This window comes from Lepidochelys kempii, chromosome 6 (assembly GCF_965140285.1).
Source record: "Lepidochelys kempii isolate rLepKem1 chromosome 6, rLepKem1.hap1, whole genome shotgun sequence".
NCBI lineage: Eukaryota > Metazoa > Chordata > Testudines > Cheloniidae > Lepidochelys > Lepidochelys kempii.
This window is the reverse complement of record NC_136385.1, coordinates 121,134,396-121,278,574: the sequence shown is the minus strand read 5'-3', so window position 1 is coordinate 121,278,574 and position 144,179 is coordinate 121,134,396. Positions and strand designations below refer to the sequence as shown.

At 43.1% G+C, this 144,179-nt stretch overlaps 2 protein-coding genes across 2 annotated transcripts; one reads left to right on the top strand and one right to left on the bottom strand.

Moving 5' to 3' along the window:
• Positions 1 to 35,213: 35,213 nt before the first annotated feature.
• C6H14orf39 (chromosome 6 C14orf39 homolog) lies at positions 35,214 to 90,021 on the bottom strand. Its single transcript, XM_078853449.1, has 11 exons — positions 89,921 to 90,021; positions 75,087 to 75,176; positions 63,072 to 63,278; positions 60,967 to 61,087; positions 57,058 to 57,152; positions 48,381 to 48,445; positions 46,214 to 46,284; positions 40,995 to 41,158; positions 38,959 to 39,094; positions 37,217 to 37,274; positions 35,214 to 35,416 (listed from the first exon to the last, which is right to left on the bottom strand). Exons 1-11 carry the CDS (start codon positions 90,019 to 90,021, stop codon positions 35,214 to 35,216), a joined length of 1,311 nt encoding a protein of 436 aa, XP_078709575.1.
• A 12,044-nt stretch (positions 90,022 to 102,065) lies between these two features.
• Positions 102,066 to 106,691, top strand: SIX6 (SIX homeobox 6). The gene is made up of 2 exons (XM_073350739.1): positions 102,066 to 102,637; positions 106,523 to 106,691. The coding sequence occupies exons 1-2, from the start codon at positions 102,066 to 102,068 to the stop codon at positions 106,689 to 106,691; spliced, it is 741 nt and encodes a 246-aa protein (XP_073206840.1).
• Positions 106,692 to 144,179: the final 37,488 nt, after the last annotated feature.

Below are 144,179 nucleotides of genomic sequence, written 5' to 3'. Positions count from 1 at the left end.
TCCAAAGAGGATGGCTCTAGACTGTTCTCAATGGTAGCAGATGACAGAACGAGGAGTAATGGTCTCAAGTTGCAGTGGGGGAGGTTTAGATTGGATATTAGGAAAAACTTTTTCACTAAGAGGGTGGTGAAACACTGGAATGCGTTACCTAGGGAGGTGGTAGAATCTCCTTCCTTAGAGGTTTTTAAGGTCAGGCTTGACAAAGCCCTGGCTGGGATGATTTAACTGGGAATTGATCCTACTTCGAGCAGGGGGTTGGACTAGATGACCTTCAGGGGTCCCTTCCAACCCTGATATTCTATGATTCTAAGTGACCAGTCCCCATGCTACAGAGGAAGGCGAAAAACCTCCAGGGCCTCTTCCAATCTGCCCTGAAGGAAAATTCCTTCCCGACCCCATATATGGACATCAGCTGAACTCTGAGCATATGGGCAAGATTCACCAGCCAGATACCCAGGAAAGAATTTCTGTAGTAACTCAGATCCCACCCCATCTAACATCCCATCACAGGCCATTGGGCCTATATACCATGAATATTTAACGATCAATTAATTACCAAAATCATGTTATCCCATCATACCATCTCCTCCATAAACTGATCAAGTTTAATCTTAAAGCCAGATTGATCTTTTGCCCCCACTGCTTCCCTTGGAAGGCTATTCCAAAACTTCACTCCTCTGATGGTTAGAAACCTTCGTCTAATTTCAAGTCTTAACTTCCCAATGACCAGTTTATATCCATTTGTTCTTGTGTCCACATTGGTACTGAGCTTAAATAATTCCTCTCCCTCTCCGGTATTTATCCCTCTGATATATTTATAGAGAGCAATCATATCTCCCCTCAACCTTCTTTTAGTTAGGCTAAACAAGCCAAGCTCCTTGAGTCTCCTTAAGACAGGTTTTCCATTCCACGGATCATCCTAGTAGCCCTTCTCTGTACCTGTTCCAGTTTGAATTCATCCTTCTTAAACATGGGAGACCAGAACTGCACACAGTATTCCAGGTGAGGTCTCACCAGTGCCTTGTATAACGGTACTAAAACCTCCTTATCTCAACTGGAAATACCTCTCCTGATGCATCCCAAGACCGCATTAGCTTTTTTCACAGCCATATCACATTGCCGGCTCATAGTCATCCTATGATCAACCAATACTCTGAGGTCCTTCTCCTTCTCCGTTACTTCTAATTGATGCGTCCCCAGCTTATAACTAAAATTCTTGTTATTAATCCCTAAATGCATAACCTTACACTTCTCACTATTAAATTTCATCCTACTACTATTACTCCAGTTTACGAGGTCATCCAAATCTTCCTGTATGATTTCCCGGTCCTTCTCTAAATTGGCAATACCTCTCAGTTTTGTATCATCCGCAAACTTTATTAGCATACTCCCACTTTTTGTGCAGAGGTCAGTAATAAAAAGATTAAATAAGATTGGTCCCAAAAGTGGTCCCTGAGGAACTCCACTGGTAACCTCCCTCCAGCCTGACAGTTCACCTTTCAGTAGGACACACTGTAGTCTCCCTGTTAACCAATTCCTTATCCACCTTTCACTTTTCATATTGATCCCCATCTTTTCCAATTTAACTAATAATTCCCTACGTGGCACGGTATCAAACGCCTTACTGAAATCTAGGTAAATTAGATCCACTGCGTTTCCTTTGTCTAAAAAATCTGTTACTTTCTCAAAGAAGGAGATCAGGTTGGTTTGGCACGATCTACCTTTTGTAAAACCATGTTGTATTTTGTCCCATTTACCATTGACTTCAATGTCCTTAACTACTTTCTCCTTCAAATTTTTTTCCAAGACCTTGCATACTACAGATGTCAAACTAACAGGCCTGTAGTTACCCGGATCACTTTTTTCCCCCTTTCTTAAAAAAAGGAACTATGTTAGCAATTCTCCAATCATACGGTACAACCCCTGAGTTTACAGATTCATTAAAAATTCTTGCTAATGGGCTTGCAATTTCATGTGCCAATTCCTTTAATATTCTTGGATGAAGATTATCTGGGCCCCCCGATTTAGTCCCATTAAGCTGTTCGAGTTTCTCTTCTACCTCAGCTATGGTAATATCTACTTCCATATCCTCATTCCCATTTGTCATGCTACCATTATCCCTAAGATCCTCTTTAGCCTTATTAAAGACTGAGGCAAAGTATTTGTTTAGATATTGGGCCATGCCTAGATTATCCTTGACCTCCACTCCATCCTCAGAGTTTAGCGGTCCCACTTCTTCTTTCTTTGTTTGTTTTCTTCTTATTTATATGGCTATAGAACCTTTTACTATTGGTTTTAAGTCCCTTTGCAAGGTCCAACTCTACTTGACTTTTAGCCTGTCTCACTTTATCCCTACATATTCTGACCTCAATAAGGTAGCTTTCCTTGCTGATCCCTCCCATCTTCCACTTCCTGTATGCTTTCTGCTTTTTCTTAATCACCTCTCTGAGATGCTTGCTCATGCAGCTTGCTACAACTCCTGCCTATGAATTTTTCCCTCCTTCTTGGGATGCAGGCTTCCGATAGCTTCTGCAGCTTTGATTTAAAGTAATCCCAGGCCTCCTCTGCCTTTAGATCCATAAGTTCTTCATCCAATCCACTTCCCTAACTAATTTCCTTAAATTTTGAAAGTCAGACCTTTTCAAATCAAACACCCTAGTTGCAGATTTATTTTTGTTAATCCTTCCATTCAGTTTGAACTGAATTAGCTCATGATCACTTGAACCAAAATTATCCCCTACAACCATTTCTTCTATGAGGTCCTCACTACTCACCAAAGCCAAATCTAAAATGGCATCCCCTCTAGTCGGTTCAGCAACTACTTGATGAAGGAATCCATCAGCTATCGCATCTAGGAAAATCTGAGCCCTATTATTATTACTAGCACTCGTCCTCAGTCTATATCTGGGAAGTGAAAGTCTCCCATGATCACGCAGTTTCCATTAGTATTTACTTCATTAATAACATTAAAGAGGGCTCTGTCCATATCCAGATTAGATCCCGGCGGTCTATAGCACGCCCCGAACACTATCCCAGGGGAGGCTCTAATAGTTTTCTTCCCCAATGTAATTTTTGCCCAGACGGACTCTGTCTTATCCATTCCATCGCTTCTTATTTCTTTACATTCTACCTCATCATTGATAGACAGCGCTACTCCACCACCTTTGCCTTTATTTCGGTCTTTCCTAAACAGCACAGACCCTTCAATACCCGTAGCCCAGTCATGACGACTATTCCACCCTGTTTCTGTTCTCCCTAGAATAGCTGGTTTCACTTCTTGCACCAGTAGCTCTAGTGCCTCCATTTTGTTACCCAGGCTCCTCGCGTTGGTGAACAAACATCTTCATTTTTGCTGTTTGGCCTCGCTCACATTCTGTACCCAATGAGGCACGGTCATTCTACAGCCAGTATAACCTATTAGACTGGTATCCACACTGCCCTTCCTCCTTATATACATTCTCCTACCCACGGCTGTATCCTTTCTTACTTCATTTTCTTCCCCCTCAATGCTAAAATCCGGCGTGGAGATTACCGGGACATCTCCCAACCATCGCCCCCAAATTCCTAGTTTAAAGCTCTCTTAATCAGTTGTGCCAGCCTCCATCCTAGAAGTCTATTTCCTTCCCTACTCAGATGAAGTCCATCCCGAGAGAACTGTCCTCTGTCCATGAATGCCTCCCAGTGGCCATACATCCCAAAGCCCTCCTTATAGCATGACTGCCTAAGCCATCTGTTGATAGTCATAATCTTGTCACACCTTTGTTGCCCTTCTCTAGGAACAGGCAGAATCCCACTAAAGATCACCTGAGCCTCAATTTCCTTAAGCATCTTCCCCAGCCTAGCATAGTCTCCCTTAACACTTTCCAGTGAGAATCTAGCCGTATTATGAAGGATAATTAGGGGATTCTTTCCTGTTCCCTTTAGGATCCTTTTCAACCTCAGGTCTACATCCCGTATCTTAGCACCTGGGAGACAGCACACCCTTCTATTCTCTGGATCAGCTCTGGTTACAGGCCTGTCTATTCTTCTCAGTAAAGAGTCCCCGATCACATAGACCTGCCTTTTCTTGGTGACGGTGCTATTCTCCAGTCTATCCCCTGTTCCCTCTGGCTGCAAGTTCTTTCCATTCCTATTCTCCCTTGTAATCCTCTTCAACCCATCCTGTATCCTCCTGGGGCTCATATTTGGTGTAGTCTCCATTGACTCTTACCCTTTTCCTATAGGGCTAGCCACTCTTCTCTTCTTCCTTGCCCTTCCACCTTCAGTGACTACCTGCTGAGCCCCTTCTTCATTTTCCAACTCTGCAAACCTGTTCTTGAGCTCTATTTCTCCTTCACTAGCCTGTCTTTTCCTCTGCCTGGTTCTTTTAGTCACATGCTTCCACTGACCACTTTCCTCACCCAGTCTCCCCTCAGAATTCCTCAGTCCTGCTTCCATCTGCAAGTCTGAACTTTTCCCTTCAGATACCTCATGTCTTTGCTCCATAATCTGCTCAAACCCCTTTCTAAACTCAACCAGACTTTCCACCTGCATCTCCAAACCTCGGATCTTTTCCTCCATCAGCTCTATCAGACGGCATTTCATGCAGACAAAACTCTTACCAGGCACCCCCTCCAGGATCACGTACATACCGCAGCTTCCACATCCAGTCATCTTCATTGTGTCTTCCACGACATGAGTCACTCCCACTGCTGCCTCTGAATCTGTCATAGCCTTCTGACCTAAAATCCTGTTAATCTGGGAAACACAAACCACACCCAAACACCACCACCCACAGCAAAAACAAACCCCAAACAAGCACCACAACACAAACTCCCCTCCAACAGAACTCCCACTGAAACTCCCCTGTTTACAGCTCTGTTTGCTGGCTCCTGTGCCCCTACAGCTGTCTGTGCCACTGCCTGACTACCTTTATAGGACCCCTAGTCAGAGAAGCCCCGCCCTCTAATCAGGGCTCAGCTTCTCTTCCAATACAAAGCCCCTACAAGCCTCTACACATACAAATTATACAAATACAAAACCAAATACAAATACCTTCTCCTTGAGGATTTGTTTACACTACCGCGCATGGTCGATCTAAGATATGCAACTTCAGCTCCGTGAATAGCATAGCTGAAGTTGACGTACTTAGATTGACTTACTGCAGTGTCTTCACTGCGATAAGTTGATAGCTGACGCTCTCCCGTTGACTCTGCTTGCGCTTCTCATTCTGGCGGAGTACCGGAGTCAATGGGAGAGCACTCAGCGGTCAATTTATCGCGTCTATACTAGACGTGATAAATCAACCCCCCGCTGGATCGATTGCTCCCCACTGATCCAGTGGGTAGTGTAGACAAACCCTGACTTCTCAAAGATTCAGGCACTGCCCCTACAGGAGGAAGAGGCGTGGAAAGGGACAGGCTGTTTCAGCATGACTTCAGCTGTGCTGGTTGAGGACAGTGCTGGACTTTTTGTAACAGTAACTAAACATTCCATTGAATGAGGTGAACAAGACTGGGTGGGCCTCTTGCAGTGAAAATGTGCTCATAATTAAATCTCTAAAGTGAGTTCATGTATAATCTTTATCATCGTACTTTAGGAACTGGCTTCCATTTGAGCATCTGAACAATGCTGTACTGTCTTTATTATTGTAGGATTGTATAGACGTCTTGATGAGTGTTTGTAAGGTTTCAGATACCAATGATTGTATCCCCACAACACCTTGGCAAGGTAGGGGAAGTGTCCTCATCCCCATTTTAAAGGTGGGGAATTGGAGGCAGAGAACTGTATAAATGACTTGTACAAAGCCCCACAAGTACTCAGGGGAAGAAGAACTCACATCTTCTGCTTCTTATGCCAGGTTCTGAACCCCAAGATCATGCATTCTTCAATTGCTTTTCAAAGGTATGTCTCAATTAACAAGCTCATGTGAGAGTGGCATTCTTATAAACACTTCTGTCCTCAGCCCAGCAGTCTGACAGGTACATAGGAAGCATTACTCGCCATGAATAAATAAAAATGTATCTTAATGTTAAAGGCCTGGAAGATGTCCACAGTGCCCCAGCTGGAGAGAGCTGCTCGTACACCACCTCCTGGCATGGTGGGGAAAGCTGGGAGTGAGTATGGCCGCAGACGCCTGTGCTCCAGCTCTCTTCACCAAGAGGTCAGCACCTGGGAGTAGTTCCAGTTGGCATCGGGGTTTTTGGGAGGGTGGGAGTGCGGTTTGTTTTTTAAGAGCGGCCTTCATGCTGCTCCAAGTTTCCACATGTTTCTTACAAACTGTATCTCACACTGCATTACAGCGTTAGAGAAGACCATCACAAAGGCAAAATGAACAAGGAATGGAGAGGGAGCTCAGTTCAGCCGGCATAAGGAATGAGGAAAGGACATGCTTCCAGATGGGATTCGAAAAGCAGACGGAGGGTCTAAGGAGCAGAGATGTACACAAAGGCCGTTTCTGAGGGCAGGAGCTCCTGTGGAGAGGTCTCTTGCACATCAACATCCACACTCTGCAATGGGCCAGGGAGGAGGATGCTGACAGACAAAGGGAGGGAGCAGGAAGCGTAGAGAAAGACAAGGTCAGTGAGACAAGCTGGATCATGTCAGTAGAGAGTTGTGAGGGGTTTTTTATTTTTAAAGGGACAGTTGTGACCTGGATCCCTGATGTGAGTGATGCTAATTGCTTAACACCAATTCAGAAGAGGCTTGTTTATTATTTATTAACTTTACTGTGGTAGTATCTAGAGGCTCCAGCAAAGACTGGGGCCCTATCCTTGTAGGCACCATACATGCTCATAGCAAGAGACTGTCCCTGCCCAGTAAAGCTTACAACCTAAACAGACAAGACAAAAGGGGTGAGAAAATAAGTTGTTGCTGTTTGTTATTATTTATGTACCTTTATTTTTACCAGTGGGGAGCTGAGGTACAGAAATATTAAAGGTATGTCTAAACTGAGAAGTCTTTCACGGGTACTTAAACCCCCTCCCTCCCTACAAAAGACAAAAGTTTTGCCGACACAAGTGGCAGTGTGAATGCGGCTTTGTCGGCAGGAGCACTCTCTTGCAGGGCTTGCAGGGCTGGAAGTATTTTGTCTGCAAAAGTGCTGACAAGGTACTGACAAAGAGCCTTTATACACGCTGACTTTTAGCAACAAGGCTGTGTCGACACAGCCTTGTCGCTAAAAGCTGCATGGTGTAGACAAGCCAGTGGCTTGCCCATGGGCAGACAGGAAGTCTGGGACAGAGCTGGGAAATGAACCGAGATCTGTATGGACAAAGTTAATTAAGGGAATTATTCCTTCTCCCTGAGAACTCATTTGGAACTTTGCCACTGATTTCAGTAGGATCGGGTTCGGGCCGTATCTTCAAACAACTGAGACAACATAAACTATTCTGTATTTGTTTAATGCCAGCAGTGTGCTCAGCACTGTGCAATAAAATAAATAAAAATAAAAAAGAGGGCCCCAAAGCTCTTCCATCTGTTCAGCAGGATCTTGTAATCTATGTACTGGCACCAGGACACTGATGTGGACAAAGTGAAGTGGCCCCTCCAGTCATAAAGGGGAAAGAAAGAGGGGGGAAGGCAGCTGGTGGGGGGAGACCGGGAGGGGAGTTGTTAGTGCGTTAGAGATTGTTGTAATAAGCCATCAGTCCAGGGTCTCTATTTACTCCATGATTTTTAGTGTCTAGCAAAGTTTTGAATTTATGCTCCCAGGCTCATCTCTTGAGGGTGTTGGGCAGGTTTCCTTTGAGAATAAGGACTGAGGTCAGATGCAGGGTGATTGTTTTGAGTAACTATAACAGTGTTTGCTATGAAAGCACTACCAAGTGTGAAATAGCAGTTTATCACAAGAGATGGTATCTCCTGCCCAACAAAAGAAGGCCTATAGACACTAGTCAAACCATTGTGGAATATCAGTGGACAAAAGACTTTGTTGATTGTTTTTCCTCATCACCCAGGATGAAGGGTCTTGTCCCATCACAGCTTGAATTCTAGGGAAAGGGAATAAAAATTCCTGTCAAGAAGACATTGTCGTCACTGTGCTGCTTGGAATTTGGAGAGTGCAATATTTCTAAACTTAAGCAAGGGATCCCCAAGCCTGAACATTGTTGTGATTTTTGGTGTAAGGGGCCATCTATCACAAAGGCAAGCTTGCCTGGGTGGCAAGATAGACTGGAGTGCCCAAGAGGCCTGTCTGTGACTCCATGTTAAAACTGTTATAGTGCTTGAAGAGTTGTTTTTGTCACCAGAGGACAGACAAGGAGATAAACTTCAATGTGACTTCTGAATCCACGCAGATTGGGATTGAGGAGACTAGCAATGCAAAAATAAACCAAACAAAATTCCATGCTTATCGCTGATATCTGATGCTCTGAATGTCCTTAAATCCTTAACAGTAGATACTGGGAGACGTCAAAATACCAGTACTACTGAGGTTACCTCTCCGGGGGAGGGAACTCCAGTCATTAGGAAAAGGCGGGTGTTAGTAATGGGAGATTCGATCATTAAAAGAATAAATCACTGGGTTTGTGATGACCAGGAGAACCGTACGGTGACTTGCCTGCCTGGTGCGAAGGCTGCGGATCTCTCAAGGCCTCTAGATAGACTTACGTGCAGTGCTGGGGAGGAGCCGGTGGTTGTGGTACATGTAGGTACCAAGGGAAGGGGAGGAGAGACGTCCTGGAGGCCAAATTTAGGCTGCTAGGAAAGAGACTAAAATCCAGGACCTCTAGGGTGGCATTCTCAGAAATGTTTCCAGTTCCACGCGCAGGGCCAGGTCGGCAGGCAGAGCTTCAGAGTCTCAAAGTGTGGATGAGACGATGGTGTAAAGAGGAGGGGTGTAGGTTCATTAGGAACTGGGGAAACTTTTGGGCTAGGGGGAGCCTATACAGGAAGGATGGGCTCCACCTAAACCAGAGTGGATCCAGCCTGCTGGCACTTCACATTAAAAAGGTTGCAGAGCAGTTTTTAAACTAGGAGATGGGAGAAGCTGATTGCTGCAGAGGCGCATGTGGATAGGACAGAGACTTCTCTTAGAGGAGAGTCTATTGATAGAGATTCTCTAGGTTTTAGTCAGGAGGAGGGGATGAAAGAGGATAAAGTATGGACCAGATCAGACGAGAAACATTCACATAAAGAATCTGACACATCAGAAAAGGGCAGACAAATAAGCAGTGATAAATTTTTAAAGTGCTTGTACACAAATGCTAGAAGTCTAAATAATAAGATGGATGAACTAGAGTGCCTCATGTTAAAGGAGGCTATTGATATAATAGGCATCACAGAAACCTGGTGGAGTGAGGACAATCAATGGGACACAATCATTCCGGGGTACAAAATATATTGGAAGGACAGAACAGGTCATGCGGGTGGGGGGGAAGAGTGACACTATATGTGAAAGAAAATGTAGAATAAAATGAAATAAAAATCTTAAATGAATCCACATGTTCCATAGAATCTCTATGGATAGTAATTCCATGCTCTAATAAGAATATAACAGTAGGGATCTATTTTCGACCACCTGACCAGGACAGTGATAATGAAATACTAAGGGAGATTATTCATAGACTATCAGGATTGGAAGGGACCTGATGAGATCATCTAGTCCAACCCCCTGCTCAAAGCAGGACCAATCCCCAATTTTTGCTGGAAATGGCCCCCTCAAGGATTGAACTCACAATCCTGGGTTTAGCAGGCCAATGCTCAAACCACTGAGCTATCCCTCCCCCCTGGCTAGCAAAATAAAAGCTCAATAATAGCGGGGGGGATTTCAGTTATCCCCATACTGACTGGGTCCATGTCACCTCAGGACGAGATGCAGAGACAAAATTTCTGGATACTTTGAATGGCAGCCTCTTGGAGCAGCTGGTACAGTAACCCACCAGGGGAGAGGCAACTCTCGATCTCGTCCCGAGGGGGGCGCAGGATCTGGTCCAAGAGGGAACTGTAACAGGACCGCTTGGAAATAGTGACCACAATATAATACCATTTAACGTTCCTGTGGTGGGAAGAACACCTCCTCAACAGCCCAACACTGTGGCATTTAATTTCAGAAAGGGGAACTGTGCAAAAATGAGGAGGTCAGTTAAACAGAAATTAAAAGGTACCGTGACTAGCGTGAAATCCCTGCACGCTGCGTGGACACTTTTCAAAGACACCATAATAGAGGCTCAACTTAAACGTATACCCCAAATTAAAAAACACAGTAAAAGAACTAAAAAAGAGCCACCGTGGCTTAACAACCATGTAGAAGAAGCAGTGAGAGATAAAAAGGTATCTTTTAAAAAGTGGAAGTCAAATCCTAGGGAGGTAAATAGAAAGGCGCATAAACACTGCCAAATTAAATGTAAAGATGTAATAAGAAAAGCCAAAAAGGAGTTTGAAGAACAGCTAGCCAAAAGCTCAAAAGGTAATAACAAAATGTTTTTTTAAGTACATCAGAAGCAGGAAGCCTGCTAAACAACCAATGGGGCCCCTGGACGATCGAGATACAAAAGGAGCAGTTAAAAACAATAAAATCATCGCTGAGAAACTAAATGAATTCTTTGCTTCAGTCTTCACGGCTGTGGATGTTAGGGAGATTCCCAAACCTGAGCCGTCCTTTGTAGGTGACAAATCTGAGGAATTGTTACAGACTGAAGTGTCACTAGAGGAGGTTTTGGAATTAATTGAGAAACTTAACAGTAACAAGTCACCGGGACCAGATGGCATTCACCCAGGAGTTCTGAAAGAACTCAAATGTGAAATTGCAGAACTATTAACTATGGTTTGTAACCTGTCCTTTAAATCAGCTACTGTACCCAATGACTGGAAGATAGTTAATATAATGCCAATATTTAAGAAGGGCTCTAGAGGTGATCCTGGCAATTACAGACTAGTAAGTCTAACGTCAGTACTGGGCAAATTAAATGAAACAAGAGTAAAGAATAACATTGTCAGACACATAGAAGAACATAAATTGTTCCGCAAAAGTCAACATGGTTTCTGTAAAGGGAGATCATGTCTTACTAATCTATTAGAGTTCTCTGAGGGGGTCAACAAACATGTGGACAAGGGGGATCCAGTGGACATAGTGTACTTAGATTTCCAGAAAGCCTTTGACAAGGTCCCTCACCAAATGCTCTTACGTAAATTAAGTTGTCATGAGATAAGAGGGAAGATCCTTTCATGGATTGAGAACTGGTTAAAAGACAGGGAACAAAGGGTAGGAATAAATGGTAAATTTTCAGAATGGAGAGGGGTAACTAGTGGTGTTCCCCCAGGGTCAGTCCTAGCACCAATCCTATTCAACCTATTCATAAATGATCTGGAGAAAGGGATAAACAGCGAGGTGGGAAAGTTTGCAGATGATACAAAGCTGCTCAAGATAGTTAAGACCAAAGCAGACTGTGAAGAACTTCAAAAAGATCTCACAAAACTAAGTGATTGGCAACAAAATGGCAAATTAAATTGAATGTGGATAATTGTAAAATAATGTACATTGGAAAAAATAACCCCAATTATACATACAATCTGATGGAGGCTAATTTAGCTACAACTAATGAGGAGAAAGATCTTGGAGTCATCGTGGATAGTTCTCTGAAGACATCCACGCAGTGTGCAGCGGCAGTCAAAAAAGCAAACGGGATGTTAGGAATCATTTAAAAAGGAATAGAGAATAAGATGGAGAACATCTTATTGCCCTTATATAAATCCATGGTACGCCCACATCTTGAATACTGGGTACTCATCTCAAAAAAGATATACTGGCGTTAGAAAAGGTTCAGAAAAGGCAACTAAAATGATTCGGGGTTTGGAACGGGTCCCATGTGAGGAGAGATTAAAGAGGCTAGGACTTTTCAGCTTGGAAAAGAGGAGACTAAGGGGGGATATGATAGAGGTATATAAAATCATGAGTGGTGCGGAGAAAGTGAATAAGGAAAAGTTATTTACTTGTTCCCATAATATAAGAACTAGGGGCCACCAAATGAAATTAATGGGCAGCAGGTTTAAAACAAATAAAAGGAAGTTCTTCTTCACTCAGCGCACAGTCAGCCTGTGGAACTCCTTGCCTGAGGAGGTTGTGAAGGCTAGGACTATAACAGGGTTTACAAGAGAACTGGATAAATTCATGGAGGTTAAGTCCATTAATGGCTATTAGCCAGTATGGGTAAGGAATGGTGTCCCTAGCCTCTATTTGTCAGAGGGTGGAGTTGGATGGCAAGAGAGAGATCACTACTTGTTAGGTTCACTCCCTCTGGGGCACCTGGCATTGGCCACTGTCGGTAGACAGGATACTGGGCTGGATGGACCTTTGGTCTGACCCGGTATGGCCATTCTTGTGTTCTTACTCTTTTAGTCTGCAAACCCCTGCGATGTGGAGATCAGCATTAACAGAGCAGTCACATTCCACACAGCATGTCAAACTGGGGTGGCACCAAGCTTGAATGCAGTCTATTTCACAAGCAAAGAGAAACAGTCTTCGCTTGCTCAGGTCAAAAATGCAGAACGGACAAAAAGCCTTGGCATTCCCGAGCAATGTAGTGTAGTAATTCATACACTCGAATCACATCATAAGCAAAACAGAAGCTAAACAAACACTATACAACTAACATCTGTGCTGTAGGAGAAGCTAGATTTTAGTCATTCCTTAGATTACTCCTCATCTAAGTTGCTTTAGTGGTGGCAATCAACTGTATCTAGCTACTGACAGTAAGCAGGAGAAGCAATCAAAGAGCTGGACTCCTTGCCTAACTGCAATAGTTCCATTCATTAGGCGTAGAGCAAGTCTTCCACAGCAGTCGTGTACACCCGTGGAAGAATACTTAAGCAGGAAGACACGGGAAATAAAGGAAAGAAACAGAGTTGAAATGAGCAGCCCTCCATTTTAGGATATGTGCTCTAGCTCAGGCCTCAATCCTTGTTTCTTTTGTTGCCTCCTCCCACTCTGGATTCTGTTCCTTTTTTTATCATGGTGCCCCTCTTCTCATGCATGCCAGGTGTTCTCATCCTTGTGCTTCAAATCTCCACATAAAGCCCACACCCCTCTGCTCCATACCTCATGGCACATTATATAACTGACGGACTGAGCCTGGTCAGTTTATATTGGAAGCACCGAGCTGGGGGTCACAAGCAGGCATCAGGCTGTCACAGCCACTGTCCCTTGTTTTATGTCTAGATGGGAAGGGGTGGGAGCATTGCTCAAAACTATTTTCTGTTGTGGCATCGGGTCAAGGTGTGGAAGAGGTTGAGAACCACTGGGCTAAACTGTGGGCCAAACACTACCCTTAGGTAGACTTCACTCAACCTCACCGATGTCAGTGGGATTGCATGGAGAGCGAGTGAGGGCAGGTCCAGCCTTGTGTTTTTTGTTTAGTTTGCAGGGAGCGTGGAGGGGGAGTAGTAGTGGGGGAGGGTTGTCACGTGCTGTGCACACCTGTGCCACTGTGTACACCGTGATTGTTCTCATCAATTATTATCTTGTTGCTGAGGATTAAAGGCTACGTCCATTGAAGTCCACTGGCTTCAATAATACAATACCAGGCCTTAAATGACCTGCCAGTGACAATCTGTAAGAACTGCTACCAAACGCAAGATCTCTCCGATAAGATTAGTGGAGCCACATGGACAGCCTTCTTTTCATATCCAGCAACAGATGCTAGAATCGGTTTATCTGACTCTACCAACAACAATAAAAGTAACCCTACTGCTGGTGGTTTTTACCACATAAAAATAGGACCAGGTCCTATGTAAACAGGCATAGTTCTGTTGACTTACATGGTGCCATGCTGATTTACACCAGCCAAGGATAGGCCTACTGTGTTGCACCACTGTGGTACAATGGGACATTTTTAATACAGAGGCACGTTCCACCATGCTGTGACTCTACCTAACTCTATTTGGAAAGCACCCATCACCAGCGTGTCTAGGCAGGGTTTGATCTTTCTGGTAACCAGCTCTGTACACAACAAGGAGCAGCATGCCGTATCAGTGTCATGATTTATTGTTAGCTGATATTAAGGGTTATTTCAATCCTTAAAATCACATTTCCATCTCGCCACTGGTCTCTCCTTCCCTCATCAGATTTGTTTTTTCACCATCTTCCAGGGCTGACATACACTTGAATGGACATTCAACACTTTGGAAGCTGCTGTTTTTCAAGTTTTATAAATTTCTCCTGGCTTAGTTCTTGATGACAGCTCTGCTCAGAGCATTATTTGTCATGCAGTAGCATCGATTTAGTGGAAAAGGCCAATCTGAATTTGATGCACAATGTGTTTCCCAGGTATCCTAAGGAAAGGAGGTATGGATCTTGGTTTTCTTAGTTTCTGGATTTTATTTTGCATGATTTGGGAATTGCAAACATTTAAGTCGTGGCATTTTTCACTTCAGCTGTTGGGCAACTAGCAAAGAAATCACTTATTTACACAGTTTTTTCAGTTAGCTCATTGGGCTTGGTCCAGCATGATGATGAATGCTTTTGAGATGTCTCCAGTGCCCTCAACAATCATTGGAAGTTCAGGGTGCTTAGCATCTCTAGGAAGCACCCAGCACCTTGTGTGATCAAGCCCATCCTTTGTCTGCCTTGTCTATTTAGATTGTAAAGTCTTAGGGGCAGGAACTAAATCTTACAGTGCCTAACACAATGAGGGTCCAAAATCAGTTGGGGTCTCTAGGCATTAGTGTAACATAGATAATAATTCCTACAGTTCTGCTGGATTATCATTCAAAGCAAACTCAGTGGCTGATTTCTTTTGCCACTTAAAAAGAAAAGAAAGGGCAAATTAACTCCCCAAGTCTGGTGTCATAAAAATAAGCTTCAGACCAACATTATGGTGTCCCAGGAAGCTCAACCCAGTCTTCAAGATGATCCAGCATGGACATAAGTCAAGGACTGTGTGGAGACCATGCCTGATAAACAAGAACAACATGAGACCAGAAATCAATGAACTAAAATTGGTGTGTTGGGTACTAGGCTTAACTGGTGGACAAAATAATGAGGAGATGGGTTATTCACCCCCATTACCCCCTTTTGGGGCTCTTTTTTTTTAAAAAAAGAGACATTTGGGGGAAAATATGAATGAACAGACAGAAGCTACCATAGTCCTGGCTGCCTGAAAGAAGGGGAAGGAGTGAGCTGTATCAGGCTGTCACCCCGCCATCTTTTAAGATGCTGGACCTTCTTTGTCCTGGTCAGAGAGCAAACGGAGTGAGAGGGCATGAGGCAGCTGCCTGCAGGAGTCTAGAAGCCAGAAGCAGGCTTCCTAAATGAGCCAGCCAGAGACACCTGCCATGGCGAGGGAACCTCAAGCAGCCAGATCCTTATAAGAGAGCTGAAACAGTTGTCTGAGAGGGCTGATTTTGGGCAGTCACCCCCTGAGAACTCATTTTAAAAAAGGACGCTGTGAAGGAAGAGTCCTTACCCAGGCTCTGAGGTAAGACCCAGGCCTCGGGGACAGGTCTGTGGGACTTTGAGTTTTACTTTTGAGTTAGTTGTCTGACTAAATCCAGAGCCCAATAAGGGTGGTGATTGGCTAAGCTAGTGTGTGGGTTGCTGTAAAATGGCCTGGAAGAGGGAGAATAAAGGGCAGGCCAGTGCAGAGGCATCCCGGCTCTGAGAAGGTGCGCGGGAGAAGCCAACTCATTTACAGTCCTAATCCTGAGAACTCTCCGGACCAGGCCCGGCCAGAGAGTGGGACCCACATGCCATCACCCCCGCCACTGCTTCAGGCTCCAGCTATACCCCAAACACCCCTTGAGATGTGAGACTTTGTCTCTCTCTCACACACACACATACACACTCTCTGTGTGTGTCCTTTTCCTTCCCCACCTTGCTTGCCTCTTTCCTCTCCCCCTCCTTTTTGCCTTCTGTCCAATAAGAGTCTGACTCAGCCAGGCAAGACTGTATATTTTGCAATGGTGCTATAAGCCTGTGTCAAGAAAGGGGCTGCTAAAAGCAATGTCCTAAACAGCCCGATGCTGGTACAAGTTTGCGGGGTCTTGGAGTGGCTGATCAGATCGTGTGCTGTGCCTATGTTTTTCCATCAACAAGGCTGCAAGTGAGAATCAACATCAGAGACAGAAGCGGCAGTTTCTCTCTTTTGTGTGTGTTTGTTTTGTTTGGTCTGAAAGAAAGCAGGATCTGACTTTAAAAACAATTCCCGCCCATCTCAACTAACTTCTTCTCTCTTCCCCAAACAGACAGTTATTACCACCTTTAATACCATCTGAGACAATGGTTCTCAGCAAGGAGTCTGGGGCCCCCCGGGAGGGCTGTGAGCAGGTTTAGGGGGTCCGCCAAGCAGGGCCAGCATTAGACTCACAGGGGCCCTGGACAGAAAGCCGAAGCCATAGGCTCTGAGCCCCATCCTGAGCCCCGCCGTCTGGGGCTGAAGTTGAAGCTTGAGCAATATAGCTTTGCGGGGCTCCCTCTGGCGTGGGGCCCCCAGCAATTGCCTGGCTTGCTCTGCCCTAATGCTGGCCCTGCCTTTAATGTGCAGAAAAAAGTTTGTTGTGGCACAGGTGGGTCGTGGAGTTTTTATAGCATGTTGGCGGGTGGGGGCATCAGAGAAAAAAGGGTTGAGAACCCCTGATCTAAGAGACTGCCAGCTAAGGAGGGTTTCTTTCTAAAGACTAGCTCCAGCTAAAGGGAAAGGAAACCTGGGATATGGTTGAAAGCCTTCGTTAATACTTTACATTTCAGATATTTTAGCCGCCCCCTCTTCTTTTCTGTGTCTTTAATAAATGGTTAAAATATTTGTAATGGTGTGTTAGCTATGGTACCAAGAAGGCTGAAGTCTCTGTATACCCAACCCAGAACCTTGTTTAAAATGGACAGTTTCAGGGTCATGTTAACACCTTTGACTCCTTGGGTCCCCTTTATTCCACCTAAATTAATACAATGGCACATTAATCAAATTGTATGTACAGTGTAACTTTCAATCATGTAAGACCCTCCAGTTATAAGGATTAGTGGTAATTACTGCTCTAGTGTAATTAGAGTGTAATTGCCAGGTAACTACTATATAATTACAGGTTTCAGAGTAGTAACACCCATTGTTTCATGTTCTCTATGTATATAAATCTCCCTATTGTATTTTCCACTGAATGCATCCGATGAAGTGAGCTGTCACTCACGAAAGCTTATGCTCAAATAAATTGGTTAGTCTCTAAGGTGCCACAAGTCCTCCTTTTCTTCTTACTATATAATTAGTCACCATATTATAAAATGGAACAAATAAATGAAATAAAAGATCAAATATTCGTTCCACATTTAGCGGTCATTCCTAGATCAGCTAAACATCTTAGCAGAGCAGTCCCTATACCACACAGGCCAAAACCCTGATATAAATAGATCCAAATGGTAATTACTCAAACAGTAATTTGGCTGGGATACTGGGGTGAACATCACTGCTCTGGGGGAAAATGCCACCAGATCTTTAATAATCACCAGTGATCAACCTGGACCTCAGTTTTTCACTTCACCTGAAAGACAGCACCTGCAGCAACACACTCCCCACCCTGTACCACTCTGCATTTAGTCTAGTACTGACTCTGCAGGGGGGATCACAGAAACAACCTCCCAAAGCTACCTGAGTTTTTTCATGGAAGTTTTTTTAGCTTGTGAGAGTTGGTAGGTCTGGAAACAAATGATACAACACCAGCTACCACTTGTCAGGTGCAATACAATTACCACAGTTAAATACAGGACTGATGATCTGTTTGTAGACTTGGGAAAGTCATTGAAGCTACCATTTTCAAACTTGGGTGTCTAAAATTAGTCCCCTATCCAACCTAAATAAATGCCCTTGTTTTTCAAAAATCACTGGGAGTCGTGGATACTGCACACCAGTGAACATCAGGTTTCTTCGTTAGGCACTTAGGCATTTAAATCCATACTTAACTTTAGGCACCCATTTTAAAAGTTTGGTCCTCATCTTTCTGCCTCAGTTTCCTCTTCTGTGAAAGGGAAATAATTCCCTACCCCACAGAGGTTTGAGGATTAATAGTTATTTGTAAAATGCTTAGAGGATGAAGAGTATGTGCTCAGTACTATCATCTTTCCTACTCTACTAATGCAATAAAAATCTTGTTTTAAAATTGCTTTGCATGCACATGAGATACCAAGATAATTAGCAATACTGCATTATAAATAGATGACAATTGATTCAATGAAATTAACCTTATAAGTAAGGAGAAATATATACACTGATCCTAACTTCACTTTATAATCTACAAAGACAATGTAAAAGCACTGCCCATCAACTGTCACCCCGATATGATAATAACAAGAGATAGCGTAACTATTTTTGAAGCCTTGGAAGAAATCACTAAGCCCGCAGCACTTCCTTGTCAAAACCATCCCTGTACCTGACAATGTAAGCAACAAAAGACAGAAAACAGAAATCCAAATAATTATTTTACTTTATGCCAATACTTGCAAATGATCTAAGCACTCTGCCCAGCCTTTGACAATCTACTTTATTCCAATAGTGTCATCTTAGGTAAGGCTGAACAAAAGGAATGGAAATACAATACCCTTTAGAATTTCTCTCTATCTTTTTGTAAGATGTGAAGTGTTCTGTGCTGACATTATGATATGTGAGCTAGTTGTAAAAAAACCACAATGTGAATCATAGAGCTGTCAGGCTTATGTTTTTTTTTGGCAGCTGTAAATTACACACAGAGAAAGACGTGGTCCTTGCCCTCTCATTTGCATCATGCAGCAACATAAGGTCATCCTAAATCCAGTTTGGCCAGAGAAGGATGACCTTGGTATTGACCCTCTATGCCATCCTCTTTCTGCATCCAGCATCAGGGTGTGGCCAAGAGAAAGGGGGCATGGCCAGGGCTTCCCTCTACCCCAGCAATCCTTGGCTGGGGCCATGGGCATCCAGCATAATTTTGAACAGCCCTGAGGCGGTTCTACATGCGGAACTGGCCTGGCACCGAGTCACGCTACCCACTGCTCATAATGCTATGGTGTCTTAGCTGCAGCTAGGAATTGCAGCTACCTTATAGTTTGGCCTGCTGACAACCCCGCACTGTATTATGATGGCGTATGTCAGAGTTAACAGCTCCACTAGTTCAACACCTGGAATAAGACATAAACCATTTTATTGGAAAACAAGCATGTACACATTTATATCTATTCTTATGACTTTGGAGAAATCCTATAGAATTTAATAGGAATGGAGCCAAAAGCTATTCTGTGGAATTTGAGAGGGAATGAGATCTATTGTACAATATTAGTAAACAAGCCACTATAATTTAACTGAGAATTGTATGGTTGCTTCAGAATTCTACCGCCTCGTTTAATCATTCTAAAGAGAGGCTGTTAGTCCCCATTACATTCTATAGGACTGTTCCATAAGGGAAAACACAATTAACGTTCAGCAAAAAGGCATGAGGATCAACAAAGCTCACTCAAGCCTTCTGCCTATTCACAATGTGTCACTCCTGAGCCGCAATGTCCCAGCTCCCAAGGTGTTTTTGAATAGCTATGATGCAAATAACTGGATGTGAAAGAGATTATGTATAGTATGTTAGGCTCGTGGGACCAATCTTTGATTCCAGGTGAGTGTGTGTGACACAGCACCCGATGTGGGAGGAGGGACACAGAATGCTGCATGCTTACCTTTGCGCTCCCCCGATCCCTGGGATTGTTAAGGGACAGTTCAGCCCCCCAGCACAAGCTAGAGCCACTTCAGGGGCCATTACACAATCTGGAGACTGCCAGAATGCAGCAGTGCTGCAACCAGGAACAGCCCTAATCTGTCCCTTAACCCAGGGAGCTGAGAGAAGTGGTGGTGCTCTACTCCAGCTGAGGATTCCCCCATGCTACCTTATTCATGACTGCCCAGTTAAGAGCACTTTAATGGCCCCTTTTTGCCAGGCCAATGGTTAATTTTTAAAGATTTTTATCTGTATTTAGTGCTTGTGAAATTTACCAAATTAGCAGTCAGGAAGAGTGATGTTCTCCACCTATGCATGGAGAAGAAGGAGGGTCAAGTGGTTCACTGCCACAGACTTCCTGTCCTTGGGTAAGTCACTTAGGGTGGGATTCACAAAAGTACATAGGTGCCTAACTCCCACTGACATCAATGAGAGTTAAGCACCTAGATATCTTTGTGAATTCCACCCTTAGTCTCTCTGTGCCTCAGTTCTAGGATAAATTAAAGACACAAGATGTGTTGATACTATGGTAGCAGGCCAATAAAAGTATCTTAGATAGATAGATTGATCCACAGATCAGGTGCAGGAGAAGAAGCAGTACCACTAGTGCCCCATTGACGTCCCTGAACCTTGCCCCAGGAGGGCAATTTCTAGGAAGCTGAGCAAGTAATTCCATCATGGCCATTAAATTGTTGACCTTTATTCTCTAACTACCAATTTCAGTGGTGGCTTTTGGGATATGGACACCCACTGGAAGTAGATGGCCACTAAGCTCTTATCATATCAGTGACCAAACAACCATGTTTCAGACACTACTGCCCAGTGCTAAATTTGAACTCGCAATCTAGAAGTCAAAGATTCTGTAGCAAAAATACCAATTGCTGGAGCCAAATTAATATTACCTATTTAAATCATGTAAAGTTGGCTAAAAATTCAATGTATATCCAATATACCTTTAGGCATCAGACTGCATCGCCTATGCTAATACCAAGCCTGCTTATCTTGTGAGATCTCTTAATGGCACAATCCAAGGTGAAGTGGAGACTTACAGGACACAGCTACCCATTCCTCAAAACTAACTCCTCTTGAGCACTCTGGAACCGATGAGAAGTTGAGTTTAAAGGACCCTTGCATTGAAGTTCAATGCTGAAGTTCTCCACATGATCTGTGATTTAAACTCTAGTTTACTGGATAAACGAATGCTGCTTGGCCTCTCCTTATGTTTCATGAACATTAGTTCATGATTTGAGGGGATTTGCGCTTAGACAATGCACACAGAATAAAGACTATATTTAACTGAAAATACAGGGAGAATGTAGTTAGATGGAATGTAATTACTAGGGTTCAAAACTGGCTAGGAAGCCAGCATTATCATCTCTATTATTAACAGAAATAAAATAAAAATTGCCATGGGATCTTTAATTACCATAGCTGATCAGGGCCTCACGTTTACATCTTATCTGTAAAATGTCATCTCTGGGGCATAACTTCAGTGGAGGCAGCTGAGACCCTCTTTCTGCTGTGTGGTGGGAGGGGCGGGGAGAAGATGAAGGAAAACTGCATGTGGCAAGCCCCTTCTGCATGCAGATTTGGAAGAGGCATGAGCGGGCCAAATGTTTGGGGCAAGATTATCACATTTAGAGGTGAAAATCCCCAAAATATGTATCAGATAGAGTGGTATCTCTGAACCATGAGGCACGATTTGGAAGTGGGTCACACACCTGTCCTGATTGGGTCATGGCTAGAATGCTTCAAAGTGTTTGAAACGTCCATGAAAAATTTTTCATGGAAAATTTCACTTAAAAAATTTGTCAGAGAAACTTTTGAAGGAAAACGTATTTAGACCAGCTCCAGTGGAGTCCATAACTTCTGGGGAGCAGAGCTCTGTGGCCAGGGTAACAAGGCAGCGTCAGCCATCGCAGCATGCTGCATTTTGTGGAGAGAGCAAAATTTGCCATTCCCATGTCTCAAGAGGGAAAGAAAAGGAAGCAGAGATGGTGCTTAGCTCCAGGCTGTTCTGCTGTAGCACTAAGCAGACATGGGAGAGAAGATAAGCCTTCCAAGCCCCAAACTCAGCCCTGGACTGGCAACCCCCAAGCCTTCACCAGCCAACACCCTCAGCAATTTCAAACCCAGGCCTCTTGCCTGTGATTATCCCTCACCCATGGCACACAAAGACCTCCTGTTATTTTTTCCCATGACACAAATCCAAAAGGATTGTGGGATATAGTGTGGCACATAATTGGGTTGGGTTTTGGGGGGCGTTTTTGGGACCATTTTGTGGGTTGTGGAAGTTCCTTTTGGATAATGTTTATGGTTACCAAATTTATGCCACTAAAATATTGTATGTTGCTCTACTTCTGTGAGACTTGTAGCTTAAATTAGTTGTATACTGTGTATTTTTAGACTTCTTTAACTGAAAAATGTCCATCTTTTCTTTGATTTAACAATCCTTTTGCAGCATCTTGTGAAAAGAACACAAGTACAGGGCATAAATGCTTTTCTAAGGAATATAATAAAGACTATTGGAAAGAAGGAAATACTGAAAAATAAGAAGTTACCTTTTCAAAGGTAAAGTGTTACAAGTGCTAAAAAGAGCATCATCTTCACATCAAATCAAGCTAGGTACAGGATTCAAGAAGCACTGTGCCAACAGGCAATTTCTCAGCAAGATGTTAACATCAGAACAGAAAGTGATGTGTCTGGAAGCAGAACTGCTGAGCTGCAAACAACCTGGGTGTGAGTCAGAGAATATTAGGACAGGCCCTGTCCACCAGGAATATAGACTTGATTGCATGTGACTTGTGTCAACTCTGGAGACATCAAGAGAAAAATAGAAAACCAAGGCAACAGCGATATTTCTAAATGAGCCATTCAGCCTCTAAGGCAAGTAATCTGGCAACAACTCCAATTCCAAGGGGAGAAGTCAACATGCCAAGTTTGTGTTCTACAGTTAAAGCCTTCATTCATTTCTTTCCCCCCAGGAAAAAAAAAAATCACTAACACGTCAAGTTTTAAATTATGATTATGTCTTAGACTAGCCCATACTTTTGAAAGCAGAATCCAATCACCTGCTCAGGCTCATTAGTGTCTTTAGGATCCTAATGACCCACTCAGTTGCAGTAAATGAAAAACTAATCCTCATTTTATGCCATTGACCGAAAAGGATTAACCAACTCTTGCTACCCATGCAATCAGCCTTGTAGTAGGGCGATTACTGCCTTCTAATACAGTAAGTCTACACATTCCAAGCTGTTACAGTAAGTAGCATTTAAAGCTTAGTTCCTTGAAATGCTTAAGCGTATTAATGCTGTAGTATGTACGACTGTTTTCTTACGATGCAATGATTCCTTTGTCACTGCGACTAAACTTTGTATTTACACTATTTCCCAGAAGACATTTTTTAACTATGCCAAATTAGCAAGGGGGCAGCTAAATGTCATTTCCCCCAAAATGTCATTTCCATCTTGACAAAAGGATGCGAAAGCTGGAAATCCGTCAAAGTTACAGCCAAACATCTAAAGGCTAGATTCACAAAGTAGTGAGTAGTGTGATGCCTGACTCCTAGGCACCCTGCCACCTTGTGGAACTCCCAGTGCTGCATGCCCAGCTTCCCTATCCAATGTATGAGGAGAGCTAAGCACCTAAAATGAGATTCACAAAAGCTAACACACTGTTTGGGGAGCAGCCTACACTAGCCAATGCTGAGGGGAGGGCTGAGGCCTAAGTCCTGCCCCTTAAAGGGAGTTAGGCACCCAAGTCCAGGCTGGAGGGAGGTACCTATCACCACTTGGGTTCACAGCTGTGAGCCCTCTCCTGAAGTTAGGCACTTATACCAGGTCAGCCCTTTATGAAGGTGGTGGTGGTGCCCCCTTTAACAGAGGGGCTAACACTAGCCCCAGGAACAGGGACACCTGGGTTCAGTTCTCCCCTGCCTGGTGTAGGACAGGGATTTTAACTTGAGTGTTCAACCTCTGAAGTGAGTACCTAACTACTGTTCCAGAGGCATTCGTACACGTGGGACCCAATAAATATTTCAGTATTTATACACAGTGGAACAGCTTTCACAGAAGAGATTGAGTGGTTTGTCCCAGAATACCCCATAGCCCAGGGGATAAGGCACCCACTGGGGACGTGGGAGACCCACATTCAAATCAGTGCTCTACATCAGGCAGAAAAAGGTATTGAAGCTAGACAAGTGATCTAAAGCCAGAAGGGGGGCACTGCCTCCTCCTCTGGTGTACTTTGAATGGTTTTAAGTGTGCTCACAGCACCAGCTGGGGCCCCAAAAGCAAGATAGGTGGGACAATGCTTAGTTTGAGCACTGGGGCAGTGGCAGATTAGCCCCTGGGCCAACAGGGCCCATGCCCAGGGGCCCCAGCCAACTGGGGGGCTCCTGGAAAAACCCACCACTGCCGGCAGAAGCCCAAAGTCCTGGCCACCAGGCGGGCAGGGTAGGGGAAGCCTCTGCATGCCGATCCCACTCCTCAGCAGCAGCACTGGGCAGGGAGAAGCCCCCGCCAGTGGCCCCAGACACCATCCCCAGCAGAAGCCATGGGACAGCAGGGCAAGCCTCTGCACTGGACCTGCTCTCTGGCAGAAGCACCTGGCAGGTGAGGCAGGAAAAGCCCCAGCACCCGGACCCTGGTTCCCCGGGAGGGTGGCAGGGGAAGTCCTGAACCCCCACTGCAGCCCTGGGACTGGAGGAGCTCTCCATCCCTACTGAGGCCACGGGCAGTGACCTTGGGACAGAGCTTCTCCAGCCTTGGGGCTGCAGGGCAGGGGTGGCAGAAAGGACCTAAAGAGGTTGTAGGGCTGCAGTGCGGGGTGTGGAAAGGGGGGATACTGGATGGAACAGGGGTGGCCCTGGGGAAGGGGCAGAAAGGGGTGGGGAGGGGCTCCCCACTTGCTCTGTCCCAGGGCCCCTGGAAACCTTAATCTATCTCTGCCATGGGGGCGGCCGGGGGGGCGGGTGATGTTATGCACTGGATGGTGGCAGAACTGAGGCAACTGTGCACAAACTCAGCTGCCAAAATGTAGGGACTTCAGGCAGCAACCTAGTGAGGTTTTGTGAATGACAGTGCCATCTAAATGCTGGACTTAGGTGTCTAAAGTTGCAGCTAGGCACCTAAGCCCCTTTGCGAATCTAGCCCCAAATGCCCTTGAAAGTAAATTTCAGCGTTGATATAGCTGTGTTGGTCACAAGGTGGCTAGGTAATATCTTTGATTGGACCAACATCTGTGGGTGAAAGTTCGAAAGCTTGTCTCTTTCAGCCACAGAAGCTGGTCCAATGAAAGAGAGTACCTCACCCGCCTTGTCTCTTTGAAAGTAAATGTCTTAGAAAAAATACTAGGGATCTGTGATGCTCCCTGGAGCTACCTACAGTTGTAGGGTACCTCACCACTACCTGCCCTTAGTGTTAGGTAGTACTGTCTGTGCCTGAATTATCAGGCCCACTGTCCCCAAAGGAACAACACACACCAGCTTGTAAGATTTAGTGCAAAACCATCACTTCGTTTAACACCACAGCACTTAGATATATTTATAATGAAAACAAGAATAAATTTATCATCAAAGAACAGAGCTTCCAGTAAGAGTGGGTCAGAATATTGGAAACAAATGGTTACAGATAAAACAAAAACATAAAACTTTTGAGAGACCAAACAACTAACAGCTCAACCGTCTGTCTAAAGAAGTTTTATCTTAGCCAAAGTTCTTCTCAGTATTTTCAACCAAGCCTGGTTGACCCCTTTCCCATAAGCAAAACTCCATCCTTTTTACTTCCTCATTGAAGGGTGCCTGGGAGTCTTCTATGCCTCCCCCACCCCCAGCCCCCACATATAGTTAAGCAAACCTCTGGCATGCACCTCCAGATAAGCCTCTTGCACCTGCTGTTTTACTCTTCCTGTTAGATTCTTTCTTAAGTTCTGACAATCCTTTAATTGCATTCACGGCAGAATGGCAATAGGAAGCCCACTGTGAATGAGCCAATACTCAATGTACGTGTAAACGGATAGATGGACAAAATGCCTCATCTGATAGAAAACCTGTTTTTAACCTTTGCTTTTCACCAGTTCCTACAGACTTTAAGACCATATTTTCAGTATATATTCATAACTCTTTATATAATATTTGTACATACATTGCACAAGGATAGTGATTCCCAGAAGACACAGGCTTGTATTCGAGACCTCACATGACACACTTTGGTGAACTAGAATGTACACAGCAGACCCATGAGATGCCTGTAATCACTCAGCACCTCCCCTTGCCAGCTGGAATTGAAAGGTTCTTAGGTCACAGTGTGAAATGGAATCAATTTATAACAAATGCCAAGATTTGTCAGAGAGTCAATAGTTCATTATCTCTAAAGTTATCCAGAAAAAACAATGGAAAAATTTGGGCTGTGTTAAGAATGAAGTCAGAGAATCTGCCATGGCAGGCATGCCATTGTGCTGCTGGAGGGACGTGCAAAAGGTGCCAACCAAAAGAATTCCTTCATTGAACACTACTCAGCAAAAGAAAACGTGTGGGCCTTAACAACTATAGGACATGCAAACAGCAGCCCAAGATAGACAGGGATAGTAGAGCCGTGGTCATGCCTGGAAAGGATTCCGATTCAGATGCTACTTTACTTCTCACCTGTAGCTAAGTCTTAGGGTATGTCTACACTACGAAATTAGATCAAATTTATAGAAGTCGGTTTTGTAGAAAGCGTTTTTATACAGTTGATTGTGTGTCTCCCCACACAAATGGTCTAAGTGCATGTAGTCGGCGGAGTGTGTCCACAGTACCGAGGCAACCGTCGACTTCCGGAGCGTTGCACTATTGGTAGCTATCCCACAGTTCCCGCAGTCTCCGCTGCCCATTTGAATTCTGGGTAGAAATCGCAGTGCCTGTTGGGGCTAAAACATTGTCATGGGTGGTTCTGGGTACATATCGTCAGGCCCCTCTTCCCTCCCTCCTTCCGTGAAAGCAAGGGCAGACAATCGTTTTGCGTCTTTTTTCTTGAGTTACCCGTGCAGACACCATACTACGGCAAGCATGGAGCCCGCTCAGCTAACCGTCACCGTATGTCTCCTGGGTGCTGGCAGATGTGGTACTGCATTGCTACACAGCAGCAGTTTATTGCCTTTTGGCAGCAGACAGTGCAGTATGACTGGTAGCCGTCTTTGACGTAGTCCTGGGTGTTCTTTTAACCGACCTCGATGAGGTCAGGGGCGACTGGGCAAACATGGGAGTGACTCAGCCAGGTCATTTCCCTTTTAAGTTTCATCTCATGGTGATTCAGTCCTACTGGCAGTGCACTGTCTTTTAACCTCCAGCCAGCAGAAGATGATGGCCAGCAGTCACACTGCACCGTCTTCTGCCAAGCACCCAGGAGATGACGATGGCTAGCGGTCGTACTGCACAGTCTGCTGCCAGCAAGATGTATAAAGATAGATGAAGTGGATCAAAACAAGAAATAGACCAGATTTGTTTTGTATTCATTTTCTCCTTCCTCCCTCCGTGAAATCAAGGGCCTGCTAAACCCAATTTTGAGTTCTAACCTTGAGGTTTTGAGTTCTATCCTTGAGGGGGCCATTCTGCTTCTCGCAAAGCCACCCCCTTTCTTGTTTTTAATTCCCTGTAAGCCAACCCTGTAAGCCATGTCATCAGTCGCCCCTCCCTCCGTCAGGGCAACGGCAGACAATCGTTCCGCGCCTTTTTTCTGTGCAGACGCCATACCACGGCAAGCATGGAGCCCGCTTAGATCACTTTGGCAATTAGGAGCACATTAAACACCACACGCATTATCCAGCAGTATATGCAGCACCAGAACCTGGCAAAGCGAAACCGGGGGAGTAGGTGACGTCAGTGCAGTGACGAGACTGATGAGGACATGGACACAGACTTCTCTCAAAGCACGGGTCCTGGCAAGGTGGGCATCATGGTGCTAATGGGGCAGGTTCATGCGGTGGAACGCCGATTCTGGGCTCGGGAAACAAGCACAGACTGGTGGGACCGCATAGTGTTGCAGGTCTGGAACGATTCCCAGTGACTGCGAAACTTTTGCATGTGTAAGGACACTTTCTGACTTGCTTTCCCCTGCCCTGAGGTGCAAGAATACCAAGATGAGAGCAGCCCTCACAGTTGAGAAGCGAGTGGCCATAGCCCCGTGGAAGCTTGCAATGCCAGACAGCTACCAGTCAATCGGGAATCAATTTGGAGTGGGCAAATCTACTGTGGGGGCTGCTGTGATGCAAGTAGCCCACGCAATCAAAGATCTGCTGATATCAAGGGTAGTGACCCTGGGAAATGTGAAGGTCATAGTGGATGGCTTTGCTGTAATGGGATTCCCTAACTGTGGTGGGGCCATAGACGGAACCCATATCCCTATCTTGGCACCGGAGCACCAAGCTGGCGAGTACATAAACCACAAGAGGTACTTTTCAATAGTGCTGTAAGCACTGGTGGATCACAAGAGACGTTTCACCAACATCAATGTGGGATGGCCGGGAAAGGTACCTGATGCTCGCATCTTCAGGAACTCTCGTCTGTTTCAAAAGCTGCAGGAAGGGACTTTATTCCCAGACCAGAAAATAACCGTTGGGGATGTTGAAATGCCTATAGTTATCCTTGGGGACCCAGCCTACCACTTAATGCCATGGCTCATGAAGCCGTACACAGGCAGCCTGGACAGTAGTCAGGAGCTGTTCAACTACAGGCTGAGCAAGTGCAGAATGGTGGTAGAATGTGCATTTGGACATTTAAAAGCACGCTGGCGCAGTTTACTGACTTGCTTAGACCTCAGCAAAACCAATATTTCCATTGTTATTACTGCTTCCTGTGCACTCTACAATATCTGTGAGAGTAAGGGGGACATGTTTATGGCGGGGTGGGAGGTTGAGGCAAATCGTCTGGCTGCTGGACAACAGTGTGGTTAGAAGAGCACAGGAGGGCGCGGTGTGCATCAGAGAAGCTTTGAAAACCAGTTTCATGACTGGCTAGGCTACAGTGTGAAAGTTCTGTTTGTTTCTCCTTGATGAAACCCCCCGCCCCTTGGTTCACTCTACTTCCCTGTAAGCTAACCACCCTCTCCTCCTCCCTTCAATCACCGCTTGCAGAGGCAATAAAGTCATTGTTGCTTCACATTCATGCATTCTTTATTCATTCATCACACAAATAGGGGGATAACTACCAAGGTAGCCCAGGAGGGGTGGTGGAGGAGAGAAGCACGAGGAGGGGTGGTGGAGGAGGGAAGGACAAGACCACACAGCACTTTAAAAGTTTAAAACTTATTGAATGGCAGCCTTCTGTTGCTTGGGCAATCCTCTGGGGTGGAGTGGCTAGGGGGCCGGAGGCCCCCCACCGCGTTCTTGGGTGTCTGGGTGAGGAGGCTATGGAACTTGGGGAGGAGGGCGGTTGGTTACACAGGGGCTGTAGTGGCAGTCTGTGCTCCTGCTGCCTTTCCTGCAGCTCAACCATATGCTGGAGCATATTAGTTTGATCCTCCAGCTGCCTCAGCATTGAATCCTGCCTCCTCTCATCACACTGCCGCTACATTTCAGCTTCAGCCCGCCACTTACTCTCTTCAGCCCGCCACCTCTCCTCCCGGTCATTTTTGTGCTTTCCTGCACTCTGACATTTTCTGCCTCCACGCATTCGTCTGTTCTCTGTCAGTGTGGGAGGAAAGCATGAGCTCAGAGAACATTTTATCGCGAGTGCGGTTTTTTTCACCTTCTAATCTTCGCTAGCCTCTGGGAAGGAGAAGATCCTGTGATCCTTGAAACACATGCAGCTGGTGGAGAAAAAAAAAGGGACAGTGGTATTTAAAAAGACACATTTTATAGAACAATGGGTACACTCTTTCAGGGTAAACCTTGCTGTTAACATTACATACATAGCACATGTGCTTTCATTCCAAGGTCACATTTTGCCTCCCCCCCCAGCGCGTGGCTAGCCCCCCATCCCTCCCCCCTTCCTGTGGCTAACAGCGGGGAACATTTCTGTTCAGCTACAGGCAAACAGCCCAGCAGGGACGGGCACCTCTGAATGTCCCCTTAAGAAAAGCACTCTATTTCAACCAGGTGACCATGAATTATATCACTCTCCTGAGGATAACACCGAGAGATAAAGAACGGATGTTGTTTGAACGCCACAAACATATACTGCAAATCTTTGTTGTATAATGATTCCTGAGTATGTGCTACTGGCCTGGAGTGGTAAAGTGTCCTACCATGGTGGATGGAATAAGGCTGCCCTCCCCAGAAACCTTTTGCAAAGGCTTTGGGAGTACATGCAGGAGAGCCACGAATGCCAGGGCAAATTAATCATTAAACATGCTTGCTTTTAAACCCTATATAGTATTTTAAAATGTACACTCACCAGAGGTCCCTTCTCCGCCTGGCGGGTCTGGGAGGCAGCCTTGGGTGGGTTCGGGGGGTACTGGCTCCAGGTCCAGGGTGAGAAACAGTTCCTGGCTGTCGGGAAAACTGGTTTCTCTGTTTGCTTGCTGTGAGCTATCTACAACCTCATCAGCATCATCTTCCTCATCCCCAAAACCTGCTTCCGTGTTGCCTCCATCTCCACTGAAGGAGTCAAACAACACAGCTGGGGTAGTGGTGGCTGAACACCCTAAAATGGCATGCAGCTCATCATAGAAGCGGCATGTTTGGGGCTCTGACCTGGAGCAGCCATTTGCCTCTCTGGTTTTCTGGTAGGCTTGCCTCAGCTCCTTAGGTTTCACACAGCACTGCTTCGGGTCCCTGTTATGGCCTCTGTCCTTCATGCCCTGGGAGATTTTGATAAATGTTTTGGCATTTTGAAACCTGGAATGTAGTTCTGATAGCACGGATTCCTCTCCCCATACAGTGATCAGGTCCCGTACTTCCCGTTCGGTCCATGCTGGAGCTCTTTTGCGGTTCTGGGACTCCATCATGGTCACCTCTGCTGATGAGCTCTGCATGGTCATCTGCAGCTTGCCATGCTGGCCAAACAGGAAATTGAAATTCAAAAGTTCGCAGGCCTTTTCCTGTCTACCTGGCCAGTGCATCTGAGTTGAGAGTGCTGTCCAGAGCAGTCACAATGGAGCACTCTGGGATAGCTCCCGGAGGCCAATACCGTCTAATTGTGTCCACAGTACCCCAAATTCGACCCAGCAAGGCCAATTTCAGCGCTAATCCCCTTGTCGGGGGTGGAGTAAGGAAATCGATTTTAAGAGCCCTTTAAGTCAAAAAAAAGGGCTTCCTCATGTGGACAGGTGCAGGGTTAAATCGATTTAACGCTGCTAAATTTGACCTCAACTCCTAGTGTAGACCAAGGCTCACTTATGTTCAAACTCTTGAGAGATGTTCCAGAACAAAAGTTCTCTTTACTAGGGGACTGATCTTGCCAGCAATGCACATGCAGAATGTCCATTGATTGTAATGGATCAGGTCTTAAATAGCTCAAACTGAAAACAGCCTTTTAATTAGCTGATTAATATCGTAAAGTGTCAGGTTGTATTTTTGCATTTTAAAATTTTCTCAACAGATAAAGGCAATGAAAACCACTACTAACAATTAACATTCTTTCCCATCACCATTTTGGATTAAAGCTCAGTGCTGTAGCCCTTGTACGCTCTGAACTTGTTCCAAACGCAGATCTCCTGTTGATGGGTATTTCACACATGAAATGAATGAATAATTATGTGACAGAGAACCACAGCATGAATCCAGAGGGACAATTTTTCTCAAAATATTGACTTGTCATTGTCAGTAAAAAACAAATATGGCAATGAACCAGTTGTGAATTCTAACACTATTATTTGAGAGTAAGCAAACTATGTTCTCATGTGTCAGTGCTAAAGTTTTCGCTGATGTAAAATCCAGGTGCTCCTGTATTTATTTGTAAGCATTTTTAATCATCACAAAAACTTTGTAGTGAAGAATATTAATGTAACACTTTTTTTATTGTGTGAATGTCAACCACAAAATGACTGAAGACGAACTGCAGCTGCTATCTGGGAAATCTGTATTTTGAGTGAAAACAATTTTGTGAGTGTCCAATTTTGCACCAGCTGTGCAGTGCGCCATAATATAACAGCATTTCAGCAAAGTAAATTCTGTATACAAGGAGGAGCACAGAGACTTCCCAGTTCTCTTCACTTATCTTTGAAATTCATCCTTTGTGATCCAACTTGTCCTCCTGTCATTTATTTGCTTTATGCACATGTTGTGTCTTATTTATACAGTTTGTAAGATCTACGGGGCAGAGACTATCTTTCTTTATTGCCCTTGCCCCTTATCAGACCCTCTTGACACTGCCACCATATAAATAAACAATGATAATGAATTCCCAATTTTAAGGTGATGTCCCTTGACAAACTTCAGACCTTTTAAGGCAGTGGTCCCCAAACTGTGGAGCATGCCCGGGGCCAACCACCCAGGGTGGAGGGAAGCCCCACCAGGCCCACTCTGCCTCCAGCTCTCCTCCAGCCCCGCCCCTGGTCCCAGTCTCCAGATACAGCTGCAGCCCCAGCTCTGCTCCTGGCCCCTGCTCAGCCGCCAGCCCCCACTCTCGACCACCGGCCTCCAGCCCCCGCCCCCTGGCTGTGGCTCCACTCCTGGCTCCCAGCCCACAGCCTGGCTGAGACTCCGCTCTCAGCTTGCGGAGGCGGGGACACATTCCATTACTGGTAAGGGGAGTGCAAGAGGAAAAGTTTGGGCACCCCTCTTTTAAGGGGCTTATTGTGGACAAATAACTCATCTCGCTCATTGTTGGAGGACAGGGAGAGTTTTTCCCCCCCCCATGGTTTTCCCATTAACTCCTTTCTCATCCTTAAATTTTTTTAAATGATGGATACAAACATACTTGTACTAAGTGGAAGCCTCTTCTGAACAGTAAAAACTCATTTTGAAGTAAATATGATGGGAAAATATTCTTGTGGCATTTCTGGTTGAAATACCAGAATACTGACATATTTCTGTGGGTATTTTTCTGTGAGAAAGATGACTGAGAGGCATGCAGGGTTTTCCTCCTGGCAGCACCGGGTGGGTAACAGGATAACGATTCTCTATGGTATATACATATTGTATTCAATAGATTCAAATACAAGAAAAGTAGCTAAATACCCTGATATTTATTAACATTTTGTTGGACTTATGTGTGCTGCTTAGTTTTATTAAATGTTTCCTTTGGAAGAGAGAAAGTATTTAACAGTGCGTAGGTTCTATGTTGATGGGCACAAAGTAAAACCTCAGACAGCCACTAACAGTTAAAAAACAACTGAAATATAAAGTTAGGTCCCCGACGGATGTAAATTGGCACAGGTTCAGTGAAGTCAATGGAGTTATACCACTTTACACCTGCAGAGAATTTGGCTAATAGTATCCATTACAGGCATTGATATGGTGCTTTTCATTATAGGGTATGTCAATTAAAAACCAACAGCTGGCCCGTGCCAGCTGGCTCAGACTAAGGGGCTGTTCAACTGCAGTGTAGATGTCCAGGCTTGGGCTGGGGTCTGGGCTCTAAGATCCTGCGAGGTGGGAGGGTCCCAGATCTCAGTCTGCAGCACAAGCTGGAATGTCTACACCGCAATTAAACAGCCCTGCAGCCTGAACCCTGGGAGCCCAAATCAGCTGTCACAGGCCAGCTGCAAATGTCTAATTGCAGTGCAGACATACCCATGTCTAGGAGCACTGTACATTGCTTACACTGAGACAAAAAACAATTCCCATGTATGTAACTAATATTCTATAACACCACCCCTCTTTCCTCCACTTCCAGGGACGCAACTTTAAAAAGATAGAGACAAGGATGACATTGAGAGAGTAGATGACAGAGGAAACCAAGAGTCAATTATGGAATAACTAGACAAATAGGTACATTTTGCAAGGCTTTCTAGATGTGGCCAGTATTGGACTTAGGAGACTTTCTGGCTGTAGCATATTCCAAAGCTTTCTATCTACAATGACCTAACTCCAGCTCCCTCAAATCTCACCCTTACCTTAAGTGTTCCCGATAAGTACTGATTGGATGGTGGGTCAGAAAGAGAGTTCTGAGACAGATCAGGCCTACATCATTTGGGCCCCACACCACAAAGGTATTAAGGCACTAAGTTCCAGTTTTAGGCTCCACTGCAATCCACAAAACTCCCACTGAACTCTGTAGGCACCTAAACTCACTTGGTGCCTATATTTTCAGGGTAAAAATTCCCTCAGCACCTAACTGATTCTGGGCATGCACACAGCTGCCTAACTCTAGGTGTCCAGATGTCTATCTCCCAGCTAAGCTCCAGAGCGATCCACAAACTGGGGGAAGGCAGGCAGATGAATGCCTATCTTGTGTGCTGGGCCCACTCCCATAGGTGTGCTGAGAGGGTGCCTACCAGGTCTCATTCAAAATATGATCACTGGACAAGGTGGTGCTGCTACCCAACTTATAGCCCAATGGTTCGAGCACTCAACTGGGATGTAGGAAATGCAGGTTCAGTTCCCCCCTCTCTGCCAGAGGGGCAGCAAGGATTTGAAAAGGGGTCTTCCACATCTCAGGAGAGTGCTCAGACAACTGAGCTATGGAATATTCTGATGTGGGACTGCATCAGTCTCTCCTGTTGAAACTGTTCCACTGTGGAAAAATAATGAAAGAGTGTGTGGAGCAGGATAACTGGACCCTGGGTGTCCACCTCACAGGTGGGTACCCTAACCACTGGGCTACCCAGTCATTCTCTCTCTTTCTGGCCCAACAACTGTTCCACTGTGGATAAATACTTAAATAATCATCAAACTTCACACACAACTTAGGTGGCTGAATGCCTGTCTTCCCTGGGTTTGTGAATTGCTCTGGGGTTTAAGTGGGTGTTTTGTGCATCACAGTGGTACCAAAACTGGGATTTAGGCACCTAACTCCTTTTGTGCATTCTGGCCAAAATATCAAATACTCTAATTACAGAATTATTTCAGTTTGCAAAGTTGACTAAAACACTCATTCACAAAAACATATACGGTAATTGACAAACAAGTTTATTTTAAAAATGTGTAAATTTTTACTTTAAATGAGACAATCAGCCAATTTCTGAATGCTGTATTTAACCCAATAAACAAATTCAAACACTGTTTAATGCTGCAGTAAAATGGTTATTTTTTTTTACAATAAATGAGTTAACTAAAACCATACAAAACAGTATTTATACCACTGACAACAAGTGTTCTGTTGCTATTACTGACACCAAAACCAGCCTCCATTTTTTGATATCATACATTTAATGTATTCAACACGGAGGTTTAATATTCAGTAAGAGGTACTGAATAAACGGAATATGCTATTGCCATTGATATTTTTTCTGTTTATGTTAACGTGTGCAGGTTAAAGGAGAGCTTATCAAAAGGTTTCATGCAAACAATACATTAAATCATTAAAGTGATAAAAAAAATAAAAACATCTAAGAGCATGTATGATCAGTGGAGAATATTTAAATGCTCTTGATGCAAGTACAGTAATGTCACCTTACATTAAATGACAGAGAAGTGAAATGTTATGAATTTTTCTTAAGTTGCTGAAAACAAGGGTCAAGGCTAAGCAGCAAAAATATTCAAAAGAAAGTCAAGAAATCTATTCAAAAGAGTGTAAATGGCTTTGTATTTTGTGATGAAGAGTGAAAACCTTTCAGAGAGGAAGAATGTGATGATCTCTGATCCTGTCCAAATGCAAATGGAAAGCTGAAGTCATCTTTTCCTTCCCCATATGCATGAGAAGACGACTCTGATGGAAAGGAAAATGTAAATACATCTTCATTTTCCGATTTCCCAAATAAGCTTCCTAGAGGGAATACATATTTTAATTAATCTGTTAAATTAGATGAAATCTTATTTTAAGACAACTGCAATTGACTGTATTTCTGAAATAATGTACTGTATTTTAACATCCTGTTGAATATCAGCATACAATGGCATGTTTATTCATGCATTAGAAATGGAGCTCCCATTACCGAGACACTGTATTCAATGAAGGCTAGCAAGACAGTTGCATCTAATTGATTAGAGTCTTTCATGGCGTTCTATAGAGCTCTTCCTGATGGTCCACAGAATGAAATATTTTGAGACAAGCTTTAGAGGGATTGGGTGTTGAGAGGGGAGGTGTTCTGTAAAACGATCTCTTTTCTTACAAAGTGGTCACAAAATGAAAAGCCCCACTATTCTATGATTCTATGATATTCTAAGATTGAGTTCACTACGTCCGGGTGAAGGGACCACTTGTGGCCGTGGAACAACCTGCTCAGATGGTCCGCCAACTTGTTCTGGAATCAAGGGAGGTACGATGCTTGCAGGTATATGGAGTCCTCTATACAGAAGTCCCACAGAATGAGGGCTTCCTGGAAGAGGGGAGAGGAGCATGCACCCCCCCTGTTTGTTGATATAAAACACCACTGTGGTGTTGTCTGTCATGACTGATATACATCTCCCTGCTAGGTGGGCTCTGAAAGTGTGGCATGTCAGGTGCACTTCTCTTAGCTCTCTGACATTGATGTGTAGCGCGAGATCCGCCTGAGACCAGAGGCCTTGTATTCTGAGGTCTCCCAAATGTGCTCCCCAGCCCAAGTCTGACGCACCTGTCACTAGCAAGAGGGATTGCTGAGGACTGGTGAAGGGGACCCCTGCACATACAGAAATGTGATAAAGATGAGCTTGTATCATACATATGTATATAATTATATATACTTGCTTCGCTATATTCTAACAGATAATGACTGGCCTTTGAAGTTCTAGTGCTCCAAATGAGATGAGAGTATAATTCCCAACTATGAGGTTATAGAGAGACAGAGGGTGAAATCCTGGCACAAAGCTTCCATTGACTTCAGTGAGGGCAGGATGTTAACAAGAGGGTACAAATCAGAATAGCACCCTTGATTTCACTGGAGCAATGCTGATTTACACCAGTTGAGGACCTGGCCCAGAGGGGCTGATTTTCCTCTCATTCACTTCAATTTTACATTGATTTAAACAGAAGGAAGTGAAAGCAGAGTCAGGTCCAAGCATTTCACTAACAAGATGGAAACATTACTTGTACTTTAGAGATGCCCAAAGATACACAACTTCTCCTTCTTACATTGATAACCCAAAATGTTATTAACAGAACCAACGTGCACTTACAATTAAGTGGAAGCCTTGGGGTAACCCATAGGCATTAGCTGTGCTATGGCTGTTTAACATTTAATAGGACAGAAATGAGGTTTTTTAATGAGTGACAAAGCTCTCAGAATTGCTCCTTTCACCTTGGTGTTCTCTCTCATGGATTGTTCCAAGTACATCTAATGCCAGACTTCCCCCTGCCCCTCCACTGCCTCCCTCTCTCCTCCCACTTCTTCTTGCCTCCTCCTTCATGTAAATGTTGTCCAGTTTTTGTGGCTCTGATGTAATATTCAGGGACATATTTTGTGCTGTTTCAAATACACATATATACAATGGGCCACTAATTACAGGGTCACAGTTTTACTATTGCATCATTATTGAACAACATTTCTATTCATCAGGGATCTCTTTTTGAACAGAGCCACATGTAGTTAAATTATCAATTACATGAATATGAAATATAAAACTACTTTTCACTTTCAAAGCTTACCAATATCTTTGTGTGGGGAAATAGGGTTTATATTTCCTGCAGAATAACTTTCATCAGTCTGAAACATAGAAGCCATTATGTTTAGCAGATGAGAAAACTACAATATAAACTATAATACTGATGTAAGTATTGATTAATTTTACATAATTTCATAATGATTAAAGTTTTTAATTTAGCTAAATTGTTACATTTAAAGACATTAAAATAGTGTGTTTTACCTCTTCAGTCAATATTTAAAGATTACAGATGATTCAACGACTGCAGTGGTAACCAGTAAAACTACAGTCCCAAAATCAACTTTTGACCAGCTTCTAATTCCGGCAGCATATGCCTGCAAAGGGCTAATATTGTCATTATTATTCCATCTTTAATTCCAAAAAGTAATCAATAACTCTCAGAAAGATGGCATCTAAAGTCACCCTATTGGATAGCCTTTATATGACTACTCTTTGGTGTATGAAGCTATATCCTACATTGCAAAGAGCTACTGCAGTAAAAAGTTGTTGATCTCCATGCCATGAGTGCAGAGGTTGGACTAGATGGTCTCAAGGTCCCTTCCAGTTCTACAATTCTATAATTCTTCTGTTAAATGAAGTTCGAGCACAAGCACTCACTACTCTTGTAAGCCCTCACTACAAGCACTCACTACTCTTGTAAGCCATCTTATAAAGATGTTCCGATTAATTACTAATCTTTCCATATGGCTTCTGAAAAGTTCTATAGACCAGACAACATGAGGGGATCAATCCTCAGATGCTCTATGCAGCTGAGGTGTGAAGATGGGGAACAGGAAGGTAAAAGTGGCTCAATGCTACATTTGCGACTCTCCATCCTGGGGAGCAGCAGGGGGCTGGTTCAGCTCCCAGTGCCTAAGTACTCCATGGAGTTCTAGCCATGTCCTTTTTGCCCCAGCCAGATCAACCAGGCTTACACATGGCAGTGGGCCTACACAACAGAAACTCAACCAAAAGATAACTTGGGATGACATCATATTCATATTCAGGGCTTGAAAAATCCATTTGCTCTGCATGAGTAGGAAACTTTCCCATGGAAATGATATCACCTTCTGCAGAAACTAAGCTTTCTTTAAAATAATTTTAAAAAAACCAAAACCCTAATATATGGTTGCAAAGTAAACCTTCTAAACTGGAACTGAGTGTTACTAATGCATTGTTTGCTTGTACCTGCAAAGTCCTGTCAGTTTTCACTGCTGTTTTTCAAGTTGATAAGAATCAAAGCAATTTCCTTCTGCTGCCTCTTAGGAAACCTAAGCAGAGGCTGGCACTGGAGCTATGCACGGAAGAGGGGGACACAACAGTGAAGGCTGAAGGAAGGGAAGAGTAGTGGAACCATCTCCTCTTTTCCCTGTTCAGGAGCCAAAAGTTGCAGAAGGGTCCTTGGCCAAGATTCTCAAAGGTATTTAAGTGCCTCATTTCCATCAGAATTAGGCACCTAAATACCTTTGAGAATCTGAGCCCTGTTGCCTTCCATTGTACCAAATGCACAAGGGCCAGCCCCAGCGAGAAAAAATTCATACCTGAGCTGAAATTCTCGTACTGGAATTAGCAGTAGAAAAGCAGTGCCAAAGGTTATATTTTATAAAAATAAACAAGCTAGTAAACAAGTGACAACGTAAGTGAACACAAAGGATGCTGGAAACCTTTTACGCAATCAATGAAGTTTTCTAAGAATACTTCACTTTGAGAAAATCAACAGATCATATCTTTAAGATTCAATATTACCTGGTCTGATAAATTTTCTGCTCCAAATATAGATGAGTCAAATAAATTAAAGCCAGGTGACTTCTGGGTACAGGGCATAAGAAAAGAAAAAGCAGGTGATTTGGGGGCTGGTCCTTCACAACCTAAATTATGACTCCTGTAATGAAAGAAAGGAAGAAACATTTTAAGAAAGCATTTTATCTTGAGAGTTATAAAACAGAGTCTCCCTATGTTTTAATAGAAGACCCTAGGTACACTGGGTTTGATTCTGATCTCACAATGGTTTTACATTGGTGTAACTTCATTGACCTTAACAGAGTTACTCCTGATTTACACCTATGTGAAATCAGAACCAGGCATTAATTCCTGGCCCTTACACCAACAATTGCTTCCTGTAGCACAAAGCAGGTAACAGTATTACTCATAAGAACATAAGAACAGCCATACTGGGTCAGACCAAAGGTCCACCTAGCCCAGTATCCTGTCTTCTGACAGTGGCCAATGCCAGGTCCCCCCAAGGGAATGAACAGAACAGGTAATCATCAAGTGATCCATTCCCTGTCACCCATTCCCAGCTTCTGACAAACAGAAGCTAGGGACATCATTCCTGAACCTGGACCCATTGATGGACCTATCCTCCATGAATTTATCTAGTTCTTTTTTGAATCCTGTTATAGTCTTGGCCTTCACAGCATCCTCTGGCAAAGAGTTCCACAGATTGACTGCACTGTGTGAAGAAATACTTCCTTTTGTTTGTTTTAAGCCTGGTGCCTATTAATTTCATTTGGTGACCCCTAGTTCTTGTGTTATGAGAAGGAGTAAACAACACTTCCTTATCTACTTTCTCCACACCAGTCATGATTTTATAGACCTCCATCATATCCCCCTTAGTCGTATCTTTTCTAAGCTGAAAAGTCCCGGTGTTATTAACCTCTCCTCATGTGGAAACCGTTCCATGTCCTTAATCATTTTTGTTGCCCTTTTCTGAACCTTTTCAAATTGCAATACATCTTTTTTGAGACAGGGCAACTCTAAGCATGTCACATGTTTCTCCCCCTGAACGGATGCCCCAAGCAAAGAGTTTAAGAAAGAAAAAACACACAGTCTAGCAACTTTTTCACTAGATTAAAAAAAAACGTTCAGCCTTTGAATGTTTCCCACAGTCATAAATAACCCCTGTCTATGGAGCTTTTCTCCACCAGGAGAAGCAGAGTGAGCTCATTGTAGCCAGTCAGAGCAAAAGATCAAACATTGGTTCTTATTTACAGATAAATGCTGTAATACTAAAATCAATAATATACTGTAAAAATATCCCTTAACAGAAGGACTTTCATACCGGGGAAACATTTAAACTTGTTACAAATATGTGGCAAGAAATTGGAAGTAAAAAACAAAAAAATAAGCAATCAAATACAATCTCATATACACAAATCCTCAACAAGAGAGTTATTTGGAAAGCAATAATGCTGAAAAAGATTTAGTGTGCTGGAGAGCTAGTTAGACATGAATTTCAAATCTAACATGGCAGCAAAAGAAGCCAGTGCCATTTCTGGCTACATAAACAGGCAGATCTTTTTCTCCTGCAGATTCTGTAGTTAAGAAATAATATCAGATTTATGTTTTCCCAATGGCAATAGAGTGTGAGATCATAAATGCAGGATTATGATTTCACTTCAGTATCAAAGAGAGTAAGAAGCATTTTAGATTACCAATAGTCATGGTGGAATCTAAATCTCTGGCAAATTTTAAATCAAGGGGGAAAAGGCCCTTATTTAGGCATCAATGCCCCAAATAAAGCAAAAGAAAAACAAAGAATAAGTGCCCAGTACACTGTTGAATGTATAAATGTTCTCTTTCAAGTCTGCTTCAGTATGAACGTCCCTCCAAAACAAAATTCTATTTGCTATCATAATAATTTAAATAAAACCCGAACATTGTTCAGCACTGTCTTGCAGGAAAAAAAGTGTGTTTTTGCATAGAAAAATTAATCAAAATATTTATAAAATGCATATCAACATCACATGATTCATGAAAGATCAATAAAATTAAAACCTTACAATTCAAAAGGAGGAGTTTTAGGGAACTGGGCTTTCTTCCCATTAGATTTTGGTGTTCTTATAAATAAAGGCATTTCAGGGGTTTGCAGAAAATGTTCACTACTTCCTTCTGTTGCTTCAGGATTATCCTCACTTGACTTAATAAAACACTCTGTGTGTACATTCTGTTAAAAAGAAATGTCACATAATAAAAAACAAGCTTATGGCATTTTCATCTTTTACAAAATGTCAATAGTCCTTTTATCAATAAATATATTGACTGTATTTTTGTCTCCTTTGTTTAGGTAAAAATTTAATATTTCATAAAAAATAAGGGAAGACTTTAATAAACTGCTAAAATTTTAATATATTTTATTTTTTATTGGACCACTTTCTGTTGATGAGAGAGACAAGCTTTCAAGTTTACACAGGGCTCGAAAGCTTGTCACTGTCACCAACAGAAGTTGGTCCAATAAAAGATATTACCTCACACACCTTGTATCTTTAATATCCTGGGACCAACACCACTACATATGCACACTATAGTTACCTTTGCATATTAACCTATGTGGTTTACAAAAAATCACAGCTGGATTGAGACCATACATTAAAAATTGCAGCACAAAAAGAAACTGGGAAAACTTATAAAAAGACTGAAAATAGGGATTTAGAATGGAAGAGCCACCTCAACCTTACCCATCTCCAACAGATCACTATATTTCTCACAGTGGAACTATTTAGATTTAATGCTTTTAATAGCAGTGGAAAGGGATAACCTTTCAGTACTCTCTAGTGGAATTAGGGGACATCACCATGAGAACATACTTCAGTTCACCGAGATTCTCTCTTCCCAAAGGAAAGGTTAGATGAGAATGGACACTTGAACTCTGAACAGGAAATCTCCACCAGGACACAGGTGATATTTTTGTAAAGGAGATCCTTCTCTACAAGCAGCACTCAAAATGAGAGCTTTTATTAGAACTTAAAACATAGTTCTGATGGGTGAAAGTTGACACTAGACAAATTGAGACTGAAAATAAGGTGTAAACTTTTAACAGAGAGGGTAACTAAGCATTGGAGCAATTTACCAATAGTCATGGTGGAATCTAAATCTCTGGCAAATTTTAAATCAAGACTGGAATTTTCTTTTTAAAATGCAGTGTCTAGTCAAAAGGAATTATTTTGGGGAAGTTCTATGACCTGAGTTATACTGGAGATCAGACTTGGTCCCTTCTGTCCTTGGAATCTATGAACCTCAATAAATGGAATCCTATATTTGGAAGACAGAGTCAAGTGGAACAACTACAAAAATTCTACTGTGATAACTGTATGGGACATTGGTTATGAAATAAAAAGGTACAAACACACTCCGGGTTTCAGTAACCTGATTTAACTAAATAAGCCAAATCCTGGAATCCTTAAACTGACCTCTACTATGTAACTCTTTTCCCACGAATCGAGGCCTTTGCTGCCTGTCCTTAATTAACCAAATCCTACAGTCCTTACTCAGGCAAAAATTGCATTTATCTGAAAACTCAATGAGCTTTACCATGACAAGTTGCAAAGTGCAATCTTGGTAGTTTAACACAGTTAAAGTTCAGTTTTCCCCACCTTTGTCTAGATTGTGCAATTTAAGGATTCAGAAACCTGTGGATGATCATTACTTGGTTGGGGGATGGTTGTTAGTACATATATATTTGACTATGGGATACTCCTTTATCTGGCTGTGGTGGTTTCAGTGAAATAAGCAGTCCTGGTGTTTAGCAACCAAATTCTTTTGTTTTTTAGATCTGTGTACAAAACACTGAATCAGCACATCCTTTCACCACCTGGCCATTCCTCCTTCACAGGCAGCATTATTTGCTCTTCTAGATTGTGCTGGCTCTTCCCAGAGAGCCCAGTGAAATTCATAGGTTCTAATGCCAGAAGGGACCAAGTCTGACCTGCATTACACAGACAATATAACTTCCATAAATAATTCCTATTTGATCTAGAGCATATCTAGTGCCATGGAGGCTGTGGCTGCTTTTCACTATAGCAACTTTGTCCATTACAACTGAGGATTTAGCACTTTAGTTTAATCTGGTAGAAGATGTCTTAATTATTAATTATTCTGAGTGGGTGAAATTTGCCCATGCACATGGCTGTTCCCCTGCATGGGGGTGCATGGGGCTCTGTAACCTCTGTACATGGCAGAAGTGACCACTTGTACACAGCACACCACAAAGGGATATGCATCAAATGAGGCCAAGAGAAAGCGGTCCTGGATCCTGCTCCTATTGAAATCAATGATAGAGAAGCTGTGCAGGGTCTGTGAAGCTGCCCCATACTCTCACTCACATGGGCTGCACAGAGTCTATTTGCTCTAGCTTTGTGGGAACAGGGAAGGGTTAGGGTTTCACTCCAGTTTATTTGCAATTCTAAAAATATATATATTTAAAAATTGTAATTCACTTTGACGAAAAGCTGATGTGCACCAATTTTATAAAGCTATATTTAATGTGTGTGAAAGAGAGATTTTACATATAGCAGAAAGCTGCCACAAACTCCACATAGTTAAGGTACTGTAGGGAGTCAGGGGATACAATATGGGCTAGAGGACAGAGCAACGGACTGGGAATCCGGAGATCTAGATTAGCCACTGACTTGCTGTGTGACTTCAAACAAGTCATTTCACTTCCTTGGTGTATCTTGTGTATTTAAACTACAAGCTCTTTAGGGCAGGACCTGTCTCTTACTATGTGTTTGTATAGTGCCTAGCACAATGTGCTCATCTCAGTTTGATGTGGTGTGTCCCTGTCCAGCTGTCTCAAATAAAAGGGTTGTTGTCCCATTAGGGTCCCCCACCTAACTAGTAGCAAAGATGGAGAAAGGGAGGAAAGTTTACTTGTACAGAGCAGGGACAAGCAGGAAAGGACTGGACCAGGCAGGAGATCTGCTGACTGGAGGAGTATATGAGGGTGGTATTTATACCCAATGCAGCCCTGGAGACGCTCTCTTTTACCTGAATTGGGCTGGTAGCACCCACCCATAAAATCTGCCTAGGGACCATGTTTCATCAGGACCTGCTGTGTGCTTATGCTAGATACCCTTTTTTTCTGGAGGTGGGGAAGAAATTTTTCCCTCACCTCGTGATTGGAGGAGGCGAAATGCGTTTTTTTGCCTTCCCCACAGCGGTTCTGGGACCTGGTGGGCTGGGGTTGAGGGGATAAGTTATAATGTCTCATCTCAGTAAGTAAAACTCATGGTGGAGGTCCAAGGCATGTACTCATTATGGAAAGAATATGGTTATTGGACAAAAGGGACTAGAAGAGGATCTGAAGGGAATTCTCCGTAAAGAGATCTGAGTAAGCGCGGGTTGGGGCTCTTATGTCTGGTACAGTGGGAAGATGTCCCACCTCTTTTTTAGCTCCTTTCTTGCCTCAGACAAGGGGTGGGCAGGGTACCAGGTTGGGGATTATGTGCCAATGATTAAGAAAATGATGATGACCTGCACTGTACAATTTACTGTCAAATGCGCCCAGATGTTTTAAATGAATAAAGCTGCAACCTAATTAAACCACATGCATTGCCTCCTGTCTTTCTTCTGGCATGGCTGGAAAATGGGGCCTGATCTCAGCTGGGGCCTTTAGCAGTGCTTAATTTGTAATGAAAGAGGTGCCAGCCAGGGCTCAAGCAAATAGGTGCTGGGGCTCAAGCAATTTTTTTACTCTCATAACTGATGTGGCAAGCCCAGAGGCACCAGGCTATGATCTGCCACACCTAGAGGTGCCAGGGCTCAGCCCTGGCAAGCTCTGGCACAAATTAAGCACTGGCTTCTAGGTGCCACTGTGATGTGTCTGTACATAATGAAGTAGAAAGGACAAAAATGTTGAATATCTTATTTTATAGGACAGCTTCTGAGCTTCTGCCAGTGTAGATACAGGGGTCCCAAGATAGAAAGTTTCTGGGAAGAGGTTGAAGTGGCTGAAAGCTGCCACAAGCACCACTCAGCTGCGGGACTATAGGAGTCAGTATAGCCCCAAAATTGGCTAGTGCTGGCTGAGGAAGGGGCATATAGGCAGAATGATTGAGGTATGTGATGAATCAGTGCATCCTCTCAACATCTACCCTCTGTAGAAAATAAATGGCCTTCATGCAGCAAAAGGAACAAGGAAGTATCACCATCTGTCCTTACACCAGGTAAATTTCCTGTATTGCGCAGAGAAATCAACTGTTATATGGAAATATAATTTGTACCTCATTCTACCACCTTATTTGAACCAGGCTCTGTATACAATTAATTCCCAAACTATTAGTGCAATGGCAATCTGAATGTAGCACATCTCTACCATAATACAAATACAGTAATAAATCAAAATAGGTTCATATTAGGTAACACTCTAATTATTTAGTGACTTTAATTAATACCAAAATCCACAAACATGTACCAGAAAATTTCACAAGTTAATGTTGGCCCACTTGTTGTTTCTAAAAAACAACCAACCAACCAACCAAAGAAGTCCCTGGTTTCTTAATAAAAGTTCTTTATTCAGCCACCTGAAATTCATTGTGCAACAAAAAGCCCATAGCCTCCTGAAGAAAAATTTTATAACAGAAAGGTTCAGAGCTCTTATAGATATAAAACGCACAATTTTCACTACCAGCTGATATGGCTTTCAGTAAAAATTCCCTCCAGGAGGACTAATCTTTAATAATCCAAAACAAAAGAAGACACTAAAGCTTGCTTGCTACAGCAACAACTCCTTTGTTCAATCAGCCACAAAACAGAATCTCAGGGACACTCCTATATTATAGTAACCACGTTTTCTCCTCCCTGACAAAACTATAGAAGTAAGTCATTTCATTGAGGTCCTAGAGTCACGAACAAGCTGACTGTGCCGAAAGAATGCATGGTATTTCATAGCGATCTGACCACTATCCAAAAACTTTCTTGCCCTGACAGAAAGCTCTACTTTTTACAAGTATCATGAGTATGTTAATTCAAAAATTGTCACATCTTGGAGGATATGTAGTGAACTTAAGCTATCTTTAGGGGTGACTTGGATATTGGAGGAACATATCATTTTAAAATTGAAAAAAAAGTCTTTAATGTGCAGATAAATGATTGTATTGAAGGCTGTAAAAACCAAGGACTAAATCCTGCTCTCCTTGTTCTTGCCAGTAGTCTCATTTCAGGCAGAGTAATCTCATTATTCTAAAAAAAATAACTAGTTAAACAAGAAAAATGTTTAACTTACTTGAGATATATACGCAGAATCTTTTGACTTACTTGCTGCTCCCTTATCTGCACATTCAGCATCTTTGTTTCCTATACAAAGAAGTTGGCATTGTTTGTATCACAAATAACAAATAGCATTTATTTTAAAAAAGATAGTTCTTGTAGCTAAAATGAGAAACCTGATATGGGAAAAGGGTACTTGAAAATGTTTACTAACTTTACATTGCTATTCATAGACTCGCAGACTTTAAGGTCAGAAGGGACCACCATGATCTACATATTGTAGGCCACAGAACCTCACCCACCCACTCCTAGAATAGACCTGGCTGAGTTACTGAATCATGATTGAAAGGGTATGTCTACTCTAGCACTTTTGTCAGTAAAACTTTTGTTGGTAAGGAGCGTGAAAAAAAACACATCCCTAACTGACATAAGTTTCACTGACAAAAGCATCAGTATGGACAGCGCTATGTTGGCAGGAAATGCTCTTCCATCGACATAGCCACTGCCACTCATTGGCAGTGGTTTAATCATACCAACAGGAGAGCTCTCTCCTGTCGGCATAGAGCAGCTACACAGGAGATCTTACAGCAGCGCATCTGGAGCCGTACACTGTGCCACTGTAAGCTTTGTAGTGTAGACATAGCCAAAGACTTCAAGTTACAGAGACTCCACCATTTACACTAGTTTGGGTAACATTTGTATTGAAGCTGCTGAATTTGTATATTCATCTTACTGATTCTGCAAAGCATTTGATGATGATCAAACCAATTCAAATTCCATGACAATGCTTTTCAAGTGTCCTGTAATCTTAATGAAAAGGAGTACTTGTGGCACCTTAGAGACTAACCAATTTATTTGAGCATGAGCTTTCGTGAGCTACAGCTCACTTCATCGGATGCATGCCGTGGAAACTGTAGCAGACTTTATATATACACAGAGAATATGAAGGTATTTTTTCATATTCTCTGTGTATATATAAAGTCTGCTACAGTTTCCATGGCATGCATCCGATGAAGTGAGCTGTAGCTCACGAAAGCTCATGCTCAAATAAATTGGTTAGTCTCTAAGGTGCCACAAGTACTCCTTTTCTTTTTGAGAATGCAGACTAACACGGCTGTTACTCTGAAACCTGTAATCTTAATGGAATCCCACTTTGTGGCCATTTTCCAAGTAGTTTTCCCATCATTCTGCCACTTGTTCCAATATTATGGAAGCACTGCTTAGGCTGCTATCATAATGCCTGGTTTTCTCTGTTCCTCCTGACTGATGCTACTACTCTCTGAGAATGTTAGTAGCAGACACAAGAATAGAAGCAGATCTGCTGATGTGGAAGCATCCCCATACAAGGAGTGACAGAGGAATCTCTAGCGATAGGGAAAAAACAAGATGGGAAAGATAAAAGATACAGAGGGAAATGGGAAATGTTATCAGACTTTTTGTCCTAAATTTTAGGATTTACAATGTGAAACTTGCAGTGTCCCACATATTGTGGATCCTGATCCCACATTGCAGTACTGGGAGGTATAGGTAGGATCTTCACATATACAAACTGCACTACAATTTCTGACAAGGATTTAACCTGACAATACCATGGAAATACAATTGAAACCAAAACTCAGACTTGTGATTTTAAAATTATTGGTTATCTTCTCTTATTTCTGTTCTAATTTTGTACCTGTTCAGCATGTATCCCACAAATAAATTCCTATTCCCTTACAATTTACCAAAAAAAACTACAGTTACTGTGCCTATTCTCCCAATTCTTCTTTGCCCTCCTATGTCTTTTATTCTCTTATTTAGTGTTTGTTTCCCTTCTATTTATAAGTTATTTATCAGATCTTACTTCGACCATTCTTGACAGCAAAATCACTTAATTTGTTACAGCCCTTTACTTGCCATTTTCTTACACCTTTCTGACCACTGTTTCAGACACTGGCTTCCATTTTTATGCAGCCAATTTGTGTCTATAATTTCTAAGTCACTTGGATGTCTCAGAACCTCACTGCATCTACAAACCTAAATTGCCTAAGTAACCAAATTGCAGGTGCAAAAATGGAGGCCCAATTTATTCCAGGATGAAAATTTGGCCTCTCATCTTTTTTATGTCATATGTTTTATCCGGGTATAGAGGAGCTTGCATTTTGATAGCACCTTCCATCCAAAAATCTCAAATAGCCCCTTACCTATTACTGTAGCTTCATTTTCAAACCATTGCTTGCAAGTTGTTTGCTTCTGAGGAACTAGCAACCTAAGAAAACAGAAATAATGCTGCTGTTTGTCTGAATGTGGATTATTTCCATGCAATTCATCTTCATCTATAATTTCAGCAATGAAAACAAGTTTACTAAAAAAAGTTACCTGAACTGCATTTGGTTTTGCAAGCTTGCTATGGATGGAACTTTGGCAATTTTGGGATTGTTAGACCCTGCAGTCTCATTAAATTTCTAGAACACAGGAAATATTTCAAATGAAGGCATTTACAAAATTGTTACTTCAGCAATGATATTTTGACTTTTCCTTAGGCTGTGCAAATTCTGTCCTCTTAACCTCTATTTATAGGTCATAACATGCAAACCTTGTTGTTTTGCTGCTTTTCTTTGGATTACCTCCAGATGAGCATTTTTTCTACAGTATGGATTCCCAAATGATGTCCTTTTGCCAATATGACCTCAACAATGTTGTACGGAGGGGAATATTTCCTGGTTCCTAAAGTAATACTATAATTTCCCTCTTAAAACCTCATTGGCGTCTTTGTGGCAGCTTCATGTTTCATGCCCACATTTGATTTGTCTATTAGCAAACCCAAATCATTCTTGGTAGTTATTCCTTCACAGCCATGCAGAGAGTGGGGCCATAGCCTGCCTCCATCTCTAAAGGCCGATGTGTGCACACTCCTAAGCTGAGATACAGTGAGCCTGCAGTTCCTGTGTGTTGGGGAGTTCCAGAAAGCAGAACTAATACCGCCCAGCAGAGTTCCCCCTGGGGTGGTCCTACACGCTGTGTGTAGCACATGTCTGTGCCTTAATGGAATGCCTACGTAGCAGAAACACTGTACTTTATAAGGTGCTTAAAGGCTTTTTTTATTTGCAAAGCACATACCAAAATGAACTGAGCACCAAAAAGAGGACACTCATTAACTTATCTCACCCTGTTTGGGATTTTAGAGAATACAGTTAATAGGCTAAATTCTAAGATCAGGTACTCCTGGGCAACACTTTTTAAACCAGTGAGGTTGTACAGGTGTAACAGATGGCAAAATATGGCTAAGTTTGTGTGTTTCCTGTTTCTCTACATCTTTTGCCCTGTGAAGCATTATCCTGCAACTGATGTATGACTTTTACATATTCTGATCATTAAAATCTTCCAGAAAATATTTCATAATTCTGGAACCAGGTAGTTTAGTGGATGCTAAATGCTGTGGGGCCAAAATAGACCTAATTTACTCATGGGTTAGATAGCCTTGTGGTTCAGCGTATCTCTAGATTCACTATCTGAAATATTTTAGCTATGAGACATTTTCAAAACTGATTCACTAGACTCAAAGTGAACAGTGAATCCAAAGTACACCCTATGTTAAGTATCAGTATACTGTGTTTCTACTAAATAACTGGACTTTTTCTCTGCTTAGCCCCCTTTGTTCTATTATGGTGTGTTAAATTATGCCAAGACCTCTTAGACTCCAATCATGCAAAAACATTTACATTTGCTCAACTTTGTCAATAGGGACTATTCACATGCTTAATAATAATGTTTATGCTTAAAGCCTCTGCATAAACAGGGCCTTAATTAATATTGTATGTATCTGGAACTAATCTGTACCCAGGAAAGAACTAGTTTAACTGTATTGTTCCAGCTATTCCGTCAATTATCTTAATGTTTGGAGAAATGGGAATAGAACTTAACTCATTAAATACAGAAAATTGATGAAGAGAAAACTTATAGAACATAAAAAAAATCTGTACTGATTTCATAATGCTACAATACTGTATATAGTCTGATTCAGTGTAAACCTTTGCTGACAGAAAACAAAAACAATCATTATTCAGCATTTGTGGTTTTCACTCTTCTATAAAGGCATATATGAAATCCAGAAATCAATACTATAATTGGAATAATACTTTGCATGGTCCTTGAAGGGATGACACGACGGGAAGTAGGTGGATCTGAGGGCTGAATTATAAACTGGCTTGAAAAAAACCGCAAAACACTAGGATCATTGTGTGTGTATGCATGCACGTGTGAATGTCTTTTTTAAATCAGGTTAGCTATCCAGAGTTTAGCTAATTCAGGTTAAAATAGCAGTGAAAACACAGCAACTTGGCTATTAACTCAGGTTAACAGTTTAATACCAGGCTCCTCTACAGGCTTTGACTGTAGCTGCTAACCAAAGTTAAAAGCCGAGTTGCCATGTCTTCATTGCTGCTTTAACCTAAATTAAGAACATACCCTGTTTTTGCAGTGCAGACATACCATGAGACAGTGGACTCCAGTATATGAGAGCTTTCTGGGACTGAATTGAAAGAAGGAGCCAATAGAAAATCCCACTCCCCTATAGGGATAGAGAATGCTGGGGTTGATAAGAGGAGGAGGGAAAAGAGCCATGTATACCTCTCCCTCTACAGAGAGACAGGGAATACTCCTTTCTCCTAGAAGGAAGAACTGCAGGTAAGAAAACTGCCACAAGCAGTAGGGAAAAGAAAGCCCCCATCACCTTTCTAGTGCTGAAAGATACTCCTCTTTCACTCTTCTAAAAATGCAAAAGGCCACCCTCACCACACACCTAGCTGCCCATAAGTCTACCTTTTCCTTTGACAATTGCTTCAACGTATATCTGTTGCAGTTATGTATTATTAATATTAAATTCTGCAGCAGCACTTTGACATTCGGGGGCAGCATAAAATAAGCAGCTTTCCAAATGAAAAGCCTGTATTCACAATATAAATATGAATGCTAGGTACATTTTACTGATTGCTATTTATTTTAATCATAGAATATCAGGGTTGGAAGGGACCTCAGGAGGTCATCTAGCCCAAACCCCTGCTCAAAGCAGGACCAATCCCCAATTTTTGCCCCAGATCCCTAAATGGCCCCCTCAAGGATTGAACTCACAACCCTGGGTTTAGCAGGCCAATGCTCAAACCACTGAGCTATCCCTCTCCCCCATAAAAAATAAAAGTTACTGGATGTGCTTTAAGCTGTAATACATTTCAATATACCACAAAATCTGTTTTTCTGGGCATGGGAGGGAGAGACAAAATGTAAGTACAGGTTGTTCCAGTGTATGGAGAGGCTCTGTCTGAGCCTTTAAGATATAGGGCCCTGGTTTATTTTCCCTGTCTAATCTTCAAAACTGAGCTGTCAACCACAGAGTCTAATGCGTCTTGGCGTCAGTTCTTTATTAAATTCTTTATTGGGGTAGCCAGCTGATGATTCTTCAGTGATTCAGGAACATGCCCCTGTTTTAGGATGCCAAGATCTTGCTAAACATGCCCAAGTGAATCTTCTGATGTCATTTAAAAGACTTGGATACCATGTATGAGTGCGTAAGGCATAGTCATAGACCTGGATTTTGAAAAAGAGGGCAATGGTGGAATGCATTGTATGATGACCAATCTCATTTCATAATGGCCATCAGAGACTAAAAGCATTCAGTCACTAGTGACTGGAGTTTGATTTGAAATAGCAACCCTAGGGGGAAAGATTCTCTACCCTTTTACCAAATCCTGAGCCATCTACATCCCTGTGTTATCTAGTTTTAAGATACAGTATCCCTGGAAATATTTAAGTGCTTTTAATTTAAACAAATAAAACACATTCTGTGGCATCATGTCCTCAAGTGGAGAACTGCATACCTGTATTTCATTGTCCATTTGGCTCAAGGAAATACTAGCAATGCCTGAATGGTCCATGGAATTGTCTCTTTCTTCTCCACCTGCATTATTCAATAAACATTACTTAACATTGTTAGCAGTATTATATTTAAACAGTGTGCCATAATTAAATTGAACTTGTGAATAAAACTAATCAACTTGGCATTTAATATGGATCTGAGGGAAAAGTATTGCACAGTATAGAAGTACCAGGCGATTTACTGTAAACTAATGTATGCTGTTATTATATTTTATTTGTATTTGAAAAATTTTATCAATGCAAAATTTCTAATATTTCAATACTTTGTACTGGATTTACCTAAAATGAGTAAAATACTATCATGTCCCTTATGGCAGAGAAGAGACAAGAATCAGAGGTGGGGGAGATTTTCAAAGCACAAAGGGCAGTAAGATGTCCAACTCCCATTGAAAGTTCAAATTCAGTGCCATAGTAGAGACTATTGATTAGATAAGTTACTATGGTTTCTATATTTTCATTACTTTTTTAACCAAATTCCACACACCTCTGGCCCCCCACAAAACAAATAAAAGAAAGAATATCATTAGAAACACACACTGCACCTGTTTCTGTCCTTTGCGAAGACAGTCTAAAGGTCTGTACAGATTGGACTAATTTCTGAGGAATGCAAGGCAGACGTAATGGTTTATACTGTTGATTTTTCCCATTTAATAAATGTAGATTTCCAACCTCTTCAAACATCCTAAATTAAAAATGGAGTTAACAATTAAAAATGAAATTTAGTAAAACATGACTATTCTAAGTGGAGTTTTCAAAGGTGTTTTCCTCCCAAGAGCCACACTTCAAGAAAGATCCAAACCCTTTTAGCCCAGAAATCCATCAGATTTCAAACTTTCCTTAAAGCTTGCAAACCAAGCATCAAGAGGTCTTGAAGACAGCAGAAGCTGAAAGTAGCAATGGCTTGATCATAACTAAAGGGACACAGTCAATCTGAAAGTATGTCATTATAAAAGAAAAAAATAAAAGTAGTTTCAGGTACCTGCCCTCAAGTCCTCTTTGCATTATTTTGTCATTTTGAAATAAAAATTTCCTAATTAAAAACAAAAGTTTTTCCTTCCGTGTTGCTGTCTGAAAGATCCACATAACACAGCAACACACACACAAAAGAGGAAACTTTGACTTGATCTATAAGTGCACTTAAGCACATGAACGCAAGTGTTTACTTTAAGCAAGTGAATAATTCCAGTGAAGTCAATGGGACTACTCACAGGCTTAAAGTTACGCATATGCTTATTGCTTTGCTGGATTGAGGCATAATGAACTAAACAGGTGATCATACACCAAGTGCTGTCTAATGCACAAAATAAACGAACTGCGGGAAAAGAGAAGAATCTTTCGGCTATAGTATTCATATGTATTACTTCTAGCAATAGTGGATACTAAATCTTCCAAAAGAAGTGTGATATTAAAGCTTATGGTGTCATTTTAAGATGTCATAGAAATCAATGCATGGCAAGTGCTGAAAAGCAACCATGGATAAAGTTGGAGATAAACTGAGAGCTTTTGCTAGGACTACTTAGGTGCATTTTGTTCAGGATTAGTCTGTTTGGTGACACCTTGTTGAGGCCTTCATTCTGCACTGAATTGGACAAGGCTGTGATATAATGGCGGTTATGAGCAAAAACTACCTGATACTACAGGCCAGATTTTTAAAGGTATTTAGATACCTAAAGATGCAATTGGGTGCCTAGTGGGATGTTCAAAAGCCAGTGGGAGCTAGGCATCCAGGTGCTTTTGAAATCTTTAGGTGCCTAAATACCTTTAACAATCCGGCCCTATGGGAATAAAGTATTTTTACATTATTTATCATTCCAGGAAAATACATCTTTCAATCACAGCTACTGAAACAAGACTTCAGTGACACGTCATAATTTCTTAAGATGACAAAGATAAATATATAAATGAAGTCTTAGGAATAAAGACCTTCAAATCAGCTTGGAGTTAAACTTAACACATATACAAGGTGGTTATATACTTCCCCCCTAAAAATGCCATTGAAAAATCCATAGGAATCATATGGTCTTTCCTTCTCTCTGACTTAATTGATAATCATTAAATGAAAAATCAAACTACAGACTGAAGTTCAAAAGCTTCAAAATTGCAGCACAAACTAAAAGGATAATTTTTTTTCAGTATCTACTTCAGCTATACTGTTATTAGTCATCTGAGTATATAAGAAATCTTTATCTTGACCATAATTGCAAAACAGATAATTCTTTTGGTTTTTTGCAGATGGCAAAAGTAGAGGCTCTAAAGCCAAAATAAAATCTCATGTCCACAGCAGTAATTTCTTTATCCTAGCTTGATGAAGCTGCGAGACATCAGTGAACATGGCCTTGTCTTCACTACAATATTTATTGTGTTAGAACACAACCTTGAAGAGCCTCATTAACACAATGCTCACGGTGACTTTGCAGTCAGCATAGACAAAGACAAGTAGTGCTGAGTATTTTTAACCATGACTAGCTGACATGATGCTGAACATGACTTGTCCTTACCTACAGCGCCTGTGCTTTCATGGTTGGCACTGACTCTTCAAGGTCATGTTCTAAATTTCATAGTACAGACAAGCCCCTTATGAATATTTTTATTCTGGAACATATCATGAACTTTTTCCTTTTTCCTAGTAAATAAAATCTAATCAGTCATGATCTAGAGAGGATGAAAGAATTACAATTACAGACAATGGAATAGGCTTTCCAGACAGCTTTGACAAAAATCTCTTATTTGGGAAACAAATATTGTAGATACTCAAAGGGAGAATTAAAATCTTTAGTCAAATTGGGAAACAATTTGCACTTTGTCTCTCAAACAATTTTGGCGGCACGCAAGCTGATTTTCAGTCGCACTCACACTGCCCGGGTCCTGGCCAGCAGTCCCAGGGGCTCTGCTGCCAGCCTGGGGCACCATCCACCGACCCCCTGTCAGCAACGGTTCTGTCCGCCAGCCCCACTCAGCCCGCTGCCAGCCCCAGGTCACAGCCACCGATCCCAGGGGCTCTGTTGCTGGCCTGGGGTACCGGCCGCCAGCCCCTGCCAGCTGGGGTTCCTTCCGCCGGCCCCGCTCAGCCTGCTGCTGGCTCCGGGTCCTGGCCACCAGTCCGGGGGGCTCTGCAGCTGGCCTGGGGTACCGGCCGCCGGCCCCCTGCTAGCCGGGGTTTGCCGGCCCCTCTCAGCCCGGTCCAGGGGGCTCTGCTGCTGGCCTGGGGTACCGGTTGCTGGTCCTGCTCAGCCCGCTGCCAGGCCCCAGGTCCCAGCCACCGGTCTGGGGGACTCTGCTGCCGGCCTGGTGTCCCGGCCGCTGGCCCGAGACTTTGCTCCTGGCCTTGGCCCGGGGCTCTGCAGCCGCCCCCAGCTGTGGCCCTCTGGCCCCAGCCTGGGGCAGTGAGGGGTGCAGACAGGGCCAAGAGGGGACGCAGCTCAGCTTGGATCGTATGGATTCTTATTACTGGCACGTGAAACCTTAAATTAGAGTGAATAAATGAAGACTCGGCACACCACTTCTGAAAGGTTGCCGACCCCTGACCTAGAGCATGAACACCACATGTGTCAGTGTCATTTTTTAATACTTTGACCTTTCTGAGCAATAGCACATTATCTATAACTGATAAACAGAGGGTGGGATTTCTCAAAAGAGACTGAGTCACTTGGGAGCACACATCCCTTTGAAAAATCAAAGGAATCTGTGTTCCTAAATTACTTAGGTCCAGGTCCTCAAAGGTATTTAGGTACCTAAGTCACACTTAAATGAATGAGAGAAATTTGAGGATCTGGATCTTAAGTGTTTTTGACAATCCCACCTGAAGAGTTTCAGTTCGTTCTTATTTAGTCTGTTAGCCTTTTTTGCTTCTCTTTATTTCTGAAGCCTTACCAACAAAAGGGGGGAAAAGGAGACAGGGATGCACACTAACATATTTATTCAGGTGCAACTGATGTACATGTCCAAATAATCAGAAATTATTTGAACACATCCAAAGTCTGTGAGAAGACATAAACAGAGACTTCAATGAGTGGAGATTTCTGGAAGAGATTTCAAGGATAATAAAAATGATAAATGCTTCCATTTTTTGTCTCATAAACACTAATTTAAAAGCTTTAAAAATATATCATGTTCATTTTACAAGGAGATCATAATGCAAGACAATTTAATGCACAAGGATCAGGTCAAGTCCTTAAGACATACTAGGTATACATGACCACTGACTAATTTACTAAGTCATTAATCCTGTCTATACAGCTTTCAATCATGCATTTTTTTAAGAATTAAATTAGGGTTTAGATTTCTTAAGTGGCTCAAAAAATGAACTGATCACAGATGACATTTGGAAGCCTATAAAACCTGGATTGTTAGTTATGCACCAAATATTTACAACTCTTTTTGTGTGGCAAAGACGACGTGGCTGTTACTTCTGATTTCACAATAACTGCAGCAATATTCAACAGCTGCAACATGTATACATAAATCTAAGCAGTGGTGGTGTGAATCAAAGACCAACACCTAACAGATTTGAATAAGATGTCTTCAGACAGATTCAGCTTTTTAAAATCAAGTGTTCCCCAGCTTTTACTAAAAACCCAAGATATATGAAATTTTATTAAATCCCTTTGTGTTGAGATGAGATGTGCAGCAGTCATAGCCACAACCCTGGGTGTAGTTTGGGGAGCAGGTGGTATACTGTCCCCCGAAAGTGCAAGCCTCGGGCAGGCGCAGAATTCCACCCCCTCTCCCTGACGTATAGCCCCATTTGCCTGACAGGAGCTGCTCCCCCATAGACAGAAGTCAGACTACACCAATGGGCTGGTGAAGCCACTGTGGAGAAGCTGAGCTGGTTCTCTGCACAGGACTGTGGGAAAATTCTAGTGCCACAGAGATCCCAGGCTCTATACAGGGTTCCAGGCTTTGCCGCATCACACTTATCTACAGACTGTAGAACTGAGTTTAAAAGTTTACCTTTCTTTAAGCTCCTTCCTTTTCTCTAGATTTTTTTTATTTTTTCCTTCAATAATTTTAGAATGATTTTGATCTTCTGTACTCCTTTCAAACTGCTTAAAAATTAATGAATAAAATAAATGTCAAAAGTTGAAAAATATTAACTCCCTGCCACAGACGTCTGCTGATGTTGCTAAATCCATTCATAGTTAGGAGCTCTTTAGCTCTTTAATTATTATAACATGACTGTCCCTAAGCCATTTTATTGAGTGTTTATCCAGAGCCCTGCACAGTGGGACCTTCTCTGATTGGGGTCCTTAGGCACTACGGTAATACAAATAAATAAATAAATAAAACTCAAATAGGGACTGACTCTGTTCCTACTGCACTTTTGACTTAATTTTTGCCATTGACTTTAATGGAATCAGGACTGTCCCTTAGTTTATAGAACTGCAATGCAGCTTCTTGATCATTTTTATGCCTTTGATACAATGAAGTTGTATCAGTGATGGATCAATTTAGGCTATTGTTCCCCTTCAAAATCCTTTATCAATCTGCAGCAAGCCAGCAAGTAGCAAATTAATAGAAATATATCAAAAGAAGAGCAAATAATAAAGAATTGGACTAATATATACAGGAAACATGAAACCAATATCAGATGAAACAAAAATATCTGTCCTAATGCTAAATCTTTACATGGGAGAATAATCTTTCTTCCCATAGCTTCCACATTTACAAAGAGATGTGTATGTTTTAGATAATCCGATCCTTTTATGTGATTTCCAATTCTCACACCTTCATAGTGGAACTATAAGAGTCTATATTAAAAATTCATTAACATTTAATTCTTTTTTGGTTAACGTGCATAAATGTATTACAATAATTCCAACAAGGCATCAACTACATAATGCTATACTTAGGTTGGAGACTAATTTCCCAGCTTCTAAAGTTTTGGGAGTCTTCAGGAAGAACTCAGGATAAACTGTTCAGGAAGATATCACCAAGAGGTCCTGGACTGGAGAAAATTTCGCAAGCATTTAAGGAATTCCAAATTCCCATACAGTATATATTTTATTATGCTAAAAGTATTCTGGATGAAACACTATTGACTGTGAGCTAACCTGGATATTATGGGCCATACTGTGCCTTAATGCCACTGCCCACAATCTCGGGGTGCAGAGGAGCCACAGGGCAACAGAAGGAATTTTGGTTAAGTTAGCCAAAATGCCTCCTGGGCAGTGCATGCTGGAGTATCCACTGACAGGTATACAGTGTGCCTTCCTCCACACCAAGCCAGCTCAGTTGGGTAGTGTGTTAGGAGTGTGGGGCTATGGCTCTGTCCTTACACACACCTTGTTAGGAAGAAGAAAAGGAGTACTTGTGGCACCACAGAGACTAACAAATTTATTCGAGCATGAGCTTTCGTGAGCTACAGCTCACTTCATTGGATGCATTCAGTGGAAAATACAGTGGGGAGATTTATATACATAGAGTACATGAAACCATGGGTGTTACCATACACACTGTAAGGAGAGTGATCAGTTAAGGTGAGCTATTACCAGCAGGAGAGCCGGGGGGAGAGGGGGAAGGACCTTTTGTAGTGATAATCAAGGTGGGCCATTTCCAGCAGTTGACAAGAATGTCTGAGGAACAGTGGGAGGGCGGGGGGGGGGAATAAACATGGGGAAATAGTTTTACTTTGTGTAATGACCCATCCACTCCCAGTCTCTATTCAAGCCTAAGTTAATTGTATCCAGTTTGCATATTAATTCCTATTCAGCAGTCTCTCATTGGAGTCTGTTTCTGAAGTTTTTTTGTTGAAGAATTGCCACATTTAGGTCTGTAATCAAGTGACCAAAGAGATTGAAGTGTTCTCCAACTGGTTTTTGAAAGTTATAATTCTTGACGTCTGATTTGTATCCATTTATTCATTTATGTAGAGACTGTCCAGTTTGACCAATGTACATGGCAGAGGGGCATTGCTGGCACATGATGGCATATATCACATTGGTAGATGTGCAGGTGAACGAGCCTCTGATAGTGCGGCTGATATGATTAGGCCCTGTGATGGTGTCCCCTGAATAGATATGTGGACACAGTTGGCAACGGGCTTTGTGTAGGTGTTTGTCTACAGCCAAGCTCTACGATACAACTGCATTTGCTCCAACCCCTCAGACAGAGACAAACACCTACACAATCTCTATCAAGCATTCTTACAACTACAATACCCACCTGCTGAAGTGAAGAAACAGATTGACAGAGCCAGAAGAGTACCCAGAAGTCACCTACTACAGGACAGGCCCAACAAAGAAAATAACAGAACGCCACTAGCCATCACCTTCAGCCCCCAACTAAAACCTCTCCAACGCATCATCAAGGATCTACAACCTGTCCTGAAGGACGAGCCATCACTCTCATGGATCTTGGGAGACAGGCCAGTCCTTGCTTCCAGACAGGCCCCAACCTGAAGCAAATACTCCCCAGCAACCACACACACCACACCACAGAACCACTAACCCAGGAACCTATCCTTGCAACAAAGCCCGTTGCCAACTGTGTCCACATATCTATTCAGGGGACACCATCACAGGGCCTAATCATATCAGCCGCACTATCAGAGGCTCGTTCACCTGCACATCTACCAATGTGATATATGCCATCATGTGCCAGCAATGCCCCTCTGCCATGTACATTGGTCAAACTGGACAGTCTCTACATAAATGAATAAATGGATACAAATCAGATGTCAAGAATTATAACTTTCAAAAACCAGTTGGAGAACACTTCAATCTCTTTGGTCACTTGATTACAGACCTAAATGTGGCAATTCTTCAACAAAAAAACTTCAGAAACAGACTCCAATGAGAGACTGCTGAATAGGAATTAATATGCAAACTGGATACAATTAACTTAGGCTTGAATAGAGACTGGGAGTGGATGGGTCATTACACAAAGTAAAACTATTTCCCCATGTTTATTCCCCCCCCCGCCCTCCCACTGTTCCTCAGACATTCTTGTCAACTGCTGGAAATGGCCCACCTTGATTATCACTACAAAAGGTCCTTCCCCCTCTCCCCCTGGCTCTCCTGCTGGTAATAGCTCACCTTAACTGATCACTCTCCTTACAGTGTGTATAGTGACACCCATTGTTTCATGTTCTCTGTGTATATAAATCTCCCCACTGTATTTTCCACTGAATGCATCCGATGAAGTGAGCTGTCGCTCACGAAAGCTTATGCTCAAATAAATTTGTTAGTCTCTAAGGTGCCACAAGTACTCCTTTTCTTTTTGCGAATACAAACTAACACGACTGCTACTCTGAAACTCATTAGGAAGGTGGACCTAGCTGGAAGCAGTGCTTCTGGTACCCAACGGGATTATGTTTAGCTCTGGTGCAAAGGCACAAGCTGTGGAGGTGAGGATCATCTGAGACTGAGAATTATCTAGCATTACATCTATTCAAAAGAGAACAGGAATGTTTGCCATTCTGACAATGAACTCCATATTTAGGTACAATGCATTCATATTCACAAGGTTAACTTGAAACATCTTAAATGCCAGCAGGAGCTGGGAGCACTGTGGCTCATTTAGGAATGGCACTGATAGGTTTAGCCTTCTTGAGCTGGAAGAGAGGCCACCATGACACTGTGCCTTGAGGAAAATGATGGTGTAAGCTGAGATCAATATAAGGGAATCCTCAAGAGTCCATAAATTCATGGAGTCACATTACCCCCTTTCCTAAATAGAACACTTACAATGCAACAGAAACAATACAGTAATTACTCATTCTGGAATCATCCTGTGTGCTAAGAAACACAATATACTGTTATCACTACAGAAAGACACAGTGACATATTAGTGTATATCCATGCATATACAAATGTAAAATACAATTTTATATAATTAAATTATATATTAATACACTGTTACCTGTTTGAAATAATTAATTTTCATTTCTACTTCATCTGCTTCTTTCTCTAGTTCAAAAGATTTCTGGGTAAAAACTGCAGCATGCTTGAAGACGTCTTGTGTTTTTTCCCTCAGATAAGCACTTTTATGTTAAAGAATCAGTGAGTATCATATGTATGACATGACATGTTTGACAGTCATGTCAAAGAATACAGACATTAAACTATTAAATCTGTATGTATATTATACTGAAAAAGTTTCTATCTACACAGTCTATGAATTACACCTATATGATCCCTATAAGGGGTAAAATTCCCACTGGGTCATATGCTGAAGTCCTATACTCAGGGTCTGAATGTCACCTGCACTGTTAAAACCTGCTGTAGGGAGATTTGGGGGAGGAAATCTTAGTGATGATTTGTTTTTGGAGATTTTCCTACATTGTCTGTCAGGGGAGTAGAGTGTGTCCACTCACAAAAAAAGGGTACAAGGGCCACCCACAAGCCTGCAGAATCAAGGAGACCAGGGTCATCTACGTGCAGGCTATGTGCCTCCACATTAGTGTTGAATCCACTGGAGCTGCACTAACAGGGACTCCCTGCTGGTCACAGTAAGGGACTGGGCACTAGAAGTACTCTGGGACTGTACTCCCTTTTCCAGATAAGGTACATGGAGTCCCAGCCCACCCAATCACACCCTTATCCCCTCAGTGCAGACACTGGATATACTGAAAGAGTTCTGCCACACCCAGGTGGTGGTGGGGGTGCTGAAGAGTTGGCTGATCTCCCATAATGTGCAGAAACGGGGAGATTCATGAAAGGGCAACCCCTCTGAGGTAAGGATCTGGCCCATAGTTTTTACTCAATCCTTAGGCAAACTCCCTTTAAAGCCAATGGGAGTTTTGTATGAGTAAGTTCTGAGGGCCAGAGGTTTCCTTAATTGTATGCATGTAACTGCCATTTTAACTAAAAAGGGGTGTGAATGGGTAAGAAATGGCAGTATTTGACCAGTAAGTGGGAAGAAAGGTCCAGCCAGCTACACAGCACTGTTTCCAACATGTGTGCGCACACACACCTATTTCCTGGAGCCCTTTCGGATTCCAGATCCACAGTGGAGAGACAGTGAGGTTCAGCGGAACCCTTTTGGATTGAAGAAAAGCATTTCCTCCCCCAAGCTGCTCTGGAGGTTACCTTGTAGTGCAGCTACAATGTAGTTATGCAGCTGGGTGCTTCAGGGGCCTTGGAACCAGTGCAGAGGCACATGCTATATGTGCAGATAGCCTCAGCAGACTCTTGAGTCAAGGTTTGGAGACTAAATCTTCTTATTCTTCCATGGTGTAGCAAAGCCCCACCCTTCTCTATTGGAAGATTTTGATAAAAACTTCATGAAAGGAACCTCAGTTTTCTTCCTCCAGGGGCCCCACTCATGGATGGTACTATTTGGCCCTCAATTTTCCCTCGGGCAAAACTCCTGCAGAAATAATGTCTAAGTGTAAAGCTGTAATTTAATTACAGTAATTTCTTGTGGCTATTATCACATTCAAGGCTACAAAGATAATGAAAAAGCCAAACAAACTTTTCTACCAACCAGCCAGTAAAGAATGCATAGAGAATGTGTCATGGATACATCTGTAATGCCCAATCAGAAAGTGACCTAAAAGGAGCAGGCTCTGAAAAAATAAAGTTGCATTTTAGGATGTTCATTCACTAATGTCATATTCTTTGCAAAGACAATTAATATAGAATATTAATTGGTTGGGGAAGCACTTTGCGTTTATGCTGAAGTGCTGTACAGAAGAGCAATATAATACAGATGTAGAACAACAACAATACTAGGAACAGCATAAAATAAATGTTTGAAAATTAACTTCAAAATAGTAAAAGAAGCCTCCAGTGCAATGGAATACTCTAAGGACCTGTTACCACAAGCCAAAGGACATGTGGCCTAGAGGAATGAGCACTCAGAAAGCCCTGAGTTGAAATCCAGGTTTTGCCACTGACTCCATTTGTATAATGGAGAAAATAATTCTTACCTATGAAGGAGATTAATTAGTTAATGTTTGTACAATGCTTTTAATTTGCAATGCACTATAAATTATTATTATTTAGATTATACAAATAGTGTACAATATGGTAATACTGGTACCTAAAATATGCAGAAGGGTAGCTTCCTTCCATTTAAATTGTTCAGAATGTGTCAGAACTCTATTCTGGATTTCTTCAATCTCTTTTTTTTTCATACAATATTCCTGAGCAAGAGCATTTTCTGCATATTTTGCTTTGTGTTGTTTCAAAATCTCTTTATACTGATTCATGTGATCCTGATACATTTTCCTGTTAAAACAACAAAGTGGAATAATGTTTTGATTCAGAATATTTCTTGCATTGATGTATTGTAAGTCATTTAACTTAAGAAAGAAGTTAATTATGTAAAAAAAAAAAATCAACAAAATTAGATCTGTTACTCTGTTGAAAAAGGTCAGGTTATAATTAGTACAACCTTATCTGGCTGTAATTATTCCCTTTCATGGAATACTATGCAGTACAAAACAGAGTACACAGTTGTGAAATGAAAACAATAAGTTCTCATTGTTCTGAAAGTGATGCAGAATATACATGTTCAAAGACAGCCTTGCAGCATTCAGATGGTTTCATTTTTATATGGCTTAACATAAAACATACAGGAGGCCAAATTCTCTTTCAATGGAGCTGAACCAATTTATGGCCCAGCTTCCTTAAGTGCTTCTCAGCTTTCTATGTTAACAAACAGGGGCCTAATTCATAACTCGTTTAAGGGCTTTCTCTTAGGAGGTACTGAGCACTCTGAAAGCACACAAATTAGTCCCATTAAATGGAACTATTCACATTGCTTAAACATTTTGCTGGATAAGGCCAGAACACTCACCAGTTGGCAGGACTGAACCCGAAATCAATTTTATGCTGGTATAAATCCAGTGAAATCATCTGAGTACACATCCCCAAAATTAAAAAGATACATAGCATCAGTAAAAGAGACCACATTAAAAAATTATTTCATTCTCTAAATTTAAACCAGCAATGTTTGGGAATGCTTTTGTAGGCATTACTACAAACAGAAAATAAACACAATATAGAAAACATGTCATTGGAAGCATTCAGCACAAAAAGTGCTAACATGATCCATATCATCTTTGGAAAACACAGGAAAGAAAAGGAGCGTTGCATAGAAAGGTAATCATCCTGTGTTAAATCAATAAAGGTAAACCATGTTGCAAATGACTAACTTTGGTCTGTTTCTTCATCCTTACAAGTTATTTATAGGATAGATGGCCAATGACAGATCATATCTCCAACTGTCTCATTGGCATGAGTCTTTAATGTATGCCAATAATTTGGCTGAATATATCTCAAGTATTGCAGACCATTTCCATTGCAAATTTTTCAAACTAGGAACTAGTTCTAGTTTCTTAAGGCCACCCACAAATAATACAAGTTGTGGGTCTACAGGAAGTTTATACTGTTACAAAGATAAAATTTTCACTAGTACAGCCTTCAAAAATCAATGTAATAAAAAGCAGTGCATATATAGATGCAGAGTTAACAATGCTTTCACATTTCCTCCTATATTTGAAAATTATGAATTAAGCTATGATATTGTCACGGATAGGAGATATTGCCAATACAAAAGAGGACTGGAATATCATACAATGTGATCTGGATGACCTTGTAAACTGGAGTAAAAGAAATGGGATGAAATTTAAGAGTGCAAAGTGCGAGGTCATGCATTGAGAGATTAACAACAAGAATTTTTGCTATAAACTGGGGACTTATCAGTTGGAAGCAAGAGAGTAGGAGAAAGACTTGGGGGTATTGGCTGATCACAGGATGACTATGAGCCACCAATGTGATGCAGCTGTTAAAAAAAGTAATGCAGTCCTAGCATGCATCAAGTGAAAAATTTCAAGTGGAGACAGGGAAGTGTTAGTACCATTATACTAAGGTGAGATCTCATCTGGACTACTGTGTGCAATTCTGGTGTCCCATCTTTAAGAAAGATGAACTGAAGCTGAAACAGGTGCAGAGAAGAACTACTAGGATGATCCAATGAATAGAAAACCTACTCTATGAGAGGAGACTCAAGAGCTTGGCTTGTTTAGCCTAATCAGAAGAAAGCTAAGGAGAGAGATTATTGTTCTCTATAAATGCATCAAAGGGATAAATACCGAGGGTGGCGTGGGGGGAGAGAAAGTATTTAAGTTAAGCACCAGTGTGGACACAAGAACAAATGGCCATCTACAAGTTTAGGCTTGAAAGTATACAGTTTCTAACCATCAGAGAAGTGAAGTTCTGGAACAGCCTTCCAAGGGAAGCAGTGGGGGTAAAAATCCTATCTGGCTTCAAGGCTGAGTTTGATAAATTTATGGATGGGATGGCATGATGACTGCCTACAATGACATGTAGCTGATCTGCAACTGCTAGCAGCAAGTATCTCCAATGTCTGGTGATGGGACACTAGATTGAGAGGGCTCTGAGTTACTGCAGGCAATTCTTTCCCAGGTGTCTGGCTGGTGGGTTTTGCTCACATGTTCAGGGTCTAACTGATAGCCATATTTGGGGTCGGGAAAGAACTGTCCCCGGAGTCAGATTGGCAAAGACCGTAGGAGGTTTTCGCCTTCCTCTGCAGCATGGGGCACAGGTCACTTGCAGGTTTAAACTAATATGAATGGTGGATTCTCTGTAACTTGAAGTCTTTAAGTTTGAGGACTTCAGTAGTTCAGCCAGAGGTTAGGAGTGGTGGGTGAGATTCTGTGGCCTGCAATGTGCAGGAGGTTAGACTAGTTGCTCATAATGGTCCCTTCTGACCTTAAAGTCTATGAGTCTAAGACTAAAGCTATAAATTGACCCTTCCAGGATTCAAATCTGTGAATCTAGGGAAGCTAGGTATTTCAAATCTGATGTGTAGATCCTTAAGTCTTCCATCTTGTACATGAATAGTTTTGAATCTGGGTTACAAACACATTTTTGATTCACTGAATGTTTCTGGGCTCTGTATCAGATTTGCTGGATGTGACAGTTAGAAAATGTATGTTGGAAAATGTACATCAATAATATTACAAATATAAAACACTATTTTGTTTATTATAATAGATGCCCGTAAAAATAAAGATGACTGTAGCAGAACAACAAAATAATTCATTGACAAGCCAATTATTGATTCCCAGAGATATTTTAAAAATTACCGATAAAATAAAAATAAAGAGATTTTGGATAACTCAGAAAACTAAATTGCAAGCTGTTGAAAATAATGTCAGAATACTCGGCCATCCCCACGAATTCTTAGAGGACTACATTTCCCAGAATACCACCAGCCAAATGAATATTTCTGGCAGTATATCCCCAGTAGCCTTGAAAGACTGTCATAGTTTTTAATATTCCTTAAGAATAATCCAAATTTTCAGACTCAGCGATTTAAAGGCTGCCATTTAGTGCATGATACTGCTCCCACTGAAGTCTGTAACAAAACACCCAGTTAACATCAATGGGCATAGATTGGACCCATCAAAAACCTTAAAGTTATATGTATGACTGTCTTCAAATATGTTAAGTGCTATTATAAAGAGGACAGGAATCAATTGTTCTCTGTGTCCTCTAAAGGCAGAACAAGAAGTAATTGGCTTAATCTGCAGCAAGGGAGATTTAGGTTAGATATTAGGAAAAACTTTCTAACTATCAGGATAGTAAAGCTCTGGAATAAGCTTCCAAAAGAGGTTGTAGAATCCCCACCATCGGAGGTTTTCAAGAACAAGTTTGACAAACACTTGTCAAGGATGGTCTAGGTTTACTTGGTCCAGCCTCAGCACAGGAGGCTGGACTTGATGACCTCTCAAGGTCCCTTCCAGCCCTACATTTCTATGATTGTTCCTTCTTTCCTGCTTTATATCACTAATTTTCAGACTATTTTTTCAATTCCAAAATTACTTGTACGGACAATAACACTATTAGAGACACTCTCTTAGAATGCAACATTTTTAGAATGGAGAGCCTTCATACGACAAGCCTAATTAAATGTTCACTTTGTAATAACAAAATGCAAATTGACCTAGCCATCTTTTTTTTAAAAATTTCCTCCAACTGTACAAATATGTGCTGAATGCCTCCAGCAGCCAGACTAAGTGGGGCATTCAACACATTAAGTTTTAAATGTGCTTATTTTTCTTTACAAGTTTTATACTTAGAATTTGCTGAATGCCCATCATGTGACTCTGAATCACTCCTCACATACAGCTATAAATGGAATATTTTTTAAATTGTGGACCACTTTTAAAGAATACTTATTAAATCCATTACATTTATTTTATAATTTACAAATAGTCACAATACTTATAATTTGACACAGAAAAATAATAAATTAAATCAAACACTTTTATATTAGAATTGAAACTAGTCAACTAAACAAGCAATTTAAAAGTAATGCTTCTCCGGCTTGTCACCTTAAATTAGTGAAAGCTAGAATGGCTTAACCAAAAACTCACCGAAAGCCAGTTTGGACTTGTTTTTCACCAAATACACAGTTCTAAAGAGTAACAAGACAGATAAACTACTAGCTGAGTTAATTAAAGACTATCAGGCACATCATGTTATTTTGGTAATCATAGACTCCATTGGCAAAAAGCACAATTACAACAAGATATGAATTCAGGCCAAAATTTTCAAACTTGAGTGCCTAAACTTAGGTTCCTAAATCTGTATTAAATAGATCTGACCTGATTTGCTGCATTGCTAAGCAACTTCAGCTTCTGCTGATACTCAAGGGAACTTGAAAGCACCTTGAAAAAGAAGCCCAGTTCTACTTAAGGTCTTGTCTACACTGCACAGTTTTGGCAACAAAAATCAGCTTTTGTCAACAAAATAGTGGAGGTGTACACACTTCAATGCTCCGCCCACTGATTTAACTCTTTTGCTAAGCCAACAAAATAAAACCACCTCGGCGAGAGGCATAGAGCTTTTTGCGGCAAAGTTAGATCAACACAATGTCAATGTAGACACTACGCTTGGTTATATCACTGTAAATGGCCCCTAGGAGGTATACCCATCCTGACTGCTCTGCTCAGCAGTTCAAACTTTGCTGCCCTGCACCCAGGTACACAGGCATCCGCCCCTCCCCATTTAAAGGTCTGGGAATTTCTGAAATTCCACTTTCTGTTTGCTCGGTGTGGACTGCTCATATCACATCTTTCCAACTGACCACAGTGGCTCCATGCACTAAACGATCTTCCACCTTGAGTACACTGGAGTTGTTTGATCTACCGGCTTGGTGGGGAGAGAAGGCTGGGCAATCTCAGCTCTGCTCCAGCCATAGGAATTTTGATACCTTTGGAGGATTTGTCGTGGCATGTTGGATAAAGGCTACGAATGGGACAGGCATCAGTGCTGTGAGAAGATCAAGATGCTGAGGCAGGCATATCAGAAGGCAAGGGAGTCAAACCATCATAGAATCATAGAATATCAGGGTTGGAAGGGACCTCAGGAGGTCATCTAGTCCAACCCCCTGCTCAAAAGCAGGACCAATCCCCAATTAAATCATCCCAGCCAGGGCTTTGTCAAGTCACTCTGGTGCTGCACTGAATACTTGCCACTTCTATAAGGAGCCGGACTCTATCCTCGGTGGAGACCCCACCTCCCCCGCCAAGAGCCCTGTGGATACTTTGGGGGGTCTGGAGACAGCAGCCAGCTGACTCAACCCCGCGCAACTTCGCGCAGCTCCCATTGTCCGGAACGGCAAACCATGGCCACTGGGAGGCCATAAACAAACTGTCTTGCAGCCGGCCAGTGGATTACTCTGATGGGCCACATATGGACTGCGGGCCGCAGGTTGCCCACCACTGACCTAGACCCTTTTCCCCATATTGACTGTGCCTCCCACCCCGACCCCAGGCGAAACTCACCATGTTTAGGGCATTCCGCCAAGCTGTGTGCTTGCCAAGGGGCAGTGAGAAAGAGGTGTAGTTTACTATTATGATTTAATGCTGTGAGTGCACTAACAATCTTGCCTCTGTTTATTGTTTCTTGTGCTTCTGCAGATGTGCCCTTGAGGGGAACCCTCTACTCTATAGCAGAGTGTGTCCACCAGATAAGGAACCAACCCAGAAGGAGCAAGGAGGACATGTTTCGGGAGGTGCTCCAATCCTCTGATGCTGTAGATCAAGAACAGAGGGTGTGGAGAGCGACAATTAATGAAAACTTTAAAATAGATAGCCAGGACAGGAAGCAGGGCCAGGAGCGAATTTTAGATGGCCAGGAGCAGATGATAAAAGTGATGGAGGCCCAAAAGGAGATGCTGAAATCCCTAATTGCGCAGCAGGAAGAACACATGCGTGCTCCCCCAACTCTCCCTGACCACTCCCCCCACAGCCTATATAGAACTGATTGCCATGCCCTCCCCAAACTCCTGCCACATATTCCTTGCATCCTCCTGGCCCATCGCAGTACCCTGTTCACTCCACCCCAAATGATAGCTGGAGTTACACACAGCAATGAAAGCCTCCATCAGGAAAATGCTCCTCTCAGTGCTATGTCCCTTTCAAGAAAGCGTTTTTTGCGTGTTGGTTATTGCTGCTTAATAAAAAAATACTCTCTGAAAGATAATCAATCCTTATTTGTCTCCTATACATGGTGGTTGCTGCTGGAATTAATACACAATGGCAACTGTCACATTTGCACACTACAAATCATAGTCAGGAAGCACTGATCAAAATTTTCATTCAAGGCGGCAAGGTAAGAAAACATGGCAGAATGCTTTATAGCAGTGGTTCCCAAACTTGTTCCGCTGCTTGTGCGGGAAAAGCCCCTGGCGGGCCGCACCGGTTTGTTTACCTGCCGCGTCTGCAGGTTCAGTCGTTCACAGCTCCCAGTGGCCGCGGTTCGCTGCTCCAGGCCAATGGGAGCTGCTGGAAGAGGCAGCCAGTATGTCCCTCAGCCTGCGCTGCTTCCAGCAGCTCCCACTGGTCTGGAGCAGTGAACCACGGCCACTGGGAGCTGCGATCGGCCAAACCTGTGGACGCAGCAGGTAAACAAACCGGTGCGGCCCGCCAGGGGCTTTCCCTGTACAAGCGGCGGAACAAGATTGGGGACCACTGCTTTATAGAAAGACATATTGCTGGTGTGCAGTGTCAAAATGGTGCCTCAAAGCCTCCCTGATTTGAATAGCCCCCCATTGTGCCCCTCTAATAGCCCTGGTATCTGGCTGCTCAAAATCAGCTGCTAGATGATCTGCCTCCGCATGCCACCCCTGGGGAAACTTTTCGCCCTTAGCCTTACAAATATTATGCAGCACACAGTAGGCCGCTATGACCATGGGAATATTTTCCTCACTGAAGTCTAACCTGCCATAAAGGCAGCGCCAGCAAGATTTTAATCTGCCAAACGCACATTCAACGGTCATTCTGCACCTGCTCAACCTATTGTTGAAGCATTCCTTGCTGTTGTCCAGGTTTCCCGTGTAAGGCTTCATGAGCCATGAGAGTAAGAGGTACACCGGGTCTCCAGGATCACTATGGACATTTCAACATTCCCCACTGGAATCTTCTGGTCTGGAAAGAAAGTCCCTACTTGCAGCTTTCTGGACAGGCCAATGTTCCTGAAGATGCATGAGTCATGCACTTTTCCTGATCACCCTAGGCTGATATCAGTGAAACGACTCCGGTGATCCACAAGCAAATATTGCTTGGGCATGTAGGAATGTTATCAGGAGGGCCAAATCGCACCTGGAGCTGCAGCTAGCCAGAGATGTCAAGAGTAACAAGAAGGGTTTCTTCAGGTATGTTGGCAACAAGAAGAAAGCCAAGGAATGTGGGCCCCTTACTGAATGAGGGAGGCAACCTAGTGACAGAGGATGTGGAAAAAGCTAATGTACTCAATGCTTTTTTTGCCTCTGTTTTCACTAACAAGGTCAGCTCCCAGACTGCTGCGCTGGGCATCACAAAATGCGGAAGAGATGGCCAGCCCTCTGTGGAGATAGAGGCGGTTCGGGACTATTTAGAAAAGCTGGACGTGCACAAGTCCATGGGGCCGGACGAGCTGCATCCGAGAGTGCTGAAGGAATTGGCGGCTGTGATTGCAGAGCCACTGGCCATTATCTTTGAAAACTCATGGCGAACCGGGGAAGTCCCGGATGACTGGAAAAAGGCTAATGTAGTGCCAATCTTTAAAAAAGGGAAGAAGGAAGATCCTGGGAACTACAGGCCAGTCAGCCTCACCTCAGTCCCTGGAAAAATCATGGAGCAGGTCCTCAAAGAATCAATCCTGAAGCACTTGCATGAGAGGAAAGTGATCAGGAACAGCCAGCATGGATTCACCAAGGGAAGGTCATGCCTGACTAATCTAATCGCCTTTTATGATGAGATTACTGTTTCTGTGGATGAAGGGAAAGCAGTGGATGTATTGTTTCTTGACTTTAGCAAAGCTTTTGACACGGTCTCCCATAGTATTCTTGTCAGCAAGTTAAGGAAGTATGGGCTGGATGAATGCACTATAAGGTGGGTAGAAAGCTGGCTAAATTGTCGGGCTCAACGGGTAGTGATCAATGGCTCCATGTCTAGTTGGCAGCCGGTATCAAGTGGAGTGCCCCAAGGGTCGGTCCTGGGGCCGGTTTTATTCAATATCTTCATAAATGATCTGGAGGATGGTGTGGATTGCACTCTCAGCAAATTTGCGGATGATACTAAACTGGGAGGAGTGGTAGATACGCTGGAGGGGAGGGATAGGATACAGAAGGACCTAGACCAATTGGAAGATTGGACCAAAAGGAATCTGATGAGGTTCAATAAGGATAAGTGCAGGGTCCTGCACTTAGGACGGAAGAACCCAATGCACAGCTACAGACTAGGGACCGAATGGCTAGGCAGCAGTTCTGCGGAAAAGGACCTAGGGGTGACAGTGGACGAGAAGCTGGATATGAGTCAGCAGTGTGCCCTTGTTGCCAAGAAGGCCAATGGCATTTTGGGATGTATAAGTAGGGGCATAGCGAGCAGATCGAGGGACGTGATCGTTCCCCTCTATTCGACATTGGTGAGGCCTCATCTGGAGTACTGTGTCCAGTTTTGGGCCCCACACTTCAAGAAGGATGTGGATAAATTGGAGAGAGTCCAGCGAAGGGCAACAAAAATGATCAGGGGACTGGAACACATGACTTATGAGGAGAGGCTGAGGGAGCTGGGATTGTTTAGCCTGCAGAAGAGAAGAATGAGGGGGGATTTGATAGCTGCTTTCAACTACCTGAAAGGGGGTTCCAAAGAGGATGGCTCTAGACTGTTCTCAATGGTAGCAGATGAGAGAACGAGGAGTAATGGTCTCAAGTTGCAGTGGGGGAGGTTTAGATTGGATATTAGGAAAAACTTTTTCACTAAGAGGGTGGTGAAACACTGGAATGCGTTACCTAGGGAGGTGGTAGAATCTCCTTCCTTAGAGGTTTTTAAGGTCAGGCTTGACAAAGCCCTGGCTGGGATGATTTAACTGGGAATTGGTCCTGCTTTGAGCAGGGGGTTGGACTAGATGACCTTCTGGAGTCCCTTCTAACCCTGATATTCTATGATTCTAAGCACCTGCAATACCATAGAGAAGTATTCCTTTCTATTGATGTACTCCGTTGCAAGATGGTCCGGGGCCAAAATTGGGATCTGCATGCCATCTCTAGCCCCACCACAGTTAGGGATCCCATTGCCACAAAGCCATCTGCTATTTCACGCACATTTCCAAGAGTCACAGTCCTTCATAGCAGGATGCGATTAATGGCCCTGTGCACTTCCATGAACACAACTCCCACGGTGGACTTCCTGACTGCAAACTGATTTGCAACTGACCGGAAGCAGTCCAGAATTGCCAGTTTCCACACAGTGATCACCACATGCTTCTCCAGGGAGAGGGCAGCTCTCATTTTGGGACAGGGCAGGGGCGAGCTCCACACACAGTTCCAGGAAGGTGGCTTTCCAAATATCCTGCAGCCACTGCTCATCATCCCAGACTTGCATAAAGATGCAATCCCACCATTTAGTGCTTGTTTCCTGAGCCCAAAAGCAATGGTCCACTATGTGCAGCTGCTCCATGAATTCTAAAAGTAGTCTGGAATTGTTTCTTTCCATGACACACAGCAAGGCAGTCACCACGGATTCCTGTTCAGATTCGAAGCTCATGAAATACTGCATGATCAGCCATGTCGTGTTCATAACACTGACCACAAGACGGGAGAGCAGTGCAGGATCCATGCATTCAGGCAGAGATGGAAGGGATGCAATATATAGGGGCTGCTGAAAATATAGCTGGAAGGCCATGGAATGATGGGACAGAAAAAATGCATCATGGGACATTAAGCCTCCACCCATGATGCATGCAATCCACTCCACCTTCCCACAACTCTTAGCTGCAGAAGGTGGAAAGTTCCACAATGGGATAGCTACCCGCAGTGCACTGCTCTCACTGTCAATGCTAGAGCGTCAACTGTGAACGCACTCTGCTGACACGTGAAGTGTTGTGTGAACATGCACAACTGATATAATTATAACAGTTTGTAATCGTCAGCGTAACTTGCATCGACTTAACTCTGTAGTGTAGATGTAGCCTAAGTACCCAAATATAGATACAGGAGTTTAACTTTTGGGCACTCAGGTTTGTAAATTTTGGCCAGAATCTTAAGATCCACGTAAAGAAGTCCTTGATCACATGGAAGTTGTTTTATGCAGCTACACAATTCTTGTCTTCAGAAGGTGTAAATGTCTCTATTAAGTGAAAGTGAAACCTATGTGGAACACTACTCATTCAACAGTGTGCATAGTCACAACTAACCAGAATCTCATCCCCAGCAAACTTTAACATGGCATCAGAAATGGCCTTCTTGACCTACATCCCCTAATCTTCAAGGCACAATTTTCAATTTGGCATGCTCTTTGGGCACTCTGAAAAATACAGAGCCAAAGTATACAAAAGTTGATTTGACTACGCAATATAATGATCACATTTAAATAGTAACACTAAAGTGAAGCAGAATTATTTTAGTACTTGTAATTACCATTATCTGAATGTGGTGCCCCACTTCACTGGCTTCAGTCAAGTGATGTATCTCATTAAAAAAATGAAAACTGAATGCTTTTTAAAAAGACTACTTGAACTACTTCTCTACAGTAGAACCTCCGAGTTATGAACACCAGGTTATGAATTGACCGGTCAACCACACACCTCATTTGGAACCAGAAGTATGCAATCAGGCAGCAAAGACCAAAAAAAAAGAAAGCAAATGCTGTCCATTACAGTACTGTTAAACGTAAACTACTAAAAAAAGGGAAATTAAAAAAAGAAGATTTGACAAGGTAAAAAATTGTTTCTGTGCTTGTTTCATTTATGATTTATTTCAAGATGATTAAAAGCAGCATTTTTCTTCTGCACAGTAAAAAGTTTCAAATCTGTATTAAGCCAATGTTCAGTTGTAAACTTTTGAAAGAACCACCATAATGTTTTGTTCAAAGAATTACGTACATTTCAGTGTTATGAACAACCTCCATTCCTGAGGTGTTTGTAACTCTGAGATTCTACTGTATTATCCTAAAACTATTGACACTACAGTATACTTAGAAATATGTCATAGTGATGACAGATAAGTCACGGCAGGCATCAGGCTAACACTATTTAAATGGTTTCTCATTAGTACTCACTGGTTTTTACCACATATGCCTGCCAAACCTGAAATATTATTGGTCTCTGTTTCAAGGAGGAATTTTTTCCTTAAATTGTATACAGTAGAGCAAGGGTTTGAAATATTCCAATATGTACTTGAAAAGCAGTGAGGAGTTGGAGTCATTTCTAATGAAGGGCCACATTTGACCCTTAATTTTTGTATACTTACATGAAGAGCTGTACAAGCATAAGGATAAAATATGTCCCAAAATTAGTATAAGACAGAACGTTCTGAATATGCATGAACTCATATATCTCTAATGAATATTCTTTCAATTATGAAGACATTTGTTATTGTCCGGAAAATTGAAAGTATCAATTAAAAAATGATAGCTCCCCTGCAATGCTGTTTGCAGACTTCTACACTTAGCGGCTAGAGTACTTATTATCATTGTTTGAAAGTGTTCTTAACATAAAACAATCTCAAATTCTCATACTTACTTGTCGTTTTCTGTAGTTTCTTGGCAGTTTTTGAGTCGGTTATTCAAATATTCTTCATGCTTGCTAAGAACTACATATGTTGGTTTCCAGCTATGGCACAAGTTAAAAAGTGTATTAATGATTTTTTTTATTAATTAAAAGTCATTTCAGAATTAAGCACATCAAGAAGATTAATTAAATCAATCAATTTAACTGGGGCTAATCCATACGAATTATTCATCTTATTATTTGAAAATCAAGCAAGGATTTTTTCTGTAAAGGTTTTCATATACAGAAATTTGTTTTCCCAAAGCTTTTACAGCTGTGAGTCCAAAAGCATACATGGCTTAGAAAACCTGCCAGTGATTACTGTTTGATTAGACTCATTTTTTAAAGAAAACACAGGGCTACATTCACAAAGGGGACATAGGTGTTGCAATGCTAACTCCTAGAAGCCTTCTATGCAGTGGAATTCACAGCTTTGAGTTAGGCATCCAGGCTTCCCATACAATGCATGGGGAAAGTTGGCACCTAAGAAAGGGATTTGCAGAAGCCACCAAGCTGAGTATGGAGTCCCCCCTGCCTAGGACTGAAATGCAGAGGAAAAAGCCAGGGCTTATGTCAAGGTTCCTCCCCCACTCTGAACTCTAGGGTACAGATGTGGGGACCTGCATGAAAAACCTCCTAAGCTTATCTTTACCAGCTTAGGTCAAAACTTCCCCAAGGTACAAAATATTCCACCCGTTGTCCTTGGATTGGCCGCTACCACCACCAAACTAATACTGGTTACTGGGGAAGAGCTGTTTGGACACGTCTTTCCCCCCAAAATACTTCCCAAAACCTTGCACCCCACTTCCTGGACAAGGTTTGGTAAAAAGCCTCACCAATTTGCCTAGGTGACTACAGACCCAGACCCTTGGATCTTAAGAACAATGAACAATCCTCCCAACACTTGCACCCCCCCTTTCCTGGGAAATGTTGGATAAAAAGCCTCACCAATTTGCATAGGTGACCACAGACCCAAACCCTTGGATCTGAGAACAATGAAAAAGCATTCAGTTTTCTTACAAGAAGACTTTTAATAAAAATAGAAGTAAATAGAAATAAAGAAATCCCCCCTGTAAAATCAGGATGGTAGATATCTTACAGGGTAATTAGATTCAAAAACATAGAGAACCCCTCTAGGCAAAACCTTAAGTTACAAAAAAGATACACAGACAGAAATAGTTATTCTATTCAGCACAATTCTTTTCTCAGCCATTTAAAGAAATCATAATCTAACACATGCCTAGCTAGATTACTTACTAAAAGTTCTAAGACTCTATTCCTGGTCTATCCCCGGCAGAAACCAGCATATAGACAGACACAGACCTTTTGTTTCTCTCCCTCCTCCCAGCTTTTGAAAGTATCTTGTCTCCTCATTCGTCATTTTGGTCAGGTGCCAGCGAGGTTACCTTTAGCTTCTTAACCCTTTACAGGTGAGAGGAGCTTTCCCCTGGCCAGGAGGGATTTCAAAGGGGTTTACCCTTCCCTTTATATTTATGACAGCTTAGGGCCCAGATCTACAGAGCCTTAGGTGTCTAACTCCCATTGATCTAGGCCTTACATGACTGACAGGCCAGAGGGAGGCACCTATCTCTGCTCAGGATTCTCAGCAATAAACCCTCTCCTGGAGTTAGGGCTGACCTGGCTTAGATGGAAGGTGGGGAGAGGATGAAGAGATAGACCACTCCCAATGTAACCAAATAGTCCAGTGGTCAGGGAACTCCCCTATGAGGGGGATAAATCAGGTTCAAGTCTCTGCTCCAATGACTATTTAATTAGGTACATAAAGTTGAACAGCTTCAACAGAAGAGATTGAGAGATCTCCACCCCAGAATAGCCAAGAGCATGTGGTTAGGGCAATCACCTAGGACGTAGATAACCTGGGTTCAAGTCCCTAAACTAAATCAAGCAGAGTGGGGATTCAAACCTGTCTCTCCCACACGTTCTAAGTAACGAGTGTCCTAGCTGCTGGGAATTCTGATGCATGCATGTACACACCACCTGCCTCCCAGCTGTCTTTTGTGCAGGTTAGGCTTGCTCAAGAGCATGCCTACCGGATCAGGTGACACAGGCTTGGGAATGCTTAGTTTGAGAATCCCGCCCAAACTCAAGTGTGAGCTAGGCTATCCAGCAGCTCAGTAATGTCAGGACTTTGGTGGCATTGTGCATTCCCACCAGCAGAAACTTAGGCACCTAAGGGGATTTAAGTGGCAGCTGAACAGTGATTTTGTGAATGTGAGTGGTACCTAAGTGTTGGACATAGGTGCTTTTGTGAATCTAGCTCCTAGTTTCTTTTTCCAAAGAAAAATCAAACCAGACTACTTGTCTGCACCATCTAAAATAATTAATTGATCTCCAATGTCTTAAGAAAAGAAACCTGACTGACAGGACTAGACAATGAAGTTCTCAAGAACATGGGCCAAATGCATCTTTATAAACTAGCACAAATAAAATCTATCCATAGAAAGGTACAACATGAATGATGCCAGGGATAGCTAATGTCTCAAACCTTGCTCAGTCTCAAACATTACCTGAAAGAATGACCTTTGCGAGTAAGCAGAGAACTCCATCCACATGCTCACTGAACCTCTGGCTTCTCTTAAGGCTAGAAACAAGGGCACCAACTGTAATGCTGATTTTTGAGATGTGGGCCCTGTCATTTGTTAATGGGACTAAGACCACCAAATTAACATATGAGCACCTTTGGTTAGGACTAGAAGAAAAGGAGTACTTGTGGCACCTTAGAGACTAACAAATTTATTTGAACATAAGCTTTCGTGAGCTACAGCTCACTTCATCAGATGCATCCGATGAAGTGAGCTGTAGCTCACGAAAGCTTATGTTCAAATAACTTTGTTAGTCTCTAAGGTGCCACAAGTACTCCTTTTCTTTTTGCGAATACAGACTAACACGGCTGCTACTCTGAAACCTTAGGTTAGGACTATTTGCATACTTTATTATCCTATCGTTAAATTATTTATTGTTATTTATTTCAGTATTAAATTCTTTTTTTTTTACACTGCCCCTAAATCTTCAGTTTTAAATGTGATGCAGAATTTTGTTTTGAAAATGTAAAACTGCATTGTGAAAGTTCTCAGGGAGGAATCTGGATGTTTTGGAAATCTAGTAGGAAGTTTTTGTGACTTTTGGCACTTAGAAAAACATAGGGGTTGATTTGGAATTGTGAGATAAGCATATCAGTTTCATGTTGCAACTAAAACAGTCATCATGAAGTAGTTAACACTGTGGGCAATTATGTCATTGTAATTAGATTTCAGAGGTAACACCTTAGTGACATAAATGGGGCAGTTCACATCACAAATAGGTATTTATTCACGCTCTGTTTGCAGACAAAGGAAAACAGCATCCCATCCATTTACATTCCCACAATGAAAATTTTCTTAATAACCAGAAAGTTAGAAACTTATTTTTTTAAATGAAAGGAGATATTCTGCTACACAATTCTGCAGCAGGAGTAGATTCTGCAGCAGATTCTGTGGCTCCAGAACAGCAGAGTGAACTTATCCCTGTTGATAGTCGGTAAAATCACAAATTAATTCTTTAAAATATTTTGGACCGTTTCATTTTTTCTTGTGTTAATTGTTTGCTAGTTGTAAAAATATTAGGTTAAGGAATATAATCAGTAAATTAGATTATTTTATTCTGAATAATATACATATATCAAGATCCCTGCCTTTCTTTCAAAAAACAATAATATCCATCTATTCAAAGAACTTTCCCAATTTGTACTGTGCTGTATTGTCCCTGCTTGTGTTGTAAGGTCTTTAGGGCAAGATCCTGTAACTTGGCAGAAACTCACTTATTGTACATTGTCAATATACATATACCACTATATAAATAATGTTAAAAATGGAGGATATAACCAAAACCTGAAAAATAGTTGGTTTCATGACTGTTACCAAAATAGTGACTTCAATAATGGCTGATTTAGTGTAATTGCTAGCAAGAAGACAAATATTTAAAGAACAAAGACCTGACATTTAATTTGCTGAACAGGACTGCAAAAACCTTGAATAAGAAATAATATATTCCAGGTGCTGAGAAGACACAAGAAGATATAATCAACATTCACCACAGCATTAAAGTTGCAAATAAAAAGTGAACAAAAATGCAATATCCATCCAGACAACTTAATATTACTGTAATAAATGTTTGATACTATTTATGACTAAAAATGTAATTACAAAATTCTAATTCACTACATGTATTGCAAATTGGGCAAAAAGCCACATTAAAAAAGGGCCAAGTTTTTAAACAGCAGAGACTGATGGTGCACACACAAAAAACCCACTGGCACACAGGGATTGCTGTGACTTTCCTCAATTCAAAAACCAAAACCCCTGCTTTTCTTCTGGAGAAAACAAAATAACACTGAAAAAAAAAACCAAGAAGCTTTTATTAAATGAAACACAAAATGTTTATTATTAAACTCACTATGCAAGCATATTTATTCCTCAGATATAAAAAAAGACACACTGTTCAAACTGAAGAATTGGAATTCTGAAGTAAAACACAGGAATGCAATATGCAAGACACCAGTCTAACAAGTTAGGCTTATCACTTTCATATTTTCCCTTAAATACTACTACACTGTTACCACATTTATTTGCTTTTCCATCACTCAGCCTATTATAAAGTTTCAACCAAAGCAGTCCAAATATGCTAGAAATACATCTGATTGTTAGTTAGCCAGCAGAATGAGAGTAGAGGTTTTTAAAAACTAATGAAATTCTGGATTGATCTGTCTTGTCTTCTATGATTTTACTTCTACAAGTTCTCTGATGCAACACACTGTGATATAGTCTCCTTCTCAAACAAAAAATTGGGATAAATATCTGGATTTTCAAATTTAAATGCTAGAAGAGAAGGAGGAAGATCAGGATTAGATTCCATCAACCTTGTTTCATCTTCTTCTTTCAGTTCTGGGCTCAACCTTTGTATTTGTGATCACCCATGGTGGGTAGGTAATGGAAAAGTTACCTAAGTTTTTCTAAACCATTTTTCAGTTTTGTCCTTGTATGATTCCAGTTCTTTCCTGTTAATTAGATCAAGAAAGATTTCCACAGAGATATGACAATAGGTATCATCCACCTGTAATCTGTCAAAGCTCTCAGAGACCTCCTTTTCTGTAGATTCCATTGTGTAAAATGAATCCAGTGTTGCGTTCAAAGTCTTCTAATACTCAATGCAAATTTCAATATGCTTATGGTCCGTGCTTAATTTGTTTCCAGGGCTTGCCAGGGCTGAGCCCCAGCACCTCTAGGCTTTGCAGTTTATAGCACCGGCTCCTCTGGGCTTGCCAAGTCAGTTATGAAAGAAAAAAAAATTGCTTGAGCCCTGGCACCTCTTTCATTACAAATTAAGCACTGCTTATGGTATTTGGATACAAATGTAGAGACTATCTTCTTGAAAGTTCCTCTGAATGTTATTTACAAGCTAGTATATTAATCCTCCTTTTTACGTCAACCAACCATGAGGATGATCTTGAGGAACTTTCACTCTGTATAGCAGGACAGTGGAGGCCAGAGTGTTCCTACTTTCTCAATTATCTTTAAATAGTGTGCTGACCACATTTCAGAAGTTTACAGGGATTCTAACTGAGCAGATCTCTTATTTCTTTCATTTCATTTTTATTGTCTGAATAAATGGAAAAGGCTTCTTTATTATACTTTTCAATGCATTCTTGAATGCCTTCTTCATCATTTTAAAACACAATATTCTGAAGTTTTCTGAATACATTTTCCTTATATGGACACTGTAGCCACTAACAGGTTACTTCTCATTTTCAACCAATCATCCTGTGTTAATGTCAAAGTTTATTCTTTTTTTTTAGGGCCTGAGCCAAAGCCCACTGAAGATCAATGGATTTTAAATCAGGTCCTTAGTTCCTCCTTTACTTTTGTCTCTATTTCTGTGTCCAGTAGTGGAGCTGAGAATTTAAAACCTGTCTGGAGGAATACATTCAAAGCAAAATGTTTCAATAGTTCATTAAAACTGTTCATTGTGTACTATGTTGGAGGTGAATTGTTAATATAAAAGAAGGCTACAACTTTCCTGTCAAGTTCAAGTCTTTTCCTTTCCCTTTTTTCATAAATTACCATAATCGCGGCTCAGTATCCAATGACAGTTAATTCCACCAAGTAGTCACCTCCCTTTCTCCAGTCACCAATGACTCCACTCCTTCCCCTTCCTCTCTAGGCTTTTAGATAGTTCTAGCACTAATTTAGTCTTTCCTAATAGGCATAACAAGAACTTTCATGTTCTCATCACTTCTCCTTTTACTTACACTTTTCATTCAAAGGCTGAAGTTAAAGCCTAATTTTTCTAGTATCAAAAATCTTTCAAATATATGTTGTATACTTTTTTATTCCAACATTTTTATTTAAGTAGAAAATATTAACAAAAGGAACAAGATTTTTTTTTATAAAACATCAATTAGGTTACATAGGAGCTAAACCAGGACATTGTACCAGGGAGAATCATAGAATATCAGGGTTGGAAGGGACCTCGGGAGGTCATCTAGTCCAACCCCCTGCTCAAAGCAGGACCAATCCCCAACTAAATCATCCCAACCAGGGCTTTGTCAAGCCTGACCTTAAAAACCTCTAAGGAAGGAGACTCCACCATCTCCCTAGGTAACCCATTCCAGTGCTTCACCACCCTCCTAGTGAAAAAGTTTTTCCTAATATCCAATCTAAACCTCCCCCTTTGCAACTAGAGACCATTACTCATACACACACTTTTAGACTACTGTTTGGTAAAGCTTCTTGCCGCATTAGACTCAGTGACCCTTACACTCCCTTCTAACCCTGTGGTTCTATGGTTACAACCATCTGTAATTAAAAGTTCAGCTTATATCATACTTACACATTGCAATTGTCCTTACTAGTCTTGTTATGCTTGTGCAAATAAACAATTGCATCATTATTGTTGTTTATATTTTCATGTAATCTACAGATTTCATTCTTTCTTTCCACAATACTTGCAGTATATACTGAAATAAAGAATATGTTTATTTTATTTACCATATATCACTCACAACAGACAAAATAATAGACTGGATTTACATAATACTAGGATCTGGCCTTGTGCAGTATCTGGAGTTCTTTGAGATTTGTGTCTCTATGGATGCTCCACTTCAAACGTGCACGTGCCCCTGCACCTTCCATCAAAGATTTTCAGTAGCACAGCAGTCCTTTTGGTCCACACATGCAACCTACACATCCTTGTGCCCCCTACCAAGGATACATAGGATTGCACAGGTGAATTGCCTTCAGTTGCTTCTCTACCGCAAAGTCCCTGAAAGAAAACTCTGAAGCAGAGAGGAAGGAGGACAGATAGTGGAGCACACACAGGGACACACATCTCCTATGAAAGACACAGGGGCATATATGCATGCCTGAAATGGAGCACCCATAGGAACACTACTCAAAGAAGAAACAGTATGTTGTACTAACTGAAATTACCAACAATTACAAGGAAGTATTTGAGGTTAGGCTGATCTAGCAGAAAATTATATTTCATTCACACTGGTCCTCACATAGATTAAAGTGCATGGGCCACAGACTGCTCCTGGAGATGTGAGTCTCCCAGAGTTACATTGGCTTACGTGTTTTGGGAATGTCTCAGGATACAATCCTTTTGGCTAGAAGTAGACAGGAGAATTAATATGATAATACATATCTCCTTAAAAATTATGTCCCAAAACTGTATTTTGGAATATATTCCATCATCTTGGAAACTCTCCAAGTTGGTTCTCTAGAGCGGTGCATTTAGTCAAATGACTCATGTTGCTTAGATGGAAGAGCAGACTGCCTTCAAAGACAGAAGGCACCGAGACCTGGCTGACCTAGCAGCTAAAGATCGGGTAAAATCTTGAAGAAGAGGGACATCAGACAAATCTGAAAAGATTTGGTCTAACCTTTTAGAAACCTTTGATTAATTCCTAGTGGGTGGAAACTGAAATGTTGCTCTTCTTCTCCCCTTCCTTCCTTACCTTTCCCTCGTTTCCCATTTTTTTTTACTTTTTCTGTTCTTCCCTTATTTGTGGGGGGACGGGTGTCAATAAAATATAAACTGAGGTTTTGCCAGCTGCAGTATTTCTGCATGTTATATACACAAGATTTAATTATAAAATCAGCTCTTAGGGTAGGAATCATCTCAGCACAATCAGGCTCCAATCCTGACTGTGGTATCCAGGTACTACTGTAATATGAATAAGGAATTCCCATTATTCTGTGGTTACATAAATTGGCAGAGAATTTAAATGGATTACATCAACTTAAAATCTAGTCCGTTTTTAAAATTAAGTAAAAAGTAGTTTCACATATTACAGCTTCCTTTGAATCCTCATGTCAGTATTTGTGGGTTTCCATTCACATTTCTCTCCCCTGCTGCTGGGTGAATGACCCACACAAACAGGGGAATGTGACTCTGTTTGTACAGGGGTAACAGTGACATTGACTATAAAGAATAACAAATGAACAAAGCAAAACAAACAAAAAATAGATAAAAATATTAGCAAAATATTTTACTCTAATCTGTTAGTTATAGTCATCTTAAGTGTTTCTTGTAACAGCAAGTAAACATGTTCAGAAAAAGTGTGATATTTAAGTTGAGGTGCAGATTTAAGTTGCTGTCACATAATTCATAGTATAGCAAAACCTATCTCAAGGGACTGACAAAAACAAGTTGCTTAATGGAGGTGGTCTCCCAATAAAGGTGGAGGAAAACTGTACTCTTCGGCTGACATCAACTGACGTAGCTCCACTGAGAGCAAAGGACCTTTATTAATTTACCCCAGTTGAGGAACTGCCCCATATGCATTAAGGCTTCTTTAAAGAAGTCTTCTAAGACATGAGGAAGGTCTATAAGAGAGGTTTCATGTAGTTATAATATTTCCAATGTTTTACTTTTGTCTATTCTATCATTTTTAATCTGTATTGTTCTGACCTTCTGCAAAATACAGTAAGCTTTTTGGCACAATTTACTGATAAAGATAGCTGTGGAGAAATAACCTGATGTATTTGTAGATACGTTGGATAAATGATTATATATTGCAGTGAATAGGCTATTTCCTGCAGCTGAGGCTGGGGTTTGCAAGGAGTCTAAAAATTCTGACACACACACCCCCCCCCCGAAAGGGTAAAAAATAAATGGAGAGAGCCATTATGAATTAACGTGCCACAGGATATCATATCAAGAATATCTCTCTCTCTCTCACACACACACACACACACACACACACAGTTCAAATATCTACCCTCACTGATTCAAAACAGAGACTTGAATCTGAGTCTCCCATATCCCACGTGAGCACACTAACCAGGCTATTGGCTGTTCTGGGGTAGGTATCTCTTTCTGGTTTTGACCAGAAATTCCATTTTGGAGAAACATTCCTGACAAAAATTATGTCTAAACTGATAAATTTCAAAAGTTTTGATTTTAACAAAACAGCATTTTCCAACCAATCAAAAAAAAATTCTTCACCAGCTCTAGAAAGAGGCTGGAGAAAACAAGAGAGGCAGGTAGGGGAGATGTTAGAAGCTGAGCAAGGGAAGCTGAGCGGAAGAAGTGCCAGCCAGATGTGAGGAGCTACAGCTGTGTGCCAGCCAACTGGGCAGGGGCAGTTGTTTGAGCAGCATGCCCCTGGATGTACAGAAGAAACTGAGCACCACGAGATAATAGTGAAAGGAGAAAGTAAAGGCTGCTGGAGGAATAAGAATAAGAGTAGCTGCAGGCAGCTTTCATTATTCATTCATCCACCCTTTGAGCTCAAAACAGCTCTGATGTACTAGGACTAATGGGTTAAATGCAATACGTTCAAATGTCTGAAAAAAGTCTTATAATGTAAGACTACTCACAATTTATCTGGTGCTTCACATGTTCCTTAGCATAAGAAGTTTTCTCAAGCTGGAAAACTGAAATAAAAATATTCATTTTTTGTTTACTATCATTTTCTAAACAGAAATTGAATGATTAAACAATTAACATTTCACAACACAACTTATTCTTTTTTAATATTATATCTTAGCAAGAGTTACCTATAATTATTATCTCTCCCTACAAATAGCCCAGTTATTAAGTATCTGAGGGGTAGCCGTGTTAGTCTGGATCTGTAAAAGCAGAAAGGAGTCCTGTAGCACCTTATAGATTAACAGACATATTGGCGCATAAGCTTTTGTGGGTGAATACCCACTTCTTCAGATGCATGTCTGAAGAAGTGGGTATTCACCCACGAAAGCTTATGCTCCAGTACATCTGTTAGTCTATAAAGGTGCCACAGGACTCTTTGCCCCAGTTATTAACTAACTCCTAGCACCAACCTCCAACAAAACCCCATACATAACAGAATAAAATAAAGACAAAAATAAAAACTGATTACTTAAATGAAGAATGACTGCTTAAAGTTGAAATCTTCATTATAAATCAGTCCTCACATAAAATATTACTCAATTCCAGAACTCTCAATATAATATATAGTGACCTACCAAGCTCTAGCAGAAGTTTGTCTAAGTTGCTTAAGAGAGTGTCATTCATTGTGTGAACTACAGCAAAAGAAAAAAACAATACAAGGACTTACTGAAAGAAATTCAAAAGCTCATATTAATAGAATAAACAAGACAAAATTATAAGAAAATAACAGATATTTAAGATAAAAAGAAAATAAATATTTTAAAAACTATAAACTGTCTAAACTGTTTTGATAGAACTCTCACATGTACTTCATTCAAATGGTAATGGACTCCATTATGACTCTGAGCTACGTTGAGGAGAGAAGGAGGTGCATCACCTGAGCAAAGCTGTCTGGAGGAATTATACCTCTAAAACACATATCTACCTTCAGAGGCCTAGGGCAGTGCAGGGAATGGTGCCCCTTGTTATACCTGTACAAAAGTTGCAGCCACTGTTCCCCCCAGTTTAGCCATTCTGTCAAAGGCCATCCCAACAGGGAAGAGGCTACTCCCTGCTCTGTTCACACCTCTTGGAGAAGCTGCAGCATAGTTAAGGCCCCAGTTAGCACGATAAGCAGTAATAAAAACACCATATATTGTACTTGCAATGTATACTTAGGAAATGGCATAATGGATCAGACCAACAGTATGTTTATATAGCATCTAGCCTGACTGGGGTCTCTAGGCACCACCATAATACTAATAATAAATACGAATAGTGTAGCCCTATATACTGTCTAACTACTAGCACAGTACAATATTAGATGCTTCAGATAAAGGTGAAAAATACTCATAGTGGATAGCATGGCTATGGGACAAGTTTCTTCTTAATCTCTAGCAGTTAGTGGTTGGATTATGACCTGAAGCACAAGAAATAACATCCCTTACACATATTTATCCTAGCTAGAGTAACTATGGATAGTCCTCATAGTATTCATATGATGCTCTATTCTTTAAAATCCTACTACAATATTAGCCTCAGTAATATCTTGCGGTACTGAGTTCCACAGATTCTTATGTGTTGTGAAAAGTATTTATTTTTATCGGTTTTAACTATGCTGCCTTTAAATTTCATTGGAACACCCCTTGTATGTTATAGGAGATGGTAGCATCACCTACTCTATGCTGCTAATTATTGACTCTTTTATATCTTCTCTTGTACATCTCTCTAAATGTAGTAGTTCTAATCTTTTTTCAATTTATTTTCATATGTCTAATAACTTTTGTTGCCATTCTCCAACCCTTTTCTATTTCTTTCATATACTTTCTGAGATAAGACTGAACATAATATTCAAGGTAAGGGCCATGCCATCTGTTTATGTAACTGCATTATACTTTCAGTATTATTCTCTGTCTCCTTCTTAATACAACCCTAGAATCTTGCGGGGATATTTTTATCACCACTTTGCCTTAAACAAATGTTTTCACTGAGCTGTCCATAGTGACATATACGTCCTTTTGCTGACGGATTACAATTAATTACAGTTAATGATAGTCCTCATAGTATTCATATGACTACTCATAATTACAGTTAATGTGGCAGAGCAACCATTACTATAGGATACCTTGATTTATGAACTTCCCAACTTTTAACGTTTATATTTTCAAACGAGTATTTCATTAACAAATATTTTCTTTGCATTCATGTGCAATGTCTTCATTAATATCTGTCAGCACAACATATCCCTAAAATCCTCACAAAATCAGAATGATCACTTGATTGACATGCTCTATTTCTGCTGAAATGTGCCAAATAGAAGGATTTTGATGAAGAAGTTTCCCTGGACTGAAAACCGAGTCTACTGTCTGCAAAGCATTAGAAAGAAAATCTTGCAGGCCACCCTGTTGGTTGTGCATAAGCACTAAAATACTAACCATCTTATGCTAAATTCTCAAAGCAGGATAGAAAAGGTGCACCCCCAAAAATGTGTGCCTGGATGCCAGTTGCAGGCCCAAAATTTTACATGTGAATTTTTGCAGGTGCTACTGCTAAGGCTGCATATACTTTTGAGGAGCACTTATTAGGCCCTGTGTTGAAAAATTAGCAGGACATGGTCCACTAAAGAACTTTACAGGCTCTGAAAGAATTTCAGGAACAAGACAGAAGAGATGATGGAGCAAAAAGCTGCTCACAAGCAGCAGGCACCACCTGTGCTTTACCTTTAGGCAAAAGCAACATAAATGTTTGGCACCTAGGGGAGACTCCTCAACACACACATTACCCCAGTCTTCCCGTCAGCAAGACGAGGGAGGAAGACAATGTATAGATACAATCTTCCACCTCCGGCAACTTGAAGCCTCACTTTTATCTGGTGACACCACAATACTGTTCATCTGAGGCCCATGAATTGAGTCCAGCACTGGGGAGACAATGGGGGTTCTGGGCCTTAATGAAGAGTGATAATAAAAGGGAGTAATGGCCTTAAAAAATAAACCTATAGGGAGCCCCCTCACCCAAGGTGTATTGACAAGAGACCCAGGAATGGTGATACTATGGTGGATGCTATAGAAAACCATAACTTGACACAACTCCGGTGTCAAGTGGAGTGCCCCAGGGGTTGGTCCTGGGGCCGGTTTTGTTCAATATCTTCATAAATGATCTGGAGGATGGTGTGGATTGCACTCTCAGCAAATTTGCGGATGATACTAAACTGGGAGGAGTGGTAGATACGCTGGAGGGCAGGGATAGGATACAGAGGGACCTAGACAAATTGGAGGATTGGGCCAAAAGAAATCTGATGAGGTTCAATAAGGATAAGTGCAGGGTCCTGCACTTAGGACGGAAGAACCCAATGCACAGCTACAGACTAGGGACCGAATGGCTAGGCAGCAGTTCTGCGGAAAAGGACCTACGGGTGACAGTGGACGAGAAGCTGGATATGAGTCAGCAGTGTGCCCTTGTTGCCAAGAAGGCCAATGGCATTTTGGGATGTATAAGTAGGGGCATAGCGAGCAGATCGAAGGACATGATCGTCCCCCTCTATTCGACATTGGTGAGGCCTCATCTGGAGTACTGTGTCCAGTTTTGGGCCCCACACTACAAGAAGGATGTGGATAAATTGGAGAGAGTCCAGCAAAGGGCAACAAAAATGATTAGGGGTCTGGAACACATGACTTATGAGGAGAGGCTGAGGGAACTGGGATTGTTTAGTCTGCAGAAGAGAAGAATGAGGGGGGATTTGATAGCTGCTTTCAACTACCTGAGAGGTAGTTCCAGAGAGGATGGTTCTAGACTATTCTCAGTGGTAGAAGAGGACAGGACAAGGAGTAATGGTCTCAAGTTGCAGTGGGGGAGGTTTAGGTTGGATATTAAGAAAATCTTTTTCACTAGGAGGGTGGTGAAACACTGGAATGCGTTGCCTAGGGAGGTGGTGGAATCTCCTTCCTTAGAAGTTTTTAAGGTCAGGCTTGACAAAGCCTTGGCTGGGATGATTTATTTGGGGATGGGTCCTGCTTTTGAGCAGGGGGTTGGACTAGATGACCTTCTGGGGTCCCTTCCAACCCTGATATTGTATGATTCTATGAACTTCCATGAGAATAAAAATAAAATACAGTAAAAAACCCACCCTCCTACATACTAACAAGACAGAGAAGCAGGTTAAATACCCAGGCCTGCCCCAGCCCTTCTGCCCCCCAGGGCACTATGGGAAGTGAGCTGGGATCATGGGGGTAAATACACCCACCCTTCCCCCCTCGGGGCACGGTGAGGAAGAGATGGTGGGTCACAGGGGCAAATACCCAGGCCTGCCCAAGCCCCTCCCCCCTCGGGGCACTGTGGGGAGTGAGCTGGGATCACGGGGGTAAATACCCCAGCCCCCCCCCGCGGGGCACGGTGAGGAAGAGCTGGGGGGGGTCACAGGGGTAAATACCCAGGCCTGCCCCATCCCAGGCACTAAGCTGAGGGCGGGATCCGGCAGGCGAACACCCGCCCCAGGGCACCGCGGAGAGAGGGGGCTGAGAGCGGCAAGTACCCAGCACCCCCAGGGCAGCTCCCGCCAAGCCGCGGCACCGCCTCAGCGCTGCCTCCAAGGCCCGGCCCGCCGCTGCGGAGCGCGGGAAGGAGGCGGGACGGCGGCTGCCCGCAGCCGGGTGAAGGGGGGCACCGAGGGGGGCAGCCGGGCAGAGGACGAGACAAACGGGGGGGCAAGGATCCAGACCCGGGAGTCCTGAGGTTTGGGCGGGATTCCCCTCCCCCATTTTCATCCAAATCTCCCGACCCGACCCTTCAGCTCTGCCTGCAGGCGAGCCCCGCCCGAGCCTGGAGCTCTTTCTGCCCCCCCCCCCCCGCCCTTTGCTAGCCCTAGGGGCGGCCAAGGCGAGCAGGATCGGACCTACGGACGCCGGTGGCGCTTGCCCGCGGCTTGTCTGCTCCCTTCTTCCCCGGGTGCCCTCTGCCGTCGAGGCCGTGGCAAGAACTGCGGGGCTGCTGGAGACATTTGGTGGGGGAAGTCTTTACATCGGCGCGCCTACCGGCACGCCAGGACCTGAGACGCCCCCCCCCCAGACTTTTGGGTTGTCGCGAAAAGACGTTTCTAAGCCTCATGGTTGCACAGGAAAGCCTTGAAAGTGAGGCCTAAAGGTACCTCGGACGGTCTTTTTTTAAAAGAGTACATACAAAAGAACCCCAAATGCATTATTTTTATTTAAAAACCGCATTATATTTAAGCCAATCTCATTAGTGTGGGGGATCTAACTCCTGTTTTTGAATGCTTGGGGTTGGGATTACTGGGATTGCATCCATTATCAATGCAGCATGCTGCCACACTAGGTATTCAGGTACAGAATCAAGTTCATGTCCTTTGGTTACTGACTGGCACAACTGCAGGATCCTTGGTTGGGAGTACTGCCCCCAGGAAGTCAAAACACCCCATGTAACCCTTCATTGCAGCTTTAACAGGCTCTGGAAGAAGCTGCTTCCAATCCTCCTTGCCAGAGGGAAGGTTGCAATAGCACAGGGTTGTGCTTTGAGTTGTGAATTCTGAAAGAGCTCCACCTGACTGAAAACAAAAGGCAGGACATTTTTCATATGAGCAGGTCAAAAAAGTAAAGATACACACAGAAGGCTGCACTAACAGAAGGCCTGAACTTGCATTACTTAAGCAGACCAGCTCCCACTAAAGTCACAGTATGCCCATTGTAACAGAAGTTAAGAAAATGCAGGAATAGTCCTCCTACAACATAGCCCGTTGGTTCCAGCCTGTGGAAACCCTGAAAGATCAGCTTCTATGAGTTCCCAAAACAGAAATTCTGTTTTCTTACAGCGAATCTTAAGTAACAAGCAAAAGATAAAAAAATTGGGGGGAGGAATATATTTTGCCTTGAGTACCCTATTCTTATTGCAAGTACTTCAGGAAAAGCAATGAAGATGCTCCATCTACTGGAGAGGTTGTGCAATATATCTCAAAACAAAACAAAAACTGAATAAGTAAACAAAAAAAAATTCCATATTGTACACCTTAATATTTGCTGTTGTCAAGTTATTCCAGGTGTTTCATGCAACTTGTGTAAGATTCGTGACCAAGGCAAAAATAAAAAGTCATTTTTAAAGGAAAATATTTTTTCTGAAAAAGTAATATCTAATAAAAAGGTTTGACTGATATTAAAGATTTAGAAAGTACTGGTGCACTATACGAAACACATAATGATAAATTGTAAAATTAAGGTATTAAACTAATTTACAATGACAAATCTTTTCTTGAAATCCAGTCTGTTTTCTAAAATGTTACATAAACACACACGATTGTACAATCCTGTAGCCCTTGCTCCTGGAGTAATTCCAATGGGACTACACATGTGATAAAGGTTGCAGGATTGGGCTCCTTTTCTGATCCAACACATGTAAAAGCTATTACCTAATATGATAAACTGGCTTTTGGTTGTGCGTGGTACTTTGGCCTTTGACTGCAAAGGGCCTAATTCTCTTGTCACTTCCATCAGTGTAAATCTGGAGTAACTCTAGAGAAGTGAATGGAGTATACAAGACAGGAGATTCAAGCCCTGTATATTTTCCATAGATAAAGTGAATAGCCACGTATCTTCAGGCCTTATAATTTGTATATGAGCATGATTTGATGGCAAAAAGTTGATACAGTTGAGCCTATGCTACCTGCTCCTAGCTCCCTTGCCCCCAGCCTGCTGCCCAGCATAGGAAGCATGGCTGGAGTGCCTTGTGTCCCTAAATTAGAGCAAGCCTTATTCTGCTCTAATTACACCAGGGTCCAAAATGACCCCCCTGGCAGCCTCAGGAGAGAAGCAGAAAGGTTCCATTGGGCCACCTTCATAGAATATCAGGGTTGTAAGGGACCTCAGGAGATCATCTAGTCCAACCCTCTGCTCAAAGCAGGACCAATCCCCAATTTTTGCCCCAGATCCCTAAATGGCCACCTCAAGGGTTGAGCTCACAACCCTAGGTTTAGCAGGCCAGTGCTCAAGTCACTGAGCTATCCCTCCACCCCTAACCATAGATCCTACACAATAGTACATCATGGCAAGACCCAGGGATCTGGCCCAAAAAGTTTAAAAGATTTTTTAAAAATACATGAAAGTATCATAGCTTACATCATGGGCTAGTGCCTTAACAGTAATTTTACATTAAATCAAAGCTGTTTGGGGTATTATGAGTTTTGACAACCATAAGATGCAATCTAGCAGCCCTTATTCACATGAGTAGTCCATATTCTTGCAAACAGTCCCATTGAAGTCAATGACATGTGAGCAAAAGCTGCATTTATCAGTCCTCAAAATCCTTTACACCTTTAGTAGAAGCAGTTTACATAAAGAGAGTCCGCATCATGTGATCATTGTGGATCACAGTAGTTCATGGACTGCAGTTTGTGAATTACTCACCAAGGTAATATGGCAATTGGTGCTCAAAAAATATAGCAGAGAGAGTAAAGGAGTATAGAAGAAATGGATGGAATGAGGGTGAAGGAAGGTAGGAGCATATAGAGAGTGAGCAGAGATGGGTTGAAAACAGGACTGACAGTAAGGGAAATAAATGAGAAATAGCGGGGAAATGCTTGAACATAAATAGAAGAAATAAAACAGATAGGAGGAGAGAAGACACATCAGGAAAAGAAGAAAGGACACTAAAAATTGAAAAAAGGCAGATGTTAAGATAGAAGAAAAAGGCAGAGAATTAATTCTGCCATAAACAGCACCTCTTGTCAATTACAAACAGGAGATGCTAACTCAAGTAAAGCTAAACCAAGCATCAGGAAATGCAGGTGCAAAGTGGAAGGGCTGACTTACCTGGCCTACAGTCAAAAATGAAGGGAAAAAAGAGAGACAAAATAGAAGACAGTCATTTCTTCTAGAAATAAAATGTTTATAGATGTATCTATTCAAAAACTTTCTAAGAGAGTTACCATCCACCACCCCTTGTATCTGGAATTCAGAACTTACAGTAAACGTAGTCTCTTACCTAAGAGTCTCTCACTCTCTCAGTCCATCCATTTAATCCGGAGTCACCTACAAAAATCACTGCTGCCTATAGCATCATGCCGGGACTTTGTCTCCATACTCACGAGGGCTTAAGTAGCCCATAACACCTGTCCATCTTTGAGCTCTTTACTCCGTAGGTGATCTTAGGGCATCAGTAATTCCAATTTTACATCACTGCTCTAAAATGCTTTAGAATTTGAAATCCACTAAAAATTGCTTCAGATTTGTTCAGTGTTGGTTCAAATGTCAACAGGAATCTTATAAACTTCTAGAAATAGGAGTTTGTAATACAAATAATGTAGTGCACATTCAATTATAGCAATGCTAGTTTGCACATCTCTGTGATTTTTAGTTTTGTATGTAAGCAACAGTGGTCACTGGAAAGGGCATTTCTCTGAAGTTAATGGTCCAGGGCCTGAAGTCATTGGACTACCATTGACTTCAATAAACTTTGGATCAGATTCCAAAGACCTCCATTGAATTCAGCATGTTACTTAAGTAAGGACTTTCTGGATCAACTCCCTACTGGAAGTTTTGATGGCCCAAGAGTTCCTTTAACCCAGGATTCACTAATTGCTTGGAAATGCCTGACCCAGGTGTCATTACTGCAAGCCTAATAGACATTTTCCTAAAACTGTAATATCTTAAGCTTTATGTGCACCTGATATTTTTAAATGCCATTCTTTATTTAGCAATAAATAACTAACAATTATCAGTGGGAAAGCAAGAGTTAATTCTTTTTCATAATACCTTCACTAATCAATGAAGAGTAGGTTGACTTCCTCAGAAGAGAGATGTGGGCAGTTCAGTGCTTTGAAAAGGTCCTCAGGACCTGATCCCCTCCAACATATCTGGCAAATGACCAGAAGAAGTTCTGCCTCTGACACCAGACAGTTAGACTGTTCTAACACACCCACTCTTTAAATTTTCTTTTCTTCATTACTCATGCCCTTTCCCTCTCATTTTGGAGTACATACATATATTTGTCTCCTCAGGAAGCTGTCCTCTGGAAAGCTGCCTTCAGATCTTCATTTCCCTTCCACTCAAGATGGTGGAGATGATCAGGAAACACAAAACCAAATCCAGTGCAATCCCAGTGTAATAGGAAATTTGTTTCTGAGGAAGTCTATAGGTCATTGGTACTCTCAAAAAGTCTAAAAAGATAAAAAAAATAGCTGAAAAAGACCAAGAAAATTTAATCTAAATCCTATAAGAAAGCAAGGAAGCATCATCTTTCTTCTGTTCTTAGTCCTCTCCTATTTCTCCTCCTGAAGAGGAAGAATTATTAGCCTCTCAAGCTAAACAATCATACCATGACAAAATAGAAACTTTATTCCCCCCAGAGTGTGTAGAAACTATATGCAGACAAGTGATTAACACCATAGGCATCCAGCTAATGAAACAAGAGGAAAGTAAAAATGTCCCAGACAAATACCTTCCTTCTAAATCCAAATCAGAATCCTGCATGCCTCTGTTCTCCTCTTTTGAGGACGTAATTAAATCAGAATGAGAATGCCCAGATAATGGAAAGAAGCTAAGCTATCAGGCATTACATTTCTACAAACTTAAGGCACCCCTTAGCTCCACACCTTTTATCCCAAAAATAGACACAGCAGTCACATTGTCTGAGGAAATGGTGTTTCCTTCAGAAGGGGATTTCCATTATTACATATCCTCCTTTATAATAAAGCAATAACAAAGAGAATAATCCCAGAAATCTGTATCGGTAGATGGCCTATTTCATCAATAGTCAAAATCCCATGTGTGCATTCCTTCCCATACCTTTACTTCCCCAAATTGCAAACAACAACAAACAGAAAGAGCAGCAATCATATTAATCACTCCAGCCTGGCTAAGAAGACCTTGGTACTCACACTTAATAAGATGCCCCAGTTGGCACATTCTTCTACCTCACAGATCAACCCTCCTATCCCAGAGCTCCATTCTGCACCATCCTCCCTTGATCTAACTGTATTGAAACAGAAATGGGGATTCTTTGTGAAACAGGATATACACATGATCTCATGTATGTAATCCTACTGACTTCCAAAAGAGTATCTGGAAATCAAAAATATTCTAACACTGGGAAAAAAATGCTATTCTTCCTGACTTCACAGTCCCAAATACTTAGAATGTAGAAAGCAATTAAACTAGCTAAAACCACATAGATACCACATTCTCCCAGTATGGGATTTAAATCTGGTTCTTCAACTATCTCTACCACCTTTAAACCTATGAATTCTGCAGAGCCCTATATTCTATTAAAATATGTTTTCCTAATTATAGCCCACAACTCCAGCAAGGGAATATCAGTAACTTCAGTATTATCCATTGAAGAGCCATACTGTATTTTTCATAAAGACAAAAAAGTCTTCTGTACATCCCTTGCTTTCATTCTAAGGTAGCACTTCATTCCCAATTCCCCATAAATTGTTCTCCTCTTGTTTTGTCCAAATCCAAAGAACAAAATGGCAGATGAAAATCAATGTTGATAGGTGCCAAGAAATGCATATTGGAAAAAATAATCCCAACTATAGGTGCAAAATGAGGGATCTAGCTGTTTTCACTCAAGAAAGAAATCTTGGAGTATCATGGGTAGTTCTCTGAAAACATCTGCTCAGTGTTCAGTAGCAGTCAAAAAAGCTACCGGCATGTTAGGAACCATTAGGAAAATGATAAATAATAAGACAGAAGATATCATAATGCCACTATATAAATCCATGATACTCCCACACCTTGAATACTGCATGCAGTTCTGGTTGCCCCCTCTTAAAAGAGATATATTAGAATTGGACAAGGTAGAGAGAAGGACAACAAAAATTAAGGGTATGGAACAGCTTCCATATGAGGAGAGATTAAAAAGTCAGGGACTATTCTGATTGGGAAAGAGACAACTTTGACATATGACAGAGGTCAATAAAATTATGAATGGTGTAGAGAAAGAGTTATCTACCCCTTCACATAACACAAGAACCAGAGGTCACCCAATAAAATTAATTGGCAGCCTGTGTAAAACAAACAAAGGAAAATATTTCTTCACTGGATGCATAGTCAACCTCTGGAACTCGCTGCCAGGGGAAGTTGTGAAGGCCAAAAGTAGAGCTGGTTTCAAAAAATAATTAGGTAAGTTAGTGGAGGATAGGTTCGCTAATGGCTATTAGCCAAGATGGTCAGGGACTCAAGCCCATGTCCCAGGTCTTCCAATGCCTCCAACTGCCAGAAGCTGGGACTGGAGGACAGGGGATGGATCACTCAAATTTACCATGTTTTGTCCATTCCCTCTGAAGCACCTGGCACTGGCCACTGCAGGGACAGGATCCTGGGCTAGATGGACCCAGTACGGCAGTTCTTATGACCTTCAAGGGGAGCTTTGGCATAAACTTACAAGTTTGAAGAGCAGTAAAGATTTACCTGAAGCATAGTAGCAAATAAGGAGAACCTGTGTACTTCTCATTTCCTTCCATCCAAAATGTAAAGGTACCAAGCCTTCAAAACCAACAATATCAAGATTTATTATTTGCTATAAAAAGAGAGACAAACCAGTTTCTGAGGGCATTCCACCAGGTCCACAACTACCAGGTCCTGGACAGAAGGAACTTCAGCATCCACAGAGGAGATATGGAAAACAGAAATGTTGTCCTCCACACTAAATTCAGGAGATACTATCAGATAGGCCTGCGGATGTATATTTGGAAAGAAGATGCTTCAGTTAGTGGTCCCTAGATAACACGAAGTCCTCTTGGCATTAGGGATTCTCCTTGCACCTTTCCCTTCTGATTTCCCTTCCTCTTCTTTTTTCACTGCTTGCTACTTCTTATTCATCATGAAAGAACAGAGATGTTATGAAAGAGAATGGAAAATGTGTTACCTGATAACTTTCTTTTTCTGTCACTTTTGTGTTATTTCATGTAACTGCTTTGCTACTGTTACGTGATTGCCATGTGCTGTGCAGGAGTGGTGTATATAGTTTTATTTTTTAACTATGGTTAAAGTTTTGCTCCTAAAAAGAATATATGCCAGCTAATGTGGTACAGTAAAATGGTAACTTCTGTGATATTCAATGGAATGTTATTACCTTTCTCTAGAACAGTAAACATAAAATTGTTTAGCATCTCTGGAAGATTTTTCTCCTCTCAACCTGTAGTGTGTCTATGCCCCTCAGACATACTGTGTAATCTGAAGTGGAAAGTGGAGTATTCCTCCCCCAAGATTTTTTTATATTAGAATACCTATCATTTGCTGTCATCTGGCCCGCTGCAAGGCAAAATGTATTTTCTCATCATATGTATTTTTAAAATTTTATACATCTCTAGTGACTGTGATTAACAGTCCTTGCATCTGAAGAAGTGGTTTTTTACCCACGAAAGCTTATGCCCACATAAATCTGTTAGTCTTTAAGGTGCCACCCTACTCCTTGTTGGTTTTGTGGATACAGACTAATGCGCCTAGTCCTTGGGATACAGTTGCTTCTGCATGTGAAAGTATTTAAAGATAAACAGCAAAATCACTCCTTAGCATAATTTGGCTTTGTGGCACTTCCTCATGGATGTCTGGCCCACATAGGCCAATGATTGGATTATGTTCATCTGTGAAAGATATAATAGGGATAATAATCTTCAGTTCTAATATGCAAGAATATCCTTCATGTAGGGCCCAATTCTGACTTCAATTACACAAGGATAATTCCCCACAACCATCCCTGTGTATCTGAGTTCAGAACTGGGCTCTAAATCATTATCATTATTGTTATGTAATAATAATAAAAATGAGAATATTCATGTAATATACAAACTATGAATAAATGCAATAGTCATTTACCTTTCTCTGTCTCCCTCCCTCTCTCTGCGTGTATATATATACGCCTACATATCACAAACAGTACATACAGAGAGAGATGGTATTTCCTAGTCATACATATCATGGAGTTAAAGATCGTTTGTTTTTCATATGAAGCTACTCATAGATAAGCGAATCTATTATCTGCTACATCGAGGTGATTTACTTGATCAGACTAGAAAACCGATCAAGACACACAGTACACATAAAAAGCATATATGAAAAAAACTCTATTTGGTACTGAGAAGTGCGCTTTAGAAACCATGCCAGCAGCCAAATCCAAAGGCAGGCGAATGTGCTGTATTACAATGCCTTGGTCACACATACATCCCCCAGAATTGTTCTTATATGGTAATGCAAAGTTTTCTTTCCAAAGAGCAAAATTTTGCCCCCACAGTTGTAGAGCAAATATTGTGGGGGTTCCCAGCATGAGAATGAAGATTTTTACCATTAATTTTTTACCAGCCCTTAATTTTTTTCTTTCGCAGAAAGTTGCCAAAAAAAATCCCCTAAAAGTGGAAGGGATCAGGGAAGTCCTATCTATTTAGAAAATAAACTAATGCACCTCTAAAGTAGTGTTTCAGTTGTGTCACAAACCCCAGAAAGAAAGAAAGAAAGAAAGAAAGAAAGAAAGAAAGAAAGAAAGAAAGAAAGAAAGAAAGAAAGAAAGAAAGAAAGAAAGAAAGAAGCAGTCCCTCCGTGCGCCGTCTTTAACTCCTCTTTTACAAAGACACAACCGAGTTCAGAACCGTGTCTGGTTGCCTCAGATTGTAACAATATTTAAACGCAGAGGTTTGCATTTAATTCTCATAATTTAAGACTCACTAATCATGGCGGGTGGGCACTGAATGCTCAGAAGTTTCCCTGGAGACCCGAACTTTTTCTTGGAAGCTAGTGCCGTATTTAAGCCGGTCGATTTGGGTTTATATATGTACAGTGCCTTTTATTTCCCCTCAGGAAGGTGCTGAAAGTCCCCTTCGGGCTGCTAGCATTTTCTCACCCAGCCCAGGCTCTGGGAAACAAAACTGGGACAAGGGGAAGAAGCCTTCCAAAACATTGTGCTGATTCTTGTCCTCTCTAGCTGCACCGGATCTCTTCATTAGAATTTCCTTAGCCTACGGTCTGGACTTTCATTATCTAGACTGCCTCCACTCTGTTCATGGTCATTACACTGCATCCCAGTAATTCACTTGTTAGATCATGTGCACATTAAAAGCCTACCTATGTTTTGTTTTGTTTTTAAAAATCTGACCAGTCTGAATAACTACCGCGTTAGCACCGTGAACCAGACAGACTTTCCGGCCACACCGAAGCAGGAAGGTCTCAGCGGCGGTAAATGAGGCTCGAAGGTCACTTATACCTGCCTAGGACAGCCTGCCTCGTTCACCTTACGATGAACTTAGGGTCTGGAGATATCTCAACGTACAATGGCAAGACAGGGAAGATAAATCGTTGGGACGAGTTATCGGCGCTTTAGTTACAGTGGGGGAAAGCTGAAAATAATACCAGGAAACCCGCCAGCTCTATAAACTCGAGCACCTTGTCCCCCGCTTGCTCGGCAATATTTTCACACCCTCCGATGCTCTTTTGAATGATGGTTTGTGCTGGGGGGTGTCTGGGGGATTTATTTTTTCGTTTACAGAGTCCTATTGCCTTAATTGTGCCACGCATTTTAATTCTCCTGCACAACACTGGAGGGGAGGGGAAGGGAGGGGGATCTCTTCCTGGATTTCTGAGTTTCAGAAGCGTTTACAAGCTAGGTCTTCTCCGAGGCCTGTCCTTCTACACATCCTCACAAATTAAACACTGGTGTAGAAGGTTGAAGCCGAAAAGTCTTCTATTTCAAAAGTTTCTAGGGCGTGTTTCGGACCTTGGGATTTTGTGTGCATGCGCCTCCTTCTCCTTCTCCTTCTTCTCTTCTCTTCTTCTTCTTTTCCCTCTCCCCACCCCCGGCCCCAGCCCCCGCGCTGTCGGGTTTTATGAAAATGAGCAGTATTGAAAGCCTTTCCATCCCGCTAGCTGTGAGCCTCACATAAATGATGTAAATGGCTCCGAGGTTTCTTTTTCAAGTGAACTGTGTAGATCTGTGAAAATAATATCAGGGGTTTCCGTCAGAATGAGCTTAGCACGGTACTGAGGCATGCCATAATCTGACCCGACACCTCCAACCATCTGCGCTATCTATCCGCCTTCTGATTTACCAAATCTTCACAAGCAAAAGACAAACTGTACTTGATACTAAAGAAAAGACGGCGAGCTCCGGTCCAGGGCCTTTCTGCGGAGAGATGATGGGAGAAACTGTAAATCTGGTTAATTTCAGTCTATAGGCAACTGGCAAAAGATCCCCCCCCCTGTTTTGTTTGTTTTGTTTTGTTTTTTTTAAGAAACAACAGCACAAGAAAATCAGATTAGGAAGGCATTTCTTTTGACAACTGTTCCAGGGGAAAAAATGCATCGCACAGGGCGTAAGAGAACATCTTGAGTTTAATTCCGAATATATGCTGCCTTTCCAAGCCTGGCTCCTAATGTTCCCACAAACAAATTGCTACCTAACAGCCCCATCTAGAATAAAGCTTGGCTGCTTTTTTCCCCCCATCCCCCTCCAGAAAACACAACGGATCTTAACAGTTCAGAAAGTGATTTCATTTCTTTCCTGGCAGCCATGATAATAATGCATCTCTTTATTTATTTGGGCAGGAGTGGAAGGGATATTAATAAATTCGCTTCTCTCCCAGGACTAGAATCATCACCCTCAGTTTAGGAACAGTCGGAGCTGATTATTAGAAGGCCATCAATATTTTAAAAGATCCCTAAAATCTGCTTTAAGTTGCTGACTTGACCTACAAATGACTTCTCACTCTCGATGGTTATTCTCGGTGTTTATTCTGGGCCACTCAACCGAAACCAATTAGGTTGTAAATGTAAACATATAAAGCTTTATTTGGGCAAAGGAGGGAGCTGGACTCCCCGAAATGAATCCCTCGCCCTAATTACCGAGGGGGGTCACAGGGCCCTGGGTGGGAGATCACTGGAGGGAGAGGTTGATCTGTCGAATATTGGCTGCCCATTTAGTGCTTCTGACAATATTCCATTATGGTTGCTTGCCTGCTTCATTTATTATCTGATTTCTTGGTTGGACCTGATCTCATCTTTTCCTTGGCAGTAGACTGTGCAGAGCTGTCTGGGAGGCAGTGCAAAGCTCACTCCTGGATTGGATGGCTCTATAGGAGACAAGGGTGGGCGCAGCAGTCTTCGAAAGAAGCTAGACAAGTCCCCTGGTTCACTGGAACCCAGCAGAGGCGGGGGGTGTACGTGTGGGTGGGGGTGGGTGGGGGTGACATTCGCATGCTTCACTCCAACTGCAATTTGATATTGTCCGCTCCCCAAAGTGCTCTGTTTATTTTCCTTTTCGCGGCCCTGTTAGGGTGCCCGCTCCACGGAAGAAAGCCTTCCCACGCGTGCCTGTGGAGATGGGAGGAGGCGGGGGATTGGTTTTTTGTTTTGTTTTCAGGCTGCGATTTGGGAAAGATCTAGCCCTCGGCCCGCTGAGACGCATGGGCAACGGGCTGCTGGGGAAAGCTGCAGACAGTATCCCCCACGTCTCTGCCGGTGTGAGTCCTTCCCCTTGCCGGTGGGTGGGTGCACCTCCTCCTGCTTTTGCAAATACCTTTGAAAGTCAAACGCTTCACCAAAGGGCGCTGGGCGCTGTCGAGTCCTGGGAGGTGCTGAAATCTCTCCAGCGCGCTGCCTTCCGCCTTGATGGGCAGAGGCTGACAGTGAGTGGCAGGCCCCTCCATGGAAACCGGGGAGCCAATCTGCCCAGTCCAAGAGCAAACCAGGATTCCCCTCCAGCATCTGAACAGCAGCGTGTTCTTCGCTTCTCCCCCCGCCCCCCACGCCATCCTCCTCCATCCCCCCACCCCCGCGCACACCTCCCCCCCCCTGGAAACCGCCGCCTAAGCGCTCCCAATTCCTTCCCCTCCCTGCCACTTCCACCGCTGCAGCCGCCGCCGCCCGAGCGCCCCTGCGAGCCCGGGGAAAGGCGCACGCGGAGCCGCAAATCCGCCCAGTACCCCCAGATTCCCGTGTGGGTGTGCGGGGCTGGGGGGGGGAATCTCGGGGTCCTTCCGCCGCGCGTGGGTTTCCTCCCCTTCCTCCCGTCGCTCCCCAGCCGGGCGGAGACGCTGCCGCGGCCGCCTCGATGTTCCAGCTCCCCTCCCTTAATTTCAGCCCCCAGCAAGTGGCCGGGGTCTGCGAGACCCTGGAGGAGAGCGGGGACATTGAGCGCCTGGGTCGCTTCCTCTGGTCCCTGCCGGTGGCCCCCGCGGCATGCGAGGCCCTGAACAAGAACGAGTCGGTGCTGAGAGCCCGGGCCATAGTGTCCTTCCACACGGGCAACTACCGGGAGCTCTACCACATCCTGGAGAACCACAAGTTCACCAAGGGGTCGCACGCCAAGCTGCAGGCCCTCTGGCTGGAGGCGCACTACCAGGAAGCCGAGAAGCTGCGGGGCCGGCCCCTGGGGCCCGTGGACAAGTACCGGGTCCGGAAGAAGTTCCCGTTGCCCCGCACCATCTGGGACGGGGAGCAGAAGACGCACTGCTTCAAGGAGAGGACGAGGCACTTGCTGCGGGAGTGGTACCTGCAGGACCCTTACCCCAACCCCAGCAAAAAGCGGGAACTGGCCCAGGCTACCGGACTTACCCCTACACAAGTGGGCAACTGGTTCAAAAACCGCAGACAAAGAGACAGGGCAGCAGCCGCTAAGAACAGGTCGGTACCTTGCTGTTTTCCTGCTTTTCGGTTTAGAACAAGCTGCCCCTAGCCTGGTTCTTCTCCTCCGCGCTGAGCAGGGGATGCTTGGCGGCTGGAATAAAGCTGGCAGAGCCGCATTTCCCTCCAGCTGAGCGATAGACTTGCTTTTTAATACTTTGAAAGGTTGCAATGCGTACCATGGACGCTGCTGGCTTTCACTGGCACTTGCATAAATACAGAAGGAAGGCGGAAATTAATGCAGTTAGTCCCTTAAAATCTGCGCCCTTTCCCCAATCCCAGTACTTGCTCGCCTTTTGTCCCCATGTCAAATATTAAAGCTCTGAACGATATTTCTGTGTCTTGGACCCATTGCGGAAGACATGGGGTTTGTTGCCATTTCGGGGATGCTTTGTTTTATGAGGATGGTTTTGCCTTTTACATTATTCTTCAGATTGCAACATAGGAAATGACATACTTGAAAGATTCTCCGTGTTGGGGAAGCTTAAATTAATAGATTAGCTGCAAGAAACGATTTGTATTTCCCTTGAAGAAGTAGCGCCTTAGGTGGGGCATCAGAAAAGGATTTTCTGCACGGTTTCTAATAGTTAATATAATGAATATGATACAGAGATGGGGAACATTCGCTCAGTCACTCATTTTCCAGCCTTTTGCCCTTTAAATATCAAATATATAAAGAAGCTAACCAAACATATATTTAAAAAAAATCTATTCGCATTCCAAGTTTTGATTTAAAGTATTTAGAAAGCTACATAAAATAGACCCATCTATTAAACCATTAGTATAATTTTGCAGGCTCCTTTCAGAAAACATCATCAATTGTTCTAATAGGAAACAATGTTGTACACATATTTCAAGATCTGATTTTAAAATAGCCTTATTATTTACAAGACACAATCTTTTCATTTTGTTTAGTTGCGGGCGCTTTTAAACCCTTAGGAATCGTTTCTGGATTATTTTTGGTGGTTGTTGTTTTCAATAGAAAATGGTTTGTTTGGGTTTTTTTTTTCCTTTGCAATGTTATTGTTTTGTATTATTTATCTGAAATTGGCGACATAAGCAAATGTCCTGGAAAGCGGAAACGACTCTCCAAATTATGGATCAAATTCCTGCCAGTGATTCCTGGGTTGTTGTCTTTTTCAGAAGTCAGCAGGAAGATAACTAGGTAAAGTGCATGGGTCGCACCCTGGACTGGTTCAAAAAGAGTTCTGAAAAGACGTGACTACATAATTAAAAAATAAATATTGCCTGACGGCTGTGAATTAAATAAAAATACCGCAATCCCTATTTCTGGAATTGTTTAAGAGAAAAAATTTAAGCCTTTCTAAACATGGGCAGGACACACCGCCCTTGTGAATGGCAAAATCATGCTCTGTACGGGGATCCCCTTTCAAAAGAACTAAAGCTGCTGGAAAGACTTCAGGAAGGGAGTGGGGGCAACGCGTGGGCGCAGGCTGAAGCATCAGGAGCCGGGGGTCCTGGCTGTGTGTTTGCAGCCAAAAGCTAAATGGCTGGTCCAACGTGGCTAGATTTGGCTGACTGGGGAACTGGGGCTGGTTTGGCCAGCGAGGGTGGCAGTATGGAGTGGCTGGTTAGCTGTTGGGGTAGGATAGGTGATTAGGCATGGGGTGAGAGGTATAGGTGAAGGCTGGTTAGCTGTTGGGGTAGGGTAGGTGATTAGGCATGGGGGTAGGAGGTCTAGGTGAAGGCTGGTTACCTGTTGGGGTAGGATAGGTGATTAGGCATGGGGTGGGAGGTATAGGTGAAGGATGGTTAGCTGTTGGGGTGGTGCTTAGGCATGGGGGTGGGAGGTATAGGTGGAGGCTGGTTAGCTGTTGGGGTAGGTGATTAGGCATGGGGGTGGGAGGTATAGGTGGAGGCTGGTTAGCTGTTGGGGTAGGTGATTAGGCATGGGGGTGGGAGGTCTAGGTGAAGGCTGGTTATCTGTTGGGGTAGAATAGGTGATTAGGCATGGGGGTGGGAGGTATAGGTGAAGGATGGTTAGCTGTTGGGGTAGGTGATTAGGCATGGGGGTGGGAGGTATAGGTGGAGGCTAGTCAGCTGTTGGGGTAGGTGATTTGGCATGGGGATGGAAGGTATAGGTGGAGGCTGGTTAACTGTTGGAATGAGATAGGTGGTTGAGATGGGGATAGACTGGATGGAGTGGAGAGTTAACTGCTGGAATTAGTTTGATTGCAAATGGTAGGGTGACTGGCTAGCTCTTAGGATGTGGTAGGTGATTGGCTACCTGGTGGATGGGATACATGATTGGGGTAGTGTGGCTGGTAGGCTCTTGGATGGGAGAGGAGGTTGTGGTTGGGTGGTGTGACCAGCTGGCTGTTGGATGGGATAGGTGACTGAGGTGGGGTGGCTGGTTGGCTGTTGGATGGGATAGGTGATTGGAGTGGGGGCTGTTGGTTCTTGGCTAGGATAGGTGACTGAGTTTTGGGCGCTGGTTGGCTGGGATAGGTGGCTGGTGTGGGGTGGGGTGGTGGTTGGATTGGATATGTGATTGGGGTGCGAAGGCTGTTTGGCTGTTGGAAGAGATAGGTGATTGGGGTATGGGGACTGGTTGGTGGTTGGATGGGATAAGTGGCTGGTGTGGGGTGGGGTGGCTGTTGGATGAGATGGGTGACTGGGGAGCTGGTTGGATGAGATAGGTGACTGGGCTGGAGTGGGTGGCTTTTGAATGGGATAAGTGACTGGGATGGGGGTGGGGTAGCTGTTTGATGGGATAGGTGACGGGGTGGAGGAGCTGTTGGCTGGTATAGGTGACTGGGGTGGGGGAGGTGTTGGCTGGGATAGGTGATGGGGGCTAGTTGGCTGGAATAAGTGACTGAGGTGGAGGAACTGTTGGCTGTTGGATGGGAGAGATGATGGGGGCTGGTTGGCGGTTGGCTGGGATAGGTGACTGGGGTGTGGGAGCTGTTGGAAGGGATAGGTGGCTGGCATGGGGGTTAGGTGGCTGTGGATGGGATAGGTGGTGGGGGGCTGGTTGGCTGTTGTCTGGGATAGGTGAGTAGGGTGGAGGAGCTGCTGGCTGGGATGGGTGACTGGGGTGGGGGAAGCTGTTGGCTGGGATGGGTGACTGGGGTGGGGGAAGCTGTTGGCTGTTGGCTGGGATGGGTGACTGGGGTGGGGGAAGCTGTTGGATGTTGGCTGGGATGGGTGACTGGGGTGGGGGAAGCTGTTAGCTGTTGGCTGTTGGCTGGGATGGGTGACAGGGGTGGGGGAAGCTGTTGGCTGTTGGCTGCGATAGTTGACTGGGGTTGGGGAAGCTGTTGGCTGCGATAGGTGACTGGGGTTTAGTTGGCTGGGATAGGTGACTGGGTGGGGAAGCTGTTGGCTGTTGGCTGGGATGGGTGACTGGGGTGGGGGAAGCTGTTGGCTGTTGGCTGGGATGGGTGACTGGGGTGGGGGAAGCTGTTGGCTGTTGGCTGCGATAGGTGACTGGGGTGGGGGAAGCTGTTGGCTGTTGGCTGCGATAGGTGACTGGGGTGGGGGAAGCTGTTGGCTGCGATAGGTGACTGGGGTATAGTTGGCTGGGATAGGTGACTGTGTGGGGAAGCTGGTGGCTGCTGGCTGGGATGGGTGACCGGGGTGGGGGAAGCTGTTGGCTGGGATGGGTGACCGGGGTGGGGGAAGCTGGTGGCTGCTGGCTGGGATGGGTGACCGGGGTGGGGGAAGCTGTTGGCTGGGATGGGTGACCGGGGTGGGGGAGCTGGTGGCTGCTGGCTGGGATGGGTGACCGGGGTGGGGGAAGCTGGTGGCTGGGATGGGTGACCGGGGTGGGGGAGCTGGTGGCTGCTGGCTGGGATGGGTGACCGGGTGGGATATACGGCTGTTGCTGCGCTGTGATTGTGTCTGTCTCCTGGTTCCTTGCAGGCTACAGCAGCAGGTCTTATCCCAAGGCTCGGTGCGCTCGCTGCAGACCGAGGAGGAGAGCGCAGGGGAGCCGCTGCGGGCCGCTTCCAGCCCCGCAGCCAGCCTGTCCAGCAAAGCGGCCACCTCTGCCATTTCCATCACATCCAGCGACAGCGAATGTGACATCTGACACAACAGCCAGGACAAAACAGGGGGAGAGAGATCGAGCTAAACACCGTGCCTGCCTACAGAACACCCTGGCTCGCGTCCCCACTCCGAGCCTACCCCGGGCTGCCAAATTGCCAGGGCGCCATGATCCATGAGCATGCCCTCTTCCCGTGTAAACGGCGGGCGCATTCCGTCTTAGACCCGTAGGAGACTCTATTAACAGAAATCTTTGTCGCCTTTATTTAAAAGGATCTGCTGAAACGATGCCTCGAAAACAAAAATGCCAAGTTGCAAAATGTCTGAGCGCCCGCCCTGTATCCCGCGTGGGTATTTCATGTTGAAAAGACGCTGTTATTAATTATTATTATTATTTTATTTTATTATTATTATTTTCTTTTTTTGCTTTACTTTAAAGGGTTTTTATATATATAATGTTTATTTACTTATTTAAGGGATTGCTATGGTAGATTTTTCTATTATTATTTTATTATTATTATTTTGGCTTGTTGTCTATGTGCACAGGTGACTTGTAGAGCATGTGCAGGATCAATACTGTATGAAGCAGCCTAAAACAACAATAAAATATTTGGTGAGCAACTTTTCTTACTTAAAGGGTCTGTTTTTAAATTCTTGAGGTCGGAGCCAATGCACAGAGCCCGTCGGCTTAAGGAGGTGGTTCTCTGATTCCGTTGAAATCTTACCATAGATTTGCCTGGTTCCGAAATAATTAGTCATTTCTCATTTGCAACACAGGGAGAGGGAGAGAGGTGATGAAACGCTCTGGATTCTGAGTGACTTCCCCACGCAGGGTTTATTATACAGTTCAGCAGTAACTAAATATCAAATCCATTTCACAGGCGTTAAAAGGAATCAAAACGGGGCGGGCTGGGCAGCGTTGGGAAATCTGCATTTTAGTGAGAGCACAATGGTAAGGGAGAATTTGACTCATCCACGCTGGTCAAGAGAAATGAATGTGGCTAGCTGAGAATCTAGGATCTAGTTAGTCCCATGTGGAGGAAGGGGGCAGGCAGTGCTGCGCGCTCGGCGGATAGCAAGATCTTGCTGTTTGCCTGGATCTTGCTTCGAATGGCCGAGATTTCGCGCTGTATCAACAAAGAATTATGAATGGGGGAGGGAGGAAGCCTGTAAGCAAGGCCATAAATACCCCTTCCGTGTAACATCAGCTGCAGCTCCCTCATTTACCTGGCAAATAAAATAAAGGTTCATAAATTAAGTAACCCTCCAGACTAGAACACCATTATAGATCAGATGGGGGGGGGTCATTCCTTCGCTACGGGTCGTTAACGTGCATTGTCTGGATTTTTTTTTAAGATTGTTTTTGCTCCGAGAAAGCCAACGCCATCCAAAGATAGCTAAGCTTTTCCCCAGCAAAAGGATTTTATATTATACATTCTGACATTGATCTCTAAATCGCTTGAGCTGTGCTTTTTTTGTCTGCTCGGGCTCATTGCATTTGCCTCCCTGTCCTCAGAGACGTGCCACCCCGAATAAGCTGATTGCTTGGCTTGTTTGAGCAGGCGAAGCGTTGTACACAGGGGGAGCAAAGGGGAGATGGACATGGGGCTTCCTAGACAACTGAGGGAATCCTGGGACCGCGAATATCCGCTTTTGGTTCTAAAGGAGACAGTCCCGGTTCAGTTTCAGGAATCGAAAGAAACCTTCAAATCAGACACCCATATTTACTGGAAACATATCTTAAAAGGGTTGGGGGTGGGGAAGAGAGCCGTTGTCATTCAACTGCATTGATACAGTCACTCAGTATTTGCTCCCCAGTTGCAGAAAGCAGATTCCCACCTGAGCTTTTAGCTGACCCTAAATTTGTGCTTTAATCGGTAGAAGGTCGGCACTGAGTCTGCGTTTTACTTCCTTATGATCATAATAATTCCTCGGTGTTTCTTCCAGTGCACCAATGATGGGCCGAACACGCAGAGGCTAGTTTTTACTAACTAAATTCTAAGTCCTTTTGGAAGCAAACTATTTCCTATTTCAATAGCATGAGAAACTAACAGATCTGTTTCAGAGGAACAGCCGTGTTAGTCTGTATTCGCAAAAAGAAAAGGAGTACTTGTGGCACCTTAGAGACTAACCAATTTATTTGAGCATGAGCTTTGTGGATGAGACATATACGTTATGAATATGTGCCTCTAAAAAAAATCAATTATCTACTTTCATTTAAAAACATGACCAGGCTAAATCGCTTTAGAGCTTTAGGATCTCTGGTTACCTTTCAAAAATGTTATCAGAAGACGCTTTAAAAAACATTAGACGTGGTGTTTTCCCACCAAAGCAGCAGATCTACTGAGTCTGATCAAAGATGATAACTACAAATAGAAAGTTGCCTGGATTAATATATTGGCTTTGCTGTATTACCAGACTTCATAGCTTTTAAAGTAATCATTCCTAATTAAAATCCCGTGGTGCTCAAAGCAATCACCTAATTCTATGTTAAAAGAGGAGGCTGAGAATTTTTTTTATGGTCTGGTACCTTCATTTCAAAATCAGATTCTCATTTTGTTTGAGGATAAGAAGTTATGTTTTAACTACATAATTTTAATTCCATAATATGCATCTCTCTAAAATCGGACACGCTGCTCAGATTAAAAACCAGAACGTGATTTACAAGCTTGTTTAAAGGGAGCCTGTGACTGAAACACATCCGCTAAGAGTATTGTGGCTTCTTTTTACGTTTTAAGCGCTGCATTTTCTTGACAGACAGCACTTTCAAACAATTAGTTGTTATCTCATAAAGATTTTCTTCCGAGCTGTGAAGTGAATCTGCTAGAATTGAGTAAAATATTTTATTTCCATCCAAGTACCCACTGAAGTCTTTGAGAGTTTTGCCATTTACTTTTATAGGACAGGAACAATATCGGACCTTATATTTGTTCTGATTCTATCTATGTCTATCTTTGTTTGCTATCTATCTATCTATCTATCTATCTGTCTGTCTGTCTGTCTATTTTACTAGACAGAGATAAAGAGGTACATTTAGATCTATATTTAGATATTCTAAATATCTATCAATGTATGGAAGATTTTGATATCTAGTTAGATAACCATATAAATAGTTTACAGATACAGATAATCTTACTGTTCGTTTGTAGGATTTTCTTTGCTTGTTATCTTCATCGTATCTAGCTAGCTAAGATTTTCTTGGTTTTATGTCCCGTGATATATATAACAATATAAAATTATCTATATTTATATACAGATAGGAGTACTATGAGGATACAATAAGATAGACTATAGATTTATGGATCTTGAAAGAATAACATCAGTATACAGAGAATTCTGAGAGATGAGAAAAATTGAACGTTTGGTGACCTTAATTACGCACTATAGCAAAGTATAAAACCATCGGGGCCATATTATCTCGTCATAGTATATAGATTCATACAGATCATTTGTAAACTATAGTACATAGATTCATATAGACCATCGTCGTTTCAATTCATTTAAATCATCAGACACCGAGGATGTGTGTGTGGGTGAGACAGAGAGAGATTTTAGCAATGTAACGTGTATATGAAGACAGAATGTTCCACTGATCGTCCTATATTTTGCTACAAAGGCTGTTAAGCACTTTAGCAGCTCCCCTCACTTCTCAGCCTTCCTGCATGTTGATGTTGTTCTTCTTGTAAGAACCATCGAGGCAGGAATATCTTTCTCACACACATGAGATGCCCTGACATTCTCTTCTCAAAAATCAGCGCCAGGCACTTAATGTATTTTTCTCCCACTTTGTTTGCTTAAAAAAAAAAAAAAGAAAACTGTATTTACATTCAACAAAATGCGAGAGAAAAGTTCGCTAAAAGTCTGCCTTGACCTCTCCCTGTTTAGCGGAACAAAGAAGAAAATATTGTATCAAAAGTAACGAGAATGGGGAGTAAGGAGAAAAGAAACAGCTTCTTCTCTATTCAGCTGGGCTGGGGGCGGGGGGTTGGATATTTCCGTTTCTTTGGAGAAGCAGGGCAGCCCTGGGCAGGGATGAATGGAAAAGTCTTGTAAGTGGTCTATGAGGCTGTCAAACTGCTCAGAGTAATAAGCGCTAATGATGGGGTCTCGAGTCCTCCCTGGGACAAAAGGGGGCTTCGAGGCCTCGCAGAGGCTGAATAGCTAATAAGTTTTCAGGGCGCGGGGGAGGGAGGGTGAGGTAGGTGCCGACCAATTGATTTTGCAAGTGCAAAGAAAAGCGAGGCTTGCAGGTTGGGGCGAGTCTTGTCCCGGTGCAGCTGGGGACAGAAGGCCCACTTACCAGGGTACTGCATTGTAAAGGGCAAAGCTAGGCCCTGGAGAGCAGAGAGGCTGCTACGAGCGGGTGACCACAATACAGCCAGGAGAATGCGCCTAGGGAAAGCCGCAACACGCTTGTCCAAACACTGCAGGGCGAGATCACCCGTGTACATGCCGGGCACAAGCGTGTGCAGAGTGAGTACACACGCCGACAAATCTTTCGCTCCAGTTTGCACACCCCTGGAGCAGGAGGGGGTTGCTCCATGACTGTCCCGTATGCTGACCCCGCATAAACGAGCAATTGCTTTCTTATTGTTCTGTGGCAGTCTTTTGCTGATCGCCTGCTAACGCGTTTTCATTGCAGACAAAGGGGGATTTGGAAATCAACTGACAGCTCCACCCTGGCTGAGAGAGCTGCTCTGCCTGGCTTGCTGTCCCGAGAATTTAATGTGCTTCCTTGTCGGTAGAGGTTAGAAACCAGACCTGGTATAGAACAGACGCACAACTCCCCCCTAAGACCTCTGCGAAGGAGACGAGTGTGTCTTTTAGGGCTAAACATGGGCGAGCTTTGCATTCTGGGCCTTTCCCGCATCCAATTAAGTGCTTGGGAGGATCAGAATCGCTCCCTGTTCCAGCTACTCCCTGGCACTGTCCACACATTATAACTGCAAGAGGCGGGTGTGGCTGCTAACTGCCCCTTCCGCTGCTGTTACCGGCATTTAAGGCGAATGTTTTAGGAGTGCGGGGTCACAACCAGCCCAATGGGTGGAGCTGCGGTACGAACCTACAGCCCCAGAGTCAGGGCCCGGCCCTACGGAGGAGGAGCCCCACTGAAAACCGACCCATGCGTTTGGCCCGGTGGGAAAGAGAAGGAAATGCGAATGGGACGTTTAACACAGCGTTCGAGGTGGCGTGGCCCGGAGGGGGGAGGCGGGTGATAACAAACATGCATATTCCCAGGGGCTTCTCCCGCGGGACCCCCAATCTGTGCCTTTGTGTGGGAATGAACCATATGGGCCTGTGTCCCTACCGCCGCCCCAAGCCACTGGCCTGGCTAGCAGCAGCTCCATAGCCTGGACGGAGGAGGAGGATGGAATTCAGATTTGCACCCTGCATACAGACTACGAGTAAATGGAGCAAGCAGGCCTTGGGTTCCAAGTCAACGAGAATTTCATGCCACTCCCCGATCTCTTTGGGCAAAATCCGCATGAGGAGGGGGCGCCGGGGGAGGGGGCGGAGACCTCCCTTCTCATCCACGGAGGGAAAACTTCACCGCAGCCTCATTGGTGAATGGAGACTTGGTTGCATAAAACTATCAATTCCAGCCTTTTAATGGGGGGCAGGTTGCCTCTATAATATAACAAAAGGCTGTAAAATACCAGTAAAGGCGACCCTGGCCCTTACACGCATGCACAGCTCAGCAGGGCTTTGCTGGGGACCCCTCTCCGCAGCCCTGGAGCCCTTCAGATTGCTTGGCTCTGAAATTGTGGGCCTGGGAGCATCGTGTTTTAATTGCAAACCAGTGATGTGTTTAACAGTTTGGGGGCGAGGGGGGGGATGAGCAGTTGCTTTATTTATTTTATTTTATTTTCTTACCCTCCGCTCTTTGGTGCCCGTTGTTATTTTTATGGGAAATTACGTTAAGAAACTTGCCAGTTATTAACTACGCGCAGCGGCCTCCTGATTGTCATCCTTGCAGTATTCAATGCCCGGTGGCAGCTAAGCTGTTTCAGATCACATCGGGCTGCTTCCTGAAGTCCAGACTCATCCCTTGGGTCCCACTGTCTCTTCCTTCTATTCCCCCTTAAATAAATGTGGGTGTTGGGGGGGGGGAGGGGAATATTATTTTTTCTTGCGTCAAAGCCTAGGGATTAAAATGGTTTAGCTTCTTTCTTAGTGGTAATCACTAATATTACAGTGGATGTTATAATCAATGGATGCGAGAAAGGTATTGATATTAGACTAATAACCACAACCAGTTGATCTGTTATTTTACTCTATTACTCGTTAGACTTTAGGGTAAGATCCTATTGTACAGGCTAATAATCCACTGGAGCCAGTAGGTAGATGATCAAGCTTTGGCTCTTGTTTCCTACTATGTTTAATAAGCAAAATCCAATTAAAATTAATCGACTGATGCTTTCCCCGCACTATATTCTTGAATAATACCCAATAAAATTAGATAACGGTAGTTTCTTGAGTACCCTGCCTCAAAAAAAAAAAATCATTTGCCAAGCTGTAGTATTTTGCCCTTTTATGAACGTGATAGTTGTACTGCTAAAAAGACCTAATGGACCATAGAGCGGGCGCTCTCCTGGGTTTTTAATGGGGCTTTATGTAGGAAAAAAACAATCTAAAGCACGACTCTGGTCTATTGCGCAGAGGGACCGCCTATGATGAGACGTTAAATTGTGGCCACTGCTGTCTTTGTGCGTAGGCAGTTCGGCTTGGGGTCCTGTGATTTTTAATTCTGTCGTTCATTTCCACAGCCAGGCCACTGAAGATGAAACGGCCCGCTCGATTGCCAGTGGGCTTCGAGCGTGGGGAGCACCCAGCCCTAGGAAGGAGGAACCATGGGGGCAGCTGCAGCTGCGCACGCGCCATCCCGACCATTACACTGGGCTGGGACGCTCCGGCGCGGCTCCGGGCTGGACTCCGAAGTAAAGCCACGTGAGGCCGCTGGCTGCCACGCCCTGCGCGCGCCATCCGGGTCTGCACCCTGGCTGGGTCACCCGGCCTGAGCTCGGGGGCTGCCTGGGTTTGGAGAGCGGGAGCGCTGCTCTGTTACGGGTGTGGTCTGGAGCTCCGGCAGCAGGAGCGGGGCTGTCATAATTTGTTAGTGGAGGGCAGCTGTGGGGAGCTTGCAAAATCTCTTTTCCTACAAAGGATCCTACAGCCCAGTTCCTACTGTGTGATCTCTGCAGCGCCCGCCTTATCCTGCATCAGCAGACTGCCGTGGGGCTGGAGGAATGCAGAACAGGTCCACTGTACTGTGTAGTTTTAAGCGATAGGCAGACCTATGTAAAAGGCATGGGTTTCTCTGTTTTCCTTGCTGGAGGAAGGGTTGCTTTGAGGTGGAACGGTTAGGGCAGGGAGCAAAGGAAGGAAATGGGAGATCATGGGAAATGCAAGAGACCCCCCTGGGCGTTGGGGATGGTTTAGGGAGCAAATGGTTTATACCATTGGCTTTCCTTTGGCTGAAGGTGGTGGCAAAGTGCTCTGTCATAAAGCTCCTCCTCCGATTTAAAATGCCCTATGATTACCACTGGAGCTACTCCAGATGTACAGTGATGGGAATCTGCCCCTTGGATTCTAAAGCTCTCAATCTCTCTTTGTCACACACCCATCCTCGTGCAGAAGGAATTGAATTTGTTCCTTGTGCGGCAAAGAGCTGATTTACATTGTGTGCTCGGAGATACTAGAGAGAGAATAAGGCCACATCTACACTGCAAAGTTTCGTTCACACAATTTATGTTGGTAGGAAGCCACCATGGTTGCTTGTGCACGTATGTATTTGGGCCCTTGTGTCAGTGGGCACATACTCACCAGGAGTGCTTGTGTCGATGCACAGGGCAGAGCACCATGGGCAAGTAGCCCAGTATGCAACTTGCCACCATCCAGCGCACTGTCTTTTGGAAAGTTTTGTCAACGCGTGGTGGGGCCGAAACAAGTTGTGCAGAGGTGCTGGGAGCAAGGGGTCAACTTCACAGTGTACAATTGTCTCCATCCCATAATGTCCTCTATATCCCATAATTTTCTCACTTTTTTCGAAATCCCACAAACCTGCATGACCTTCCTTACTGTCCATGATCTCTGACAGAAGCATGGAACCTGCACAGCTCTGTACTATTGTCATGAGTGTTGCAAGCATAGGATGCGTGATACAGAGCCACAAGAAGAACCAAATCAGTGGGGAACACGATTCCTTGGGGGACAGATTGCTGTAGGACACAGCAAGAACCAATTCAAGGTTGGTGGCATTCACAGAGAAGCTGCAGATGGTGGAGCGCTGCTTCTGGGACTGAGAAGTGAGCCCTGACTGGTGGGATTGCATCATAATGCAGGTTTGGAATGATGAGCAGTGGCTGCAGAACTTTCGGATGCATAAGGCCACATTCCTGGATCTGTGCACTGAGCTCACCCCAGTCCTTCAGCTCCGGGTCACCAAAATGAGAGCTGCACTGACAGTGGAGAAGTGAGTGGCGATCACACTGCGGAAACTTGCAATGTCAGTTTTCTACCTGTCAGTGGGAAATCATTTTGAAGTTGGAAAATCCACTGTGGGGGCCATTGTCATGCAAGCTTGCAGGGCCACTAATCACCTCCAGCTATGCAGGACTGTGACTCTCAGCAATGTGCAGGACATCGTGGATGAAATATGCAGCACTAGGATTCCCAAACTGTGATGAAGCAATAGACAGCACCCATATCCCTATTTTGGCACCAGACCACATTGCCACGGAGCACATCAACAGAAAGGGCTACTTTTCTGTGATTATGCAAGCACTGGTGTATCACCAGGGATGCCTCACTTACATCAGTGTTGGCTCATCAGGGAAGGTGCATGACATTCACATCTTTAAGAACACAGGATTTTTCAGAAAGCTACAAGCAGGGACAATCTTTCCTGACCAGTGGGTTAGCACTGGGAATGTTGAAATGCCAATAGTGATCCTGGGGGACACAGCCTATCTGCTGCTCTCCTGGCTTATGAATGCATACACCTGCCATCTCAACAGCACCAAGGAGAGATTCAACTACCGATTCAGCAAGTGCAAAATGAGACTTGAATGTGCTTTTGGTATATTAAAGAGATGCTGGTGTTGTTTACTCACAAGATTGGATCTCACTGAGAAAAATATCCCAATGGCTATAGCTGCCTGCTGTGTCCTCCATGTATCTGTGAAGCAATGGGGAAAAGTTGTTACTGGGGTGCAGGGTGGAGGTGAAGCAGCTGTCTGATGAGTTTGAATAGCCAGACATAAGGGCTATTAAAAGAGTTCAATGCAGAGCTATACAGCTCAGGGAGGCTTTGAAAGAACATTTTAACAGTGAGTCACAGTAATGAGTTATGGTGTACTGTGCTTTACCTGGCCCTGCTGTTTTGTGGCCTGTTAGGAATTGTGTGGTGCTTGCTGTACATGTAAGAGTATAACACTGCCAATGTACTAATTCATTTTGTTTGTCACCGAGCCTATGAGTTGTGTACGGTAACAAGTAATTGGTTGCTTTCAGAACTGTTTAGGCATTCTGCAGCCTATGCTGTGAATGAATAAAGATGAATTAATTTTCCAAATAATAGAATTTTATTGAGTAACAAAATCAGTGTAAAGAAAAAATCTACATTAAAAGAAAATGCATCAAAAACTTAATAAAGTAATAGAAGAGAACTTATGAAGGGAAAAAAACATTCATGTCCATTTTAGCTACATACACATACACTAACCGAGGCTTTCACAGATTGGTGTATGTGTGACGGAATGCACCCCTGTATTCACACCTTACAGATTATTGTAATATTCTTTGTACAAATTATGCCTTGTGAAGTATCATTTGAAAATTCATAACTTACTGATCAGTAATATCATGGTAAAATATGCATAGCTGCATTATGTGTAAAATTAAACATTTCCCCCTGTATGAAGTTAAAAATACATGTTTGGACTCAGGTAGCACCAAACTGGTCAAATAGACCTGTCTTGAACAAAGGAGTGTATTCTTCTCTTAATTTACATTTAAACAGTAAACAGAGTCATCAGGCAGAAAGAGGGAAGGGAGCAACAGAAGACGCTCACACAGGTGAAAAAACACAGCAGGGAACATCTAACACAGACTCTTTTTCTCCTTGTTCTCAGCTGGAAATGCTTTTCAAGAGGGGTAGTGAAACTATAAAAAGGAGATGCAAACAGCCCAAAAGGCCTCCCTTCTCCCTCCCTGTGCATCTCACTCTTTGCACCTGAGAAGACAAAAGAAGCAATCGTTGGATGTGAAGGAAGGGTCCTGACCTAAAGGCTGGTCAGTAATGCTGTTGGAAGCATGTGGTCAAAGCTTTGCTTTAAATCTAATATAGTTTTATCTTTATTTTTCTTGTAACCATTTCTGACTTCTATGCCTCATTGCTTGTGCTCACTTCAAATCTCTCTCTTTGCAGTTAACAAACTTGTTTTATTATTTTATCTAATCCAAAGTGTTTCAGTTAAACTGTCTGGGAAATTGTATTTAAGGTTATAAACTGGTGTATTTATTCCCTTAAAGGAATAACAGACTTAATATATTTGGAATGTTCAGAAAAGGGCTGGGCAGCACAAGACATATTTTTGGGGGGAAGTCCAGGACTGGGGGTGTGTTGGGGGTCACCCTGCAGAAGTAACTCAGGCTGGTAAAAGCCATAAAGTAACCCAAGTGTGGCTGGCTGGCTGCAGTTACACACACACATACACACACACCCCTGCATGCTGGAAGGCTGTTTGTGAGTGGCCCAGGTGGGAGCTACTGCAGCAAGTCATGGGTGCAGGGCAGAGGTAACACAGCCCCTCACTGGTCTGGACTGCACCCTGGTATGTACCAGTATGTGAAGCTCTGGTTGTCTTTAATGCCCCTGGAGTAGAGTGGTAGGGGTAATGCAGTGACCCCTGATGCCACCTTATATGTTGGGAGCTGGGGATGGGGGTGGGGTGGAGAGAGGTGCCTGTAAGTCCAAAGGAATCTGCAGCATCTGTTTGCTCCCAGAAAAGCCCCATTATGTCCTGGTGCTTCTCCCTCTCCTTTTCCTGCTGGGACCCCCTGTGCCTTTCTCCTCTCCACTCTTTCCTTTTCCAGGCTGTCTGCAATGTTCGCCCTGTGCTCACTGTCTGATGCAGCACGGGCTTGCAGGATCTCATTGAACATGTCATCTGTAACCCCAGAACTTGACATTACTTCAGTCAACCATTTTGTGTGTCCAGCCACTGCTAGCTGAAAACCAAATACCACATAGCTAGAAATAATTTTAGAGCTGAGAGGCAAGGCCAAATAGCTGCACAGTTGCAGTTGTAACAAAAAGTTAATATACCATAAAAATAAAATGTTTAAGCAGCTGACCTTGGTTAAGTGTCCCTGACATATAAGTTTTATTGTTGTTATAACTAAAAATACAAAAAATGTTTTAATAATAAAAAATAATAAGTAATTTACTAAAATTTTAAAAATTGGCAATGCACTAGGGTTTCCTGTGGTAACCCACTAAAATCACTACATGTTATGTTCTTTTTTTAAAGTTAACTATAAAAAATTAAGCAAAAATATACACTATAAAGCAGTTCAAGGGAACTTTTCTTTGGGCAGGGAGCTGGCACATAAATTCCCCAGCAGCTGGAGGGAAGAAGGGCCTCCGGGAGCCTGGTTGCTGATTACTCAAAACTATGTCAGATGTTAGGTAAATATAAATGTTTGGGATGCTCTGAACCTACTTCTACAGCATGTTTGTGCATGGTGTGCTTAAAACCTAACAAAAAAAGGAGTTTTAGGTAAAAGCACTTTTGTATGTACCAATCATTTATCAAACAAAGGAGCTGTGTCCTCACTAATTTATTCCTAACACTGCCTAAAAAAACCCAGTTAAGTTAGCACTGCTTTCAGTTTTAAAAACCCTGGGTAACAATCCTGTGTCCTTTCTTTCTCCTCCTTATCTGGCTCAGGTGTTCCATGGGTGTGCAGTGGGACCCCCTCAAGGCCTCAATGGCAGTAGCTGAAGATAAAACACATAGAGGTACCATTGTCAGTATAGTCACAACGGAAAGGAAAACTTAAGATTCAGAACCCCTTTAAAGTTTTTAACAAGATATGCTCATTCACACTTCTGCTTGGGATTGCTTGTGCACGGCGCCACTCGCAGCAACAGCAATGGTGAGCACGGCCCGCCGGGGTGAGGGAAATGAGGAGCGAGTTGCTTGGTTGTATGAAACTAGGAGTGTAGGGAAATGGCACTGACTACTGGCACCATTTTCCACAGGTGGTGGTGATTTTATGTGATAACTCACTCCTGGGAGCAACAAAGGCACAGAGAGCACAGCTGCTGCTGGCGTCCCAAAGCCGCCCGGGCCCGTATGCCATTAGTCTATGTATTGCAATGGTGCCTGCCGGTGTTGTCACTGAGTGGCATGAGAAAGCATCCTCCCCTGGAGGAAGAAATAAGGCTGCCATTCAGGGGAGGATTGCAGAGAACCTCCCTGGAAGTATCATCAAGATCTCTCAGGAGGAAACAAGGGACATCTCTGAGTACATAAACACACTGCTCAACAAGGCCTCCCTTGCCTAACTCTGCAGGCTATGAAAAACAGACAAGAAGTTTACCTCTCACTGTTATACCGCTACCTCTTCTAGTACGAGTCAATTAAAGAAAAGTCAGTAGCTGTGTCTTGTTAAGTTCACGGCGCCATCACTGTAATGGGAAATACATTTACCCGATTCAGAGTAACAGCCGTGTTAGTCTGTATTCGCAAAAAGAAAAGGAGTACTTGTGGCACCTTAGAGACTAACCAATTTATTTGAGCATAAGCTTTCGTGAGCTACAGCTAACTTCTTCAGACCTCAGACCTCTAAGACAGGGGGCCATATTGTATCATCAATAGGAATCTCTGTTTAACTGATGGCCCCACAGTGCGGAGGAGAGACCAATGCGCTGGAGGTAGAATCCTATGGACAGACTAAAATGTGCATTGGTATAGATGTAACACTCTATTATCCCCCGCATGAAAATGTTGTTCCCCTTCCAGTGTTGCAGCAGTTGGTTCTTTATTGGCCATCATAGCTAGAACACTGAGGTGCAGTTTTGGAAATGTCTTTCAGATATGTAGGGAGAGAAGGTGTATCTCCAGCTCCCCAAACTCTGAAAATCAAGAGGAGCATTTCATTGTTCTCATTCAGCGGTGAAATCCCTGCATCACAATCTTTCCTTATGCTGAGCAGCAACTTGACTACAAAGGGCCCCTTAAAAAAGAGCGGTTGGGAGCCGGTGTAGAGTTAAACGTGGCGTAGGAACCTGTCTGTGCAGCTCATGGACTGAGGCTACCTCGGTGCTGTGCACTAGCCTGCAGTGGTCTGGGCAGGTGAGGAGGCTCATTGGCACTGTGCTCTTTTATCTATAGAATTCAGCCATATTGGAGCCTTTCTCATTTAGGAGAGTGAGGGCAAGGCTGGAGTGGCGGATAGCCTTGTTTAAAGTGATCTCTGAGAAGATGTTTGAGGGGGGGATGACTGTGGAAAGGTATCTGGGTTGCTGTGGAAACTACAAGATGAATGGTTACTAAAGGAGAGGGTGATGGACTGGAATAAAAGAACAAGACTACGAATTCGCTCTCCAGAAAGGCTCTCTCCTTCCATCCCCCAAGAGGTGCAGACCAAGCCAAACAAGCGGACAATGATCACGATTAAAAATGCCTGTGGTTCTAGAGTGTGCTATGTGCTATTTCCTAGAAAACCCCTGGAGAAATGTAAGAGACTGCATCTGCCCCATGCTCATTCTCAAATAACCAGGATGGCCTTGTAAACTGGTTACATTACGTATATTTGTATTTGGGAATCTTGGGTCACATCAAGGCATCCATTTTAGGGCAGGACTCTCCACTGATTTCAGCAGAGACACCTGCTTCAAAACAGATGGGGCTCTATCAGCCCCTTAGTAATTATTTATTTGTTTGTTCATTACTATAGTGCCTAGGAGTCCCAGTCACAGACCAGGACCCTATTATGCCACAATGGAATAATCATTTAATAGAATATCAAGGTTGGAAGGGACCTCAGGAGGTCATCTAGTCCAACCCCCTGCTCAAAGCAGGACCAATCCCCAATTTTTGCCCCAGATCCCTAAATGGCCCCCTCAAGGATTGAAGTCACAACCCTGGGTTTAGCAGGCCAATGCTCAAACCACTGAGCTATCCCTCCCCCACAAATTTTTGAAAATTTGAGATTTTCAAAAATGTTTAAGGGATTTTGAATGGAACAGTTGTGTCTAAATCCCTTAGAATGCTTGGAAAAACTCAACTTATTTGGTGTGTTACATTTGTTTCTATAACATTCCCCTTGTTTAAGAAAGTAGAAGCAGGAGAAACAATACGAAAGTACCAGACTATCATCATATAGGGACACACACAAATACACACACACACTAGCAGGAGGGGAAAAGATTTTGCTTGAAGAGTCCAGTTTGAATTTGTTAGTTAATTCTGTTCCACTGTAAGCATTTTAAACTGTGGATTGAATGTAGATTTCACAGGAGAACAACTGGAAGCTACTCAAGTATGGTGGAGATTTAACCACATACACACACGCTGACTGGGAGAAAAAAGGTCTTTGTTATCCATTGCTCTTTACTCAATGTTCCATAGTAACCCACAACATCACAGCTACTGGATGCTATCTTTTGTGTAGGCTTTACTAGGATGTGTCTTATGAAGGTTATAATCTACCAGCCATTTAACCTTTTTAAAGACTTGTGGATTTCAATGGGAAGCTCTGCAGAGAGGTGGCAGGAAAGTGGTCCACTGAATTGGGATTGTCTTCTTCTACTGGGAACCTCTGCAGCCTCTTTCATCTAATCCCACTTGATCACTTTAATCCATGGGACTGTAGTTCTCCACTGTTAGCTCAATTTAAAGGGAAGATTGCCATGACCTCCTTAGCTCACCCTCTTGTGCCGAAGCACTGAAGCTCACATGCTTCTTTAGGAGTGGACCTCAGAACACTCTTCACATCAGATTAGCTGCAATACCAAGGTAAAAGAGTGGCAGCCTTCCTTCTGAATTTCCCAGGTTTTGAGGGTGTAAATTAGAACTTCCCTCTTATTATCTATAAACCATAACTCCCAGTAAGGTGTATAGTTATACATGTCAAATGATTTCAGCCACTTCAAGAAATGTAGAGACACAGACCATAGCAGTGCTTCAGGAACTGAACTGTTGCTTTATAATAAGGTTTTTATGAAATAAATATATTCTAGTAAACATCATCATCCATACACATTCCTCTCTACACTGAAGATTGGTATTTCAGCTCTGTTTTTGAGTTGTTTCAAGTCTGTTTGAAAGCCTGACAACCAGTTCTTCAAAATTACCATGGTCCTTGCTCCCTTTCTCATTAATGTTGCTTTGTCCACATCTACCTGCCGATTTACTGCAGTAACTTGGTGCCTGATTTTTCATCCACTGAAAACTTCGGGAGGTTTTCGTGGATAAAGACTGCAGAGTAGAGCCCAAAGTCACACTGAGCTGTTCTACTGGAAGCCTGCACTCCTGCAGCATTCACCACCCATTCAGATGCCTCCTTTCATAATACCCACTTGACACTTATTGGTAAGAATGCATTATAGGTCCGATTCCGAAGTCCTTTCTCATGCATTATAGCCATTGAAGCAAATGAGGTCTGTGTGTGCAACAACAGCTTTCAGTCTTATGCGGGTATCTGGTGTGACACCATGGTTCAAGACTCCCTAGAAAATCTGTTCTCTAGTATATCTAGGCCCATCAAATGAAAATAGTAAAGAAATCATCTTAAATATGCATTTCCTACAATATTTTTTAATAATACACTTCTAATAAAAATTCCAGTAGGCATCATTGGAATATTTTGGTTTGTCTCTGTCATTTTCTACTGTTTGCTATTGCTTCCGCTGGAAGGAAGACCAACATCCCCAGGAGCCAGTATACCAGTAGACCTATTTCTCTGTTCCAAAACCTAGCTACCAAACAGAATCAGTTGGAACCACTTAAAAATCTTCATTTGGGTAACACCACTGGTGAGTAATGCACTTTGCAGACATTGTTTCCTGCCCCAGAGAGCCTACATTCTAAGGCCTCGGTCCAGCACACAATTCACCATCCATTGACTTCAACAGAACTACTTCCCTTAGCAAGGTTGTGCTCGTGCTTAAGTGTTTTCAGGATCGGGGTTTAAATGGGAAAAATACAGGTAAATGGGGTGTGGAATGCAGCCTGAGAACAAAGTGAATATGCTGTTCTGTCCATCATGTAACATTGCACTCCATATGTTTTATGGAAATATGCTTATGAGTGTGAATATGATGTAACTGGAATATGCTTTATGCAAAAGGTCTCTTGTAAGGTATCATAACAAAGGTTATAATCTACTGAATATATTCCTCCTATTTGTATGCATATATCATTCTTGTATCTGCAGCTAGAAATATGAAGTATAACTCTGAGGTCTTACTGTAATCATGCAAAGTGTGGGCCATTAATGGTGGTTTAGAATCTTGATGGTTCCCATTGATTAGGACAATTTGTTGTAAATGGTTGGTTTACCTGCAAGCCTTCCTGTGTACATGTGGGCCAACCCAGGAAGAATGGAGACTGGGGGGAGGGGGTCTTACAGTGACATGTGACCATGTCACATGATACTGGAATCCATCTTAATCCTTGTACTTTTCCATTGATGAGGTGGGGGTGGGGACAAGCACAGACAAAAGATTCCTGCCTTGTGCCAAAGCTATAAAAGGGGGTGGAGCAGGACAAAAGCGTCTGCCAGTCATGAGGAAACCCCTGCTTACCACCTGAGATGTCTGCTGGATCTAACAAAGACTTTACCGGGGACTTGGCCCAAACTAGGAAGGAGTCTAGTCCATGAAATAAATTTATTGGAACATCTTTGAGGGTGAGATATTACCTTTAATAAATTTCTTAATGTATTAGGCTTAGACTTGCGAGTTTGTTTTATTTTACTTTTGTGACTTACTTTGTTCTGTCTGTTATTACTTGAAACCACTTAAATCCTACTTTATATACTTAATAAAATCAGTTTTGTTTATTAATAAACCCAGAGTAAGTGATTAATATCTGGGGGAGCAAACAGCTGTGCATATCTCTCTATCAGTGTTATAGAGGGTGGAAAATTTATGAATTTACCCTGTATAAGCTTTATACAGAGTAAAATGGATTTATTTGGGAACTGGGTGTCTGGGTGCTGGAGTCAGATAACCTGCTGAGCTGTTTTCACTTAAGACCTGCAGCTTTGGGGCCGTGGTCCAGACCCTGGGTCTGTGTTGCCGCAGGCTAGTGTGTCTGGCTCAACAAAACAGGGTTCTGGAAGTCCCAAGCTGGTGGGGAAAATGGGCTCAGAGGTAATTTCAGCACATCAGGTGACAGTCCCAATGGGAACTCAGGTTCAGTCACACATCACTTTGTTAAATCCAAGGTATTCATTTTTACTTTGTTAATTGTAATTTCAGTTAAATTAATGGATTCTGAAACGAGGCACGAGAGCAGGGCTGGATAGTTTTGGTGGAAGTCTTTCTGGAAGAAATGAGTTTTGAAGAGTATGATGGGGAAACACGACACATGCCATGAAAGGTTGAGCCTGGTCCGGAGAGGCCAGTTAATCTGCCCGCTGGCACCAGGAGGGTGGGCCAAGCCTAGTTAGAAATAAAGCCCAGCTGGGGAAGAGCAGGGGTTTTGTTATAAAGAGCTGGATGACCTAGTTAGACAGAGGAAACATAGAAGAGAGCAGGGGGGCAGCTTCCAATCTCTGAGAAGCCACATGAAGGTAGGCTAAGGAGGGGAAAGAAGGAAAGACCAAACAGGCTCCAATGGTGAGCTGGAGGCCTAAGTGAAGCCCTTCTTGACCCCCTGAGTAAGGGGAGGAATGGGTTAGCCCCAGGATTGGGGGGTGGATTGAGGCACAGAACGATAATCTAAAGCAATAGAGACTTGCCTGTGATGAGGTGTTGGCCAGCTAAGCTAAAGGTCTGTTTTTTGTATAAGTTACTTTAGTGGAAAACTGTGGTCCCAGAAGGGGCAAGACTCTACAAAATGGTCTTGCTGGGGGGGCCAGAATACTCTTATGTCATCAAAAGACAGTGGAGGATACTAAGGTAAAATTTGCTGTAGTACCACAGCCAGCCGGGGGGGGGTGTTGGGGTGGCAATTCTGCCACAAGGAGTATAAAGTGTTTACTACACGGCTCCTAATACATTTGCCTGGCTTCGCAAATCTGCACCTGCTCCCGTTTCTGTTGTGGGTAATGGGAGCTGCAGGTGCTCAGCATTCTTATTAAGTTGTCCAAATATGGATTTAGGCGCCCAACTTTAGGCACCTAGGTTTGAAAACTTTGGCCTAAATTCTTACATTTTGGGGGGGAAGAGGACTAACCATTTTAAAAATCTTTGTCTTCACACTTTCAAAGCAGGCACTTAAAAGGTTTTGATACCCTCCCCTCAACACTACATCAAACAGTGCAGTTATAATGCATTGCTTGGTAGTTTGAAAGTACTCACCCTCTTGCATCAGAGCCATTGCTGAGAGAGAGAGAGAGAGAGAGCGAGCAACTGAGTAAACTAAATGTCTATTACAGAAACAAACACGTTTGAAGAACAAAACCTGTGCATACACATTAGATATTTAATGGGCTGTTTCTTTTGTATGTACAGTATACATCCATTTCTATAGCAGAAATCTCTCCTCTTTGAGCAAAAACATTAACCTTCTGCAGTTCACCTTGGTTTGCAAATGGTAAGAATCAATTCACCTAAGATGGATGTCAACTTTTAACTAGCTTGCTACATTATCTCAGCTGGAGAGGACACTAAAAATAGATGCATTGCATTTTACATTTTCAACAGGGAGACTTTATTATCATTTAGATTCATCATCATTACATTACCTACCATGGCTCTTTGAGCTGAAATCCACGGAGCTGGCACTGATGAAGTGCTTTCAGAGTTCACATACTGATGAATGGAACAACTTGGACAGTATCTCAATTGCTAGCAATAGCAAATGGAGCAGCCCATTTCCTAGAGCTACAGTATAAAACTGTTATAGAAAATCTACTGAAGAGGACTTTGCATTGTTTCAGCTTCTTCTATAAGATCCAGTAAAAATCACTGACTTTTTTTCTGGCCTTCTGCAGAAATGACACTGACACTGAGTGTTTTTGTGTTTTGTTTTTTTATTGCACACATCTGTTGGGTCACTGATTTGCAAACCCTTACTCCTGTGAGTAGTCCTTACTCTGATGAGTATCCCACTGAAATCAATTGGCCTATTCATAGCAGCAGGGACTACTAGCCTGAATAAAGGTTTCTAGGAACAGTCCCTATGTTGAGTGAAAAGGGAGTACAGAAAAAATGCATGTTCCAAAGTTCACACACCAATATTCTTATCTGATAGATTTTATTTGTTATAATACTTGGTTGTCTTTTGTAGAAAGTCAAGAAGGACCAACCCAGTTTAGATTCTGATGGCATTTTTCTATTGTTGAACTCCTTTCAGGAGTTAGAATCTGGCTATTTATTTTGTACTCAAATACTGTCCTATACTTTTGTATTCCCAATACATATCACCTCTCAGCTGTGCTATTAATAGACGTACTCAGCTGTTACAGTGATGGGTACTGTATAAAATCCTAAGTAGATAAAGATTTTTTTAAGTAAAAAAACTTGTAAATTATTTTTGTCTTTTAAGTTTTCAACGTAAAATAAGGATGTTTGAATGTACTGAGGGCCTGATCCAAAGCCCACTGCAGTCAAAGGAAAGACTCCTGCCACTCTGGCCCAGTCACTAATGATTCTGTTTATTCTGTATCAATGACACATGCAGATTTGCAGAGGCATGGCTCAGAAAAGATGTGATTCACCTTGGGGCATCCACAGAGCAGATGGTACAAGCAGCAACTTCTTGGAAGTATTGCATTGTAATGAAATATATATTTATATTTAATAGAGTGGTAAGAATTAGCTGTTCCAGAAATAAACCTTACTTCATATAGGCTTTACTATGCAGTGGATTTGTGTTTTACTGTATAATCCACTGTTAAACCCCAGTTAGGGTCTGATCCAAAGCCTATTAAAGTCAATAGAAAGACTCCTATGGATGTCAATGGAGTTTGGATCAGGCCCTTATTGAATGACATAGATGTGAAACTTCAGCTATATATTTTTAATTTTTAGGACAAGATTACCAACAGCATGTCAAACCTTGGGGAGAAACTCCCTGATACCCAGCTTTTGTCCATGGTCACAATGTTATATCATAATTTCACAAGGACTTATGCTGAGATGCCTCAAGAAAGTCTACGGAGCAGCCCACTGTAATGAAGTTCAATAAAGTGTGCCGTGATTTTTATATGGAATGTTTACCCAAAAAAGTATATCAAAGTCAATAGACTTCCAGCTACTGTTGAGTAAAAGGGTATTGATTGGTTAAGTTTTCTTTATCCAAGTGGAATGTGTGTAAATTGCAGTGGAAGGGATAACATGTATAGAGAAGTTACAGAGTGTGAACTGCACACATCTTCAGGAGCAGGATCATTATTTAACAAGCACACAATTGTGGATGTTATGGAAGAACACCGTGAATAGGGGTAGTCCTGACTCAGGCATTGGCATCAATGAATTTACTCCCACGAGTAGGGATTACTCTTGGAGTAACAATTGTGGCATTGGATCTACTGTCTCACCTGACATTCGGATGTCATTTTTTTCAAGCACCACACAAACTGCACAGAAACTAAGGCTGGAACTGCAGCCAGGTTGACCCCAGCTTTACAAAGCTCTCAGAGGACACCCAAATCTAGAGTCAACTCAGAAAGTAGAGTATCTTATCAGCTGGGGGGACATATTGACAATTTGTGACTCTGGGTGTCAGGAATAGGTTTCACTCTGCACCTCATAGGTTTGGGTCCATAATAGCTCTGAGCATCTGCTCATTTCCTTCTCCTAGAAAACACCCGGCACTGAGATGAGTCTCCCTCTACGGAAGGAGCCATGCAGTCTCTCTGTTTGTCTTGTCCATAAGACAGAACTCCTGTCCCAGAGGTAAACATCCAAACTGTCTCTTTGGGCATTGTACTAGAACCAGAGGTTCTCAAACTGTGGGTCAGGACCCCAAAGTGGGTCGCGACCCCATTTTAATGGGATTGCCAGGGCTGGCTTAGACTTAGCGGTGCATAGACAATCCAGGAAGTTTTTGGAAAGCGTAGGGGACAATTTCCTGGCGCAAGTGCTAGAGGAGCCAACTAGGGGGGGCGCTTTTCTTGACCTGCTGCTCACAAACCAGGTAGAATTAGTGGGGGAAGCAAAAGTGGATGGGAATCTGGGAGGCAGTGACCATGAGTTGGTTGAGTTCAGGATCCTGACGCAGGGAAGAAAGGTAAGCAGCAGGATACGGACCCTGGACTTCAGGAAAGCAGACTTCGACTCCCTCAGGGAACGGATGGCCAGGATCCCCTGGGGGACTAACTTGAAGGGGAAAGGAGTACAGGAGAGCTGGCTGTATTTCAAGGAATCCCTGTTGAGGTTACAGGGACAAACCATCCCGATGAGTCGAAAGAATAGTAAATATGGCAGGCGACCAGCTTGGCTTAATAGTGAAATCCTAGTGGATCTTAAACATAAAAAAGAAGCTTACAAGAAGTGGAAGGTTGGACATATGACCAGGGAAGAGTATAAAACTGTTAGGATATAGATATTCAGGCCTGTCTGCAAAGGCCTGTACTCTAAGAATTTAGGTGTATTCTTATCACTTGGCTAGTGATAGAGGTATAAAAGAAAGAATCAAAATCACTGTCTGCTGGTGTAAGGGCCTTCTCTTACTGTGACAGTCTGAGGCCCTGTTCTTAGGCTAAGGCCTTTGGCTAAGCAGCAGAGGCAGCCATAAGCTGGGAAGCGAACGGTCACATCCTCACATTCCAAACTAGTCACATTGAAATAAGGTGCTATTGGGCTGTTAGGCACTATCAGGACAGGATTGTATTCCTATCACCTCCAGAGAAAGGGAAGTGCCTAGAAAATGTAAAAGGAAACTTAGTTTGATAGCATCCTGTCTGGCAAGAACTCACTTATCAATAGCTGGGATGTGAAATCCTCACTTCTGTATTGTTTTGTCATTATAGTTCCCACTTTGCTGTTGTTTGTCTGTATAATCTCTGTCTGGTTCTGTGATTGTTCCTGTCTGCTGTATAATTAATTTTGCTGGGTGTAAACTAATTGAGGTGGTGGGATATAATTGGTTACATAATCATGTTACAATATGTTAGGATTGGTTAGTTAAATTTCAGGAAAATGATTGGTTAAGGTATAGCTAAGCAGAACTCAAGTTTTACTATATAATCTGTAGTCAATGAGGAAGTGACGGGGGTGTGGGTGGGCATGTGGGTGTGTGAGATGGGAACAGGGAATGGGGGTAAGAAAATTGGAATCATGTTTTGCTAAAGGGGGAAATGGGAACAGGGAATGGGAGTAAGGAAGTTGGAATCATGTTTGGCTAAGGGTAGGAATGGGAACAGGGACACAGGTGTAAGGCTCTGTGGTGTCAGAGCTGGGAAGGAGGATACTAAGGAAGGAAACTGGAATCATGCTTGCTGGAAGTTCACCCCAATAAACATCGAATTGTTTGCACCTTTGGACTTCGGGTATTGTTGCTCTCTGTTCATGCGAGAAGGACCAGGGAAGTAAGTGGGTGAAGGAATAAGCCCCCTAACAAAAACTATTGCTCGGGCATGTAGGAATGATATCAGGAGGGCCAAATCGCACCTGGAGCTGCAGCTAGCAAGAGATGTCAAGAGTAACAAGAAGGGTTTATTCAGGTATGTTGGCAACAAGAAGAAAGCCAAGGAAAGTGTGGGCCCCTTACTGAATGAGGGAGGCAACCTAGTGACAGAGGATGTGGAAAAAGCTAATGTACTCAATGCTTTTTTTGCCTCTGTTTTCACTAACAAGGTCAGCTCCCAGACTGCTGCGCTGGGCATCACAAAATGGGGAAGTGATGGCCAGCCCTCTGTGGAGATAGAGGTGGTTAGGGACTATTTAGAAAAGCTGGACGTGCACAAGTCCATGGGGCCGGACGAGTTGCATCCGAGAGTGCTGAAGGAATTGGCGGCTGTGATTGCAGAGCCACTGGCCATTATCTTTGAAAACTCGTGGCGAACCGGGGAAGTCCCGGATGACTGGAAAAAGGCTAATGTAGTGCCAATCTTTAAAAAAGGGAAGAAGGAGGATCCTGGGAACTACAGGCCAGTCAGCCTCACCTCAGTCCCTGGAAAAATCACGGAGCAGGTCCTCAGAGAATCAATCCTGATGCACTTGCATGAGAGGAAAGTGATCAGGAACAGCCAGCATGGATTCACCAAGGGAAGGTCATGCCTGACTAATCTAATCGCCTTTTATGATGAGATTACTGGTTCTGTGGATGAAGGGAAAGCAGTGGATGTATTGTTTCTTGACTTTAGCAAAGCTTTTGACACGGTCTCCCACAGTATTCTTGTCAGCAAGTTAAGGAAGTATGGGCTGGATGAATGCACTATAAGGTGGGTAGAAAGCTGGCTAGATTGTCGGGCTCAACGGGTAGTGATCAATGGCTCCATGTCTAGTTGGCAGCCGGTATCAAGTGGAGTGCCCCAAGGGTCGGTCCTGGGGCCGGTTTTGTTCAATATCTTCATAAATGATCTGGAGGATGGTGTGGATTGCACTCTCAGCAAATTTGCGGATGATACTAAACTGGGAGGAGTGGTAGATACGCTGGAGGGGAGGGATAGGATACAGAAGGACCTAGACAAATTGGAGGATTGGGCCAAAAGAAATCTGATGAGGTTCAATAAGGATAAGTGCAGGGTCCTGCACTTAGGATGGAAGAATCCAATGCACCGCTACAGACTAGGGACCGAATGGCTAGGCAGCAGTTCTGCGGAAAAGGACCTAGGGGTGACAGTGGACGAGAAGCTGGATATGAGTCAGCAGTGTGCCCTTGTTGCCAAGAAGGCCAATGGCATTTTGGGATGTATAAGTAGGGGCATAGCGAGCAGATCGAGGGACGTGATCGTTCTCCTCTATTCGACATTGGTGAGGCCTCATCTGGAGTACTGTGTCCAGTTTTGGGCCCCACACTACAAGAAGGATGTGGATAAATTGGAGAGAGTCCAGCGAAGGGCAACAAAAATGATTAGGGGTCTAGAACACATGAGTTATGAGGAGAGGCTGAGGGAGCTGGGATTGTTTAGCCTGCAGAAGAGAAGAATGAGGGGGGATTTGATAGCTGCTTTCAACTACCTGAAAGGGGGTTCCAAAGAGGATGGCTCTAGACTGTTCTCAATGGTAGCAGATGACAGAACGAGGAGTAATGGTCTCAAGTTGCAGTGGGGGAGGTTTAGATTGGATATTAGGAAAAACTTTTTCACTAAGAGGGTGGTGAAACACTGGAATGCGTTACCTAGGGAGGTGGTAGAATCTCCTTCCTTAGAGGTTTTTAAGGTCAGGCTTGACAAAGCCCTGGCTGGGATGATTTAACTGGGAATTGGTCCTGCTTCGAGCAGGGGGTTGGACTAGATGACCTTCAGGGGTCCCTTCTAACCCTGATATTCTATGATTCTATGATTCCTGGGGCGGAAGCCGAAGCCTCAGCCTCACTGCCTGGAGCCAAAGCCAAAGCCCGAGGGCTTCAGCCCTAGACAGCAGGGCTCAGGTTACAGGCCCCTTATCTGGGGCTGAAACCCTTGGGCTTTGGCCCCCCACCCAGGATGACGGGGCTTGGGTGGGCTCAGGCTTCAGTCCCCCTTCCTGGGGTCATGTAGTAATTTTTGTTGTCAGAAGGTGCAATGAAGTTTGAGAACCCCTGTACTATACAGTCAGGCTAGCCTTTCAGGTTTCATGTATGTAGTTTAAATTTTTCTTCAGAGCCTTTTAATGCATTTTAGTTATGTTCCTTATGGCTGTCCCTTAACTAAAGGAATGTATAGTTAGTGGTACATAGCACTTACAGATGTCTATAGCACTGGTTCTCAACCAGGGGTTCAGGGCACCCTGCGGGGGCCACGAGCAGGTTTCAGGGGGTCCTCCAAGCATGGTCAGTATTAGACTCGCTGGGGCCCAAGGCAGAAAGCCAAAGCCCCAGCGAATGGGGCTGAAGCCTGGGGCCCTGAGCTCCGTCACCTAGGGCTGAAGCTGAAGCCTGAGCAATGTAGCTTTGCAGGGGGCCCTGTAGCATGGGACCCCAGGCAATTGCCTGGCTTGCTACCCCACAGTGCTGGCCCTGACTTTTATATGCTGAAAACCCATTATTGTGGCACAGATGGGCTATGGAGTTTTTATAGTATTTTGGGAGGGGGGCCTCAGAAAGAAAAAGGTTGAGAACCCCAGGTCTATAGGCCCACTGTGTCTGGGATGGTGTGATGTCAACAAGGGCCATCTCTATCCTGTATAGTCATCAGGAAAACCCTTAGTTAAGGTGGAGTTAATAATCATTCTGACCAAAAAAACACCGCCCTGTGATCAGCATGGCCCTCCTGAATGTGAACTTTTAAATGACCAAACTGAAAAACCCAGAAATCTGGTGGCAGTACCAACACAAGATAAGCACACAACCCTACCTGCACCCTCAGGGATGCCAGGAGAAACTGTGAACATCACAGTACCTACCGAAAATTGTTCTGCGAGAGCACTAATAGTTGAAACATCAGGCTTGACCCTATTTTATTGGATCTGTGGTAAAAGTAAAGTGTTTTTCTTAGGTTGGGAAGGAATCTACCTATCTGGACCTTGAGGTTTGAGGTAGATCCAGGAGCAGAATTTTAAGAGCTGAAAATGGCAGGATAGCAGCAATCACCAGTTTTCCTAATGACATTTGTCCATGGGAAGCCAAGTTGTGTACACAGCGGAGGTAAGATGAGAACCAGGAAGCAATACAAAGACATAGGGATGTTATATTTCCCTGCTCTGGCTTTATAAAATATATTTTCAACATGAGACAACTCTTAAAAATCCTTACGGCATGTTGTCCAACAAGACTGGACTACGCAAATGAACTAGAATTACATATGACCACCTCTCCCACCCTGTGTCCCTGTGGACTCCGAACTGTGAGAGGGTGACTCCTCCCCTCCCCTCCAGAGGCACTAGGAACCATGCAGTGTCCCAGCCCCCAGATCATGTGGGCTGGGGAAGAAGACAATTCCAGGGAGGACCTAGTCTTAGGGCCTAAAGAAGCTAAAGCCAGCAAGAGCAGACTCAGAAGCGGCCCCAGTAGGGAGCGATGGACACTGACAGTGTCATTGGCAAGTTTCTGCTGTTCTGATATTGTACATTCTCCTCCCTGTACTGACTGGCTGTTTGCTCCAACCCCCTCCTCACAGTCTCTTGACTTCAGCCTTGCTCCACAGCTGCCCTTCTTGTTCCCCTGCTTGCTCACCTCCCACTCCTCCCCTGCCCTGTCCCCTCATTCCAGCCCCTTCAGTGTGCCCTTGGCCTTCCTTTGAATTTCTATTGAGCTAATCCCCTGGCAGCAAACCCCTTCTCCACAAAAATCACTGCACTAACAAGCTATTTTCCACCACCACACTGATCACTCTGCTTGTGTGTTATACCCCATCCCCCTCTCCCATGTCTATCTTGCCTACTTAGATTGCAAGCTCTCCAGAGCAGGGACTGGCTATTCCAATGTTTTGTACAGTGCCTAGCACAATGGGGCCCCGTTCTCAGTCGGTCCCTATGCACAACTGTAATCCAAATAATAAATAATAACAATATCCTGAGCGACTCGGCCAACCCATTGTCACACTCTCATCCAGCAATGAGCTCTTCTGGGTTTGTGCTTTACACATTAAGTTCAGTAAGAACCCCACTGCTCCCCAATTCTTTTATCTCCTGTAATAATGGATCTCCAACAACCAGAATCTTATGAAAAACACCTCAGTGGTTAGCAAAGGGGCACTCTGTTACCTCAAAGGGGAGCCAAGGTAACTGTAGGTATAGGTGTAGGTATCAAGAAATAAGACAAGCCCCTTTTACTCAGAAGAGCAGACCCGCCCTCTGCTGTATCTGTCACGGGTGGACTGGTACACAGACAGATCTCCCTCCCTCTTCCCTAGGTGTGGTGTGAGAATGACTATAGGTAAAGTTAAAACAACAGGTAAGTGTATTAAGGGAATAAGTACAATAAAGGGAAGGGGTTTAAGCATGAAATAGACAGTGGCTATAGAAAACTAACACAAAACAGTGAAACAGCAGCTTAAAACAGGAGCGTGAAGCTCAGGCCCAAAACACAAAATCACCCTGGCAATCAACTGTATAAAACCCCAACTAAGAGAACTCTAATTGTCTCACCATTAGCACGTCTGTGGCGGCAGTGAAGTCCAGGACCTGCGCTCGTTGGGTAATTGAAACCCTCAGAGGAGGAACACTGGAGAGTCCCACAATGTGACCCGGGATGGAAGAAGCGGACTGAGAACCCTTTGGTGGAGTCATCCCCCAGAACAGGAGCAGGAGGTATACGGCTTCTTCTTTCTTCTCTTCACTACAGGAAAGATGGTATCCTCCGACGATGCACTGATGCTGCGAAGACCTGAACCGTGCACGCACAGCCACTAGGATGGACTGTGGCACTTGTTTGTGATCACAGTTCTTTTATGCAGTTTGTGGTGGGAAAACATGGTATGGTCCCAGCAAAGGCAGGAAACAGTCTGAGGTAAAATTGTTCTTGAGATCGCCCAGTAGCGGGAAAAAACAGTTTGATCAAGTTATAACTAGGCCAGGATGACAGGGCACTAAGGGGTGACAAGATGAAGTTTACAAAATGGTGATTCAGACTCCATTTTGAATTGCTGCTATACCCTTACAAATTACATATTGGGTTTAACATACACATATTTTAATAAGCTATAACGAATCACACCCAACACTTTGTCAAGGGCTTTAATTAAATACATTATTTATCATTTTTGTGAATTATCAAATATTAAAACAAACAAAAATCCCAAACAAACCACACACAGGTATGGCTTTGTATGTATTGACATTACAATGACACCGGAACCTCTGGTTATTGCATATACAAGCAGAGACGGATTAAGGCCACCAAATACATGAGGTATCCAGTGCTGGGAGGGGGAAAGGCATATAGCTCACAACTGTGCACTTTCTGTGGATAATACAACTTAGTTTTACATTGCTTGGGGAGGATTTAGCAGCTGGGATGGGGTCTAGCAGCATGGAAAGAAATGTGGATGTTTTTCACAGGGGAGGAGGGAACTTCCATCCTTACGGCTCCTTATAAAGGTTCTTTAAGCCTTGCTGCCTTCGTGTTATAGCTCAGAGGGGCACCTCCTCAATGAGTTGTCAGCAAGGTAATATGTAGTGGAATATGGGTATTTTAGATTACAGTAGGGCCATCCCTAGATTTTGAAGTTCTTGTAATGGTCAATATTGGCCTTTTAAGGGAGGCTGCCAAGGCACTCTGGGATTTGTAGTTGACAGTTGATGGAAGCTGCGGGCTTCACAGCAAGGCATGGTGGGAAAGAAGACAATATAAAAGGACACCCATCTGTTTGGTGTGGGGAAAGATGTAGGAATAAGAGATAAGGCCTGCTGGGTGATAGTGGCAGAGTATAACCGCTGTGCTTTATACTGCAGTGTTTGGTTTTTCTTTTCTGGCCCAAAGGAAGGGAAAGAAGCAGTGAGGAGGAGACTAGGATTTTAGCTGGAATATTCTGTGCAGAGAGCAGGGCAGCTCAGCTAGAAGGGCCCAGAGACATCCAGAAACAGGGTGTGACAGTTCCTGGGCATGCTCTGAAGCTGTGGGCTACCTACCTGGCTAGTCACACCCAGTCACCCTCAGAGAGCTGAGCCAATCAGAATGTGATGAGGGAGGATTATAAATATATGCTTTAACCTATTGACAATGCAGCTGATTAAGGCAGGCCCTAGTTGTGAGGGCTGGGTCCCAATAACTGTTCCACTTTGGATTCTGGCTACAGATTTCTGCATCACTAGCAATGGAAGGGACTAGTCAGCTATCTATTAACCCAAGGGCTGAAATGCTGCTGGTTGTGGAGATTCCCCCGACTGTCTGTTTGAGGACAAGGCTCAAAAATGTTTTGAAAGGACTGAGATGGTGCCACTCTGCTCAAGCTCTGTAAAGTCCAGGGTGACTTGCAGTCCAGATTGTGGTGACATTAGAAAGACGGAGAAATCATCTCTGAGAGATTATCAGAGGAAGGAATGGATGTGTGTGTATGCTTAAGTTTGGAAATATAGACATTAAATTTAAATATGTAGCAGCAACAAAGGGGGAAGTCTGTGTGAGGAACAGCAGTAGATTTTCTAACAGCTTTTGTTTAAATGTTATTCATAGTATTCAAAAGACCCTTTACAATGTTTTTATACTCTTTACAATGTTTTCTATGTGCTTTGAATGTTTGTTTACTAAGAAACTTCGATGCTCTTTCTCTTTGAAGTTGACTGGGAAATAGTAACACCTACATATCACAGTTTTATACAGTATTACAATAAGTTAAACCTCAGGGCTATTGTATCTAAAAAGACAGAACTTGGGCCTTTGCTTTAGCAAAGAGTTAAGCTGAGGCGCAGGAAGAAGGGGAGTTTAGATTGTTTAGATCAGTGGTTCTTAACCTTTACTGCAGCCTGCACCCCTTTGGTTCTCAAAATATATTCTCGCACCCCTTATCAAAAATCATTGAAATAGGTCAGTTCTTTAAACCTAGATATATTTTTGTTTGTATATTACAGTAATTGTTAAAAGTATAATGTTAATAAATACATAGGTTTGATTAAACAAAGTAGTTGTACTTACGTGGCTGTGCTTAATTTGTGTTTTTCAATTATTTACCTTCTAAAAAAATCTGGCATGTCTTGCAGCCCCAGAAAGGGCATCTTGCACCCCCAGGGGGTGCATGCACCCCAGGTTAAGAACCACTGGTTTAGATTATTCTAGGGGAGTATGTAGCTAACTACTTATGCTAAACAATCTGTTCCACCTTGCATTTAGCTGTGATGCTTCAAGTACCTTTCCCAGACCTGAAGAAGAGCTCTATATGGCTTGAAAGCCTCTCTCTCTCTCTCACTAACAGAAATTGGCCTAATTTACCTCACCCACCTTGTCTTTCTAACATGACAGACTGACATACAATGACATGGAGTCTGGAGGGAGCAGGAGTGGCTTGTGGGCACCTCTGCAGATGAGAAACCTGCTCAGCATCACTAAGGAATCCTGGAGAAAAGGGTGATTTAAGGACTATATTGGGGTGTCTCCCACTCACCCCGAATGGAAGGGGTTAAGGTGGCCAGGTAGGCCTATTAACTCCACAGGCTGCCCCTGGAGGAAGAGCCAGGGAGTTGATTGCAAGCAGGTTCAACTGGGCAGGAATAAGTGGGGCCTATAAAGCCAGGCAGCTGGAAACAGAGAGGGACTGCTGAGGGGAAAGGACAGTCCCTCTCTGGGAAGAGGGAGGAGGGTTTGAAATTGGTACATCCAGAGAGAGGAGGGGAACCAGGAGTGGTAGGAAGCAATCCAGGGAAGGAAGAGTGAGGGCTGGGAGAGGAAAAGCCCAGAACTGCTGAGGTGTGGGGTCCCTGGACTGGAATCTGGAGTAGTGGGCGGGCCTGGGTTCCCCTACCAGCCACTGAGAGGGTGGCATAGACCAGCAGGACAGTGAACAGGAAGACTACCTGAGTCACTGTGGGAGTGACAGATAATTGAAGGACTGTACCCTGGAAGGGGGGAACGCCAAGTGACCTAGCCGGAAGGGCTGAGTCACAAAGAGGACACTGCAGTTCCTAGGATGAGAGAGGAGCTGCAGACCCAAGAGAGAGACGTGTGATCATGGAAAGGGGTGTCAACCTTGAGAGCTAATCCCCAGAGTGACCAGGAGGAGGTGCCAGACAAGCGGTGACTGGTGCGCCCTGTGACAGGGACTCTGACATTGTCCTCTAGCTGGGAGCTTCAGGGGAGACTTGTGAGGTAGCTTTTTGCTTTAGATTGTCTTCCTGGAGACTTTTGGAAAAAATAACCCAGAAACAGAGCTGGGAGTGAACTGACCTGTCTAGTTTGGAGGATCACTGTATTGTGGGTTGATACCACAGCAGGCATGGAGATTTAGGGGTATTTGGTTTAGTCTGAGAGAAGGAAAGTGGGGTGATGGCCAGATCTGATGACAAAAAGGAGTAAAGCCACACTCATATAACTTGTATGTGTGGGGTTATGCAAACTCCCTTCCCACCTCCATGTCAATCCTCCGCAGCCGGCTGCCTCGCTACAACCTCCATCCTGTTATCATGGCCTTCACTCCAACACCTGTTTCTAAGGCAATGTAACCGCTAATGGTAGACTAGTGTGAGGATATTTCTACAGCTTCTTCAGTGTAGTTTAAGAAACCCAGACCTGTCCCATGTTTTAAATCCTTTTGTAATCCACCAGTTAATGTGTGTGACAGGTCCCACGCTGTGCCTGATCCACGAAGTACAGGAGTCTGTTACCGCCCCAATCTACAAAGCCCAGTTCTTCAGAGCAAGCCGTAGCTCCTTGTGCTTTTAGCTCTGGGGATCCCTGGTGTCACCCAAGATGACAGCTGTCTCAGTTTACCAAACGTGTGGTAGACCATTGTGTTTCATGAGGAATTCCCTTTATATTACCTACTATCTTCCATTGTAATACAGACACTTAGCGATAACAATGAGACGTCCATCATTCTATTCCTCCCCCACTCTCCTTTAGTCATTCTGCCTATTTTCCTCTCTGGATTTCAGGCCTGTGGTAGTTTGAATCCATGAATTTCACTTTCCCTCTTTTACCACCATTCCTCTCATTTTCTATTGACAGCCATTTTATAGGGATTAAAGGTAGGCTCAACCCTCCCGTGTCCAGGGGGTTGGTGTGAGCCCCAGACACACACACACACACTATTGGGGTTTCGTATCTCATTTGTATTACCCAGCCTGTGGAATCTGTAAATCACTGGAAGTGAGAAGATGAAATGGTGCTGGAGCAGACGAATACAGCCAGGGGAGACTACCTTTGTGCCCTTTGGAAAGGGGGAAGAGCCTCTACCCTCAGTGGATTAAGGTTAAACAGATTTACACTGCCAGGACCCCAGGCCTCTAATTGGGGCCTTTAATTCCTGTAATCCAGGATGATTTGGAGCAGATGCTTCCAGATTACTGTTAGGACCCAAAGGTGGCTTGAGAGACGAAAATAATTAGCATCCAAATAGCAGCAAGGTCAGAGGAGAGCTGCTGTGCAAAACCCCATAGTGAGACCTGAAATGGCACTGGGTGAAGGGGAGAGGGGAGCCCTTCTCCATTCCCTGAAAGGAAAGTCTTCTCCCATCTTCCACTGCAGGATGCAGGGGAGCTGGGAGAAGAGGTACCCAGCAGATGCCATCATGATTTTTAAAAAGAGAAGAACCAGGCTCTAATTCCATTTCTCTAAGGCTCCCTTGTGTCATTCAGGCAGCAGAAAGGAGCCTTAAAGTGGATGGAAACAGCCTCCTGGTAATATCCCCTGTGCAGAGGGTCTCCCTGGACAGTACAGAGCTGTGGTTGTGGCCTGCAGCATAGGGGGTGGAGTGGGTGTGATCAAAGTGCCCTGCATGGCTACTACTTTTATAATCCCGGGACGCTTAGGGGGTCATAGAAAGAATAGGATGAATAGAGCCACCCTGATGGCTGGGCAGGTCCCTGCATAACCCCAGAAAAGTGGCTGATACTTAACTTTGCTTATCTGCCAATCCTGGGAATGGAATAACTGAGAAGCCTGCCCACAGCTAAAGGCCTCTGATTGGAAAGACAAAAACATATGACGTTGCCAAAGAGAATTTATTTTAATTCCCACTTCCAAATATGTGTGAACATTTTCTGAGTGGTGGCAGCAATGGTTGCACCTGAAATGCTGACAGGAAATGAAGCTTGGCCATAAAGCGCTTTTGAGAAGAACTGCTGCTTCTGTGATTCCTTTGCAGTCTCTGGCCAGACAGCCAAATCCTTCTGCATAACAACTGAGGGCCAAAACCTGCCCCAAACTATGTTTATGCAGCTATGGGCTGATTAGGCCTTATAACAGGGTGGAGGGTAGAGACAACACCCACAGTGATGGGTGGCAAACAGAGGGATCACTTCTGACAGCTCTGATGGCTGTGTTGGGTGAACTTTTTTCCTTATTAATTATAATGGGAGACAAAACATGGTTTTGAATTGGTAGGGATCTGAATGAGTAGGTTACTGAGCTCCCTGTCCAAAGTCATGAGCATCCTCAGCTCCCAATGGGCCCAGGGCTAGGGAAGAGCACTCAGTAGTTTGTAGGAGGAGCTCTGAGTTTTGCTGGCTTAGGGCAGGTCTACACTACCAAGGCAGCTGCGCCACTGTAGTGCTTCTGGTGAAGACACTCTAAGCCGCAGGGAGAGAACTTGGTAGCTATGTCAACTGAAGATGCTCTCCTGCCATCATAATGTTGTCTACATTTAGGATATTAGGTGGGTATAACTATGTTCCGGAGGGGTGGATTATTTACACCCCTGTGCAACATAACAATATTAGAGTAATCCTGTAGTGTAGACCAGGGCTTAGGTCCTGAGTCCCTAGACCTCTGGAAAAGAATGTCACTGGTTGAACAATTGTGTATGGGAGCTGCACCAAGCTTCCTATGCTGACCCCTTCTCAGGTGCAGTTGGTTTGTCCCACAGAAATCTAGAATCTTAAATATTAAATGTAGTTCCATCTGTACAGTTTGATATTAATATCTAGTGAGACTATCTCCATATCTGTTAACATTCCCATTTCCCAACAGAATGCCGCTTTGTCAAGCCAGATAAATTTGTCAACTTTCAGGCTATATTTCTTGCATTCCCTCAGTTTACTAAATCTCTGATCTTTAAAAACACATTGCTGATTTCTTTGTCCAAACTCAGCTCTAAATGTTAGGAGTCCAAACCCTTTAACTTGTTATACAACTTGTTTTTAACTTGGTTGACATTGGGAAAGAAAGTTAATAGTTTGGGAGTGGGGAGGAGTTGGTACATTGAGCTTTACTTTAAGGGGAAAATCTCGATACTCCAACACAATTGTCCATGTTTTGAGGAGAGTCAGGCCATTCTGTCTCCATAAGGGGATAAAATCCCAAATCTACACATACCCAGACCTCGTTGTTAAAAATGTGGATCAGAATTTGATCTTTTTGGCCCACCTAGAAATGTAAGTATAAATAGTGAATTTGGATCAGAGCCCAGATATGGATCTGGGATTGAGATGGGGGCCCATCTGTACCCCCAGTGGCGAGGTTTTTTAGATGCTCGGTTTAGGTAGAAACTGACAGACAAAATGTGGAAATGTCCTTGCTCTTCACAATGATAATACTTAGTGTTTCTCATATGCAAACTGATTTTGCAAACTGCTAATTAATCACCATCACTCTTTGGTGTTTGTAGAATCAGTGAGATAGGCATACAAAAATTGGCTTAAAATTTTTTTGCTTTCAGATAGACCTTGATATGACTGAGGAAGCACATTTATGTTTAACTGTAAATAATTCTCCCTTATATTCAGTTTTTTCAGGTTATTCTTCATATTTCTTTTGCATTAGTAGAACCCATAGATGTGTCCTCTGGTGGCAAAATAATGGACCCGTCTCTCCGCTCAGGCTAGTTTTATACTGATATAACTCCCTGGATTTCAGTAGAGTCATTCCTTTGCAGTGGTGTAATTTTACACCAGAATCAGGCCCAGTGCTACTAGCTTCCATGGATGGCAACTAAACCTTGTGGCCACCTTTCCATTTATTTCAGTGGGAGCTGGGTTGAGCTGATATATCTGATATATCACGTTTCAAAGGTAGTGAGTTTAGAGTCTTTTGAGATGATATTGTTATTAGAGCATTACCTTTTCTCATCAATATATTTGAAGGTAATTTTTGCCTTTTAAAGGAAAACAGAAATTATATCTGGTTCAAGAAATTTCATTAGGAGTGGTACTTTTTTAAAAGCTTAGCTAGAAAATGTTAATTTCCGTATTATAAATATGTAGCACTTTTAAAAGGATTAAATTAAAAGGATTAAATTAAACAGAACACAGGTCCCTCCTGCTTGATTCTGAGAACTCCCTGGTGGGTTTCTGAGTCCCGGGAGTGCTCTATAAAACCGAGATCTGTGTATATGTAAATAATTAGTTGAAAGATAAGTAATAGATAATGCTCAAGACTAAGCTGCATAGTTTCTGGGTTTTGTAGGACCAACAAAACTTCTTGTTGTGCCTTGCAACTGGTTTCCTTTGTGCTTCTCTTTACATCCACTCTTAGTGAGATGTACACTCACATAATTGTCTTTAGGATATTACTGCCCTACTAGGTACAAAATATTAAGAATTTGGATGTAAAAGAAAATCCTAGTTCACTGATATGTTTATCCACAGGCTTTCAGGCTCCTGGCAGTCTATCTAGTGCAGGGCTTTGAGGCCTGAAATCTTACTCTGCAATATTCATATCCAGGTCCAAAGTTTGAAAATGCTTGGGTCTGGGGGCTTTATTTGGGCCTTTCTGCCTTTTCCATTACATATGTTCTCAGCTGCTGGCCATTATCAATGATACAAAATTATTTGTTTATTGACCATGTGTGCTAGTATGTCACAAATCACATCTGATGGCCCATAGTCACTTCATTTCAGATCAATGTAATGAATAGAACAATAGTTATCTCAGTGCCTCCATCAGGGAATGGGTCGCAAGCTGGTTTGGGCTCTCCTGCTTTAGACTGATGTCAAGGTAAGCAATGACTATAGCCCAGTTCCTCAGTGGTTTTCAGGCACCTAACTACCATTGAGGCTCTGACTTATGGTCCCAATTCAGCAAAGCATTTAAACACCAGCCTAAACCCTGCTGACTTTGATGGGACGTAAGTAATGGGAACCCAATGAGAGTTAAGCATGTGCATAAGTGCTTTGCTGAATCAGGGCCTACGGGGCAATAGACTATTACTCTAGAATCCACAAAACCTGTTTTTAAATCAAGTTGCAGCATAGATAAGTGGCAGTGATGCACTCTTTACACAGACTAACACAGACATTATGCTCTGTCTAAAGGCACTCAACATGGGTAATTTTCCAGTGATCTGCTTTGAAGGCTCGGTCCTTTGAAAATAAGGTAAGATTCACTTTCATCCAAAAAATTCCACAGCAATTGTTTGTAAAAATGCTCTGCCTAAGAGAACAGACCCACAGCAGGGAATGCAGAATCAGGACTAGCATGGTGAAATAACCACTCCACCAAGTGACACTTGAAACATCCATTTAGTTTAGCTAATATTTGCTGCTCAGGTGGAGCCAAATACATTTCTCCCACTCTTATTTCTGAAATTTCTTCCATGCAGCCTCCTATGCTTGGAATTGCCTCCTTTGCTGCCTGAGCCTCACACCCAGGTGCCCTTACAGGAAACTGAGCTGAGGAGTCCTCTAAAGTGGTAGACAAGTGTCCACATTCAAAGGGAGTGTGTAACCCACATTGATTCAGTGTGGTGTCCCGTCCCACTCTAATGAGGCTGAGCCTGCTACAGCATTATTCAATAGAGGTGGGGTTTTTAGCTCAAGCAGTAGAGGCTCAGAGGTCCCACATTCAGCCCTGGCTGCCAACAACAAACCTAGGGGTGCCATGTTACACCTTCAACCTTTCCTCTTTACACCATATTGCAGGTATCAGTGCAGACAGCACCTCCACCAGTAGATAGCACTGTATCTTTATCTTAGTATTCAGTTGTTGTTTTGCTATTATGTGTTGCCGTGGCTGCAGTGGTCAGAAGACATTAAGTCCTGCCTGTGTGTGCTGCAGTTGTTGTTTGCAGTGATCCAATAAATCCTTTGATTTTATAAGTGAGTATTACAAGTGGTGGCAAGTGGCTTCAGGATGGCAAGTGCATTTATGCCTGAGAAGAAATGCACTGGTCATGCAGAGGAGTCTGGAATCTGAGAGTACTTGACCAATGTTCCAATAAATGCTTTGACTTTATGATGAGATTACTGGTTCTGTGGATGAAGGGAAAGCAGTGGATGTATTGTTTCTTGACTTTAGCAAAGCTTTTGACATGGTCTCCCACAGTATTCTTGTCAGCAAGTTAAGGAAGTATGGGCTGGATGAATGCACTATAAGGTGGGTAGAAAGCTGGCTAGATTGTCGGGCTCAATGGATAGTGATCAATGGCTCCATGTCTAGTTGGCAGCCGGTATCAAGTGGAGTGCCCCAAGGGTCGGTCCTGGGGCCGGTTTTGTTCAATATCTTCATAAATGATCTGGAGGATGGTGTGGATTGCACTCTCAGCAAATTTGCGGATGATACTAAACTGGGAGGAGTGGTAGATACGCTGGAGGGGAGGAATAGGATACAGAAGGACCTAGACAAATTGGAGGATTGGGCCAAAAGAAATCTGATGAGGTTCAATAAGGATAAGTGCAGGGTCCTGCACTTAGGATGGAAGAATCCAATGCACCGCTACAGACTAGGGACCGAATGGC

What these genes read in the sequence shown, in the direction of transcription:
- SIX6 (XM_073350739.1), top strand. Translation starts at nt 102,066, where the DNA reads ATGTTCCAGCTCCCCTCCCTTAATTTCAGCCCCCAGCAAGTGGCCGGG. An exon ending in GCAGCAGCCGCTAAGAACAG is followed by an intron (nt 102,638 to 106,522) that starts GTCGGTACCTTG and finishes GGTTCCTTGCAG; the next exon opens with GCTACAGCAGCAGGTCTTAT.
- C6H14orf39 (XM_078853449.1), bottom strand. Translation starts at nt 90,021, where the DNA reads ATGTCTCCAGCAGCCCCGCAGTTCTTGCCACGGCCTCGACGGCAGAGG. An exon ending in AGGAAGGAGCTTAAAGAAAG is followed by an intron (nt 48,446 to 57,057) that starts GTAAACTTTTAA and finishes CTGTTTTCTTAG; the next exon opens with GTTGCTAGTTCCTCAGAAGC. An exon ending in TTCCCCACACAAAGATATTG is followed by an intron (nt 35,417 to 37,216) that starts GTAAGCTTTGAA and finishes TATTCCCTCTAG; the next exon opens with GAAGCTTATTTGGGAAATCG.